Here is a 141,669-nt window from a genome sequence, read left to right as displayed (position 1 = left end):
CTTGACTCATGATTTTTTCGTTTCAATTAAGTAAAACATGCCATCTGATGTGGAATTCTGTCAAGCATCAATAATTATCTCTTGAATGTTTTCATCCATTGAGAGATAAGGTTGCAAGTGTTTTCTCTCACTGCATGAAGTGTCCCCTGAGACAATTAGGTATCTCTCTCAGACCAACTTGTGGTGCGTCAAAGCCACTAATTTAAAGGGGTGCCCCCCAAGTTGTCCATTCGTAGGGTTCACATTCGCACGTGGAATGCAGGTTTTGTAAGGTCGTTGTTGTTGAAGGCGAATGATCGTCCTTACTGTTCCTTAAAGTCCATACAAGTAGGGCTTCAACTTCTGCTTCAAGTCATTGAAGATTATCTTTTTGAATTCCTAAGGTTTACGAATCTTAACAAGCATATAGTACATGTATCTTGTGACAAAACTAGAATTTAAAAAAAAAACAAATACAACTATTGTTATCACACCGACAATCTTTTAAGATTTAAGGATCTTAATGTACGTATAATCATAATACATGAATTTTATGATAAACTTAAACTTTTATGAAAACTAAAAGCAATTATTACGATACTGATTATGCTTACTAATTTCTTGCACGGCCTGTTAACCTGACACGAAACGACACAGAAATAATAGGTTTCGGATGAACCCGTTAACTATTCGGATTATTATCAGGTCACCTATTCAGAATGCGTTAGCAAATCATATCGTTATCGGGTCACCCATTAAGAACATGTTAACGAATCGGATCGTTATCGGGTCACCCATTGAAATACCCTTTGAGCAACGGGTATAACACGTAAACGACACGAACATGACCTATTTGCAAGGTCTAGACATTATAAATGGCAATTTCTTTAACTAATTTACCTGACACAAAACTACATGACTCTAATGAGTCAGGTCATTATCCGGTCATCTATTAAGAACCTCTTAAGACAACAAATTTAGCATGACATAATCCGTTAAGATAACAAATATGACATGAAAATAACACAAACAAACACGATCTATTTGTCAAATCTAATACTAACGTGCATCCGTTATCATGTTAGCCTCTAAAAATAATATGTGAGAAACGATATTCGTAAAAAGTTAAAAACTTGTTTCACGAGATGAAGTCGAAGATAATGTTTACATGTGATTGTATTTGGTTTTTGCTGAAGATAAAGTGGATAGCATGTCGGTTTGACCAACATAATTTGGAGTCGAACATAGCACGACATGTTGCACGTGATTATTTAGCCGTGGGAGGGTGTGGCTGGCCCCATTGTACTAGTCCTTATCCGAGACGTGGAGTCTTGGTAGTGGTTACAAAATGTAGTTACTGGCCAGTCTGAACTTGAAGAATGTCATATGCTCTAGTACATGCAGATTCTTTAATCATATTCACAATGATCTAGAGCTGGTTTTGGGTTAGAGAGCTTAGTTAGGTGGGTTGGGTTGGCAACTTGGAAGTGTTGAAATAGAAGATATTTGAAGTTCGATTCTCACCCTCCATAATGTTAAGTACTTATTGTTCGACTGGAGTTTTGTTGGTAGGAGGATCGGTTATGAACTGTAAAGGTTAGGGGGCTGTTGATTTACTCGTTGTATTAATTCTGGAGTCAGTTTGTGTGATCGAGCTTGTCTTCTTTCTATTTTGGTGCACACAAGTGTTTGTTGAGAGTGTGAATCAAAATGAAAAAAAAAAAAGTAAAGTCTTGCCTAATTTGTTTAAGCGATTTTTGAGCATTTCAATCGTATTTCCAATTACTTTCATGTTCGAAGCTAACATTAGTTTGGAAGTGATTTAATAGCTGATAGCGCTTTTAGAGAGAACTTAGTTGTGTTCCAAAAGTATTATCAACAAAAGTGTTCTTAGTTTTGAAAGTACTTTAGTTATTTTGAAAACACCTTCAAATGAGCCTTAAGAGTTGGTCGAAAATGTGGAGTTATAGTGGGATTTATTGTCGTAAAAAGAAAGAAAGCATAACTAAGCAATTTGAATTCTTCGAACATACAAAAACTTCCTTAAACTTTATAATATGAACATACTTTTTTTATTCACTCCACATAATGTTGAATACACTTCATATTAAATTATATTAAATAACTTATATACTCTAATATGAAATGACAATTTCGATATCATAAGGTAAAAAAAAAAACAATAAAAAAATACACCCCCATCACTTTTAGTATGCATATCCCAATATTATTTATCTTCCTTAACTCTCAAAACCACTCTCATCCTCCATTGTAGAACAAAACCATAACCAATGAGATTACAAACACGTTGATTGAAAAAAATATTTTTGACGAATGGAACATGAAATTGACATTTCGAAAGCTTTACATGAGGTGAGACATCATGTTTTTCATTATTTTAATGATTTCAATGATGTTGGCATTCTTATAGTTGTGCTACGAATGATATCCCTTGTAAAAAGCATGGTTGATGATGAGTATCACACAGTTAATTAATAAGCCCTAGCCCATATCTGATCACAAAACTCCGGCTATTGTGTTGGTACTTCTAGTGCGGAGGAGTACTTAAAGAATAATTGGCATGCCTTTGAATCCAAACTTAGTTCGTTTGATGAAGATATTGATTACCATGAAAACTACATGGTTGAATGAGCTCAAAGAAAAATTTGTGGTTGCATAGATTGACACTTGTATGCATTTTGGTACAAAAACAAATTAATGGTTGAATTGTTTTATCTAAGACTGAAGAGTGGAGTGTATGCACAAAATGTGGGATGTATGTTGAAAGTGTAGAGTGTGAGCGTACTATGGGAAAATATGTGAGATGTATTAAGATAATTGAAAAAACATATATATGGTGTATTAAGTATGTGAAGTTTATTCATCAATACGTAAGCTATTAAGAAAACAAGCTTTTCACAATGATATTAAACATCTTACCTTGACAAAAAATAAAAAATAAAAAAATAAACAAAAAATAAACAAAACATCTTACCTTGACATTTAAATCTCTATATGAATAAAAATATTGTCGTTTCGACTAAAAAACTGAATTATTATTGTGATATGATCAAGTAATGATAACTAATATATAGATTAATTAATTCTTATGCCACTAACCAAGGTATAATACGTGTACAATCTTTTTTTATAATAAATGTCTATTTGCACTATTAATTCCTCACACCCTTTGCTTATTTTTCTTAAAGAAAACCATATAATATTAATTGTAAAAGAATTATAGTGCCCAGGTAATAAAATATGAGAACACATAAATAGATTAATTGTAAAAAATATCGATACGAAGAGCAAACATAACAAGGTTTTAAGCTTGATTGGACTTTAGAGGTTTATATCTAATTCTCTATTGGTTGACTTTTACACTATAAAACTATAGAAATCAATCTTTAGCCTTAACAATTGGAACCCTAATTTACAGTAAACCTCAATTACATAGCACATTAGCTTTTTCCATTTATTCGATCCATTAAGTTCTTCAATTTGTTTAAAGAAGAAACGAGAGACGAATAGAAGTTTAGGGTCGAATATCCCCCCTCGACTATTATTTAAGTGTATTATCTTCGGGTATAACAGACAATTAATAGTCTTAAAACAATATAATCCCAAATCAAATCTCTTTCTTTGTGTTTTCAATTTTGTATTAGTTTTCTCTAATATTTTAATTATCTTAATCACTCAGACAGAGACGGGGATGAGTCGGGGATGAGTCGGATGACCCCTCCAATGGAAGGAAGAGTCGATGACGACGATGAGAGGTCCCTTTTGAGGGTGTAAGCAACGAGCAGACAAGCTAATCGGAGGGCCCCACCCCTGTCTTATTGGCCCAACCAGGGGCCAACATTTGTCAACTACCACCACATATTTTTGTTCCCCTCTCTCATATCTTCTTCCTCCTCCTCCCTCCTCCTTCCTCCTCTCCATTTTCTCTATTTAAACCACTTTTGTCCCTAAAAACCACCATCAAGTTCAAACCCGCCACCACCACAAGTCTTCCAAACTTCTTCAAAGTCTCTTCCAATTTCAATCACTCCCACTCTCTCAGTCTCAACCGCTTTAAGAATTTAGTCGATAACTATCTAGTTTTCAGTTTCAAATATTCCTTGTTTTCTGCATGGACATGGAAGCCAAGGCGATTCCAACAAGGACGAGGAGTTCTAGTTCGAAGGTTCGGCCATGGGGACGGTGTTCGAAGCAGATACGAGAGCAGCGGGCGCGGCTTTACATCATATGGAGATGTAGTGTGATGCTCTTATGCTGGCATGAGTAATTAAGAGGTTAATTATAATCATAATTAGCACTGGTTGGCCAAGTTTGAGATTACTCAGTATTAGGGTGACTAATTAACCATAGGGGTATTGTGGTTTTCTCTGTATAATAATTAGGCAAAGGTGACCACTTTTTGGATAGATGGTAGGTTTAATTAGTATGTAGACAATTAAAGCTCCAAATGTCTTGATGAACAGAAATTTTTAGGATGCTCGGAATACAAGATGGTACACTATATGTTATTATATAAGTAGAGAAAAGTTTTATTTTTCAAGTGTCTTTCTACTTATATAATGACATGTGTTGTAACACTTCGTGTTCCGAACACACTGAAAAAATCTCTCATATTTGACATTGTAAATATATGATAGTTTAATGTACTCTTATTTTCTTAGTTTGTTGATAGTAATGATCATTCTATATATTTGTGTGAAAAATACTTGGCTCCTTACCTTTTTGATACAAAAATATATTTACACTATGAAGGTGAGAGAGCAAATTGGTTCCGATCTCATTATTCACAAGATTCAAATCTAAATTTTTTCATTTACAAGTACAAGTAAATATTACTAGACCACGTTATATGTGAGGATTGAGAGACAAACAAATGTTCTACTATAATTTCCACGACTAGCACAAATATTTGAGTCCAAATTCAAGAGTGTCACAAAAAGCATAAGTCATGGTGCCCGAAATTTTTTCCTTTGGAAAAAATATATTTGGTATCAAACTAACCATCTATCTGAGTTGAACCTCGGACTTTTCAAAGAATAAAACCGTTAGACCATTTATTATTTACGTGCCCAAATTGAAATGTTAAACCTTACTATCATTGACTGGAGTCAAAACCGACCAATCTGGCAATGTTTCTAATTGCTGAATGTGTAAGAAAATGATTTGCTTATCCCCAAAAGCCATTTGACTTCACTTTTTCTTAAGATTAACCGGATGTACATTCATTAACCATCTGGACATTTTAATTTATAGCTCTCATATTTTTGAACCACCAACAGTGTTCCAGAAATATATCTCTGTACATCACGTGTTATGAGATAAGTGAATGTGAGTTTTTTTATTCAAAGATCCCATACTTTTATCGCACATAATGTACTTGTTCATATCTCAAGTACACTTAAAAATTTCTCCACCAGCACACCATCATCATGCATTGTTTGGCTGAATTGAGTTCGCCAAAATCACATAATGACGAGATTAGTCAACGGAACTGGACAGATTTTTTCATGTCACTTTCGTGTGTCGCACTATAAGCTTCTTAAAATTCATACAAGCAATTTTGGATATGTACGCATCAACAATAGTACTCCATTCTAGTACAACTTCAAAATTGAGTTTTTATCATTAATAATCAAAATTTAGCCGTTAAATTTATAAATATAATTTTTTATAAATAATTTCAAATATATCCAAAATTCTACTTAAATATACCCATTTTCCCTCAAAATTAAAACCTAATTACAACTAAAAGCCAATTGTCTTTTAAATTGTATTCATCTTTGTTCATGAGGAAGGGAGTGGCAAATGGGGATATTGAAGGCCTTTTGGAACAAGACGAACACCATGAATGTATGTCGGCTGCACCATTGTGAAATCAAAACACATTATAAATATAAAAATTGAAGTAGAAATTGATATATTAGAATACATGGGGAGCAATCAAAACAACAATTAGATCGATAAAAAGTGTGTTCCTCAAATTAATATTATATATGCATAATACCATGGAACCGTATACTAGAGATTTCCATCCAAACGAAGACATGAAAAATTCTATTTTGAAAATATGCAGAAGTTCCGGGTCTATGAAATTTACAGAAAAAATATCAGATGATTATCATGCAAAAATATACAGTTTTAGGTGTTCGTCAATTAATATATGAAGGGTAAATTACCTAATATTCCCTCATGTTTGAGGTTTATTATAACCCCATATAATATCTTTAAAACATTTCACTTTCATAGCTCACGTATTATTTTATTTCAAAATAATACCTTCCTTAGATTTTACATTCATTGGTTTGTTAAATGCTGACGTGGCTGCCACATTTGTACTGGTATGGTTGCCATGTGGCAAAAATAATAATTTTTTATATATTTAAAATATTATAATATTAACCCTATTAAAAAATAAAAAACCAGAAAAACCCAAACCCATAAATCATTCCCCGCAACCCCACATCCCACCCCCACCCCCTTACCCATCTCTTCCTTCCCGTCCGTCCATCCCTTCCACCCCTCCATCGCCTCCACCTGAGCACCCTTCAGCGTAGGTCCCACCTCGACCTCTCTCTCTCTCTCTCCCTCCCTCTCTCTCTGAGAAATCCTTCCCCGCAACCCCACATCCCACCCCTACCCCTTACCCATCTTTTCCTTCCCGTTCGTCTATCTCCTCCACCCCTCCATCCCTTCCACCCGAGCACCCCTCAGCGTAGGTCCCACCTCGACCTCTCTCTCTCTCTCTCCCTCCCTCTCCCTCCTAGAAATCCTTCCCCGCAACCCTACATCCCACCCCCACCCCCTTACCCATCGCTTCCATCCCATCCATCCATCTCATCCACCCCTCCATCAATCCCTTCCACCCCTTCATCCCATCCACCCGAGCATCCCTCAGCGCGGGTCCCACCTTGACCTCTTTCTCCCATAAATCCTTCCCTGCAACCCCACATCCCACCCCCACCCTCTTACCTATCTCTTCCTTCCCGTCCATCCATCCTAACTTTGACGACCTCCTCTTCTTCGACCCTTCCAACCTCGACCTCTCCTGCCTCGCCTCCCCTAACCTCCTGCCATGTTTCTCGAGTCCGACCACTCCTCAGAGGGCCAACCACCTAACCCCTTCTCCTCGACCCCCAAGCCCACCGCTTCCTTCGGTTCCACCGCCACTGCTGCCCACCTTCAGAGCTTCTCCGTCAACTCTGACTTTTTCGACGGTTTGGGCAGGACTCTCTACGAGTTTGGGGGTTAGGTTATTAGGGTTTCGGAGTGGGGATTTTGTAAATGGGTTGGTTGGTGGGTAGAATTAGGTATGGAAGTGCTTCAATGGGGATGAACCGTGGGCTGAGTGGTGGATTTTGTGAATGGGAGTTACAGAAAGGTGAGGGGGAAGGAAGGGGATCTGGGTTCGGGTTTTTCTGTTTTTTTTTTTTTAATTTAAATAGGGTTAATATTATAATATTTTTAATGTATAAAAAATATATTTTTTGCCACGTGGCAGCCACGTTAGCATTTAACAGACTAATGGATGGAAAATCTAACGGAGGTATTATTTTGAAATAAAATAGTTCGTGAGGTATGAAAGTGAAATGTTTTAAAGATGTTGTATGAGGTTGTAATAGACCTCAAACCTTAGAGGTTATTATGTAATTTACCCATAAATGAATTTGACAAGTTGATTGCTCATTCTCTTTTGGTTCTTTCCACTTATTGGATTGGAATATATGGAAATAATCAAAACCCCTAAAAAAAATAAAAATAAATAAGAGTAGAAGGAAATCCCATCCGTATATGTGAATTGAACAATTACTAGGTATAGAGAGAAAAAATCCCAAGAGCTCAAATGCGATGAGGGTATTTTAGTCTTTTAAAGTTTATTTTTGGCTATATATGATATTTTTTTTTTAAAAACTGATATTTTTGAAATTAAAGGTCAAATTCTAGCTATATTTAATAAATACTCTTAAAAATTAACCAAAAAATACTTGTGTGACTCACCATTTCCACATGGGGCCTAGAATTCGGAGACGACATTTGGAGGCGACTAGGAGTCATTATTGGAGATGGCGCAGTCAAGAGGAAGCAAGGGAACGATCCTAGCAATCCCATGGTTCTTGAGGGGTCCGCTAAGACTGTTTAGTGAGCCCGTTAGTCTAGGCAAGTGAGACTTTATCCCATTAAAGTTAGTCCTAGTGAGAAACAAGCACTAGACTACCTTACCCTTTAATCTAGTCTAATCTAGTAAGAGCTAAAGTCAAACAAACACACCCTTAAGGATAAAATCATTCCAGTATTGGCCGTCAACAGGCCCAGGAACATTTCACTGTCAGGAATAAAATATGTGTACATATATAATATTCTAATAAACTCATCAAGTCCAAATTATGATTGTTTTGAGGACAAGGATTGTCTGCCCTCCACTTCCGATGCCTTCCTCGTGCCTTCCTGTTTGTATGGTCACGGTTAAGTCACGTCAACATTTTATATTATTTTTTTTATAGATATAATAAGACAAAAATAAATAGTAATATAAAATATTGACATGGCTTAATCGTGACCACACAAAATAGAAGGGCACGGGGAGGTCACCGGAAGTGAAGGGCAGACAATCCTTGTCCTTGTTTTAAATCTCCACTATACAAAATCATATAAATACTTGCAGGCTATAGCAAAATATATAAATCCTCCTTAATTTGAAACAAAAATTGCATCCGTCTTCGAAGTTGATCCTGTTCATATTCACGGCATATGATACGCAGTAGAAGGCTTAGACATCCAATTCTTCGTCGAAGACGACATCCCATCCACCGTCGATAAGTTCCTTTTGATCGGCCTTGGTTCTTTCCCGTTCGAGTATGCTTTTTGGTGATAGGCCGTCAACTGAAGGAGCGGGGCTTGCCTTCTCTGGCGACTTTGGTAACTCAAGTCGTTCTGGAACTAAATCGAATGCCACGCTTTTCATGGATGAGCCTGAAGAAGCTAGGATGCAGCTCGTCTGGCTCGAGGATACTGACTCGCTTAGCGGAACCCGCTCATCAAACTTCTCTTTCAGAAGCCTGACATCGTGACAAATAACAGAAATTTCTCCTCTGCACATGTATGGAAAGACTATTATCGTCTCCTCAAACGCATAAAAACGCATGCTGCAAATAAAAGCATTGAACAGAAACAAAATTCTCGAGGAATAAATAAATTGCAATAGAACAAAATATTACCAGATAGCGAATAATTTGAGGTATCGGATTAGATTGCGACATAACAGACAACTAGGAGATGAGATTATATTGATAATGCTTAAAAAGTAACCTAATTCATTTAGATGTGGATGATTTAAAATTGCTGGAGGAGACAAGATGAAATAAAAAGGGTAACTTTACTATATCTAAGGTTAACTGCAAAAACGATCTCAACGTAACTAAAGTTCCTCATACACATATATCAAGTCTAATATAAGGCAGGAGAGGATGCAAAATTGGTAATGGAGTTCTCCGAAATCAAGAGCAATACGTACTATACTTGCAAGTTGCTTGGCATCAGCCACTTTACATAGGTAATAGAGACCTCGATGGTCTAAACTGTAAACCAAACTTTAGAGCTTATAATATGAAAGCAATGGAGACAAAATCACTTACTGTAGCATATCAACAATGCGGCCACGATCCATCAGAAACTCCCGTAACTGCAAAAAGAAAAATTTGAGTAATTATATTATCGGTTATCTTAACTCCGCCTATGTCTTACATGGCCGGTCCCAAGCCCGGATAAAGGAGGAGGGGGAGGGCGTCAGGTAGTCGACAGCCGGCACTCCATGATCACGTCGAATCCTTATGAAAATGAATCCAGAACAAAATCGCGCTAAAGCTAGGGCGTCACCCGTAAGTGGCGCGCTGTGTGGCCTGAGCACAGTGATAAGTGAGCAAGGGTCGCTGTATCTCCATCGGCACCCGGATGCAGTGTTAAATGAGCAAGGGGGCCATAGAAACTTCTTTTCGAACGACTCCACTCAAAGTTGTTTGGGAGCATATGCTCCTATCAACTTTACCCGGGACACACAAAAGAAGTACTTTGATCCTATTAGACGGGGGAGGGTGAAAAAGCTAGGACAGAAGGGTAGAGTTCAAGAGAGCAAAATGCGTTTAGGAACATGGAATATAGGAACCTTAACGGGAAAATCTATGGAAGTAGTGGAAGTTATGGTGAGGAGAAGGATAAATATTATGTGCCTACAAGAAACTAAGTGGGTTGGTAGTAAGGCAAAGGATCTAGAAAACTCAGGGTTTAAACTTTGGTATTCGGGCACAAATAGAACGAGAAACGGTGTTGGCATCATCGTGGACAAGACCTTGGTACAAGATGTTGTAGATGTCAAGAGGGTAGGAGATAGAATCATGGCAATCAAGATTGTAATAGGACAAGAACTTATCAATGTGATTAGTGCGTACGCACCTCAAGTAGGGTTGGATACGAGTTCGAAGGAGAAATTTTGGGAAGATCTTGGAGACTTGGTGCAAGGAATTGCTCAGACGGAGAAGTTATTTATAGGAGGAGATTTAAATGGACACGTGGGCATGGAGACAGGCAACTATGGAGGTTTTCATGGTGGCCATGGTTTTGGGGAGAGAAACGAGGATGGGGAAGCTATCTTGGATTTTGCAATGGCATATGATCTCTTCTTAGCCAACACCTTCTTTAAGAAGAGAGAAGAACATGTGATCACCTACAAGAGTGGGTCGTCAAAAACACAAATAGATTTTCTTCTAATGAGGAAAGGGGATCGTATAACTTGTAAGGATTGCAAAGTTATACCAGGAGAGAGCGTGGCTAATCAACATCGCTTGTTGGTGATGGATGTACATATCAAAAGAGTAAGACAAAAGAACAAGACTTGGAAGTGCCCAAGGACTAGATGGTGGAATCTAAAAGAAGAAAAACAAGCCATTTTCAAAGAGAAGGTAATCACCAAATGTGTGTGGGATAGAGAGGGGGAAGCTAGCCAAATGTGGGATTCCATGGCTAGTTGTATCCGAAAAGTAGCAAAAGAGGTATTAGGAGAGTCCAAGGGCTTTGCCCCACACCAAAAGGAATCTTGGTGGTGGAATGAGGAGGTACAAACAAAGGTGAAGGCTAAGAAGGAATGTTTTAAAGCCTTATACAAGGAGAGGACTGATGAAAATGGTGAAAGGTATAGAAAAGCGAAGCAAGAGGCGAAGAAAGCTGTCAGAGAAGCTAAGTTAGCGGCTTACGACGATATGTATAAACGACTAGATACCAAAGAAGGAGAGTTGGATATCTATAAACTATCTAGAGCAAGGGAAAAGAAGACAAGGGACCTAAACCAAGTGAGGTGCATCAAGGATGAGGATGGAAAGGTTCTTGCTACAGAGAACGCGGTTAAAGACAGATGGAGAGGTTATTTTCATAATCTTTTCAATGAAGGACATGAAATGAGTGCTTCTTTAGGGGAGTTGAGTAACTCAGAAGAGTGTAGAAACTACTCTTTTTATCGTCGAATCCGGAAGGAAGAAGTGGTTGTAGCTTTGAAGAAGATGAAGCATAAAAAAGCAATAGGCCCAGACGATATACCAATCGAAGTGTGGAAACTTTTGGGAGAGACAGGTATAACATGGCTCACTGACCTTTTCAATAGGATTTTGAAAACGAAGAAGATGCCAAATGAGTGGCGAATGAGCACTTTGGTGCCTATCTACAAGAATAAGGGCGACGTACAAAATTGCATGAACTATAGGGGTATTAAGCTAATGAGTCATACAATGAAGCTCTGGGAGAGAGTCATTGAGCATAGATTGAGGCAAGAGACACGGGTTTCGGACAACCAATTCGGGTTCATGCCAGGGCGCTCAACCATGGAGGCAATCTATCTCTTACGAAGATTGATGGAAAGATATAGAGATGGGAAAAAGGATTTACACATGGTCTTTATAGATTTGGAAAAAGCGTATGATAGGGTCCCAAGAGACATTCTTTGGAGGATTTTAGAGAAGAAAGGAGTACGAGTAGCATATATCCAAGCTATAAAGGATATGTATGAAGGAGCAAAGACTGCCGTAAGAACTCATGAAGGACAAACCGAAAGCTTTCCCATAACTGTAGGATTACATCAAGGCTCATCCTTAAGTCCTTACCTTTTTGCGTTGGTAATGGATGAGTTAACACGACATATTCAAGATGATATTCCTTGGTGTATGCTTTTCGCAGACGATATAGTGTTGATAGATGAAACTCAGGAAGGGGTAAATGCAAAGCTTAACCTTTGGAGAGAAGTGTTGGAATCTAAAGGTCTTCGCCTAAGCCGATCAAAGACAGAATATATGGAGTGCAAGTTCAGTGCAAATGGAGGCCAAAACGAGTTAGGGGTGAGGATCGGAGATCAAGAAATACCAAAGAGCGACCGTTTTCGTTACCTAGGATCTATCTTGCAAAAGAACGGAGAATTAGATGGAGATCTCAACCATAGAATACAAGCTGGATGGATGAAGTGGAAGAGTGCATCCGGCGTGTTGTGTGACCGCCGTATGCCACTGAAGCTCAAGGGAAAATTTTATAGGACGGCAATAAGGCCGGCGATGCTGTATGGCACAGAATGTTGGGCGGTGAAACATCAACACGTACACAAAATGGGTGTAGCGGAGATGAGGATGCTTCGTTGGATGTGTGGGCACACGAGAAAGGATAAGATTAGGAATGAGGATATCCGGGGTAAAGTAGGAGTAGCCGAAATTGAAGGAAAGATGAGAGAAAATCGGTTACGGTGGTTTGGACATGTGCAAAGAAGGCCTACTGACGTTCCGATTAGAAGATGCGACTATGGGACAGAGGTTCAGGGCCGAAGGGGTAGAGGAAGACCTAGGAAAACTTTGGAAGAGACTCTAAGAAAAGACTTAGAGTACTTAGATCTAACGAAGGACATGACACAGGACCGAGCACAATGGCGTTCTAAGATTCATATAGCCGATCCCACTCAGTGACTTGGATTTTCCAAGTCTCCAACCGAGAAGTTTTCCTCACTCGGGAAATTAAGGGAACACTACCCCAACCTACACGCTCCACTCAGAAAGCTTCAACATACAAGCTTTAACAAAAGAAAATTCAAAGAACTTAGCGAAGAAGGCTTTGGTGTATTTAACACAATACGTTGAAATGAAGGAAAGCTTATTTATTGATATCCCCGATAAGCTACAAATATGTACATATACATGAGTCAAAATAAGCACACAAGAGGGAGCCTTCACAAAGGTTGCTTAGGAGAAGTCTCAGCAGTCGGTAGAGCCCCAGAAAGAGAAGGCACCGGAGGGGGATTATTTGGAGCCTCAGTACTGGACAGAACCCTAGAAGGAGGAGGCATCAGAGGTTGATCATTTGGAGCTTCATTACGCGGTACAGCCCCAGAAGACGAAGGCAATAAATGCCTTTGGAACAAACCCACAAATCTCTGATGATCAAGTAAAACCTGACCATCAGTTTCCTTCATCTGGTCAAGCTTCCTCTTCATGTTTGTAGCATAGTCATGTGCGAGCCGGTGCAACTGTTTATTCTCATGCTTGAGCCCTCTAATCTCCTGTTTGAGACTCATCACTTCAGCCGCCAATGATTCAACTTGGCGGGTTCGAGCAAATAGGCGTTGGGCCATATTAGACACAGAACCTGCACACTGAACACTGAGAGCCAGCGAATCCTTAACAGCTAACTCATCAGACCGTTTGGAAAGTAGTCTGTTATCTTTGGGAGTGAGAAGGTTCCTGGCCACCACCGCAGCGGTCATATCATTCTTCATCACGGAATCCCCAACGGTAAGAGGACCAGTAGGGGAGACGAAGGATGGGCGCCATATGTTGTCTGGAGAAGGCGGGGCTGCCTCTTCAACAAGGTTCAAGTCAAAACGACGGTCGGAGGGGCCAGACATTTTTAAAGGTGTTGAAGAGAGAAGAGGTCGGACAAATCAAGATCTTAGAAGTGCAAGAATGAAGCTTCTACTGGTGGAGATTCAAGTGTGCTTTGGAACTTAATGCCAGCCCCTATAAAAATCTGCACTCGACGAAGCTTCAGAAATCGAAGAGGCGCCTGCTCAGAAATCGAAGAGGCGTTTGCTTTCTCAAAAGCTGGGCTGCTTAGAGATCACGAGGGTTGATCTCAGAAATCGAAGAGGCGTTTGCTTTCTCAAAAGTTGGGCTGCTCAAAGACCACGAAGGCCGATCTCAAAAATCGAAGAGGCGCTCGCTTTCTCAAAAGCTGGGCTCCCCAGAGACCACGAGGGCCGATCTCAGAAATCGAAGAGGCACCTACTTTTCCAGCCTTTTCCAGCCTTGTCAGCACCTGTCACACGCACACTCAGTTTTGCGGAAATTATGGGCATTCTGTCAAAGACTTCTGGGGAAGTAGAAAACACATGAATCTTACTGTTCAATCACCCACTTCCCACACGCAACAATAGCTCATGGGTACCACAGATAACTTTGCCAAAGTTCTCTGCCAAAGTTGAGCACGTGAAGCTTGCAGCTCCCACTACATCGCTCTGACCAAGAAGGGTAAAAGAATAGCAAAGAAACAGCACTAACAAAGTTTAGACCCATAAATTTTGAAGGTCTAGCTACCATATTATTACCCACAAGGGTAAAGGAACAGTACCACTGCTGGATAATTGGAAAGTCCCTGTGTGTCAACCTCTGTGCTTCGTGGCAAGGTAGACTAGCAAACATGCCCAACCTTTACTCACATTCGAGAAAACACTCCCAATAAGATTGCTTGCTCCAAAATCGAAGAGGCACCGTCCTCCGAATCTCGAGAGCCAGACTCCCAACATGACTACTTTCTTAAAAATCGAAGAGAGGGTAAAGGAACAGTACCATTGCTGGATAATTGGAAAGTCCCTGTGTGTCAACCTCTGTGCTTCGTGGCAAGGTAGACTAGCAAACATGCCCAACCTTTACTCACATTCGAGAAAACACTCCCAACAAGATTGCTTGCTCCAAAATCGAAGAGGCACCGCCCTCCGAATCTCGAGAGCCAGACTCCCAACATGATTACTTTCTCAAAAATCGAAGAGACACTGCTCCCCGAATCTCGAGAGCCAGACCCCCAGCATGATTGCTTTCTCAAAAATCGATGAGGCATCGTTCTCCGAATCAATCGAAGAGGCGCTCGCTTTCTCAAAAGCTGGGCTGCTCAGAGACCACGAGGGCCGATCTCAGAAATCGAAGAGGCACCTACTTTTCTAGCCTTGTCAGCACCTGTCACACGCACACTCAGCTTTGCAGAAATTATGGGCATTCTGTCGAAGACTTCTGGTGAAGTAGAAAGCACATGAATCTTACTGTTCAATCACCCACTTCCCACACGCAACAATAGCTCATGGGTACCACAAATAACTTTGCCAAAGTTCTCTGCCAAAGTTGAGCACGTGAAGCTTGCAGCTCCCACTACATCGCTCTGACCAAGAAAGGTAAAAGAATAGTAAAGAAACAGCACTAACAAAAGTTTAGACACATAAATTTTGAAGGTCTAGCTACCATATTATTACCCACAACTGTAAAGGAACAGTACCACTGCTGGATAATTGGAAAGTCCCTGTGTGTCAACCTCTGTGCTTCGTGGCAAGGTAGACTAGCAAACATGCCCAACCTTTACTCACATTCGAGAAAACACTCCCAATAAGATTGCTTGCTCCAAAATCGAAGAGGCACCGTCCTCCGAATCTCGAGAGCCAGACTCCCAACATGACTACTTTCTCAAAATCGAAGAGAGGGTAAAGGAACAGTACCATTGCTGGATAATTGGAAAGTCCATATGTGTCAACCTTTGTGCTTCGTGGCAAGGTAGACTAGCAAACATGCCCAACCTTTACTCACATTCGAGACAACACTCCCAACAAGATTGCTTGCTCCAAAATCGAAGAGGCACCGCCCTCCGAATCTCGAGAGCCAGACTCCCAACATGATTACTTCCTCAAAAATCGAAGAGACACTGCTCTCCGAATCTCGAGAGTCATACCCCCAGCATGATTGCTTTCTCAAAAATCGAAGAGGCATCGTTCTCCGAATCTCGAGAGCCAGATACCACAGACCACTTTTTCAAAGTGCTCTGACAGAGTTAAAACATGTGAAACTGGCAGCTCCCACTACCATGCTATGACCAAGCAGGGTAAAGGAATAGCATTACTACTTGTTGTTAGGGAGACTCCTATATATGTCGACCTTCATCCGCAACGGACAGGCAGACCTGCAAAAATGCTCAACCCTTCATCATATCTGAGAGGGCACTCCCAACGAAGCCTTTCGAAATACTCAGCTTTCTTTCCCCCCGATAATACCTTTGCAAACAAGCTATACTAGAGCAAGAATATCTCATATCATCAGGGTTAAAAGCAAGAGTATCCCATATCATGCTTTTTCCCTGTCTTTTCTTTTGGCCTTGTTTTTACCTGCAAGACAAGGAGAAAGAGAGCAATCAGTCAGCACTTGGAATCAAGCTTCCAGCCAGGAACTGACTGCCTGGAACCCCTTACCTGATTACTTACCTGGCATTGCTCTCGAGTACTCATCTTCAACATCTTATGTTTCCAGGGAAGATTCCGCATCTGCTTGAGGAACAGATAGGGCAAGTGCGAAGGATACAAGGAAGCATGTGGAGACAAGCGTAACAGCACACGTGCCGATACATTCATTACTCTGTCAAAAGCAAAAGTATCCCATATCAGCAGGGTGGAACGTACTCTAGATTTGATGGACTTGTTTTGACCCTCAAATTCTTCAGTCGGCCTTATACTCTGGAGGAAACCAGAAAACCCTCCAGCTCAGTTCAAGAATAAGCCTGTGGAAAGTTACTTCTTCAAAAGCAAAAGTATCTCATATCATCTCTTCTCATTTTTCTTCTCTTTATCCTTCATGCTGCTGCAAGATGGGGAGAAGGTGAACAATCAGTCGGAGCTCTGATTGCTTACCTTGTCTGTCACCTCTTTCAGCAGACCCCCTAGCTCGGCGACTTGGGGGACTCCTACTACATGGTTTGTATCGCGCTTGACCAAGCCTGAAACTACAAGTAAGCTTCAAGTGAAATTGATACATTACCTTGTGCATCTCCACCAGTTAAAGATACCACCCCTGGATGGAGGAAGAGTACTTCTAGAGAAGATGCCACATCTACCTATGAGACAGATAAGGCAAGTCAAGACGACACCACACTCCGATACTTAGAAGTTTCGTGATTACGAGATCATTCTCCCACAATATTTCCTAATGTCATTTGTACTAAATCATTCACTTGTACTCACTAAATGAGAGCTTGAACCTATGTACTTGTGTAAACCCTTCACAATTAATGAGAACTCTTCTATTCCGTGGACGTAGCCAATCTGGGTGAACCACGTACATCTTGTGTTTGCTTTCCTATCTCTATCCATTTATATACTTATCCACACTAATGACCGGAGCAATCTAGCGAAGATCACAAAAAGCGATCGTTTTCGCTACCTAGGATCTATCTTGCAAGAGAACGGAGAATTAGATGGAGATCTCAACCATAGAATACGAGCTGGATGGAAAGAGTGCATCCGGCGTGTTGTGTGACCGTCGTAGGCCACTGAAGCTCAAGGGAAAATTTTATAGGACGGCAATAAGGCTAGCGATGTTGTATGGCACAGAATGTTGGGTGGTGAAGCATCAACACGTACACAAAATGGGTGTAGCGGAGATGAGGGTGCTTCGTGGGATGTGTGGGCACACGAGAAAGGATAAGATTGGGAATGAGGATATCCGAGGTAAAGTAGGAGTAGCCGAAATTGTAGGAAATATGAGAGAAAATCGGCTCCGGTGATTTTGAACATGTGCAAAGAAGACCGACTGACGCTCCGGTTCGAAGATGTGACTACGGGACAGAGGTTCAGGGCCGAAGGGGTAGAGGAAGACCTAGGACAACTTTGGAAGAGACTCTAAGAAAAGACTTAGAGTACTTGGATCTAACGGAGGACATGACACAAAACCGAGCGCAATGGCGTTCTAGGATTCATATAGCCGACCCCACTTAGTGGGAAAAGGCTTTGTTGTTGTTGTTGTTGTTGTATATTATCGGTTATCTTACTTTAATATGTCCATGGTCACTGGAAATAGTTGTTACCTTCGAATTTTCCTCCGCCTGTTGTTGCAATATTTTCGACTCCTGAACAACTTTCTCCATCTCCGCTTCTTGTTCAGCAAGAGCTTTCCGGGCACATTCTTCCTTTTCTAGCTTGTCCTGCTCGGCCAGTCTCCTTGCCTCCGCTGCCGCATCTAGCCGTTCCTCAAGGGTTCCACGCATCTGCAATGACAAAACAAATAATGAACTAAGAAAAAGGATTGTCTTTGTATCAACTGCCCCACATCATTCGAAGACAAATATAATTGTTGCAAGTAGTCACAAATAAGATTTTCCAATATCTTTACTCTGTGAATACTTAACATCTTTTGTGATGATATTGTTTGATAAATAAATATAACGAAACAGATCATACAATTGTTGTTTTTGAAGAATACAATATGAAAAAGACAGCATAAAAATGAGGCAATCTAAAGATCAATGGAGAAATTAGTGAAATAGAGCATGCACCAACAGTAATGCAGTGCAATAAGCAACTCAATGAAGTGGAGTCAACCTCATTAAGAATCGCAAGTGATTTATCTCTCTCATCTGATAAGTTGAGCAATCGAGACTGAAGCTCCCTCGCTTCAGTTGCTAAAATTGCTTTCTCCCCAAAGACTTCTCCAGCATGCTACACAGAAAGAATATAACCTCAGTTATAATGCACCCTTAATTAAAATTAGCAGAACTCAGAATCCATTAACTTCAAACTTTAATCACATTTCACAAAATACAACCATGTCATTTGCGTCTTTTGCATGTGCCAACATCTGTTTAAGCTCCTCCACCTTGACCATGATATCCAAACCTCCCCTAGAAGCTTCCTCTTGAACAATATCCACCGCTTTCTCCTGGACCTCCACTTCTCTCATCATGCTGATGACCGATTCCATGGCTGAAAACAGGGTTTTCTGCAACATTGTCAAACGATTAGGAACTCTATCATCAGGGAGGAGGGAAAAAATGGTGCCACCAAAAACTAACTCCATGACAATGGTGGGTCAGCAAAATAACACAAACAAAACATTAAGAATATGCTTTCAAATATCATAACAAGATTTATTATCCCAAGATAATACATATTATTGGTAAAAAAAAAAACGAACTGAAGCACATAAACCAAAAGTCCAAATCCATGAACACGTTATCATTGGATCCTAACCCGAAATCAGATGGTACTTGTATCACACAGAGGAATTAAAAGACGCTTAAAAAAACCCCAACGAAATACAGAACATCATCACATAGAAAAGATTAAGATTATATAACTATTCTGACCAAATAGGGCCAGGTTTATTTAGAGTCTGAGAGAATTGAACAAACCAACAGTTAAGTTTTAAATTTATAGCAAGAGAATCAACTTCTGAATTGCAACCCTAAATCTACCAAGTCATAAACCCATTAGTACCTTGTTATGTTTAGAATCTTCAATGATCTCTTCCAGAACATCAATATTGCATACGCTGTTTGTGGCGGTCTCCTCAATGTCATTATCAACCATTTCCCTTGGAGAACAGTCTTTCTCAGAAGTATGATCCAAAGGACCAGATGCCTGTAAGTTGTCATCAGCAAGAAGAGGGCCTGAACTAAACTCTGGACGAATGTCACACTGTGGAGCATTGGGTGCATGTTCTGGGAAAGAAGAATCAACTGCCAATGATTCTACTTCATCATCAGCAAGAAGAGGGCCTGAACTAAACTCTGGAGGAATGTCACACTGTGGAGCATTGGGTGCATGCTCTGGAGGAATGTCACACTGTGGAGCATTGGGTGCATGTTCTGGGAAAGAAGAATCAACTGCAAATGATTCTACTTCATCATCAGCAAGAAGAGGGCCTGAACTAAACTCTGGAGGAATGTCACACTGTGGAGCATTGGGTGCATGTTCTGGGAAAGAAGAATCAACCGCAAATGATTCTACTTTATCACGTGTTTCATGGAGAACCGATTCGTAATCACAATTCACAGGGAAATAAAAACTTTTCCACTTAGGAAGCACATCAACCAAGGTGCCATTTACTGCATCTTTTTCAGGCATTGAAAGACTCGTCATGCCAGATGCAGACTGCTGCTGCCCAACTTGGACATCAAAATTCATACCCTTTACATCAGAAATCACTGCTTCACTTCCAGTACTTGTATCCGCATCTGATTGAACAGGACCATTCTGCAATGAGTCCACTTGCTTCACCAGCGTGGGGTTGCCATGAGAGGAACCACTTGTGTGATCATCACCAGCTGCCGGTCCAGGTTCTGGAACCCCTGATTCCTTAATTACCTGCTGGTGCATCAATAGTTTACCCTTCTCCTTCTGTTGAGCTGCAAGTTCAGCATGCAACATACAAATAAAAACCTTAGACGAAATACCAATTTAAAAGAAAAAATGGAACACTTTTGTGTTGCAAGTAATTATCAATAATTATGGAATGACATGAAAGAGGAAAAAGAATGTGGCATCAATAACAGAACAAATCCAGGAACGAAAGAAGGTTCTCTTGAGAAGCTACAGAATACCTGCTTGTACCGGTGGAGTCCCAGAACTCTGAACCTGCACAGGACTGACAGCCAAAAACGATTGTGTAGCCAAGTTAGGGAACTCACTAAGAACATCGAGGACAGCTGCATCGGCATCAAAGGGATGTTCAATAGCAATAGCCCTCAGAATGCGAAAATCAACCTGAGCCGAATTAGAAGAAATAATATGGATGGTCAGTTAGAGTCAAAAGTAAACATTTTAACCAAATAGACAACCCAAGCATCCTAGAACATACAGAATCAATTAAGTTACAGCCTTTACCTTAACGAAAAATCAAAGAAATCCATTTTTTCACCTATAATCTTAGGCAACACAATTTATGTATATTCCATAAAATCAAACTCTCAAAATCATTAGAATCTGCTGGAACAATATAAACTTAACAAAGATACAAAGGCGAAAAAAATCAGAATAGGTGTTCCCCAAACCCCAATTATTCAGATTAAATTCCATGAAATCATTTTCCAAATTGTTAAGCTTAATACCATGCAAGTTTGACAAGATTTATACATACGAAAATTTATAAAGCCAAAATATTTAAATGGAAAACATAATTACACAACATAACAATTTATAATTCAATCCCGAAATATATTTCGAGGTAAAGAATCATACCTGTGGAAAAACTTCCTTTAAGCAGCCAAAAACCGCATTGAAACCCATCTCCAAGAGCTACGATTCTGCATATTTAAAACATAATACAAAATTACAAACAAAATTCATCCACTTGAGAGCCCCAAAGCTGCATTTATATTTATCTTATAAAAATTCTACACGAAAATTAGGTCAAGATCCAAGATTATTTTTTTTCTTCAATTTCGAAACCCAATAATCTTCCGGATTAAACTTAAAAAATAAGAATTTTCATCGAAAACTCAAGAGAAATTCAGAGCCAATGATACCAAATTAATCATAATGCAAAAAACACACATGCGATGAAATTAAAAATCACAATCGCTCCGTTTGGCTGCCGAGAAAATAAGAAAAACTAAAACTAAAACTAAAAACGAAAGATGATTTTTTTCTTCATACAATTCAGAACCTAGGATTAAAAAGATCGAAATTTGCGAAAATTGAACACTTTCTCGGCGTTTCTCGTCCTTTTCTCGGCAGCCAAACAGAAAAAATAAGAAGAGGAAGATGAAAAGACTGACCGTTTAGGCAGGGGAGAAGAGAAAGTTAGAGTGGGAAAGGTGGAAGGTGGAGGAGAAAAAGGTTTTGTGGTTTTTTGTTTGCGTTCGACTCTCGGGAATTAATAACTCGGTTTAGGCTGGGATGGGCCGGACTCGGCCGAGTTGACTTGACCCATGCAGCTAAGGAAACGGGTACACTCGTTAATTGAGCTAGTGTGCGAGGGTGATTTCGTCAATTTGAGATTTTTTTTTAAAGAAATCTAATGAAAAAGCTTGAAAATCTTGAGTTTTAACAATAAATACAAAATAAATGATAAAATGAATAGTATCATGATTGATTTTTTAATTTAAAATAAACAGTATCGAGAGTTTTATGTTAAAGTTCTCTTTTTTGTTTTTTTTTTTTTTTACAGTTGGGCCGCTATCGTAGACAGGGGTAATCTTGGTACACGAGTTTTTACTCCTCGTCATGGGCCCGGGAACGGTTAGCTGACGTGGAACTTGGGAAGTTTCCCACTGCTTTTCCAGTTTACTCGCCAACTTGTTTGGCAACCTGGGATCTGGCCCCCAATTGGTGAGAAATCAACGTCTGAAAATGGAGGGAGAGAAAGAGAGTTACGTACACAGTTCACTATCGCGGCGTCTTAAATTAATGATATGATGTTATGTGTATATATTTACGTAAATGTAACCGCATTATTAGTTTAGATGTCATGGTGGTAGTTTGGAGGTGTGGGTAAGTTTTGAAAAATGACAAAGACTTGGGTCGTATATCCTAACTAACCAACAAGATAATGCCACATCAGAACCGCTTATGAGATTTCGGGGACCCAGTGCGGAATTTATAAAATGGCTCATTTTTAAGATTGTTTTTATTTTAAAAAAGTAAGACAATATATTGGAACTAGAAAATAATAACTTAAATCAAAACAACCTTTAGGACTCATTAATTGTAAATTTACAAATGTCATTAGGTAAGTAAAAAGAGTTATAAATATAGCCTTCACTAAATAATAAAAAACATTTCAATCTTAAGCAACTAAATAAAGAAAAAAAAAAAGCTTCAAAAACTCTAACTTTAAAGTTTCACTTGAATATATAATATTATTATATAATAAAATTGAAATAAAAATCTTTTTTTTTTAAGGTGTTGTTATTGGCACTCATATTATCTCATTGTGCACTCCAAATTTGTATATTTAGAAAGAAAAAAATTTACACTTACAAAAAGTACACTATAAGATTTCAAAGTGCTAATAAAAGTATATTTTTAATATATAACATTATTACATATAAATATAAGATACCAAATTTTTTTGGGGGCCCCTCAAATTTAAGGACCCTCAACGCCGCCTCTGTGCCACATCATCAGTTACTTTCCACTTGGACTTCACCGACAAGCATATTGACACAATTTCAACGAACAGTATTTGAAGTGAACAATATCGATAATATGAACAATATGTCAAAAGTCGATGCGGTTACAAATGTTGAGCAGTCCTACACGCTATGTGGTCGTATGCCCCGACCTGAAAAAAATGTCAGCTGACATAACAATGCACACGCGCGTTGTATCCAAGTTCAACTCCCTTTTTGTAGTACATAATATCTTAATTTTTTTTCCCCTTCAATAAAATGCAAGAGCCTCCAAATAATCAAACGTAAAAGACAACTCTTGAGAGTTTGTGGGGAAAATGAACATAGAATATTTAGGGTTACGCTATCTACATGCTTATTTTTATCTCTCACACAGCCCTCTCAATTTCCGGCCGTCGTTATTCAATCTAAATCCTCATGATTTTTTGGAACCCAAATAGGTTTGATGTAGTAGTAGGACACATCTAGTTTTCTAGCCCTAGAAATGGACAGACTCCCAAAACTTGGACAGAAATTACATGCACGCACTATAATCTACAAACCCTAGCTTCTGGATAAAACTGTAATATCCGCACGCGGCTGATCGCAACTTCGTACCCAATTTTTCCAACCGGAAGTCCGGAGCTACTTTGAAGTCTGTCATCTCCTACTGCCTAGAAGAGGCTCTCGTGGAGACCCTGAAAACCTCGTCGAATGCCCATCATCTTCGGCAGACTTCCTTGGGGTTTGCCCGTGCTTGCTTAGAGCTCCCTGAAGGATAACAAGTATATAATTAGACAAAACAACTTCTATCTTCAGAACAGACATACAAATGACACACAGCTTGTTATTCAATCCAAAATATGCATTCGGGAAAGAAGCACAAAAGTTTGATATTTCAGCTGCTTTTGGCTACTGGGTATACAGTTACTCTACGATTTCCTTCTTATATCACTCAGCTGTATATAGTTACTATACTCTTCAAAACTTTTGTGTGAATTACTCCTTCCGAGTCACAAACATATTTTAAAGCATGAGGAATGCACATCAAGAGAACAAGGACTTTTGAGGATACTTTCAGATAAATTCTGTTGACCTGCAGCGAGATACAAGTTTGAAAATCACAGATTTGGTGAAAGCTTCGGTTACTGGAAAACTTGTGCTTTTTCAGATATATTGGTTTATGACTTCATGTTCAAATGACTTAGCAAAAGACTGACAAGTAAATGATGTTAACTTACTGCAAGCAACTTCCGAGTTGATGGAGCTCTTGCCATGGATGAAGCAGCTGCTGCAGCAGCCACACGTATCCTATACAAATCACACATTCCAATTTAATCAAGGAACTTGACCATGAGAGAGAGAGAGAGAGAGAGAGAGAGAGAGAGCGATAGAGAGTTTAGATCCCATCATACCTCCTATGTACATCGATATATACATCTGTCTCATCTACAATTTCCTCCTGCGTTGAAAAGGGGATCAGGACAATCGTCATAAAACAGTGGGCACATGAAAAGAAATAGAATGGGAATACTTGTAGCGGAACACATAATATCACACTGACTGAGCCACTGACAGATTAAATTAAGGTAGGAGATTGGATAGAAGCAGAGCATACTTGCAGCAGTTCTTCAAAAACATCCTCCAGGGTGATGATTCCTATGACCTCCCCGGCTTCAATGTCCTCTGATGAATTTGGAATTGTAGCATTTGGCTGAACGGTTGGGTTGTTTATCAGAGACCTTGGAGCTTTATCTATGTCAAGAGAAACACTCCCTGATTTTTCATCTTGCTTGGTTGGCAAGGAGGCAGCTAGTTGAGATTTTAACTTTGCCAGTTTATCCTCGAAATTCTCTATGTCAGGAATTGCCAGAAGGTTGCTCTTTCCTTTGCTCTTCACTACAGCTGCCAGGTGACTGCTTCCTTTTTGAAACTCATTAAGTATATCATACAGCGGCATATCTGCAGGAACCCTGGGATATCCATGCATATGTATTTAAAGTTTTCCCACATACAACAGACGTCGATATATGCATAAAAGATAATATGGAGAAAGAAAATGACAAACCTAGGCATTCTTCGAATTGAAATGGCACTGACTGGAATCTCTGCTTCTGCTCGTACAGTGAGAAGACTTTTCACCTAAGTCCATTACAGAATAAATAAATAAATAAGTCTAAAAATTACTTGCGAGTCCTACAATCAGCTGTGACATACCAATTCTATAATTAGCTGTTATCAATGGTAGGAATCAACAGGCAAAAGTTTTCACACTCACCAGAAGAAGGCCGATAATGTTTTTTGGATTTTCATAATAGACAGGGACTCGACTATGACCTCGTGCAAGAATTTTCCCAATTGCTTCCCTGCATTAGGAGACAGACATCAGTTTAAAAATGAATCTTTCCCTCTACAACAGAAAACACAAAGAAGACCAAGACCCATCTCTATTACCACCAGATGATCCCCACAATTCCTTCTCAATACCTAGTTTCTACTCTATTCAGCCCAAAATAGCAGAAATACAAGAAGAAGAAAAAAGTACAATCAAGAGATGTCACTGCAATTTCAATGTCACAAAAAAATGCACCAAATAAAGAATATAAAGAATATGTAGAAGAGTCCGAAGGCAAACACACCAGTCTAAGTTTGAATTAACATCCAAGGAAAATGTTGATTCAATAGGTGTCATAGCTTCCTCTGCGGTCTGGACAACAAAAGAAACTTTAGTATTATGAATCCTTTGCAGATTGGAGAAAATGCAACACGCAGACGTGGTTTTTGGTGTTATCTCAATACTTAAAAGGCATGCAGAAGCCTGAAAATTGTAACTAAAAATAAAACACCCAGGAAGCATCAAAATAGTTTGGGAACAAGTATCAGAAATACAGCAAGAAGATAAAAAATGCACATAGAAGGCAAGAAAATTGGTAAATAATAGAGAACTGAGGAACATGTACAGGAAATAACACTATAAAAGATTGGACATGCCTTATACAGTCAAATTATCTCCCCTCAAATTGCTCTGTAACGTCTCATAAATTTTCCAACAAATCAAAGCTTAAATAAATCTGAAGACATTGGGTACCTTTTCAGTTAAATCCAGGGCTCCGCTGATGATCGTTGTCTCATCATGCGTGAGTTCACCTCCCTTACCAGCCTAAAATGGATAGAAATAACAAGTCAAGAAAAACAGAAAACAATTTGAATCCGGAAAACTGTAACTGTTGTGGAACTTCAGCAGCTAGTAGCCAGGAACAAACTGTGGACAAATGCAAGCGATGTCATACACACTTACAACCTAAACAGCTTACCTCTTGGCCATGAATAGAGACGAGGGCCTTCAACTGAGCCCGCCTAAACAAATCATCACTATGTCCAAGTACCTTATCAAGAACCTGAAACAATGGGTCACACATAAAAGCTATAATATCAATATCCGAATCTGAAACATATTGAACTTCCGTCCATACTATGTTTTACTAAAACAGGAAACATACTTTGTGATCCAAATATGAAAATTATAACGAGTATGGTATTAAAACATCATTGCCTAATAAGAACTCTTCTCAGTGTTGATGTGATATCTTAACTGTGTCTCATAACCACAAAAAGCAATTTAATTAAGCAGATGACTATCAAAGTTAATAACTTGAAAACAAAATGAAATTCGATCCAGTACAAACTATAATTACATACCTTTGCAATTGGGTATGCAATCGGATAACAGATGACCATAAGAATGCGAACAAGCCAAATGAAATTGGCACCAACTGAAAGTCCATATTTTGAGCATATAGATTGTGGAATAACCTAGTCCAACATGAAAAGGCACAAGTCTGTCACACTCCCATATAACACTAAACACTCTATCCATCTGCAGTCCAATAATTAATAACAACCCGGAAAGGCCCGTACCTCTCCGAATAACAGAACAAAAGTTACAGACAGCACAACAGCAACAACTGGGTTAAAGATTTTATCAAGGTATAAAGGAAGCGCCTGCACAAGCAAAATTCAATTGCGGTTAAATTAGTGGGACTTAACCTACTAATCATACAAATCTCGAAATTTAAATTTATCTAACAGAAATCAATGTTTTATTTATTACACAAATCTCGAAATTTAAACTTACGGAAATCAATGTTTTATTTATTACACAAATCTCGAAATTTAAACTTAACAGAAATCAATGTTTTATCTATTACACAAATTTCGAAATTTAAACTTAACGGAAATCAATGTTTATCTATTACACAAATCTCAAAATTTAATCTTAACGGAAATCAATGTTCGTTGGTAAACCCAAAACGCATAAATTATCATTAAAGTAAACTATTAAAAGTACCTCCATGGCACAAGCATTGCAGAGAAGCAGAGTGACCAAAAGCTGGTGCTGCTTTTGCACAACGGGCAGTATCTTAGCTGCGTACAATGACGGATCAACATCAAACCACCAAAACTAATCACATAATTAAGCTTAATTAAGTATAATTAAACACCAATTCGTTAATCCAATCTAAATTTTCCAAAAAACCGACCGGCTTGCTTCTTCTCGGTGGAGCTACCGCTGCGCTGGAGGATTTCGAGGTCGACGAGGTTGAGCGACATCAATCCCAAGGTGAGGCCAGACATGATCCCGGCGAATAGGACGAGCAGGCACGAGACGCCGGCGTAGAGATACCACGACCCCGTCCCGAACGGGATGTCGTCCAACGTGGTCACCAGGTCCCTGGCGCCGTTCCACGACATCATTTTCGCCGTCGTATTCGGCGGCTAGATTAGGATGCTAGGGCGATCGGCGGAAGCGGCATCGGGAGGGAGTCAGAGAGTCCGAATCGAATCGGACTATCGGTCTTTGACTTGCTGCTACAAGCGCGACTGGTCCTCATAAAATAACGATATTATCCGATATTTTTATCGAAATTTTCGTATCGTTACACTATATTTTCGATATCATTAATATTTTAGATTGTGATAGGAATTTTATGCGATGCTAAGTTACTCATCTTATCATGCAATATATAAAGTGTAAAATATTATACTAATTCATTATATATAAATGATGATTGTGCGTTTAAACTTCTTTAATTAATTACTACATATTTTCTACATTCACAATATTTGACAGCTCGCTATATAATCAATTTAAATCAGTTAAATTAGTTAAATCCATCATACAATGCATTTCCTTCCAATTTTTTGTGATAAACTAATAGATAATTGACTAAATAAATATCCTGCAAAGTTTCAATAAAAATTTCTATATTTTTCTTACAATTTCCGTGATTTTTATTCAATTTTTATCGATATCGATAATATCCGATATTTTCATCAAAATTTTCATATTTTTGAACTAACGAAATTTTGGATATCATCGAAATTTTATAAGTAAGCACAGCGTGGCTCCTATTTATACCCCTGCTAAGTTTGCATTATTACATTTTTGACACGCGGACAAAAATGACCCGCACTCTTCTCTTTCCTTGTGATTTGTCCCCCTCTCTCTCTCACTGTGTCGAGTGACTGAGTCAGCTGGGTGTCCGATTGCAGCTATGCTTTCCAAAACGCGGTCAATCTCTTCCTATCTGCACACCCGCAAACCCACTCTCACACCCAGCACCCACCCAGCAACCCACCTCCAATCCCAATCAATCTCGAGCCTCAAAGTCGTATGGCGCAAGGACCAGAAGCTGGACCAGGCAATCGAAAACGACAAGCCCTACAAGCTCTGCGCCCGCGTCGTCAAGGAGGTCCACAACGAACCGGGTCGGGTCATCCCGCTCCGGTACCTCGAAAATCGGCGAGAGAGGCTGCGGCTCAACATCAAAGTCAAGACCTTTCTTAGGAGAAACCCAGGTTTGTTTGATGTTTACTATGATAGGATTAAACCCAAATCGGAACCGGTTCAGTTTCTTCGATTTAGCGATAGGTTAAGGATGTTTCTCGAGGAGGAGGAGAGGATTTTTAAGGAAAATGAGCCGTTGATTGTGTCTAAATTGTGTAAATTGCTGATGATGTGTAGGGATAGGGTTGTTAGTGTTGATAAATTGGTTCATGTGAAGAGGGAATTCGGGTTTCCGAACGATTTCTTGGTTAGCTTGGTGCCCAAGTATCCGCAGTATTTTCGGATACTTGGGTGCCCCGGAGAGGAGAATTGTTATCTGGAATTGGTTTCGTGGAACCCCGAGTTTGCGAAATCAGTGATTGAGAGGAGGGCAGAAGAGGAGTCGAATTTGACAGGGATTCGGGTTCGGCCTAATTTTAACTATAGGCTGCCATCAGGATTTTTCTTGAAGAAGGAAATGAGGGAGTGGGTTAGGGATTGGGTGGAAATGGATTACATTTCTCCGTATGAGGATGTATCGAAATTGGATCAAGCTTCGCAGGAAATGGAGAAGAGGACGGTTGGAGTTTTTCATGAGTTGTTGTCGTTGTCTTTATTTAAGAGGATTCCTGTGCCGATATTGGGGAAATTTAGTGACGAGTATAGATTTTCGAATGCATTCTCGAATGCCTTCACAAGGCACGCGGGGATATTCTATCTGTCGTTGAAGGGAGGGATTAAGACGGCGGTGCTGAGGGAAGCGTACAAGGATGATCAGTTGATTGACCGGGATCCATTGCTAGAGATAAAGGACAAGTTTGCAGAGCTATTGGAGGAGGGATGGAGGGGGAGACGAGAGCAGTTGCGGTTGCAAAGGGAAGAGGTTGAGAAGGACAAGGAGATGATGACAGGTAATGATTCTTAATCAATAACATGTATTGATGTTGAGCTGCAAATAGTGTTGAAAGTATCGGATGATCTTGGTTGTGTGGGATTATTGAATTTGTAATCCACCACATTCATCTCAAATTTTGTAGTGATTCTTGGTGTACCTGAATATCTTTAATGGAGGATGTAACTAGTTTTTTTGGTTCCATATTGTATTCGTGTTTCTTTTTATTGGACTTTACAACAATTCGTGAAATTGAAATTATATATGGAATCCTAAGACCATTGTGATGCTTGTTGGTGATTTGTGTAATTGATAAATTATAAAACGGTGATAGTTAACGGTGAAAATATTCATCTTTTTAGCATCCCCATTTTTTAAGTTTGCCTATGTCACTGTCACTATGACAATTTGTGATGCTTGCTCGTAAAGTGCATGATTGATATAACATAAAAACAATGGTGATAATTATGTGACCTTCATGGACAGTTGGACTCATGCTCAATGTGTTTCTCACATTCAGCTCCGTCCCAACACTTATCATATTCGCACTATGACACAATTTTAGCAAATAGTGATCTTATTATTGTGCAGTCAAAGTGCAACTATAGTATCGGTGTATTAATGCTGGTGATTGATTTCTTAGACAATGAACACATTCTGACAAGTAACTTTTAAAGGGAATATCCACTGAAAATGGTTATGATGAATTTGCTTCTGTTCAGAGCATTAGTTAGTTTATACCCCCTTTCAAATGAATGCTACTCCGTTTACCAATCGTAGTTGAATTGATGTACTTTTGAGCTTTCCTATGCTGCATTGCTTTTGGATGGCCTTCCGTAATGAACTGGAGGGTCGATTTGAGCTTTTAGCTGTAACCGTTTCATTTCTTTGAAATGATTCTGCAAACTGGGGGATGATGGCCTTGTATCGGATTCTTACATATTTCACAATCTCTATGTTGTGATCGAACAGCCTCTCCATAAATGGGGGTAAGGCTAGCCGACATTCACCTCTCCCAGACCCTGCGTTAAGCGGGAGCCTTGTGCACTGGGTACGACCTTTTTTTTATGTTGTGATCGAACAGGATGGTAGTGTTTATATTACTGATGTCTGCTAAATTTACAGGGCAATGACACGTCAGATTGTCTTGGCAGTGGTAGAAAGGTCGGAGCAATGACACGTCAGATTGAATTACAACGAAAAGATATATGTTTAACAATTTTCGAATAATGTAATTTCTGTTCTTGCAGTTTGGTAGGAGCAAGGTCGGTTGTGGAAACACCATTTGGGAGAGTTTGCACTTCACCTAACACAAACAGAGTCTTCACACCAAATGAATGGGAATCAGTAAACCATTCAGAACCTGAAGCTCATTCCCTTGGTAATCTCCATTACTTTTTTAATTAGTATAATTGTTATAATTATTACCCACAAAGAGAGCCTAACAACTAAGAAAACAAGAACCTTATGAAACCACAACAGTGTATAAATAGACGGATTAGCCGAAAACACCTAAAAACCATCCATATTTCTTCTCTTTCACATCACATGTGATAGCAGAAGAAGAAGATAGCTGAAATGGTCATGGAGAGAGTCAAGATTCTTACTTTAACCTTGTTTGCAGCTTCCCTACTCTACCTGCCGAAGATGGAGGCGCAGCCTCTATTCCCACCTGTCCGCCCTCTCTGTAGATCACAGTTTGCCCTTGCTAACTATGCTTGCTCGATACTCCCCTTTACTCCGATGCCCCTGCCAACACCCCCCTCTCCTCCTCCCCCTTCTCCTCCCAATGATGATGGACAGGAAGAGCAACATGGCCATGGACACGGACATGATCACGGGCATAGACATGTCCATCATAGGCACAGGCATCATGTGCATGATTCCATACCTGCAGAAGATAATTGTTGTAGGTGGTTAACCCAGCTGGATAATCAATGTGTGTGTGAGCTGCTGGCTCACCTGCCTAACTTCCTCGTTAGGCCTGCTCATGTGTACTCTGTGGTTATCGGAGAAACTTGCACCGTTACCTACACGTGCGGAACCCCGGTCAGGATAAAGATATGAAGAATAAAGCGTAATTACTTAACAGCGTACGAAAATTTTTATTTACACTCCTTGTTTATATTTGGTGTTACATGAGGTTGGGTGTTGTTTATTTAACTGCTCATTATGTTTTCATTCCAATTCATAAAACTTGCGATTGAATTAGACTTTACTAAAGTTGTATCACATTTGATGAATATATATTTTCCACTATTAAAACTCGACGGCCAATCCAAACCAATCCAATTATATGAAATGGATTGGATTGGTTTGGATTGAAAATCCACAATCCGATCTATCTTGGATCGGTCAGATGTGGATTGGCTAGATTTTTTGAACCGACGAGCACCCCTAATTGATTTAGTTTTCATGTCGGATGTGATGCAACAATTTTACCGTTGAGAATATGAATCTCACGTTGGAGAAGTAAAGCTTTACATTTAGATGCGGGTTGGCTACGTTTTTGTGAGCAGACGAGCACCCCTAGCTGTTTAACCACAACAAGTGACTGAGCGGAAAAGTGCGGACACGCTCCCTAAAGGAAAAAAACGGGAGGTATAGGATTTCAATGCATTGTAAGTTGTGAATCTACTTGATTGTGATCACGAGTAGAGTGCAATTTTCAACTAGTCTTCTTCAGGTCCTCTTCTTTTTTTATTTTTTTACTTTAAAAAAATAAAAATAAAAATAAACATCCGCTTTAGTTTTTGTACGGGAAGTGATGCAACGGTTTTCATGTTGTGAAATGAATCCCACATCAGAAAAGTAAAGCTTCTCACGTACAAGCTGATGCGATCTCGAGTCTTTTCATACTATCAAACAATTTTTCGTTTACTCTAATGACCTGATCTAATTAACATGATATTAGATCCACCTTATTCACCACACGTTTATACGTTGCATAAGATATGAATATGATTCTTTGTTACTTTATTTTTATTTTTGTTGCAAGAGAGATTCATTTATCTCAAGATAAAGTAACATGGTCATGAATCCAAGAGTTCTTAAATCAAACAAGAAATGAGGTATAAATTTTATTTTTATATTTTTAAAGGATCAATTAGTGGCAAAGCCACGTTAGTTGACCCTTGTGGAGGCCGGAAAAACTCACAGACACATTTCACCTTCTCATGAATACCATTGTGTGGTTCACCAGCGTTAGGAATCGAATCCAGAAACCAGCTATGCGAAATACAGGTTTAAAATTTACCCCAACCACTGGGATTCTCTTGTTCTGACGTATAAATTAGGGTTATCTTCTTGCTCATACAGTTGTAGAATCTAAGATAATATATGATGTATCTTAGGCTCTATGAATGAAAAGTTTCCAAGTGTCTGCAAATGCGACAAGAACAGAAAATGGAGATTGTATATATGCTGATAACACCCCCAATAATAAAATGTTCCAATCTAAAGGATGGTGACTTTTTTTTTAATTTTTAATTTGGCCGTAAAGTCTATCCCACTCCAACATTGCTATCATGGGAAGAGACTTTGAGGAGAATTTATTGATAAACAAGAAAAATCCAGTATGTCAGGGGAGACATAAGGCCAAACCCAGACCATTAAAGAATTCATAACAACAATTCAAAACCTCTTTCAGCAAAAGATACAACATGAATAACAGCTCGTAGTTCGGCATCCAAAGAAGATGCCAAGCCTATTGAACCCGCAAAACAACCAAGAGAATTACTCGTAAAATCCCGAAAGATACCACCAAATGCAGCCACACTAGGGGAACCTCTTGCAGCACCATCAGTATTCACTTTGATCCAAGACTGAGAAGGCGGGTGCCACAACACCTCAATAATTTTTGGAGCCTTAGCAAGACATCCACGAACACCAATAGAATGAAGAATGCAAATCTCTTCCACAGAATTCTTCATACAGCCGGAATTGAGAGAATCAATTTCAAGGAGTTGACATTTAATGGACCTTACAACATAATTAATGGAAACAACCTCCTCATGAAAATGAACAGCGTTGCGAGCATGCCAAATAGAATAAAAACCAACTCCAATCATACCCCACCAAAGCAGTTGCACTTGGGTACCAAAACCTTGTTGTAAAGGATAATGGAAAAACTAAAAATATCTTGAAATAAATATTGAACTCTGAATAATTCCAAAACAGTAGACCAAATTTTACGTGCAAAAGAGCACTCAAAGAAAATATGTGAAGCAGTCTCCCTACCTTCATAACAAAGAGAGCACATAGATGTTATAGCAAAGCCTCTTTGCTACAAGAGATCATCAGTTAACATCTTACCATGTAAATACTTCCACAATGTAACCAAATTACGAGGGCGAAAGCAAGATTGCCAAACCCATCGATCCCATTGAACCACTGGTTGTTTATTACGCTTAAAATCATAAGCCAAAGAGAAGGAAAGGTCACCATTTGAAGCAGACAACCAAACTATTTTGTCATCAATCCCATACTTTGAAGGAAGCCCAATAGAAGAAATATCATCCCAAATGGGCGCTAGCCATGAATGTAAAGTAGGTGGGGGAATCCACAACCATCCACAATAAAATCAGAAAAGGGCGTAAACCAGGCCAAATAAAGGAACTCTTGTATGTAGAACACGGTTGTCCAAGACAATTAAAAACCCGACCTTGAAAGAAACGTGAAGCCATAGATGAGGTAACCAAAATATCCCAAAACTTTTTCAACAAAAAGGCCTTATTTAAAGCTGAAAAATGACTTAGTTGAAGAGAGTTTATTCGAAATTTAACTTTATTTTCCAGAAAGAATAATTGACTATATATACAAACTGGTTGTACTGGTGGGTATCAATCAACTCGTTCTTGTTGAATATAAGTTCCACGTGGAAAACTGAGAAAATAAAATACAATATATATGTGTATAGTTTCACTCCGAATACACATAGATCTTTTATGATAAAACTCAACACCTAATAATAGGTGGTTAAATTTTGATATTATCGGTGTGATTAGGATATAAGAATATGAGCATGAGTATGAACCTGTAAACTTGGTTATAGGATTAGAGATTTAGTAGGAAGCCTTGTTGAGAATGGATTTGTGAATCCATATTATGCTGAAGTACTATTTAGAAGGAATTAGTTTTCTATAAGGATCTTAATAGGGAAATCCTTGTAGAATTTGGCTTGGATTATATAGTATATATATGGTGGCCTCTGCTCTCACAGTGTGTACTCAATTTAAGACTAAGACCTATTATTAGTTGAGAGTCTCGTTCACTGAAGAGAGGAGAAGGTGCGCCACGACTTTGCTGCAAAAATCAGATACGGCAACATCTTAGAGTTCTTTTGCAGGTATGTTTTCTCTCTGTGCATTGCTTTATGGTTTATGGTCATATGTTTTGACCACGGTAACTTGCTTTGCATGATCTTGGTGTTGTGTTTATGCTAACATGTGGTATCATAGCTTTAGGTTCATAAATTATAAGTTCTGTGATTAAAACCAGTAGGTTCCAAAAACATAAATAATGTTTGAGAAAAATATATTTTCATTGCCACTTTGGGGAATCGAACACAGGTTCTAGTATAAATGTTTTACGAATAAAGACAAAACATGATTAAAAAAATATAACCGTTGGGATTTAAAGGGATGTTACCCTTGGATTTTTTGCAAATCCATGGGAACGGGTTTTCTTTCCAATTGGGGCTTTTCGATTATGAACATCATTCAACAAAACATGCTTCTAGGTTATAATTTCATCAATATTGCAACTGATATGATCGATTTGAATGGTTATTCTGCTACACTGTTTCATAAAATTGGATATGTGTAAGGTATGTTTTTATTCTTGCCTGCTTAACAGTTCTTCTGCATATTGAGTCGAGGGTTTATGTTAGATCTTAAAGGATAAGACTTTGAAATAACAAAATCTATATGGATTCAATTTAATTGAAACTGTTCAGCAGAAATTTTAGACCTTGGGTGTTCGATCATGTATTATCTACAATTATTTTGAAATCTACAGAATTCTAATGCACCTTTATGTTTTCTGTTAAACCATGAATGATGGTTATCATGCATGAGACATCTCTTGACTGTCTGTTGTTGCATATCTTGTCATAAATTTGCTTAAGTTTTGATAAGTCAATTTTTCTATGTATGCTTATCAACTATATGTTGTTAAGTCTACATGTATGATTTATTTATGAGAGTTGTGATGTGCTAAACTGCAAAAGGAAATCAGGAACCTAACTGGTTCATGTTTGTGATTTCTTCTGCAGCATCCGCCATGTCTCTCGAGACTTTGAACTTAGCTAATATACCAATTCTCACTGGAGGGAGTAACTACAAAAAATGGAGGAGATAGATATGATTACTGTTGACAATCAATGAGTATGATATAGCCTTTGATACTCTAAGACCAGTGATCACAGAACAAAGCACTAGAGTAGAAAAGGGAGATTATGAGAAGTGGACAAGAGCAAACAAATTTGCACTTTCAATTCTTGAAAGTGGGATGACTGATACAGTTCGAGGAGGGATCAGAAAACATGAATTAGCTACAGAGTATTTAAAGGCAATCAAGAAAAAGTTCAAGGAGTCACAAAAAGCAAAGATCAGTCAATATATGTCACTTTTGACAACTTACAAGATTGACAACACTGGTTCAATTTGGGATCGTATTATGAAGATGACTGATGCTGCAGAAAAGTTAAACTCCATGGATGTCAACATTGGTGAGAAACAGCTAGTCTTCATGATCCTCCAAGCCCTGCCAAACAAGTTTTCTCAACTGAAGGTGTTCTATAACACACAAGTCAAGAGTTGGGATGTAGATGAGCTTATTGGACAGTGTGTTCAAGAAGAAACTCGACATAGACAAGAGAGGGGCAAAGACATCGAAACTGTGAACTTTGTGCAATGAGGGAAAGGAAGGAAGTTTAACAATGTTGGAAATAATCCAGGTAAGAACTTTAAATACCCTAAACCTCATGATAAGACTACTGTTTCTGCTAAGATATTTGAAACTTCTAAAGGATCTAACAATCTTAAACCAAAGGTTAAAAATGTTGCTAAACTTAAGTGTTTTTCTGCAAAACTCGAGGTCATTTAAGAAATCAATCTGAACTTTTTACGGATTATTTGAGAGCCAATGGAAAAGATATAGCTAATGTCTATGTAGAGTCAAACTTGTTTGAAGTTTCTACTTATTCATGGTGGTTTGACATTGGTTGCACAGTGCAGATAACCAATTCACTACATGGTTTTGAAAAACAAAAGGATTCCAGCTTTAACTGTTATAATGTTTTTGTGAGGGAAGGATCAAAAGTGGCAGTTAAGGCTGTTGGGACAGTCAAGTTAAAATTGTCTTCTGGTTTTGTTTTACAATTGCATGATGTCCTCTATGTGCCAAAGATGAGGATAAACCTAATTTCAGGCTCTAGATTTGTGAAACATGGGATTTCATTCCTAGGTGATAATGACTGTTTGAAAGTTTTTCAAAAGGGTTGTCTTGATTCGGTTTTAGGTACTGCTAATTTGGTTGACAGTCTATGTCAATTAGAATGTAGTGTGATTTTAAATGAGCATCATGCATTGCACACAGGCACTAAGAGAATGCTAGACACTGATAGTTCTTACATCCTTTGGCACAAGAGATTAGGCCACATCTCAAAAGAAAGAATTACTAAGTTATCAAAAGAAAAGTTGATTCCACCACTTGATTTATCAACTGAAATAGATTGTGTCAATTGTTTCAAAGGAAAACTCACTAATTTTTGAAACCTTGAAGCCAAAAGGAGTAAAAGTTATCTTCAGATAATTCATACAAATGTTTGTGATCCTTTTCCAACTAAAACAATTTGTGGAAATAGTTCTTTTGTTAACTTTATTGATGATTTTTCAAGATTTGCACCTTTCTCATAAATGAAAAGTTAGCAGTCCTCAAATATTTCAAAATCTTTAAGACTAAGGTATAAAAGTAACTAAACAAGACCATTAAAATTGTTAGATTAGATAGTGGTGGAGAGTATTTTGGCAGGTACACAGAGTCTGGCCAACAGAAGGGTCCATTTGCCCTATACCTTAAAGAACAAGGCATTGTGTCTCAGTATACAACACATGGCACATCATAACAAAATGGTGTGTCAGAACGAATGAATAGAATATTGATTGGCATGGTAAGAAGTATGATGTCAAGATCAAGATTACCTGGATTCCTTTGGGGTGAAGCTATCAAGACTGCAAATTACATACTTAACAAAGTCCCTAGCAAATCAGTTTCATCTACCCCATTTGAAATCTGGTATGGAATAATGCCAAGTTATAAGCATTTTCATGTTTAGGGGTGCAATGCAGAGGCTAGGTTCTATAATCCAAAAGAAAGAAAGTTGGACCCGAGGATAGAATCATGCTATTTCATTGGTTACTCTGAGAAATCAAAAGGCTTCAAGTTATAATGTGCACAAGCTCACACAAGAATTAAAGAAACTCATAATGCAAGGTTTTTTAAAAGATCAAGATGTCTCACACTTCACAATTGAAAATTTCATTTTTGAAGAAATTAAACAACATCAATCTGAAGAACCTTCAATTGAATATTGTCCAGTTTTGGTGTTGCCTCAGTCCAAGGATCAAGTCACAGATCTTGAGTTGCCTGATTAATTAGAAGAGCATCAAGAGACCACTAAAATGAAAGATATGGAAACTGAAACAAATCAACCTATACTAGATCATACTGAAACTGTGCAAGTTTAACCTGAGACAAGGAAGTCTATAAAGGCAAGAAAACCTCCAATTTCGAAGGATTTTCTTTGTTATCTTCAAGAAAGTGATTACAATATTGGAGACATTGATGATCCAATAACTTATTCACAAGCAATGAAGAGTTCATAGTTAGTTTGGTGGCTTAATGCAATGAATGAGGAGCTGGAATCAATGTACAAGAATTAAGTCTGGTTGTTAATGGAACCAAGGTTTGATATAAAGCCTATAGGGTGTAAATGGGCATATAAGATTAAGAGGGATGCACAATGACAAATTAAAAGGTATAAAGCTTGATCGGTTGCTAAAGGGTTCACTCAGAGAGAATGAATTGACTATAATGACACCTTCTCAACCGTATCCTCTAAAGATTCACTAAGACTCAATATGGCAATAACTGCACATTTTGATCTAGAATTACATCAAATGGATGTAAAAACAACTTTCCTCAATGGTGATCTTTACGAAGAGATTTACATGGTTCAACCCCTTGGATTTATTAAAATGAGGAAGGAGAATATGGTTTGTAAGTTGAAGAAGTCAATCTATGGTCTCAAGCAATCTTCCAAACAATGGTACTTAAAGTTTGATCAAGTGGTAACTTCTAATAGCTTTGTTGAGAACAAACTCGATGATTGCATCTATATCAAGTTCAAAATGGACAAAGTTTATAATTCTAGTCATGTATGTTGATGACATATTACTTGCTAGTTCTTGCATTCATGTGTTAAAAGAAACAAAGACATTACTTAGTGCAAATTTCGAAATGAAGGACTTTGGTGAAGTACATTTTATTATGGGAATTAAGATTGCTAGAGACAGAAACATGAAATTGTTAGGGCTCTCACAGAAAGGTTACATTGAAAGAATTTTGACCAGATTCAATATAGAAAGCTGCAATGGTTGCCATGTACCAGTGAACAAAAAAGATCGGTTGTCAAATGAACAATGTCCTAGAACTGATATTGAAGTAAAAAAGATGTCTAAAAAGCCATATGCATCACTTTTTGGAAGCTTGATGCATGCAAATATTTGTACAAGGCCTGACATTACATATATAGTAGGGATTTTGGGAAGATTTCAATCTAATCCAGGGGAAATACACTAAAGTGCTACCAAGAAAGTTCTAAGGTATCTACAACAAACCAAAGGCTATATGCTTGTGTATGGTAGAGAAGAAGAACTTGAATTAAAAAGGTACACCGATTCTGACTCGGTAGGTGATTTAGATGACAAAAAATCAACTGGTGCATATGTTTTTTTGTTTGGTGGAGGTGCAGTATCTTGGAAGAGTGCCAAACAAACTGTCATTGCAACTTCTATCATGGAGGTAGAATTCGTGGCATGTTTTGAAGGAATGAAGCAGGGAGTTTGGTTGAAGAATTTTGAGGAAGAATTGAGGATTGTGAGATCAATACAAAAACCTTTAAATATGTATCGTGACAATAATTCTGCAGTTTTCTTTGCAAAGAACAACAAAATGACTTTTGCTTTAAGGTTGATGGATGTTTAGTTTCTGAAAGTAAGGGAAAAAGTCAAGCAAGGAACCATTGATGTGCAGCATATCAGCACAAGTTTAATGGTTGCTGATACTTTGACCAAAGTCTTGCCTGTTGGTTTATTCAAGATACAAATCTCAAGAATGGGTGTGCTCGAGCTGGTATAGCAGTGATGTTCTTCTCTTGAGTTAAGTTTTCTGGTTTAGCTAGTTATTGACAGTTAGTATAATTATGAGCTAGTTTTAATTGTATTCAGAGATTCAATTTTTGTAATTGATTCATCTGATATATATATACATATGTGTGATTGAGTATTCAGTTAAATGCTTTGAGAATCTTTATGATTTGACTTAAGCAATTGTTTGAATTCATGTGAATCACAAGAAGACGGTTTTGATATCTATGATGAACTTGATTTAAGATATAGTAGGAGTGGATATTCAAGTCCACTAAAGTCAGTTTGATCATAATGTTATAAGTGCATATTGAACATAAGGAATCTGAAAGCATCAATTACATTTTGGTTGTGATTATAAGCTTTCAAATTTTATGTTTTGAAATGCACAGATAGATTGATTATGATGTAGCTCAATGGGGCTTAGTGATCACCATATTATAATCTTAATCGAACAAAGTTTCTTGGTTGATACTTGCTCAAGTGGGAGAATGTAAGAATATGAGCATGAGTATGAACCCGTAAACTTGGTTATAGGATTAAAGATTAAGTAGGAAGCCTTGTTGAGAATGGATTTGTGAATCCATATTATGTTGAACTACTATTTAGAAGGAATTCGTTTTCTATAAAGATTTTAATAGGGAAATCCTTGTAGAATTTGGCTTGAATTATATAGTAAATATATGGTGGCCTCTGCTCTCACAGTGTGTACTCAATTTAAGACTAAGACCTATTATTAGTTGAGAGTCTTGTTCGCTGAAGAGATGAGAAGGTGCGCCACGACTTTGCTGCAGAAATCAGATATAGCAACATCTTCGAGTTCTTCTGCAGGTATGTTTTCTTTATGTGCATTGCTTTATGGTTTATGGTTCTGTGTTTTGACCTCAGCAACTTTCTTTGCATGATCTTGGTGTTGTGTTTATGCTAAAATCAATGAGTCGTCTCTTTGAATATCTAACAGTTCTTCCTCCCTTTTCACCCAAAACTTTATTCTTTGCTTTTTTTTTTCTTTCTTCTATGAATTTTATGCAACAATATGCTCTGCATTTAAATATTGAAATCTACATTGACCATATACCACATTTACAAACTTAAAAACTTCCGTACAAGGAAGAACTTTATGAGCCAAAATGTGTATGTATATGTGATCTTATAAATAAAAAGTTGAAATTGTTATCAAAGTGTTGACCCTAAAAACTACCAAGCCTACGTGATGCCCAAACCGAATAACTAATTAGCTAATTACGTCCTTCGGTTATGTGCGGAATTATCAGGCCACAAATAATTTTGACTTTTCAATCAAAATAAAAGGGCTTTTTAGATAAAATGGTCCCTGAGATTTGCATAACTCCTCACTTTAGTCCTTGAGATTTCAAATCAATAGAAGTGGTCCCTGAGATTGTCCACCATCCATCATTTTGGTCATTCCATTAAAAACTCCGTTAAGTGTTTCAGAGCTCTCGCCCGGAAGTTTGGGCAATTTTTAAAGTTTCGTAACTCAATCATTTCTTAACCAAATTCGATCCATAATATATCAAAATGAAGATAGGAAAGTGTAGAATAATATTGTACCTATTATGATTCCAGAGATGGTTGGAAAATAGCCTCAAAGTTGACTGGTCCAAGAAAAAACTGGAAAACTCTCTGGAAACTAAGTAAACTTTAAACGTTCATAACTTCTTCAATACTCAACGAAATCAAGTGATTCAAAAACAAAAATCATTCTTCTCAATGAGATGAAGAGAATGGTACCTTTTTTAGCTGCTAACTAGGCTTGGTTTGGCCGGAAAACTGCTCAAAAGTGGTTGTCTTGGTCTTGAGTTTGCCAATTTCGAGCTATTTTCCAGTCAAATCATGGTGATTTAGTTGTCAAAAAGGTACCATTCTCTTCATCTCATTGAGAAGTATGATTTTTATTTTTGAATCACTTAATTTCGTTGAGTATTGAAGAAGTTATGAACGTTTAAATTTTACCCAGTGTCCAGCGAGTTTTCCAGTTTTCCTTCGGACCAGTCAACTTTGAGGCTATTTTCCAACCATCTCTGGCAACCATTGGGCTTCTATAATCTTATTTTACACTTTCCTATCTTCACTTTGATATATTACGGGTCGAATTTGGTTAAGAAACGATTGAGTTACGAAACTTTGAAAATTGCCCAAACTTTCGGCCAAGAGCTCAGGGACACTTAACGAAGTTTTTAACGAAATGACCAAAATGATGGATGGTGGATGTGGATGCAAATTTCTTCCTCCTCGATCTTGGACGATTTTGCACCTACAAAACAATTAACACCTTAGGTTAAGGCCAAGAGCCTCACGCACCCACGATGAATTGGGGGGGCTTTGGCCGAAGAACCTCCGATACCAAAGTTAGAATTTAGAGAGAAAGAGTGTTTAGAGAATTTTGGGATTTTTGCCAAAGTGTTGGAATTGATTTTTTGATGAGAATAGGTGTCTATTTATAGAGTTAGGAGGTGGCTAGGGTTTTTAGGTTTAATTTAGGTTTAATTAGCCAATTTATTTGGCTATTTAAACATAAAATGAATGTTTTGGTGGTTTTTGGAATTAATTGGCTAGTTAATTAGGGTAATTAAAAAGGGAAAATGGTGGAAAAGGTAGAGAATATGATAGGCTCTTTTTGGATGGGAATGGCCGGACCTTGGTGTGATTTTGGGGTGATTTGGTGATGTAAATAGCCTTTAATATATTGATTATATTAATTGGTTGAGGATGTTATGGAATGTTTGAAATAAATGGCTAATTGAATAAGGAAAAAATGAGGTAAAAACATATATGAAATAGGTTTTGAATTGTTACCCATTTTGGGTACTTCTGACTTGGTTGATGGATGATTCTCCACTGCTCGCGTGTAGGAGACCCGGTATGCCTCGAGGGTATTTTTGTCATTTTTGTCCAAAAAACCCACGTGTCGCCTTGTGAATATTTTTGGCTCCACAGTGGACAATCTCAGGGACCACTTCTATTGATTTGAAATCTCAGGGACCAAAGTGAGGAGTTATGCAAATCTCATAGACCATTTTGACTACAAAGCCAAATAAAAGCCCATCTGGGCTTATCCCATCATGACCAAAAGCCTAGCCTACCTAGGCTTCTTATCTCAGCATCATAATTTCATCAAATCACTTCACCATTTGAATCCATCATGCACATTTGCCCTGACGAAGACCATGTACATGCATGATGGTTCCTTTACCAAATTAAACTCTGAAAAGTAATTGTAATTGATGAAATATAATCACCATATCTCAAGATAAAGCCACATGCTACAACCCCATTCACTCCAGCACTTCCATGAATTCCAAGCCAATTTGAATTGTACCACCCACTTCAATATCAGAGATAGGATTTGAAGCGATAAGACTTGGTTTTGATAATACTTAGCCACGTAGGAGATTGCATGCACCTGGGGCTTTGATATGATGAGCCCATTCGAAATGTCTTTGTGCAATCATTTGAAGACGGATCAGATCACCTCTTTTCAAAACAACCAATTGGGTAGACCTAATATTAGGTTTAGATATCCTAATATATATTAAGAGATAATATCATAATTAAAATCATAATATTATTTCTCAATGATAATTGAAATTCATTTCAACTTCTTTGTTATTCAACGGTCTAAAATTCTGCTCATTCAACGACGTCGATTACTTGGATCGATGGTGTAATTTTGAGTCCAAACACAAAGATAACTTTTTGTATATGAAGGGACATAACCTTTTTTTTTTCCTTGTAAAAAGGCTAACAAGAATAGAATCTTACATATACATATGGGTATAAATTGACTTTGTTTGGACATATTATAGCTCAAATAGAAGAAATTTTTAGATGTCACCGATGAACATTCATGCGATAAGAGACATAATACATGATTGTATAAATCTAGTGAGAGAGCGTTTTGACTTTGTTGGAACCGAGCTAGTTATTTTGGTCAAAATTTGAGAGATAGTGGATGTCACGGATATATGAAATAGATAAATACATGATTGTATGTAGTTGCAATAAGGCATGTTTTCTCTTTAAGTACTGGTTTGGTACTGAGATACTTTTATAAAAGGTGGGTATAAAAAAAAACTGAGCTCAAAAAAATATTTGGTAAACACTTAAAAACAACTTATTTTCACAATTTTGGATAAAAAAAAAACTGAAAATATGAAGCAGCAAAATAAATTTATTCTCACAACACAGCAAAAACAGTTTTTTTTTTCAAAATACAGCAATATCAAACCAGCTCTAAGTAGAGCAGTGCATTTTGTCTTCTTGCTGTGTTGTGGGTATTTTCCTAAGTGGGTCCTGAGCATTTCATTTTCCAGTTGGGTGTGCTTGATGAATAAGAACCAGAATAATGCAGCATCATGCATCGTGCATGAAAATGACAACAGCTAGTGAGTGGTTTTCGAATAAATATAAATTTGTTTCCATTTTCGTCGTTATAGTATTTTCCCTTTTGGGTCAGAAATCCAAGAAATACAAACGACATGACAGGGCAGCAAGTTATCAGAATATTTAGTGCTAATAATACAACGATATGCAAAAGTTTCTCTTCATATGTAGTTGTACCATTGATATATAAAACATTACAATAATACACGTGTTATATTAATGAAGAAAGTTAAAATTTCACTACAAAATTCATTATAAATATGAACTATGTAAAATTTTATTCCATCATGACCAAAAGCCTAGCCTACCTAGGCTTCTTATCTCAGCATCATAATTCCATCAAATCACTTCACCAATTGAATCCATCGTGCACATTTCCCCCGACGAAGACCATGTACATGCATGATGGTTCCTTCATCAAATTAAACTCACTTCACCAATTGAATCCATCATGCACATTTCTCCTGACGAATGAGAAATTTTGAGTTGTGACGGAAACACGGATGGTACACCATATATTTTTATGTAAGTGGTGAACTTTTTTAATTTTTAAGTTATTAACCTTTTAACACACATAACCCACCATTTATATAGGGTCATATGATGTACCACCTCGTGTGACGATCACACTGAAAAATCTCTCCTGACGAAGACCATGCACATGCATGATGGTTCCTTCACCAAATTAAACTCTGAAAAGTAATTGTAATTGATGAAATATAATCACCATATCTCAAGATAAAGCCATGTGCTACAATCCCATTCACTCCAACACTTAGATGAATTCCAAGCCAATTTGAATTGTACCACCCACTTCAATTTCAGAGATAGGATTTGAAGGGATAGGACTTGATTTTGATAATAATTAGCCATGTAGGAGATTGCACGCACCTGGGGCTTTGATATGATGAGCCCATTCGAAATGTCTTCGTGCAATCCTTCGAAGACGGATCAGATCATCTCTTTTCAAAACAACCAACTACCTAATATTAGGTTTAGATATCCTAATATATATTAAGAGATAATATCATAATTAAAATCATAATATTATTTCTCAATAATAATTGAAAATCATTTCAACCTCTTTGTCATCCAACAGTTTAAAATTCTGCCCATTCAACGGCGTCGATTACTTAGATCGATGTTGTAATTTTGAGTCCAAACACAAAGATATAACTTTTTGTATATGAAAGGACATAACCATTTTTTTTTCCTTGTAAAAAGGCTAACAAGAATAGAATCTTACATATACATATAAGTATAAATTGACTTTGTTTGGACATATTATAGCTCAAATAGAAGAAATTTTTAGATGTCACCGATGAACATTCATGTGATAAGCATAATACATGATTGTATAAATCTGGTGAGAGAGCGTTTTGACTTTGTTGGAACCGAGCTAGTTATTTTGGACGAAATTTGAGAGACAGTGGATGTCACGGATATATGAAATAAATAAACATATGATTGTATACAGTTGCAATAAGGCATGTTTTCTCTTTAAGTACTGGTATGGTACTGAGGTGTTTTTATAAAAAGTGGGTATAAAAAAAACTGAGCTCAAAAAAGTATTTGGGAAAAACTTAAAAACAACTTATTTTCACATTTTTTTGGTGAAAAAAAAAAGCTGAAAATGTGAAGCAATAAAAATGAGCTTATTCTCACAGCACAGCAGAAGCAGTTTTTTTTTTTCAAAGCACAGCAATACCAAATCATCGATCAGCGCATTTTGTCTTCTTGTTGTGTTGTGGGTATTTTCCTAAGTGGGTCCTAAGCATTTCATTTTCCAGCTTGGTGTGCTTGATGAATAAGAACCAAAATAATGCAGCATCATGCATCGTACTTGAAAATGACAACAGCTAGTGAGTGGTTTCCGAATATCTATAATTTGTTTCCATTTTCGTGGTTTTAGTATTTTCCTTTTTGGGTCAAAAATCCAAGACATACAAATGACATGACAGGGCAACAAGTTATCGGAATGTTTCGTGCTAATAATACAACAACATGTAAAAGTTTCTCTTCATTTGTAATTGTATCATTGATATATAAAACATTACAATAATACACATGTTATATTAATAAAGAAAGTTAAGATTTCACAATAAAATTCATTACAAATATGAACCATGTAAAATTTTATACTCTCGACAATGTGAAATTCATACAGTCAACAATCCATTACTTTTGTATAATATCTATAGGCACACAAAAACAAAAGCTAAAAAACCCAAAGCCAATTGTGGGACTATGTTCTCATACTTCTTGTACCTCTACAACTACAATATAGAACACAAGAGGCCCGCCCATCTGGGCAAGTTTAATTAATGAGAACAAACTAGATTAGGGTTTTGAGTGTTGGACAAAAATGGTGAGCCTACCCAAAGTAATGCATTAGGGTTTTGAGTATTGGACAAAATGGACAGGTAACAAGATTGAGCTTTGAGTCATGTATATTATGCTCTATGTACGTACGAGCTTGAAATAAAGTATCCCTGAGCACCAAACATCGACCATGAATTTTGGCTAATTAAATTGGACTTGAACAACTAGTTTGCAGAACAAGGTTTTTATATATTTATTAGGGAATGCTAATGATCTTCGCAGTTTGAACTTTTTCATGTTATCTTCTCGATCTTGCAATTTCACTATATGATTCGAACTGTTTATTTCTAAATCAGTCTTTAAAGACAATCTTTACAAAATATTAACTAAATCTGAAATCTCTTGATCGAATAACGATTATTCAATTATTAATAAACAAACAATATTTTTCCCTAAAACAATGAATTTTGATGCAGCAGCATGACATAATTAATAGGAAATTAAATGAAATGCCTTAAGTTAGAATCCACTACACTACCAAATTGGAATTCATCATGAAGTGGGAAAAGCCTCATAGTTAACTTATGAATGATATGAAAGATTACAACCCTGCACCTTAGAGGTCGCTTATATAGTGCCTCTTAATCCTAGGTTATCTAGGAGTACAAATAAAAAACGAATTAAACAAATAACAAAATTCCTACATGTCCTAAAAACTCCCATTTTTGGCTAGTAATTAAACAAACGAACTTGGCAAAAAAATGGCCATGCGTCAGGACAAAGCGCTGAGTTTGATTCATCTTGTTGTTACGGCGAGTTGTGGGCTCAAATCGAACATCGGAGCACCAATTTTTAATGTTTGGGTCTTGCTGCCATTATGCATTCTCACATGTTCTTTGATCGTTTCAATCATTTGTTCTACATCAAATTTTGACAATGTTAATTGAACAGTAAAATAATTTCTAATTTTGATGATTTTTTTATAATTCATCTTAAAAAAATGACCTATATATTTTCGATCATGAAACAACATTTAAAATAAAAAAGGAAGAATATTTGGGTACTCAAAGATGAGTAGGAGCTCCTATATTGGGTACTCAAAGATGAGTAGGAGCTCCTACTCAAAACTCTTAATATTTTAATCATAGAGATTTGTGCATATAATTAGAAACGTTCTGAATCACACTGTAAAGATCATTTATGCAAAAAATAAATTAAAACAAATGTCGTTTAGTCAATTTATTTTAGCAAATACATGGATGGTTCGTAATGTTTTTACCAATACTGTTCATTTGTTTTCAAACAATTTGATGACCAAACAACCTTATTTTTAATTGATTTTTTGTAAAGACGATATTTAAAGGGCGATTTATAATTTGAATGATTCTGATTATAAACACGAAGTTCTATAAATTGATAATGAATAATTTTGAAAAGTTTTTAGTAAAATTTTCTACTCATCTTAGTTAATTATTGTTCAGAGTGTCAAAAATGGACAAGGATTGTCTGCCCTCCTTGTTCTCATGCCCTCTTGTTTGTGTGATCATGGTTAGGCCTCGTCAACATTTTATATTACTATTCATTTTTGTCTTATTATCTCTATAAAAAAACAATATAAAATGTTGACGTGGCTTAACCGTGACCACACAAAATAGGAGGGCATGGGAGGGCACGAGAACAAGGAGTAGGGGTGGGCACGGGCCGAGTCGGGCCCAAATTTGGAGGGACCAGACCGGACCCGCTTAAAAAGAAAACGGGCAGGTTATTGCAAATCTGATTACTGGAACCCGACCTAACCCGGCCCGTTTCAAACGGGCCGGGTCGGGACGGATCCACAGGTCCCTTTTTTTTCCGATTTTGATCGCCTTCCGGACTCGCCATCCTCCAGATCTTCGACTCGGTCTCTGACATCAAGACCCACATCCGCTTGCCGCGCCGTTTCCAAATCTGGCACAAAACCATAAACCCAATTGATTCACCATGAAAATTCTATTTTCTCAATAGCCAAACAGAAAACAAGAAGGGACGACCATCGATGGTGACCATTCGCGCTCCGAACTCGACATCGATGATAAAATCATGCACAGGCTGGAACCTCTTATCCGTGAATTGCAAGATCTTCCGACACCTACAAATCCAAACCAAAAACCCAAAACCAAAACCCAATTGTTTTAAAACCTCAAATCTCAAACCAAACAAAAATAAATAAATAAAAAATCAGAAGGCTGGGGGAGAGAGAGATCGAGAGGGAGGAGGTCGAGAATCGACAGATCCAAGGTGTGAGAAACCGAAGACAGAGGTGTTGGGAGAGAGAGAGAATGGGAGAGAGAGAGAAAGAGGGAGGGAGGAGACTGAGGAGAGGAGAGAGTCTTCGAGAAGGTGTGAGAAACTGTGGTGGAGGTCGCGGTGGGGTGTGTCTGCTCCAGGAAAGAGAGTTGCAGAGATAGGGAAAAAGAAACAAGGAGAGGAATGAGGGAGAAGGATCGAGAGATTGGGGTGTGTGTGTGTGTGTGTGTATGTGTGTGTGTTCTCCGAGAGGGAGAAAAAGCATCGAGATTGAGAATCCCTGGCTCTACCACACACAGTAGCCGGTAGGTGAACTTAAAGAGAAAGAGATCAATTTTTTATTTTTTTTTAATATGTTGATGCAATTATGAACTTGTAGGACTTTTGTAGTTGATAAGTACAAGCAAGTGCGAAAAGTGGGGGTGGGTGTCTGACAATGTTCTCAGTTCTCGAGAGTGAGAACTCACGGGAAGCCTCAGAGAGTGAGACAGTAATGTTTTTAAATTGGGATGTTACCCAAACGGATCCCCGGGTACCCTTTTTTTTATTCTTCTAAACCTGGCCCGCCCTTAAAATTCTAAAGCCCCGACCCGGCCTGGCTCGTTTCTCTTTTTAAAAATTAGGAACCGGCCTGTACCCGCCTCGAACCTTGATTACCCACCCCGACTTGCGGTTCCTGTACCCGTTTGCCCACCCCTAACAAGGAGGGCAGACAATCCTTGTCCCACATAGACCAAAAAAATCCAAACCTTTCTCATTTATTATTTGGGGGACAAGGATTGTCTGCCCTCCACTTTTGGTGCCCTCCCCGTGCCCTCCTGTTTGCGTGATCACGGTTAAGCCACGTCAACATTTTATATTACTATTCATTTTTGTTTTATTATATCTATTAAAAAAATAATATAAAATATTGACGTGACTTAACCGTGATCACATAAAACAGGAAGGCACGAAGAAGACACCAGAAGTGGAGGGCAGACAATCCTTGTCCTTATTTGGTAGTCTGGGACAAGTGTGGGGCGCTGCATTTGTCTTATCATTTGGACCTTGTATTTCATGCTCCACATTGCATACGTGCAAACTAATCGACAAAGGGTGTTGTGTGTGATGCGTGAAAAGAAAGCAAAGTCCATAGTGTTTCAACCATTTTCTGTATTTGCTTTTTATGAGAAGATGTATCGTCTATTCGCATCCAACTAGCCAAGCTTTTGATTTCTTATTAAGAAATCATATCCAAAAACCAATTATATTAATTTAATTATCTTGATTTGACCTAACAACTTTACTATCGTAAGCCATATTATTATCCTTCCTTATCATTTCAAGATTCTGATTCTATAAAGCAATGCATGACAAAAACTAAAAGTGATATGAGGGTATGACAAAAATGTACACTTAGGTTGTACCTGAAAAATCATCATAATTAACCCTACTTTTTCATGATCAAATACCTCTAAAAATCTAGTTAAAGACAAATTCCTCTTGCTCAAAAAGAACATTAATACTGTATACACATTCGAAAGGCTAGTTGAGAGATAGGAATAGCCAAAGTTCATTTCAAATATGCTCTCGACCTTTCTAGCACCTGAAGTAAACTAATCAATGAACCGCTAAACCTACTTTTTTTCTACTTAGTGTTCCGGTTACAAGGAGTTCTACATAAGAGCCAATTGGTATTAATCTTGAGGAAAAAGAGAGATTACTATAGACTTTGTTGATTTGCTACGTGATGATTTTGTTGAAATTAAAAGATCGAAGCTGTGGTATTTATTTCACTAAAGATTTAGAGTTTTGCTCATCCCTCACTTTAAGAATATCATTAAGAAAGCTAAAAAACTATAATCATATCATGCATGATATTGAATAGTTGATTATCAGAATGTGCAACAAACAAGACTACAAAATAATAAGAATATTATTAAACAAACTGAGAATGTCGAAATGGCTACAAAATCACAAGAGGTTACATCGTGACTAACATATTCAAGATTGATAACAAACATGCTATTTATAATAAACTAACCCTAACCCTAAAAGGTAAGAAATCGAAACCCTAATGTTAACGGGCTAAGCCCAAAAAACCAAGCATTCAACTAAACCTAAATACTCATGGCGGTATACGACATGAGTTTGCAAACAAACAGATGCGGACTGGCTCCATTAGGCGGACTGGCAGGCATACAAACTTGACTTAACTTGATTGGCAAACTTGACTTGATTGGTGAACTTGACTTGAATTGATTGGCGAACTTGCGAGCTCGACTTAAACTTGCAAAGTGATTCTGATTCTTACATGCTAATGTGAAAGTATGAAAATAAAGCACATGAGTGCTCCTTGTCACTAGAAGGATGAGATTTTCATATCTCAATTGTACCAACAAACGAACAAACACAAACACTAACACTTAGATAGTGACAACATGCCACATTGCCCATGTGGGCCTCTCAGAAACTCAAAAACTAACAATTTTTCTCCTTGCCCGTGGGGGCCTGTCTCACTTTTTCTCTGTTTTTTCTTTTCATTTTCTTTTCTCTATTCTTTTTCTCCCTTTTTTTTTCTTCAAACATCACCTCTTTTTTTCTTTTTCCTGAATCTTCTTCCTTCTCTTCTGTGCATATGCAAACTAGTGCAGCAATCATCAAACTGCATTGGAACTCCAGTGCAATCGTCGGACCAAAAAGAACAGCAAGAATTAGGTTTTCAAACTAGCAACGACAGGGTTGCATTGGTTGACAGTGTTAGACGAAGTCAACCTCAGTATAATTCCACCGTGCATTGAGGAGTCCAGCGTCCTTCCAGAAGTTTGTTTCTGTTTTGAACTCCTCACTGATTAGGTTTCCTTGTTTCTAGGATGTATATCTATAATCTTGTAATCCGTAGTTTTCTGTTATGGATTCCTTGACGTTTTGAAACTCCTTGTAAATAGGGTTTTCAAACCCTCAATTGTTATCTTATTGAGATTATAAATACAGGCAACCCATAGTTGAATGGGTATGCAAACAAAGTGAAATACCTACGATCTTAAGTTTTATATGGTCTCTAGAGCCTTTTTTGTGTAACGACAAAGATCCTAGTCCTGTCATATTTCCCAACACCGCTTCCATGGCTGAAAACAATGTTCCAGTTGTTCCTGTGGTCCATCCCAACCCCCAAACTCCTACCTTCCAGCCATTCTCCACTGTCGTCAATATCAAATTAGATAGGACCAACTACCCATTGTGGTTGGCATAAATTCTCCCTATTCTGAAAAGTAGGGATCTGATGGGCTACATTGACGACACGGTGCTATGTCCTGCAAAACATGTTGATGGTTCAGCTACTGTCAATCCTGCGTACACAACTTGGGTGTAGCATGATCAAATGATTCTTAGTTGGATTAATGGCTCTCTCACTGCTTCTGTCTTGTCTGTGGTGGCAAGCAAACGAACGGCTCGAGCTACCTGGGAAGCTCTTGAGCAAAGGTATGCATCCACGTCTTAAAATCGAATTTTGTTTCTGAGAAATGCGTTGTTGCAGACAAAAAAAGGTGATCTATCTGTGGCGGATTACCTGGATCGAATGAATGCACTAGCTGACAACTTGTGAGTGACGACGAACTGGTTCAGATTGTGTTGAATAATCTTGGGCCAGTGTTCGAGATGACTGTGAGTGCTGCACAAGCTCGTGACACTCCTATCACTTATCCAACTCTTGAATCCTTGCTGCTGACTACGGAGAGGAGACTGGCAGAACACACCGTTCATTCGGTTGAAGGCACTGTTGTCAATGCCTTTGTAACTTCACGTGGACGTGGTGGTGGACGTTCTCGTAGTGGAGGACGCGGCAACTCCTCCAACCGTGATGCAGCTCCGAGAGGGAATAACTCTCGCAACAATAATGCTCCGCAGAACAACCACGGTAATGGAGACAGGTTTGTTTCTTGTGGAGACAGAATCGTTTGTCAAATCTGTGGTAAACCAGGACATCCTGCTCTTGACTGTTACCACCACATGAACACTGCATTCGAATGCCACATACCAGCTGCACGTCTTTCAGCGATGACGTCCTCACCTATCACCCTGAACAAACAACAGAATGGCTCTTGGCTCCTTGACACCGGTGCCAATGCACACATCACTCCTGATCTTCAGAACTTGATCAATCCCAAAGAATACAATGGTAATGAAGGCGTGGGAGGTGTAGGTAATAATGCAGGTATCTCGATTGCACACTATGGTTCAAATACACTTGAAACTAATGCTTGCTCTTTTATTCTACGAGATGTCCTTCACTGTCCAAATGCATCCACTAATATACTCTCTGCCCATAGGTTTACCCTAGATAATGACTATTACCTAATCATTTTCCACATTTTTTCCTTGTCAAGAACCTAAAGACACGAAAGACGCTTTTCCGAGGGAGATGTGAGAATGGGTTGTACCCATTTTCAGATGGCAGTGGACATTTCAAGCATTCTGTATCTGCTTGTGTGGGAGTAAGGGTCTCAGCACAACAGTGGCATGCTCGTCTTGGTCACCCTGCCACACCAATAATTAAATTTTTAGTTTCAAATAAAATGGTACCTATTGATGGTGCCTGTGATGTAACCTTTTGTGAGTCATGCCCTCTAGGTAAAAGCACTAGGTTACCTTTCAATATTTCCGAGTCTATGTCTGAATTTCCTTTGCAACTTTTACATTCTGATGTGTGGTGTTCTCCAGTTATTTCTAATGAAGGTTTTCGTTATTATGTTTTGTTTGTTGATGATTTTTCGCGATATTCTTGGATTTTTCCCATGAAACAAAAATCTGAAGTGTTTGAAATTTTTGTCAAGTTTAAAGCCAAAGTTGAAAATATGTTTAACTGCAAAATAAAAACTCTTCAATGCAATGAAGGTGGTGAATACAAAAGTCATGTTTTCCAACAATTTCTTGATGTTCATGGTATTTCACAACGCTTTTCATGCCCTAAACATCCTGAACAAAATGGTTTAGCAGAACGCAAACATCGCCACATTGTTGAAACTGCCATTGTCATGCTTTCCAAATCTTCCATGTCCAATAAATTTTGGGTTGATGCTTGTTTAACTGCTACATACCTAATCAATCGCTTGCCAACGCGTGTGCTTTCAAACACTTCACCATTTGAGAAAAATTTTCAGAAGAAACCATCTTATGACATGTTGAAAGTTTTTGGGTGTCGTTGTTTCCCTTGGTTAACACCATACAATCAACATAAATTGCAACCAAAATCCAAACCATGTGTTTTTCTCGGGTACTCACTCAATCATCAAGGATACAAATGCTTGGATCTGTCCACGAGACGAGTTTATTTGTCTCGCCATGTCCTATTCGATGAGGACTTCTTCCCTTTTAAGGGACTCACATCTTCTTCTGAACGTGTTGATCCTCCAGGTAACCATTCTTTACCCCCGTTATTCTTTACTTTTCCCTTCTCTAGTAACCCTACGCTATCTGCTTTGCCTCCTTCTAGCCCCATTGTTTCTTGTTCTTTCCCACACGTCACGACCTCCACCCCATGTTTCGACTTCCCTAATACTACCATAAGTCCCGAGCATCCCACCACCGTGCCAAATACGACCTTGTCCACTGTTGCACCTAGTCGGCCTTTAGAACCATCTCTTCCATCCAATGAGCAAGTATTAGTGGATTCTCGACCTGTGCATTTTGATGAGCCTCGTGATACGGGTCATTCCATGACTACACGTTTCAAGTCAGGGGTTATCAAACCTAACACTAAGTATGCTATGCATGTTGCAGTTGATTATGTTTCTGTTGAACCTACTTGTTACAGTCAGGCAGTTAAGCATGAGGAATGGCGACATGCAATGGTCCAGGAGTTCAATGCTTTACAACGGTGTGGGACGTGGACTTTAGTTCCATATCATCATACCATGAATGTGCTTCCCAATAAGTGGGTGTTCAAGATTAAACGCAGAGCCGATGGTACTATAGAGCGTTACAAAGCTCGTTTAGTAGCCAACGGATTTCACCAGAAAGCTGGAGTGGATTATAATGAGACGTTCAGTCCAGTTGTTAAGCACACCATAATTCGGCTTGTGTTGAGTCTTGCCGTGTCCAAGCAATGGCATGTGAGCCAACTCGACGTGCAAAATGCGTTTTTGCATGGCCATTTAACTAAAGATGTGTTCATGCGCCAAGCATCGGGATTCATTGATCAACAGTTTCCAAACCATGTCTGTAAGTTGCAACGTTCACTTTATGGTTTAAAACAAGCGTCTCGGGCTTGGTTTCAACAGTTTTCGGACTTCTTACTTCAACTAGGTTTTGAAGAATCCACATGTGACTATAGTTTGTTTGTCTTCAATCAACGGGGTGTATATCTTATTCTGTTAGTCTATGTCGATGACATTTTAATTACAGGAAATAGTTCTACTCAAATGGCTCATTTGATCAAGAAACTTGGCAGTTTGTTTTCCATGAAGGACTTGGGGCCCTTGCATTATTTCCTGGGTATTGAGGTCCAATATAATGGTGATTCCATGCATCTCAGTCAGTCTAAGTATGCCTTAGACTTACTCACTCGCTCTAAATTCATTGACGCCAAACCTATTTCTACTCCGGTGGTGACTGGTCAGAAATTAAATGCCTATGTTGGTGATCCCCATGAGCATCCAGACATGTATCGTAGTGTCGTTGGTGCTTTACAGTATCTCACACTAACTCAGCCTGATCTGTCGTATGCTGTAAAACAGGTGTGCCAGTTCATGCACTCCCCAAAGAACACACATTGGGCAGTGGTTAAACGCATACTTCGTTCCTTAAAAGCCACGTTTAATCATGGCTTATTGTATCGACCTGGAGATGCCACGTTAACAGCTTACTCTGATGCAGACTATGCGGGTAACCCTGATACTCGTCATTCTACTGGAGGATTTTGTATCTATTTGGGTTCAAATCTTGTTTCCTGGAGCTCGAAGAAGCAGAATACTGTCTCAAGATCGAGTGCCGAGGCGGAGTACTGTCAATTGGCTTATACTGCTGCTGAGATATCGTGGTTCCGGTCGTTATACCGAGATCTCCATTTGCCTTTGGTTCGACCAGTTATATGGTGTGACAATGTCTCCTCGATTGCACTTGCTTCCAATCCTGTTTTTCATTCCAGAACCAAGCATTTGGAAGTTGATTTTCATTATGTTCGTGAGAAAGTTGTTCGTGGGCAGCTTTTGGTTCATTATGTTTGTTCTCAGAACCAACTGGCTGACATTTTCACTAAAGGGTTATCTTCGTCCAGGTTTAAATTTCTAGTTTCCAAGCTTCCGGTTGTTTCCCAACCAGTTAGCTTGCGGGGGGCTGTTAGACGAAGTCAACCTCAGGATAATTCCACCGTGCATTGTGGAGTCCAGCGTCCTTCCAGAAGTTTGTTTCTGTTTTGAACTCCTCACTGATTAGGTTTCCTTGTTTCTAGGATGTATATCTGTAATCTTGTAATCCGTAGTTTTCTGTTATGGATTCCTTGACGTTTTGAAACTCCTTGTAAATAGGGTTTTCAAACCCTCAGTTGTTATCTTGTTGAGATTATAAATACAGGCAACCCATAGTTGAATGGGTATGCAAACAAAGTGAAATACCTACGATCTTAAGTTTTATAAACAGATCCGACTCATGGGAGTCGACTGCGTGTACAAGTGCAGGCAGCAATGGAAATGAAGTGGGGAGTGATGGGTTGGGTTCGTCAGGCAAGTGGTTCCAGGCGGCAGCGAGATGGTGATGGCCTGGTACGATGACCAAGCGACGACGGGGCAGAAATCGAGTTACAGCGACAACAAATAGCAGCGCATGGCTCCGGTGTGGCGGCTCCGGCGGATTGGTGAAACAAAGGTTCATTTTCCTTTTTTATTCCTTTTTCCAAACTATAAAACCCTAATCCAGGGCACAACGACTGAACAAACCACAACGAACAAGAGAACGTGACTAGACAAACAAACTAGTTACCAAGAACAGATTCAACCCAAAAGATCAAACTCTGCTCTGATACCAAGTTGATTATCAAAGTGTGCAATAAATAAAACTACAAAATAATAAGAATATTATTAAACAAACTGGGAATGCCGAAACGGCTACAAAATCTCAAGATGCTACATCGTGACTAACATATTCAAGACTGATAACAAACAAATATTTATAATAAACTAACTCTAACTCTAAAAGGTAAGAAACCGAAACCCTAATACTAACGGGTTAAGCTCAAAAAACCAAGCATTTAAATAAACCTAAATATTAATATTTTCCAATGGAAATGATACGATACAATAAATTAATGCTTAAGAAATGTCCATGACACAGACAATATTATTTTCTTTATTTTACAATGATGAAATTAGATTAACCAAAAGTTATTGCATAAGAAAATTATAATGTCTAAGCCTCTAGTGAGTTGCAGCTGCAAGTGCTGCAGGAACCCTAAGACTTCCAATATGTGGAGGAACCTCAGCTGTCATATTGTAAAGAAACTGGCCAACGATCATAGCACCTGGCCCCGACACAAGCTTTTCCCAGGCCTCGTCAGCGTCCTTGCCGCGCTTTCGGAACACCTCGGTGGCATCCAACGGGTGCAGATTCCACCCTTTGTTATTTCTAAGTCCATGAATCTTCTCCAATTGTCGGCATGCCAATTTGCACGTATTGTCCTTAATTTTGTCCACTGCTTGTTGTAGTAACCTGGCACGAGTTTCTTCATCCAAAAGTGGCCCATACCTGAAGTACTTATCGAATTCAGGGACCCCAATTGCCCTTCGAATCCCTTTCATGTAATCTGCATTGGGATCAAAGAACTCTCTCGCCTCATCCACCATTCCATTTTGAACCATGTGGTCAACCCGTCCTGACACAAACGAGTGCATAACGGGTACAGAAACATCCACCCATAAAAAGCAACATTCGTACTTAGACCGAAATTTATAGTCATGGTCATCGACTAACGCCTCGATGTAGGAGTTGGAGCCTCCGACGATGATTGGAAGCCGATCACGGCCTAAAACAGATTCAATGGCAAGTGAGGTTAGGTCACAAAAATCCCTGGCTGTAAAATCTTCATTAGGATCTAGTATCCCTAGCAAATGGTGCGGTACACCACGTTGCTCTTCTTTGGTTATTTTGTTGGTGACTATATCAAGGCCTTCGTAGACTTGCATTTTGTCGGAGTTTATGATTTCTGCCGGGAAACAGGTGGCTAGGTCGATGGAGAGCCTTGATTTTCCGGTCCCCGTTGCCCCCATTACGATCACCACCTTCTCCTTCTGCCGGCGGGGATTGAACACATCCATTCTATGATTATGGCCACTAGAATGGAACATGTAATGTTTGTATTATTTTGCACGTTGGCATCATGTTGGTGATGATCAAATACTTTATCCGCGAAAAGTTAAGAAACATAAGCAAAACATAAAATTATGAAATCAAAACTTTAAAACAAATCAAATTTGTTCCAAATTTTGGATTTGGTTTTAATAATTACCTTTTAAATTGGTCTATGAGACGCAACGAACCAAAGAAGCTAGAGAGAGAAGTTGGCAGACGGCACGGCACACGCGTATTTGCCCTTTTGATATAACTAGCGAGATAGAGAGAGAATGGATGTCACTAGTAATCAAAGTTCTGAGCAAACAAAAAATTTCTCAAAAAGTTGAAGCAACTCCTTTACACCTCGTGTATGAAAGGGGAGGTTTTCATTGTTTATATACGGGGGAAATTGGCAATTTGGTCAATTGGCTATGTACTAGGAATTAGAAGTAGTCAACTATATATTTTTGGGGAAGAGAAAAAGGAAATTAAAAGAAGTGGTCTTGTAATATATTCCCTCCGCAAAAGTTTGATTATTTATTGATTTGATTTGATTACCACTTGATGCAGGGAAGACAAGCTAAAGGAGTCTAGAGGAGACGCTGGATGATAACCTGTGAATAGCTCAACCAGGAGGGATGAAATCACTCACGTCTTTACGTGGATAGAACCTGAAATCACTTGACCAAAATCAACGGTATCACTCATGTCGTTAATCATGGATTCACTCACACGACCAAGCCTCACACTTGATTTAAAAAAGGAGAAAACTCTCTTCTTAGATTACTTTTAATTTACTCAATTGGCTTCCTTTTGAGTACATAAGGATCCCTTTAAATAAGGATCCCTTTAAATAGGGAGATTACAAAGCATTGGTAGGGTAAATATTTAATAGTAGGATAGTTACTAGGCAACTCAATTAAAAGAGAAGGTGACAAAGATTTTGAGAGATGAGAAGTCACTACAACCTTAAATATATATGTTCCCCATGCACTGCATCACTAGCTCCATAAAGAATATGGCTTACAAAATTCATGAACAAAAACAATAAACAATAGCACGTTAAGAGTTGCAAAGACTAGTTAGACCAGTGAAACAGAGTAGTGTGAACACTCCAGTTATACCCGAGTTTGATGCTCTTATAGATTAGAATAGGTCGTGTCAAAACGAAAAACAAGACAAAACATGATCGGTGGTTTTATGCATGAGTAGTAGCAGTACTGTAAGGTAAGTACGTACCACTTCAGATTTCAACCTCAAGTTGAAAATGTTCTTGCATGACATTGCAGTTGCAGAAAGTTTATGGATTTGGATCCTCACCAGATCCCCTTCCTGGGGATGTTAGGGATCAACAAACACGGATTGTTGATAAAAAATCGTATTGTCATAATTTTTTCTGTTTTTATATTTTTCATGTAAAACGATGTTGTTTTACTTCTAAAAATATAGAAAGCATTTAATTAGGACCCTACAATTTTTTATCAACAGTTCATGTTCGTTGATCCTTAAGATTTCCAGAAAATGAATCCGGCGAGGATCCAAATCCAAAGATTATGATTCTTAAAACGACATGTACTGACTATTACTCTAATTGGACTCTTCTGTAAATGCTTACATTGTAGTAAGCAAGATCTCATTCCTCGCATACAAGTGGATTTGACAAAACCAATGTCTGGCCCTGAATCCGAAACCCTAATATGAATTTCGATGTGATTAATCCCAAGGGCTTAACTAACTAGGTTTATATGGCACCTAAAGTTAATTATATATATATATATTATATACAGAAATGGGAGAATTTTCATTAGACATAACAATTAAAAAAAGAGGATGAGTCTTGGCGCAACATAAATATTGTTTTTTTGTAATAAAAAAACCACGGGTTCAAGCCGTGGGAACAATTTTTTTGCAACATAAAAGTAAGATTACTTACAATAAACATTTTTTTCGATCCTCGTAAAGTGAGGAGCTTCATTGGTTTGAGGTCCTCCTTTATAAAATTAAAAACAAGCAAATTAGATTAAATAAAGTGTTCCAATATCGGGGTGTCGTTTTAGGGATGGTCAAATCAATGGTCACTTTTCTCATACGGGTTTAAAAGAATAGGAGGCAGATTCTCTACCGCCCCACATCCGGTGTCCTCCTATGCTTTCTTGTTTGTATGGTCACGCTTAAGATACGTCAACATTTTATATTACTATTTATTTTTGTCTTATTATCTTTATAAAAAATAATATAAAATGTTGACGTGGCTTAACCGTGACCACACAAAACAGAAGAGCACAGGAGGGCAGAAAATCTACCTCCAAAAGAATAACCCACTTTATTGTGTAAAAATTTAGGAAAACTAACGAAGTCTTTAAAAAATTTAGTTTTAATCAAAAAGATAAATTAAAGATGTAAGTAAATAATATTATGAGTGACTTTTTAGGCTAAAAATATCTTTAACGTTAAAAATGAACAGTACCATAAGTGTTTCTTTAAATCTCTCCAAAAAATTTATTGGGACTCCACTGAATCTACTTAGTTTGGTCCTATATATGATCACAAAGTAACTTGTAAAAGTTTAATATAATTGTTTCCAAAAAAAAAAAGTTTAATATAATTTATAACACGGGTAACTAATTCATCATTAGGTTCCATTAAATAATTTTGTCTAGGGTTTTTGATTCGTAGAACTTTCTAGTTATGATGTAACATATATATGTGTGTGTGTGTCTGTGTCTGTGTCTGTGTCTGTGTCTGTAAACAAACTGCAGGATAGTGAGGATAAGTATATCAGATTGGTGCTATGAACAGATCTTTGGCACGCATTTGAAATGATTTGTCTAATCATACAATATATATGATCAGTATATAGGATAGGGTTTGCTAGCTTGGTTTCCACTAAGAGAAACTGAAAACGATTTATGTCATGCTTGATTAGTACATGCTAATAACAGTTTAAATCACTAGAGATCGACTAATAGTCTAATATACAGAAATATTCTCACGGTTCAAGATTTAAGGTTTATGACAACCAATCATGTATGTTACACATGCATTAACAACTAGAAGTCCACTTGCGCATGCGCATGGATTCTCAACTCATTATTATATAAGATAAATAGGTCAATTATATGCACTAAATAAATTATAAGAAATATTGTCAATAGTAATCATTCAAATGCATATGATATGAACTCAATTTGGAGCTTAATGTAGAGGTCGACTCTCAACCATGTGAGTTACACATGCATTAGTGGTTAAAAGTCATTTACTCTCACCTAGACTCTCCCACTCATTATTATGAAATATATATGGTCAATCACATACGAACACTGATAAATATATAGGGTTGTAAACATCTTACATGTCTTGTACTCATTTCACATCGATCGAGACCACCTGGTTTAAATCAGATCACACGCCCGGCCGGGACTTGAGGGATGATGGGATGAAGTTGAAAACAAAAAAAAGCAAAGCTTTTTAATCATCATGGATGAGAAACCTTTCTATATATACTGTATTAGTTCCATTCCAGACAGATATAGTTGCATCGACCATTAATTCATTGACACCCCATCGATCGACCAGTTAGATATAGTTGCATCGACCATTAGTTCATTGACACCCCATCGATCGACCATTAATTCATTGACACCCCATCGATCGATTAGTTTATTAGTGGCCAGATATCGAGTTGAAAATTGTTCAGAGTTGTTTCACATTTGTAAGGAACAAGATTTGTTATGTGTTTATATAATTTTGGATTACTCCTTATATTACCAATTAGTTTTATGGTGAAATCTCAATTTTATCATGGTATCAGAGCAGATTGTCCTTCGTGTGAAAGCCCAAGAGCCACACGTGCTTATGAGTCACCCACTTGTTGTAGCCCAAAGGCCACAAGTGCTCACGTATCACCTACTTGTTGTTCACGTGTAGGCTTGAAAATCAACCATACATGCGGGGTCGTGTTGAGAGTTGTCCCACATCGATGAGGAACAATATTTGCTATGTGTTTATATGGTCTTGGGCTACTCTCATATTACCAATTGATTTTATAGTGGAACCTCAGTTTCATCAAACAATATCGGTATTGTTGGAGTAGGCCCTTAGCCCGTCGACCTAAAAATTCTACATGGTATCAGAGCTAGGGGAAGGGCTCGTACTGCCACGTGATTGGGTGGGTCTTGTTGTCCATGTGTAGGCTTGAAAATCTGTCACATGTGCGGGGGCGTATCTTGTCCCACGTTGATGAGGGACAAGATTTGCTATGTACTTATATGGTCTTGGGCTACTCTCATATTGTCGATTGGTTTTATGATGGAACCTCAATTTCATCAGACAGTATCGGTGTTGTTGGAGTGAGCCCTCGATTCGTCGACATGAAAAATTTACATGGTATCAGAGTTAGAGGAAGGGCTTGTACTGCCACATGATTGGATGGGTCTCCTTTGGCCCTATGCTATGGGTGAGTCTCGACATGGATTCATGTAGGCCAAAGTTGCCACGTGATTGAGTGAGTCTCAGTTTGACCCCGCATGTTGGGTGAGCCCCAACTTGGCTCTACGTGATTGCCGATGCGGATCTTCACGTGTGACCCACAAAGTGGATCTCATGTGCAAGGACGTGTTGGAATCTCATTTATCCCACATCGGTCAAAGGGAAGGAGAAAAAGCAATTTATATAGAATTACTCTACTTTAATTAAAACCGAGACATTTTGTGATAAAATATCACACATGACGAATTGAGCAAGTAATAAAGTAAATATAAAATCAGTGTTGTTAAAGTGAACTATCGGCCAGTCGACCTAAATATCTACAAAAATGGCCTACGTAACTGCAAATTATTTGCTGCGGGTGGTGGCTGGCTCCTACCAACGTCACAGCTAGCATGCTAGCTCGGTCAAATACCAATAAAAAGGACTGCAATGATACTGTTGAAGCAGTGTGTAGGTAAAGGCGCCATTATTGGAGTATGACTAGCTAGCTCGACGTGCTCAAACGTCAAATAAAGCTTCATTTTGTACCCTTTGCAGAGATATATGTAGCCCTAGCTGACACGTTTCACGAAGATATTTTAAGTCAATCACGCTATAAGTTTTAGGATTTAGCTAGCTGGGTGAGGTTGAAGATTGTACTTGAGAATTGAGAGTACTTCAAGTCAGTAACGCAAATAGGGTTTTTGGGGAGATGCTGCTAAATGCATGGCTCGCGTGACGAGTGAACAGCTTGAAAAGAAACTTCAGTAGGCTACCCTGTAGACATATCGGATGGGATGAACTTGTCATCTAGTGAGACCAACATTGAGGGAGGTTCTCATATTTTTATGAGAAATGACTTATGACTAAGGTAATCGGAGTGTTCCTACCTACGTAGAGTTTTTCTCATATAATTAAGATATTGCCACAATGAAAACCCATTTCGGCATAGTTCTTTCTTGCAGGGAGATGAACTTATTATAGTCAATTGAAAATACCTTAGTTCTGTGCAAATGGGCTTAATTGTTGCAGAGGACCACATGATCCTACACCTGTAAATTAAAATTCAAAGGGGGGCATCAAGAAGTGCTTGGTATTTTGTCGTATGAACCTTTTATTTGGAGGACCACATTTTGCTGGCCAACTATCTGTTGTGGAATTTTTCAGGTCGACGGGCCGAGAGCTTACTCCAACAACACCGATACTATCCCCACTTAATCATCTGCACAATCCTTAAGTGTGGGGTTTTATCACAAAAGGTCTTAGTATTAGTTAGAGTGAGGTAATTCTATTTAAATTGCTTTGCTTTCCTTCCCCTAGCCGGTGTGGGACAAACAGGGGGCTCCAACATTTGTCACGCCTAGGGATGGGCAACGGTTATGGCGGGCGGGTAACCGTAGTTATTTACCCATAACCGTTTAAGCTTTTACCCGTATAACTGTTTACCCGTTGGGTATTTACATAAATGAGTATACCCATACTCATAACTGTTTATAAACGGTTAACCATATTCATAACCGCATACCCATTTACCTATAACTGCATACCCATTTAATCAACCCATTTACCCATTTACCCATTTTTAACCCCGTTTACTCTTTTTTTTTTCACCCGTCTACCTTTTTTTTAACAATTTGAAAATTAAAAAGAAATTTGTCATAATTTTTTTTAACAATTAAATACCGTTATAAATATATTTAACATGAATTTTTGTATTAACAACAATATTATTTATGAATATATGCGATGCCTCTCAATTATTTGATGGTCAATTTATTACAAGAATCATGCATGGTTGTAGGTTAATTAATATTTTTGTATACATACATACATACATACATACATACATATATATATGTATGTATGTAAGTACGTATCAGTCTGCTAATAAGCTAATTTGATAAATATTTGGATTTTCATTTAGAAACATATGTTCATCGATCCAAGCCATTTAATTGATTTCTAATTTTTGGGTCAAATATTTATTGAAAACTCAAGGCCAATTAAATATATATACGCATCAGTCGACAATAACATGTTTTTAAAAGATCAAGGTAATCATTATCTTGAATTGACCAAAGCTTCAAAAGACCCTAAAACAAAACTATCCAACACTCTAATACTTTAGCACATTCAATCACATATATTAAACATTGGCCCATTCTATCAATTATATTTTTCTCTTAAGTGAGGCATGTGTGTGTGTATATATATATTATATGGCCTTTTATAACCAAATATGTCTCGGGATACTAAACTTAGCTAGAACTAATTTTTTTTTTGTTTTACATATATTAAAATAAATGGTTAAATGGGTACCCGTTTATAACCACGGGTAATACTCATAACCGTCCATTTAAATTTCATAAATAAACGGTTATACCCATAACCGGTTATTTATCTAAACGGTTACCCATAACCGTAACCGTCAAAACTAAACGGACGGATAATCATGGTTACCTATAACCAATGGATATTTGTCTATCCCTAGTCACGCCCTTGACCATGCCTTTTACCACTCCTCCTGCAATTTAGTACCAGATACCCTTTATGCTTGAAAACTGAAAAATTGTTCTCAAGGTCCAGCATTGCTTTACTAGTTATTTGATCAATTTAAAATAAATTTAAAAAAAAAAATGTAAGCCAGGCTCAATGATGAGGATTGTTTTCGAGCGGAGGTGATGAAGAAGCTAGCCCTTATTGACAGAGTATGTTGAGCCATGAATCAGATTTTCCAAAGTGCATTGGGAGTTGGGAGGGTCTTCGCTTGTGTGCCAGACCGCGCCTGCGAAAACCCTCTCAATGCACCAGCTTTCTTTTCAGTTTGTTTTAGGTCCAGTAGGTTAAGATTAGGGCTGTGGATTGATGGAAGTGCCCAAAACTTTGTTTAGCGACGGTACTTGGGTAGAATTTTCAACCCAGACTAAAGAAAATGGCCAAAAGGTACAGCCCACTCTTGCCACCAGGTTGGGTATGGATACAGCATAAGGGATCTGATCTACATAAAACCGGTTTGGCAATTGGAACCCTTTTTTATTTGAACAAACGATATTTAGGTTGGATATTTATACAATGTATTCGGAGCTATGAGCATACAGTTGAACGTTTTTAATCACTTGAGTTAAAAACTCTTTGTGACCATTTATCTCATTAGTTTCGAGCTTTTAGTCTCAATGGGACTCGAATGATAAAGAACTTGAGGGCTTATAAGTTTGTCTCATCTTCTTGATGTGTGATTTTCTTTTTCATCTAATTTTTTTAGATTTTTCTTTTCGTTTGTAATTTGTCTTGCTGGATCTTACCTTATAAGTTTTATAGAGGAGTTTAGTCTTATGTGCAAACAATCTTTTTCTTGTATTTTCTTTTTCAAGAGAGGTACGGTCTATGTCCTCCCTCTCTTTCTTGTATGGAAAATACTAGGAAAACTAAATTTCTAAATCAAATGATGTGGATGCTAATAATTAGATTATTACTTAAGTGTTGATTAATGTGCTTATTTTTTATTGGTGACATATCATTTGGTTTGCAAATTTGGTTTAAAATTTTGAAATCTCTAGCATTATCCTGTAGTATTTTCTTTTACAAGATGCATAGGTGTATGTCCTCTCTCTTTTCTTGTATTTTATTTTTCTTATAGAAGGTTTTATATCCCGTATAATGCCAACAATGTGTTTTACTGGACCCTTTCGTACGTCTTGTCGCATGCAGCTCTTACCTGACAAATGTGGCACTCGAGCATGACCGTCTAGTATATAGTGTACGTGTAGTCGCACAATCACATGGAATAACGAATGAACTTTAGAATTTGTTATCTTATAGGAGCGAAATTCAATAGAGCTAACTTGAACTCAATTCCAATCTTGTTTAATCTTAATCACTAAACAATCCCTAAGATAACAATAATTAATTACATAATCCTAATTGGTAATTAGTACAATGTATGTGAAATCTGGACCGTTTTGTGTGTGTGTATATATATATATGTATATGTATATGTGTATATGTATGTGTATATGTATATGTGTATGATATTCAAATAGTACATTCCTCAAACATTTGTCTAATTATCTATTTCATATTTTGGTTTGGGAAATTGCAGGGCTGTTGCATACATTCCTCTCATAGATTCAGAGTCCTATCAGTTCCAGCTTCTGTTCTTACAGTAAGCCACAATTTCTAATTTCCTGTTGCCACACATCTAAAATTTTGTTATAAAGCTAACAAATCAAACATGGGTATGAATGTTATGTAGTCTGTAGCACGTCCAAATTCGACATTTAGTGCATTATGTAGTGTCCGCTTTTCGTTATGTTTAGGACTTATCTTAGTTTTGACATTTTTCGTGCTAACCCCTGTTGTTGAAAGATGAGGTGATCCTGTTTTGTGATTGACTTGTTTTTCGTTTCCAGCTTGGTGGAGCTTATCTTTATGGCTTGCCTGTTTGATTCGTTGCTGATTCTGTAGGTGCAACATTAGGTGCCACAGCTTCATTTTTCCTAGGAAGAACAGTGAGTCTCTTAGGCCATTAATTTTATCAGTTCTTCTGTATGTGTGCTTGGATGCGTACGCGTTTGTCATTTTTCCTTGGATTTGATAGCATATTGTCATTAACAGCTTTGTACGCTTACGCTTATCTTACCTTTTTATTTTGTGCAGATTGGAAGATCTTATGTCACTTCCAAACTCAAGAATTATCCAAAGTTTCAAGCTGTTGCTATTGCATTTCACAGATCTGGTTTCAAGGCATGAGTTCTGAACTTTTTTGGACATAGTATGCTGGGATGTGATATAATGTGTGGTTGGAAGAAAGGAAATTCTTGCAGTCATAGAGACCAATACCAATACCATTGACATATTATTTATTCAAAAGCGTGAGATGGGTAAATGTCATAGATGATTAATTGATTTCTAAGTAAAATTATATTTTAGAATTTGACAGAGCCGTATCCGTAGCACATAATAGTTAACTGAGGGTGATAAAACTGTACACATATGACCATGTGAGAGTTCTTATCTCATGTGAACTTAGAAACCCCTGCGTATATAGAGTAGTTTATCAAGGGAAAATTCCCCCCTTGCAATCTTGAGACCTTCTAAATAGTGTTAACTTCCTGTAGGACGAAGTTAAAGTGATGTGAGCCAATGTGGTGTAAGCGGGTTTTGCCCCCGCTTGCATTTGATTGCAGTATTAGTAAGTTTAAAATTATGTTAGTCGATGTATCTGTTACCTTTACCTTATATATAAACATTTTATCAAAAACTGATCTGAGCTAATATTTTTGCTTCTATGGTTTTCATTCTTCTTTTGGTGTTTGTCTAACAGACAGTTCTACTACTTCGGCTTGCTCCTTTGCTTCCATTTAACATGATGAACTACCTCATCTCGATGACTTCTGTTAATGTAGGGGACTATGTGCTGGCATCTTGGTTGGGGATGATGGTGTTCACTCACTTTATTTAAATACTGATTTAGCCTTGAAGATCATTTTTTTTTTTATCAGAGCTCATAATTTACTCATCTATCCAAATTTTAAATCCAAAAAGTTCAGCGCCTAGAGCAAATTGGTTTTAGAAACACAATTCTATTAGAGTACTTACAAAGTTTGCACTGGTCGCTTTTATATATTAGCCCATCATGTTTGCACTGGTGTATGTTAGTACAACACTTGAGAGCAAGTCGAGCGGGGGCTCGAGCCCGATGAACCAGTGTCATTTCTTACCCAATAGCCCCAACTCCTTGCTGCAGCCCATGCAAACAATTGGGTTGAAGGGGGTTCGAGTGAGAGGCTTGGCTTGAATCTGTGGCCCGAGAGTCTGAGATCAAATGATGCATGGTTGATGTCAGGATGACGTCAGCCACATTATAAAATTAATAAAAAATGTAAAAAAGCAATAATATTTTTTCTCAAATAGTATAACGAGACCGATTAAAAATCACATCCGAAATTTAAAATAAAATAATTTTTTTTTATTTTATAAAATAAAAAATATTAATATTTTATTGCATATTACTTCATTAAAGACAGTTACTATTCACTGGAGACTATTCAATAGGAAGTTGCCCTAGGGAGCCTTGATACGTTGGAGTTGCTCTGAGGACGTTTTAGACAATACAGACGGTTGGAATGAGGTTTCAACCACTCATTGGGTAAGTGCTACATGACCGTTAGAGCTCGAAAATTTTGTCAGGAGTGCAACACACTCAAAGTTCCTGATCTGCATGGAACTGCGTGACTACTGCATCCTTTCCGCTTCTTCAATTGATATCAGTATCCGCTCGTGGTTGCAGGTGTTTATCTCGAATTGTGAATTACATAATTTTCTTGCGGTTAACATGATATCTCATTCTTCGAACAGTATATTTTGTTTGAGAATGAGATCATTTCTTTTCCATTCGAGTATTCATTGCGAAATTTCGAGTTCCTTGGTGTTACTTGCACGGTGATTCTAAGGGTTTGCATTCCTAAAGTTGCAAAGGCTTCATATATTGGACAAAGCAGTGGCTGAACATGCTGACACATAGAAGGCATCTTGTCCCCTTCAACGCTACCCATCGTAGCAGATTCATCCTTGGATCTTCAGAAGCGTCTCATAGTCCGGATAGACTCAGAGCCCGTAAGATAGTATCATGAAAAGAAGCTGCAAATTCGATGTAAAATTTTCATCTCGTTTACGTATAGATGTGATAGTTTTGTTTAGGAATGAAGTGTAATTGTGCATAAGAGAAGAAGGTTTTCTTCTCTAGCATTCATGTACATTGTACAGCACCCGAAATGATTTGTTTTCAAATTTACACAGCAATAACAAGGTTCTCGAAGCTCACCAAACTCGTTGCAGTTTGCAAGTATTCACATCGATATATAAGTTGAACGGTCTTTTTTCTGCATCGACCAATTTGCTTTGATCCCATAAGCTTGGATCGAACGTTCGACGTGGTGCCCTGCAGCTTCCTTTTCCAGTTGAGTAGAGTATCTCTTAAATGTCTCTAGAGTAACAAGAGTCATGGTGATGCTCGCCACCCAAGCCCAACCCCGCCAAGCCGCCAGCCATCTCGCCGCAGGCAAACTCTCCTTCTCTCCGTCTCTCTGCCTTTGAGATAGATGCTACCTTGTCAATTATTTTCTATCCAAACTTTCACCAACGGGTCAGTATTAATGTGTTCATATTATGTGGTTGGACATGCCAAAGTGACGGTAGTTTGATGTCAAAATTTTCGTGAACTAGAACAGATCAAGTGTACCATGAGAAGCCACTTTAACAGCTTCAACCAATTAACAACGCAAAATAATTTTATTTTTTTACGTGACATCGCATGATTAGTTTAAAACGCGCTACTTTGGCGACCCAGCACACCCCTTGAGGTGCCACGTGCCCAGCAACAATTTAACAAGAGTTCCGAGTAAAATTGGATGGAAAGAGATTCTCTTCGGATCCCTTCCACCTAATCTACCAAATTTAGGGATTCAGACCATTAAAATTTGATCTAACGGCTAAAGTTATTATAACTTTTAAAGTGAGCCCCTCTTTGTAGCCGTTGGATCAAATTTTAATAATTCAGATCCTCGAATTTAACGGAATAGGAAGAAGAGTTCCGGCGAGGATCCTTTCCAAATTGGATTACCATGTGCCGTGTGGCATCTCCACAAAGTACAAGTATATTCTGGTGTGGGTTCTCTCCTTCCCACTCTTCCGTATTTGTTGCGTCCCTCTTATTTCTCAGCGCCTTTGAAAGGAACGTTTCGTCGCCCTTTATCTCTCTCATCTCTTTTCTCAAAATCTATCGCCGCAGAAAAAACCCAGAAGCCCAGAAGAAGAAGAAGAAGAATCAAAGCCGCAAGCTTTCAGATCAGATTTGCATCCAATCAATCATGGCGACTCCCGGCGTTCTCAACAGAGAAGACGGCTTTTTCCTCAACTCTCCAATCCTCGAACCTCTAAATGGTACCCCTCTGTCTCTCTCTCCTATTTTATGGAAACGATTTCTAGCTCGTAGTCTGTAAAGTTTCAGACTTTGGCCGTTTTGGTGATTTGGGTGGAGTGAAATACCGTTTGGGGATTTGATGGGATTTGATTAAATTTCTAGGTTTTTGTGTAAGTTTGATTACCCAGATAGTGGAATGATAGTATCCTTCAAGATTACTGTTTAGTCTTTGATTAGTTTTGTAAATTGATTGTTAATGTTGGAATGCTGGATTTTAAGTGGTGTTTTTGGACAGGAGAGAGTGTCAAATCCCGTGGAATGTCGATTGAGAAGAAGATTGAGCAGCTTGAGAGCATGGCTGGAACGGTACTATTGTTATTTGTTTTTATTGAGCATTGATTTAAATTGAATTGCGATTGTTATTGTGTGATAAAAATTGGTTGGATACAGAGTTAAACAATATTATCTACCCTTAGGGGAGGGGGGTGGGCTTGGCCTCACAATGGGCTAGGAATAATGTGGTTCAAATTTGCCTTTGGCGATAATCGAACCAAAGACCTCTCACTTACAAGTGAAAGCAATACCACTAGACGGTAGTACTAAGTGACAACTGATTACATTTAATTACATAAGGACTTAATACTGTTTTGTGAAGCTAGACGAATGTAGTGTGTATTGGTTAGCCAACAAATCTTATTTTGCTTTAATACTTTGTAAAAAAGTACGAGCTTGAAGAGCGATTAATTTTCTGCAAGCATGATAAATGATTCTTTGAATTCAATTCGTGTTATGACAATTCTTTTCTTCTGGCAGGTTAGCAACCGACGGTCTCGAAGATGGGTAAATGATCGGATTTTGTTGGAACTTGTTCCTCGTCTAAATGCAGAAGAAATCAGAGGCTTGTTTGCTCCACCACCTTGGGGTACTCATAGAATCTTCTCTTAATATAGCTGTTTGATGCGTAGTAAATTCTATTCTATATGCATTGCTTATCCACAAGTACAAATGTATTTATCATATGAAGAAACTGTTGGAAGTTCTGTGATTATTTGCACTCACCTACATTTACTCTACCTTGATATTTATGGTTACTGGCTTACTGCTTTTTGAAAGGATAGTGCTATTCACACACCCATTTTCACCTCCCAGACACCCTTGTTAATTTTTGGCCATTGATTTTCTTCAATTCATTCGATCTGACAGCCAAAAATTGAGAGGTGTGTATGGATAGCACTACCCTTTTGAAAAATCTCATATCAAAATTGGCTTTGGTTTGAATTACAGGTGATGATGTACCGCTGTCAGCATTTTGCATGACTAATGTGCGAGAGTGGGATACATTTAGGAATATAGACATGGATAAGCAGGTCCTTCATCCACTCTCTTCATCAAAAGCATGTTTCAATCTTTAATTTCCTGCAATCCAATGATTTCAGATGCCATTAAGTGTTGGTAGAATTTGAATTAAGAAAATTATCCTAGCAGTTATATGAATGCACAACTTTATTCAGATTAGCGTTTTAAATTGTGTCATACCATTTACGTAGCAAATAATGTGCCTCTATTTATTTATAACCAGTATGTATATCTGCATATGTCGTTATAGGATCATTTTAGAGGTTTCGGTGTTGCACGCCTTGACTCTAGCCTTCATTTCATTTTGACAGGCTAATGTGATTGATTCCATGAAGGGCCCAAGTGCAAAGAAGAAGAGTCCTGTTGATGCTGATAAAACGGCCGTCTTGAATGCATGGCGTAGGGTTGATTGTCGAACAAGAGAGGCACTTCGCCGTGGCGTCTTTGCAGAACTTGTTGAGTTCTATGAGGTAATTGTAATTCCTTATGTTGATCTCATATGGGTTCCTTTATTTGTCTAGACACTTTTTGTCATCACGCTTTTCTCTTCAGCATCTTTGGCATTCCGTTTTCCATATTCATCTTTCTCTAAATCAAATTGTAACCTGACAAAATCTTTTATTGTCATTGAGTATAAATTCCCTTCTCTTTTCAGGAGCGTGTACGGGCTTTTGTTACGGAGACTGAAGATGGAGATGGAGATGTTCTCATCCTGCAGGTCCAAGATCCTCTCCGTCGATTGTTGCTCCATGGTGTTTGTGAGGTACATTTTCTCATTTATCTTTTCGTATGTATTTTCAACCATTAATTCATGCCGGATCATGGAGCTGTGCATTGAGACATCCACTAAAAGTATTGCACGACGAGATTACCCATTCTGCACGTCATCAAAATCACTGTTGGAAGTAATCTAATATGCATAAACGGATGTTTGAAACAGTTCTACAACTTGGTCTCGGTGACGGTTGCTGAATCGGAGAATGGGGAGTCAACTAAGATGACCAAGATAACGAAGAAAAAAGGGCGTCCGATCGAACTTCCAAAGATCACTCTGTCCCATTTCTTGAAGATGAACAAACAAGGAATGTGGTGATCCCATCTCCATCTGGTTAATGTGTTAATAAAGTTGGGCATCATGTGTTGTATGTAACCTTGTGAATTACACCATGTAAATTACTCACTCACATTGCCCTGATCGTCTCCTACAACTAGTTCATTGATCTCTCTAGGGTTTGTACTCTGTAAAGATTATGTCAGAATGTACTATTTCCGTCGCTCAACGAATGAAGTTGATTACAAGAACTCGATTTTTCGCTTTGCGTGTCGTATTTTCAACAGCAAAACTGATTGGCGAAAGTAAAAGTGTTCATACAGTTTGAAACAATCATAAAAGGAATTAACGTGGCTTCTCGATGGATGATGATGATTTCCTCCTCAAAGTAATTTGTGATTGAATCACGGAATTTCATACTTACGGTTGGAACTGTTCTTATTATAAATAACTCTGTAATATAAAAAATCAATAAAAGATGAGATCGGCCACCTTGTCTCTTGCATCTTAGGTTTTAATCTTCATCTCGTGTTGGACTGTGATTTGTCAGCAAGGAAAGAAAGGTTCTTACACGTTATGTGCCTACTATTTTCCACATAAAAAACAAATCTTAGGATATGATATGAAGGAAGAAAAATGCCATACGTCTTGAGATGCCAACTGTTTTCCACATGGAATTCATTGTATCTGTTGGGCTACGGTTTGAAAATGCTTTAGCATTTCTACTTAAACGTGCTTTGTGATTTGCTTTTACCAAAAGCGCTTTTGTATTGAAACTCTTTACCCACCCGCGAAGAGTAATATATATATATATATATATATATATATATATATATATATAGAGAGAGAGAGAGAGAGAGAGAGAGAGAGAGAGAGAGAGAGAGCTACTTTCCAGGTCTTTGCTCCACAATCATTTCGATTTTCCATTCCAATTCCATGGCGAAGAAAGCTGTGAAATACTCTGTGGTACTCTCTCTCTCTCTCCCCCTCTCTCTCTCTCTCTTCTGTGTGTATGAATTGAATGTTTGAATTTGCTGGTTGCAGGTGGACGCGTTCACAGACTCGGCTTTCAAAGGGAACCCAGCAGCGGTTTGCTTGCTGGAGGAAGAAAGAGACGACCAGTGGTTACAAGCCGTGGCCGCCGAGTTCAACCTCTCCGAGACATGTTACTTGACTCGGCTCACTGAGTCTGACTCAACCCCTCGGTTCGGTGTCAGATGGTTCACTCCTTCCAATGAGGTATGAGCTCACCTCCCTTCAATTCAACGCTTTCCATTCATATCATATCTGTTCGTCTGGAGGAATATCCAGTGGGGACGTTTTCTGCCTAATGAGCACACAGCTTCGTGAGGTTGGCGCAGGTTGATATTGTTTGTCGGGCTTTTACTTATTGGCGGGTGGGCTGTAAGAGAAGGACATAATTAATTCTGAAAGGTGCCTTTGTAGGGCCTTAGGTGTAGCCCTTGAGGCTCGTAATCAAAATTAACTTTAAGTGTTCAGGTGTGCCACTGCCATCTTTAGCATAACAGATGTAAAACAGATGTTCAGTTGTTTGATTATATATGCCCGAAAGACCAAGTTAATTCTGATAGGTGCTTTTGTGGGACCTTAGGTGTAGGCCTTAAGGCTTCTAACTAGAACTAACCAAGTACTCGAACATATATTGGTTGTTTCATTGTTGCGGAAGTATCACAACCGTTATAATTTAATCGCTCGAGCCTGCAGAGCAGAATGAACTCAGATAGGTGCCTTTGTCAGGCCTTAGGTATAGGCCTTGGGGTTTCCCATCAGAATTAATTCTATTCTCAAGCGTTCTGTGGTAATCATGATATAACAGAAGTAAAACTAAGAAAATAGGCTAATTACTTGCGCCCTAAGTAACTTCGGACTTCTTGTTATCAAGGACTGTCGTGGATGGGTTAAGTCCACATAAAGTTTTTTTTATGCCTTGAGACCAAGGACTTTTAATTGATCAATCTTGTCTGCCCGAATGGTTAGAACTTAGAAGTCTTTTAATCATAAACTGGCTAGAAATAACTTGGATGCAGATGGAAATATACATTATATTACTAGATTTATGAATGAAAAGACTAAAACAAAGGAGTTCGGGCAAGGCTGATCATTTTGCAACTTCCTCTCTTTGTGATTTACAAAGGGTTTGAGGCCTAGAAGGGGAGATTGGGAGATGAGTTTATAAGAGAGAATCGATATTACAACAAGATTTAAATAAGGTAGCAGAGCTTTTACAAAGGCTTTTCTGGTGAAGGTTGATCCCGAAAAGGATGAAGGTTTGGTGCTGACTACAGCTTCGTATGTAAATCTGGCTTGAGCAGAGTTTGTGTATTTGTTTGTTTGATTGAGTGTCCTTATCTTTGATTTTTCTTTCTCCTTTTATAGACGATTTGGCTTGGCTGCCTGCAGTATTAATCTTGCCTGAATGCCTCTGAAGGGTAGTGACTCATCAACTTTTTACTTGTCCTGCCATTGTAAAGTACTTTTGGGCTGAGTAGCTGGCTAGTCTACACCACTTGACCTTTAGGTAGGTGAGCAGGTGACTTGAGTGATCTGCACTTAGTCGGGAAAAAGGCCTTTTCCGTCTTATGGGCTTTGGCTGAGCCTCGGGCTTCCTTTCTTCTAGACCTCCTTTTGGGCTAACTCCCTTTTAAGCCCAAAGTTCAAGTTTTAACCCAAACAATATCTTTACACGTTCCTTGGTTTCCAAGTGTTCAACTTTTATCTGGGTCGATATGGAATCCACCAAAAGATTTGAGTGTATCGAAAACAGCCAGGAACTTTAAATTTGTTCTCTTTAGGCTTTTAGCATACGAGTTTATTTGAAAGTGTAACTGGGTAGTTAAAGCAGTTGGAAAAGTGCTTTTGGGTTGTAAAAGCACTTGGATTTTATTAAAATTTGGACGTGCTTCTACTAATTGCGCTTTGAGCAAAAAGGTTTATGAGTGGAAGTGTTTTCTAGATAAGCATTTCAAACGGGCTTTTAACTCAATTTTCTTTAAATTAGATATTTAGAAATTCTTAAATCTTAATCTTAACCAATGTATGAAGCAGAAAGTTCAAAATTGTTGATCTTTAGAGTTTCCTTGGTTTCAAGTGTTTAACTTTTAAATGCACACGCTAACAAGGTTGAAATTTTAAATTTACCCCAAAGTTTGATTTATTAGAAAGTAAAAATAGAAAACTTCATTTTAATCCCTAAATAAGATTGCTTTTTCAATAATACCGTATGTAAGATTAAAAACTAAAAATAGTCCTTCATGTCAGATTATAGTGTTCCATGTCACATTTAATCATTTTTTAATAAATTTATTGCATTTTTAGTTTCCCTATTTACCCTTATTACTCTCTTAAAACCAATTAAAGAAACAATTATATAATTAATTTTTCAAGAATGCTTAATTAACTAGATCCATAATTAACATGTTTGTTATAACATAAATCTCCATGTGTTATTCCTATCAAAGAACCCAGAAAACTTAGAAACCATGATCAAACAAAAAAAGCCATAAAACTTACAGACCAAAAATCTCGTTGTATTCGGAAGAAAGAAGAAAAAAGGGGCTTTTAGATGCCAAATTGACAGTGAATCCAGAGATAAATGAAAAAAAAAAAATACAAATTGAGAAAATAGAATGTGAAATCACAACTTAATTGACCGTACCAAATTAATCGGACATACACTATATAGTACCTAACCGACTATACTGAATGGATAAGACCTAATTGATAGTACCTAAATGATTAAGGTGCATTCATATAGGTACTATGATTTAGGTGCATTCATATAGGTACCATGATTTAGGTGCATTCATATAGGTACCATGGTTTAGGTGCATTCATATAAGTACCATGGTTTATGTGCATTTGACTTGGTACTATGATTTATGTGCATTCGACTAGGTTATATGATTTAAGTACATTAGGACATGGTTTAAGTGCATTCGATTATGTAAAATATATGATTTGGCTATTTATATTTCCTCTATGCTTTGAATGGTGATAATGAATAATTTGAATTAGGTATTTGTTAATTCTTGTAACGTATCACTAATATTTTTTGAATTATGTTTATCATTTTAGAAAGTCAGACAATAATCAATGCCAAAAAATATAGAGCAAATTAAAATCAAATATTTAATAGGAGCATTATAGGAACCAAAAAAATGCATTAAATATTTAAAAACAAGAAAATATAAATTTTAATATTTATGCTGACATGAAAATTTAGTCAAAGGACTATAATGAATATATAATCTAACATAAGGTTTTAATTGAATTTCAATCTTTATCAAGGATTAAAATGGAGAAACCCCAAGTAAAAATGGTTCCTTTTTGGCATATGGATTTATTTAAAACTGGTTCCTAAAGACGCTTTCTAACAACGTTTGATGGAAAAAGTTGAAATTGCCTATGGGTTGAACAAAAAACACTTGGAAGAGGTTTTATTTAAAAAAAAAAGTTGGACGTGCTTCTAATAATAATGCTTATGAGCATAAGTACTTTCTAGAAAAGCATCTCCAAACGAGCCCTCACTCAGGTTTCTCTAAATTTTGATGTGATTATGTGGCACTCGACTGAATTGGTATTGCCAACGTCTTGATTTTGTCACCAGTGTATGAAGTAGCATATGCTTTCTCAATTGATCTTGAAAATTTGATTGCCTTTTGTGGAGGTTGAGCTTTGTGGTCATGCAACATTAGCAGCTGCATACACTCTCTTTAACTCTGGTTTGGTAAAGTCCGACATTGTTGAGTTTGCCACATTATCGGGAATCCTAAAAGCTAAAAAGGTTCCAGATGCTAAGACAGCCAACGGTTTGAATACTCACAATGGGGAAGCACAAGAGTCCTATTTTGTTGAACTGAATTTTCCTGCCGACCCGTCTAATGAATTCAACTCTGGTGATGTTTCGGTAATCTCTAAGGCCTTAGATGGTGCTTCTATGGTTGAAATAAGGAGGACAACTGTCACAGATGATTTACTTGTAAGTTCTACAATCCTTCCAGAAACCTACCTTTTCAATTCCCTATTATGCTTTTGATTGATAGAAACATAAAAAACAGCGGAAAAACTTTTTATTTTATTGGATTGCCTGTGCAGTCTAGCATGCACTCTAAAGTGATACTGGTTTCATTTTTCAAGGTTGTGCTTCCATCAGCAAAAGCTGTCACAGATTTACAGCCGCAGTTTGATGCAATTCGACAATGTCCAGGGTCTAGCGGAGTGATCATTACGGGGATTGCTCCTCCGGAATCAGGATATGATTTTTACAGTAGATACTTTTGTCCCAAACATGGGATTGATGAGGTAAGCAGCTTGCATTGTTCTCTCAGCAAGTTTCTCTCAAGTGCCTGATACCTGGTGCCAACTGTGTTGCTATGTTAGATGAGGAGATTATGTATCTGCATCAATAAGCCTTTCCCTTTTTCTATTTTTTTTTTCTTCTGCTAAAGTGGATTTAAAACATTTGGATAACCTGATTGGCCTTTTCCTGTGTCTTTCTTTTCCACACGATCTTTGTCAGTTTCATTATTCTAAGCTAAAGTATTGGAATATATCTGACATAACCTGCTAACATGGATTTAAACCATTTGTTACATAAGTCTGAATACTGCTAACTGTTGTGTCAGGATCCCGTTACTGGGAGCGCACATTGTGCCCTTGCATCATACTGGTGCAAAAAACTTGGAAAGTCTGATGTTTTTGCTTATCAGGCACTCTCTCTCTCTCTCTCTCGCTCTCTCTCTCTGTGGTATTATAAATCTCAATCCCCTCATACGTTGATGTTTACTTTCAGGCATCACCTCGAGGGGGAGCAATAAACGTTCATCTAGATGAGCAAAATCAAAGGGCACTGCTGCGAGGAAAAGCTGTTATGGTGATGGAAGGAACTGTTTTAGCTTGAAGTTGGAGTTATTTTTACCTTGAAGTATAAACATTTGAAATAAATGACTCAATTTTATGGGGAAAGAACCATTATATTTGAATTAAATAAATTTGAGCAAATTAGTTAGGTGTGCCTTTATTTTTCATTTCAAAATTTGTATCCCGAGTTCTTCATCTTGGCATCTTGAAAGGTGCTACTGCTGCTCAACTTTCTTCTCAGCTGAGCTGCTGAACTCTCTCTCTCTCTCTCTCTCTCTCTCACATATTCTTCCTGTGTGTATATGATGCGTGCAAGTAGTGTTTGAATTTATTGCTGAAATGGATGAGTGCCGGTGGATGCTTTCACCGACTGACTTAGCTGTCAAGGGGAACCCAGCAGCAGTTTGCTTGCTGGAGGAAGACAGAGACGACCGGTAGTTGCAGGCAGCGGCCTCTTCTCCGAGACATGTTACTTGACTCAGCTCATTGACTCGGACACAGCTCCTAGGTTCGGTGTTTCCTTCCAATTTCCACACCTTCCAATTTCCACTCATAAAACATCGTTATAGTTTCTCTGGTTTTAAGTTTTAAACTCATATCACAGTTTATAATAACAAGGTTGAAATATAAAATCCACGCAATAATTCGAGTGTCTAAGATCCAAATCTTAGGCAGCCACTAATTCAGTAAAATTGGTCCTTTTACTCTTGCGGTGTATAGATTTACTTGAAAAGCAAACTTTTCAAGTAACTCAGGTTTCTCCAAGTTTGATATCAAGCTATCTAGTCTGAAAACTTGATTCCTTTTTGCAGGTTGAGCTTTGTGGCCATGCAACATTAGCTGCTTCATACACTCTCTTTAAGTCTGGTTTGATATTTTCCGACATTATCGCGTTTTCAACTTTGTCTGGAATCCTAACAGCTAAAAAGGTTCTAGATGTTAAGACAGCCAATGATGAAGCACAAGAATCCTCCTATTTCATTGAACTGCACTTTCCTGCTGCCCCGTCTAATGAATTCAACTCTGATGAGGTTTCGGTTTATCTCCACGCCTTGAATGGCGCTTTTCTATTAATGAAAGGAGGGCAACTATCACAGGTTTATCTCCACGCCTTGAATGGCGCTTTTCTATTAATGAAAGAAGGAGGGCAACTGTCACAGGATGATCTACTTGTAGGTCATGCAATCCTTCTAGGAACCTGCATTTTCGGTTCCATATTATCAGTTCAATCAATATAAGCTTATAACTTTTCCTTTCTGATGGTTCTGTTTCCTTCTTGTTTCATTTTCCGCAAGGCTGTGCTTCCATCATCAAAAGCGGTTGCAGATTTACAGCCCAGGGCGGAGCCACCAAGGGACTAGGGTAGTCCCTGGCCCATCCTAACTTCATCTGAAGTGTGAACCTCATGGAAGAAGATGAAGCAAATGACGTCATTAAACTGTTTTGATTTTAAATCGTTTCGGCTGTCTAATGAAACGACAAGTTTGGCAAGAGAGTTTTAAAAGAGATGTGCAATTTTAAATGGAAAAAGCAACCCCACTTCTAGTTCGATCTTCTCACCTAACAGTAATATACATCCTATAATTTTCTTAAGCAACCCACCTTCTTTATTTGCGACCTCTCCCCCTTTTCCTTCTTTTTCTACTTCTTTGTATTTTCTTTAGTCTTCCACAACCTACCTCTTACTTGGTTGTCTTGGTTTTTACATTTTTTTCTTCTTAGTATTGAATTTAAGAGAATTTTTTCAGTTTTGTGAGGATTACACAAATTGCATATGTCAACATGTTATGAATTAAACTTTTTACACACACTCGTATATATATATATATATATATATATATATATATATATATATATATACACATATTTGTGAAAAGCCCCTTCTCATTCAGAATTCTGGCTCCGCCACTGCAGCCACAGCCTGATGGAATAAAGTCCGGGGTGTAGGGGAGTCCTTGCAACAGCGATTGCTCCCCCAGAGTCCGGGTATGATTTTACAGTAAATTCTTTGCCCCTAAACACGGTGTGAATGAGGTATGCTGCTTGCTCACTTATCATTTTCCGGTGTTGTGACAAAATTACAACTGATAAAAATCTGGATGCTGCTTCTTTGTTTATGTCAGGATCCTGTTTGTGGGAGCGCACATTGTGTCGTAGCATCATACTGGTGCAAAAAACTTGGAAAATCTGATGTTGTTGGATACGTGGTACTCTCTCTCGCACTCTATAGCTCTCTTTCTCGCTCTTCATTCTTATCATAAACTTACAACCCCGTATATTGATACATTATCGCGTATGTTTAGGCATCACATGGAGGAGGAAGAGTACGCATTCATCTAGACGAGCAGAATCAAAGGGTGCTGCGTCGAGGGAAAGCGGTTACTGTGTGATGGAAAGAACTGTTTTAGTTTCAAATTCAATCTATTGTGTTTGGTTATCCTGCAGTTTTCTTCAAAAAAATCTGTATTCTGATTTGTTAGTTCTCCATTTGGCATGAAATGGTGCAACTTTGGACTTGTTTCCAAAATGAACATAATCAAGCAAGCTGTATGTGAAACTTGCTAGTTCAAGGTGTAGTTTTCGTTCAATTATTTAGTGTGCATGAAACACGGTCACATAATGTTATTATTCCACTCAAATTATAACACGTGAATTTGTTTATTTATTTATTAAGACATATCGATCATTTCGTGCACCTGATTATAAAACATTGAATGGCACACCATGTAGCATGTGCAACAGCATATCAACCGTGTCGCATCATACTGAAATGTATAGTCTGGTTGAAATAAACTCAGATTATTGTATTTCAGAGCAAATAATCTTCGCACATGAGCCGTTGATCTATTTGTAATAAGCTTGGTACACAATTGTGACTGAGTTAACCGCCATTTATAAATTTGTAAATATTGTGAAAATAATTTAACGGGTACGTAGCCATTTACTTGGATTTTTAAGTTACCAATTTGGAAATCATTTTGGTTCAATTCGGGGGATTCAAATCCCTCACTCTTCATGCAGATATCTTATGCACATGAATTCTTGATATTTCTCTTTTAATCTGCACTTTCACAAAATATTTTCTGCATATAAAAAATCATTAATACACTAAATCAAGACATAATTACATCCAATTTAAGATAAAGGATACTATATATATATGTCTGCAATTATAAATACCCTTCTCATATTCCTCATAAACTGCAAGAAACCTCCACCATCTGAGCAGAAATCTCACTCTTGATTTCAGGGCTATATTCGAAAGCCACCATCAATGGGCCACAATCACATTCCTCAGGTACTTTCCCATTCCCACCATTCCAAATGAACTTATTTGTATATATATATACACATAAACATACACACAGACACACACACACACACACATATATATATGTTGTTGCATGCTGTATAGAACTTTGTGTACATAAGTACCCTTTGAACTATATCATTGCAGACAGAGATTACAAAAATTAACATAGAATGTCGCAAATTATCCTAGCAGTCATATGATTGCAGACTTTATTCAGATTAGCGTTTTAAATTGTGTCATAGCAATTACGTAGCAAATAATGTGCCTCTATTTATTTATAACCAGTATGTATATCTGCATATGTCGTTATAGGATCATTTTAGAGGTTTCGGTGTTGCACGCCCTGACTCTAGCCTTCATTTCATTTTGACAGGCTAATGTGATTGATTCCATGAAGGGCCCAAGTGCAAAGAAGAAGAGTCCTGTTGATGCTGATAAAGCGGCCGTCTTGAATGCATGGCGTAGGGTTGATTGTCGAACAAGAAAGGCACTTCGCCGTGGCGTTTTTGCAGAACTTGTTGAGTTCTATGAGGTAATTGTAATTCCTTATGTTGATCTCATATTGGTTCCGTTATTTGTCTGGACACTTTTTGTCATCACACTTTTCTGTTCAGCATCTTTGGCATTCCGTTTTCCATATTCATCTTTCTCTAAATCAAATTGTAACCTTGAAAGTCCTAGGATGAGTACTAATTTAACCTATAAATAAATTTCAACTTAAAACTGATCCAAATTATGGTTTTAACTAATCAATTATGCAAACTAAATCCTACACGAATATTCAGAATAAATATAAAGAGTACGCACATGATGTAGAATTTAACGAGGCAAAACCCATCAAATACAATCAGATAAATCCCACCAAATACAATCAGATTATCTTGAAAGCGTGTTTTAATAATTAATATAGAAAGGATAAGTCATTTTAAAGAGATAAAGCACACAATAGATAAGAGACCTATCCCAAATACAAAAACATGAGATATCAGATAAATGTAGTTAGATGCATGCGTACCATGCTTCTTGATTCTTTTAACGAACAAGGTTTTGTCAACAGCTCCTCGAGTATATCCTTTCCTTAACAAATGAGTTGAGAGTTTTTCATACCATGCTCTAGAAGGCCTGATATCTCTTATAGTGTCGGTGCTTGTGCCAGATATCAAGCTGATCCAAAAGAATCGCATCTGGAAGCTGTCAAAAGAATCATCAGATATGTGAGCGGCACGGTTGATTTTGGATTACATTATTCCTTGGAAACCAATTCTGAAATTGCTGGATTTTCAAATCCCAATTGGGCAGGAAATGCTGATGATCGAAAAAGTACTTCAGGAGGACGTTTCTATGTTGGAAATAATCTTGTTGCTTGGCATAGTAAGAAACAAAACTGTGTTTCTTTATCCACTGCCGAAGCTGAATACATCGCTGCTGGTGGCTGTTGTACACAATTGCTTTGGATGAAGCAAATGATTAGTGATTATGGCATTAATCAAGGCACTTTTTCTGTTTTTTGTGATAACACTAGTGCTATAAACATTTCCCATAATCCTGTTCAACATTCTCGTACCAAACATATTGACATTCGTCACCACTTTATTCGTGTCTTGGTTGAAGAGAAGGTTTTAATGTTGGAGTTAATTGCCACTGAACATCAACTTGCAGACTTGTTTACTAAGCCTTTAGACACTCATCGTTTCGAAACTCTTCGAAAGGCATTAGGAATCTGTCGTGTCCTCTAAATTTTTTTTTTTATTTTTCATTTTTTTTACTTAGTTGTTTCTTCCTCAAAATATTGAAAACGAAGTCCATTATTATTTTTTAGTCTGCAAAACTTTTGCCACTACATTATTTGCTTCGTGCTAAACATAATATGTTTTGCTTTGGGGGTTGATACTATATGTATGTTTTCTAATTAAACATGTCTACTTGCCTGAAACTCCGCCCCCTGTGAATTTTTGAGCCTCCAGTTAATGTATACATTTTTCATACACTTTTAAATCGTTTTTGTGTGCTCTATCTTATGTGATTTTTAACTCTCTAGAACTTGCTTTGAGATCTCTCGAGGCTTTGTATTGCTCCTTACTCTCTTTTTGAGATGAAAATAGGAATTACGTGGTTCCATCATTATCATATACGCTAGTGTCTTATTTTTTTCCCTTGTCCACAGTATTGCGCCTCTCCTTCAGTATATACTATCTTCCTCACCTTTTATACTCTGGTTCTCACCTCCGTTGCCCAATCCATATTTATTTACGGAGAGAGTCCACGATTAGTTCACCATTGAAGAATTAATATCGTGATGATAGTAACTTCCCAAGTCAAGAAACGATACTTTTCAAGAAAAAAAAAAAAACAAGATTCGTGTGTATAACACACATGGTGGTTGTTTATCTCTGAAGAAAATCAAAGGTACAGTTGTACATGAAGACCACAATATATCAAATGTGCAAAGCACATCTTTATTGCTCCAGTGGTTCTCTCTGTCTCAACCTCTCTCTAGTTTTATTTCTAAAGGACTCTATAGCTTCTCGGACTTCTGTCCTCCTTATTCTCCTTTATCTTAATCCAGTGCCTACGTCCTGTTATACCTACTCGTACGAACCTATTTCATCTCTTGAGGGTAAATTGTTGATGTGTGGAGATGAGATTGATCTGCAAGCCTATGGTAGAGTATTCACATAATGATCTTTTTGAGTGTAAACACTTCACCCCAAACACTTTGAGTGACATTTGAGAATATTCCTTGTGAGTTTAGGGGTTGCTGTTGAGTTGGCTTGTTTAATCATATTGCATTTCTATAGTCTCGATTATTTTGGCTTTCTCTAGTTCGTATTATGTTTTTGTGGACATTACATAAAAATAAAATAAAATAAAATTGTCATTATCCTTATCTTTGCTATGTCCTTTCAAATTTTAGATAATGTTGATTGTTTTATTTTTTTTTTTTATCTTTTTGGTCTTTTAGTTGTTTTGCATTTGGACTCAACTTTTGTTCTTCTCTTATTTATTGTCGTGCTTTCAATTGCTGTCCATAACATCTTTTTCATCATGGTTTCCTCACTCAAGTCTGCACGTTCCCATGCTCTGAAAGGCAAGACTCCTATTATCACTCCTTCATTCTCTTATCCATGTACCCGTTCTGTGAATCGTAAATTGTTTTCTTCCTCATCTGCTCCTTCAACTTTTCCTGCTATTGATTTTTCCAACGAGATCTTCAAACATATTCTTGATCTGTGCCAACAATTCTCTCTGTTGGAGCATTTCATTAAGATTTCTACCAATGATCTCAGACATCGAATTTCTCAATTGGAGCACTGTCTCCAACGCATCCCAAACCATATGCTTGTGCCTCTTTTCCATCTTTCATCCTCTGATGACGATTCTGGATTCAGTCTCGATTGTGTTACACCGCCTTCCCGTATTCCTTGTTCACCTGTTCTGGAACATACACCGCTGCTAACTCCTACTCCAAAGGATGATCTTGAGGAGGATCCCGAAGAGGATCCAGAGGAAGATCTCTACTGGGTTACCTATGAAGACTCGCTGCCCAAGCATGATTGATTCTATGACTTCTTTGGCTTTTCCTACGACAAAAAGGGGGAGAGACTTTAGCTAGGGGAGAGAGATTTTAGCTAGGAGAGTATTTTAGTTTAGTGAGAGTTTTAGCTAGGAGAGTATCTTAGTGAGAGTTTCTTTTAGTTTCTTATATTTGGAGAATAAACGATGTTTGAATGATTATCTTTATTTCTTAATAAAGTCTATTTTTATTGCAACATCTATCGTTTGTATGTCAAGGGTATTTTGTTTAATGTGTGCAGATTACAGCCTTCAGTGCATGAGTTTTAATATTTTTTTTTCTTTTCTAAATTGTTGCGAGTGAGGGTTTTGGCTAGGAAATGCCAAAGGGGGAGATTACAGCCTCAGGTATTTTGCTAGGAATTGCCAATTTTACACTAACAATCTCTCCCTTTGGCATTTCCTAGACAAAACCCTTACTCACAACAATTTATAAAAGAAAAAAAATATTAAAACTTATGCACTGAAGGCTGTAATCTGCACACATTAAACAAAATACCCGTGACATACAAACGATACATGTTGCAATAAAAATAGACTTTATTAAGAAATAAAGATAATCATTCAAACATCGTTTATTCTCCAAATATAAGAAACTAAAAGAAACTCTCACTAAGATACTCTCCTAGCTAAAACTCTCACTAAACTAAAATACTCTCCTAGCTAAAATCTCTCTCCCCTAGCTAAAGTCTTTCCCCCCTTTTGTCATAGGAAAAGCCAAAGAAGTCATAGAATCAATCATTCTTGGGCAGTGAGTCTTCATAGGTAACCCAGTAAAGATCTTCCTCTGGATCCTCTTCGGGATCCTCCTCAGGATCATCCTCTGGAGTAGGAGTTGGCAGCGGTGTATGTTCCAGAACAGGTGAACAAGGAATACGGGAAGTCAGTGTAATACAATCGGGACTGAATCCAGAATCGTCATCAGAGGATGAAAGATGGATAAGAGGCACAAGCATGTGGTTTGGGATACGTTGGAGACAGTGCTCCAATTGAGAAATTCGATGGCTGAGATCATTGGTAGAAATCTTAATGAAATGCTCCAACAGAGAGAATTGTTGGCGCAGATCAAGAATATGTTTGAAGATCTCGTTGGAAAAATCAACAGCAGGAAAAGTTGAAGGAGCAGATAAGGAAGAAAACAATTTATGAGTCACAGAACGGGTACAGGGATAAGAGAATGAAGGAGTGATAATAGGAGTTTTGCCTTTCAGAGCATGGGGACGTGCAGACTTGCATGAGGAAACCATGATGAAAAAGATGTTATGGACAACAATTGAAAACACGACAATAAATAAGAGAAGAACAAAAGTTGAGTCCAAATTATGGTTTAAACTAATCAGTTATGCAAACTAAATCCTACACGAATATTCAGAATAAATATAAAGAGTACGCACATGATGTAGGATTTAACGAGGCAAAACCCACCAAATGCAATCAGATAAGTTCCACCAAATACAATCAGATTATCTTGAAAGCGTGTTTTAATAATTAATATAGAAAGGATAAGTCATTTTAAAGAGATAAATAGGTAAGAGACCTATCCCAAATACAAAAGGGAAATTTTATTTGAATCCATATAACTTATCTCTACACCCAGCTTACTCTTTTCACCCATATTATTTTTTATCAAACTATTATTCTCTCTTTATACCCAATTTACTACCAATACTACCCTCACATACTCAATTCAATATGCAAATTTATACACCCATGTTTTCACATTAGAAGCTACCCGGATCAATCTCATGAAGATCCATGCTAATTAAATCCATTAATCTAATTAAACACAGTTGCCATGTGACTATGAGAGTCAAACCAAATTAATCAAACCCTAGTTAGTTTAACAAATGCATGCATATATTGCAATCTGACTTGCAGTACTGGGAATAATAGCTAGCAAGCATGCACGGAAGTTAGAAACTGAGAAACTATATCAGAATATATAAAATAAAATAATAATAAGATCACATGACTAATTATAAACACTGAACAGTGCACAAACAAAATGAAATGAAGTGCAATGATTATCATGTTCTCACATGTTTGCAATGCATCTACATAGCAAGACTAATAATTAAATATGAGTAACATCTGAACGTGTTAATTAAAGAATTAAAAGAATTTTAATTACTTAATTAAACGGGATAGTTAAAATTGAAGAAAAACACTTGATTTAAAACTAGGTGTTGATCTTGATCAGCTGCTGCTTGTTGTTTTAGTAGTAGCATAAGTAAAAGCAGGTTTATGCAGGTGATGAGTAGTGTTGGAGATGGTGATGGTGATGGTGGTGGTGGTAGTGATGATGACGATGATAAAGGTCTATGAGAGCGTCTTAGGATTTTTGCCAGGAAAGAACGTAAGACAAAGATTACGTGATGGTTAGGGTTTGATTACTGGGTGGGTTTATTGATACATTTTACTTTTATTGTTAATTTCATCTTGTATTTAATGGTAATAGTTAGATGCATGCGTGCAAACGTACCTAAATAAGTATCGGTAAGTATCTTATTTACGTAACATCTTTGCATCGAAAGTGTGAGAGACATCCTTAGACTTAAACAATTACAATGGAAAATATGTAACAAATCTAAGCTATTATTACAGACTCAGGCATTTTGCTAGGAATTACCAATTTTACACTTAACAAACCTGACAAAATCTTTTATTGTCATTGAGTATAAATTCCCTTCTCTTTTCAGGAGCGCGTACGGGCTTTTGTTACGGAGACTGAAGAGGAAGATGGAGATGTTCTCATCCTGTAGGTCCAAGATCCTCTCCGTCGATTGTTGCTCCATGGTGTTTGTGAGGTACATTTTCTCATTTATCTTTTCATATGTATTTTCAATCATTAATTCATGCCGGATCTTGGAGCTGTGCATTGAGACATCCACTAAAAGTATTGCACAATGAGATTACTCATTCTGCACGTCATCAAAATCACTTTTGGAAGTAATCTAATATGCATAAACGGATGTTTGAAACAGTTCTACAACTTGGTCTTGGTGACGGTTGCTGAATCGGAGAATGGGGAGTCAACTAAGATGACCAAGATAACGAAGAAAAAAGGGCGTTGTTTGGGATAAAACTTGAACTTTGGGTTAAAAAGGGATTAGCCCAAAAGAAGGTCCAAAATGAGGAAAAGTCCAAGGCCCAGCTGAAGCCCAGAAGAAAGAATGAGCATTTTTCCCGACCAAATGCAGATCATTCAAACCACCTGCTCACCTACCTAGAGGTCAAGTGGTGTAGACCAGCCAGCTAATCAGCCCAAAAGTACTTTACAATGGCAGTACAAGTAAAAAGTTGATGAGTCACTGCCCTTCAGATACATTCAGGCAAAATCAATATTGCAAGTAGCCAAGCCAAATCATCTATAAAAGGAGGAAGAAAAATCAGAGACAAGGACACTCAATCAAACAAACAAATACACAAACTCTGCTCAAGCCAGATTTGCATACAAAGTTGTAGTCAGCACCAAGCCTTCATCCCTTTCGGGATCAACCTTCACCAGAAAGCTTTTGTAAAAGTTGTGCTACCCTGTCTAAATCTTGTTGTAGTATCGATTCCCTCATGTAAACTCATCTTCCAATCTCCCCTTCTAGCACTCAAACCCTTTGTAAATCACAAAGAGAGGAAGTTGCAAGATGATCAGCCTTGCCCGACAAGGTGAAACCTTGCCTAACCTCCTTTGTTTTTGTCTTTCATTCATAAATCTAGTAATATGATGTATATTTCCATCTGCATCCAAGTTATTTCTAGCCAGTTTATGATTAAAAGACTTCTAAGTTCTAACCATTCAGGCAGACAAGATTGATCAATTAAAAGTCTTTGGTCTCAAGGCATAAAAAAGAACCTATGTGGACTTAACCCATCCACGACAGTCCTTGATAACAAGATGTCCGAAGTTACTTGGGGCGTAAGTAATTGGCCTATTTTCTAGTTTTACTTCTGTTATATCATGATTGCTACATAACGCTTGAGTATAAAATTAATTCTGATAGGAAGCCTCAAGGCCTATATCCAAGGCCCGACAAAGGCACCTATCTGAGTTCGTTCTGCTCTGCAGGCTCGGGCGATTAAAGTATAACGGTTGTAATACTTCTGCAACAATGAAACAACCAATATATGTTCAAGTATTTGGTTAGTTTTGACGAGAAGCCTCAAGGCTTACACCTAAGGCCCCACAAAGACACCTTTCATAACTAACTTGGTCTCTCGGACATATATATATAATAAAACTTAACATCTGTTTTATATCTATCATGCTAAAGATGACAGTGGCATGCCTGGGTACTTAAAGTTGATTTTGACTGCGAGCCTCAAGGTCTACACCTAAGGCCATACAAAGGCACATTTCAGAATTAACTCTGTCATTCTCTTACAGCCCGCCAATAAGCAGAAGCCCGACAGACGATATCAACCGGCGCCAACCTCTTGGGGAGCTGTGTGCTCGTTGGCCAAGAAATGTCCTCATTGGATATTCCTCAAGACGAACATAGTTTTGGCATGCCCGGTGGGATTCACTTTTTCAATCTCGCATGTTAAAGAAGAAAAGCCATAAACCTTGCAAAAAGAGTACAAAGTACGAATCATCTCAACCTTTGCTACAAATGACAGAACAATCAGGAAATTCTTCTTCTCCATCAGGACAGGTGGTCTTGGAAAGCCCAACTTCATCTGGAAGGTCTGAAGGAAAAGGAACTAATGAAGAATTGCAGGCTACTATGATACAAGTGTTGAAGAGCATGGAAAGAATCTCTTTGGAAACTAAGGGAGAAGTAAGTAGACTTTGTACCTTAACAGGAAATCTACAGAGGAGACTAGATCTGGAGTTCTCTACTTCAAAAGGTGTTCAAGGAAGTATGATGAGCTAGGCTACCGCCAAAAGTGAACCAGTTATTCCCCTATTTCTGTTATTGGAAGAAAAAAAGGATAAGGGAAAGGAAAATGAAGTTCTTGAAGGAAGTCAGTCCATAATTGAACCGGTTCTAGAAAAAGAATTCCCTAGCTTCCTATTATTATCATTTAATAATAGGAAGCAGAGCGAACAAGAAATGACGAGGTATGAGATGCCCATAATAACCGGAGAACCCAGCGAAAAAGAAGGCTTTATCACCTCAGATAAGTCTCCTCCTTATAGGCCACCTCCGTTGGCTAATAATGGGAGGATGAGCCAACTGGAGAAAGCCCGAGTAAAAAAAGGAAGCAGGTACGGTCAATGACCGAAGCCCAAAGAATGAAGCTGCTCTTATCTTCCATAATAATAATACAGCTACTCAACAACTGAGGGAAGAGCTAGCTGAATTAAGAAAGACGGTGGCCCATAATGCTCAACCACAAGCTCGTCCAGTATTCAGGGTTACCTATCAAAAACCTTATCCTGAATATATTGATGAGTAGAACCCATTTCCTATCAACTTTAAAATGCCTGCATTCCCAACATTCACGGGAGAAGATGGAAGTGTGTCCTCTAGAGATCATATTTTCAAATTCTCCAATCATTGTGTGGCATATAAAGACAACCCGAACTACAAGTTGAGGTTGTTTCGAAATTCATTGGCAGGGCTAACATCTCAGTAGTACTCTCTATTGCCCCGTAACTCTATTGCCAACTGAGGGCAGATGGAGATGGCCTTCTATGAATAGTTTTACAGAATAGAACCAGAAATGACTATCAATGACCTGGTTGAAGTCAAACAATACGACCATGAGATCGCAGAAGATTTCATGATGAGGTTCAGAAAGATAAGAATGAGATGCCAATTCCCTGTTAACTAAGCTCAGCTTATATCAATTGCTCAGAGGGCTTTAAGATTACCTCTGAGGAAAAGGTTCTATGATACACAATTCAATGAGTTACAGGAGTTGGTAATCGCCGCCACAAAGTATGAAAGATTGCTGCTAGAAGAACAACAAGTGAAGCATACTTCCAAGACTCTTCCCTTTTACAAAAACAAAGCTGCAATTCATCGTGTGGAGGTGGAAAAAGCAAGGCCAGAGCATGAAGATGGTCATGATAGAGAGGAAATTGATGTTTGTGTTGCTGAGATGACCACGCCTTTCAAACTATTAATGGTGAAAGGGTTGGTTCAACCCATCAAAGACCAGAAAATCGTAATGAATGATGGAGGGTTCGTCCCTATGAAACCTCCCAAGTACTAGAGTTATTCATTTGACTTGGCCAAAGCTCCCGAGATCTATGAAGAACTGGTGCGGGCAAGAATAATTTTACCCGACAATACTAAGAAGATGCCTAAGCCAGAAAAACTAAGGGGGAAGAAGTATTGCAAGTTGCACTATACCTTCAACCATTCTATAACCAATTATGTCCAGTTCATAGATTGGATACAAGATCTTATAGTGAAGGGCAAACTGTTGCTTGACAAGCCCTAAACCAGTATGATGGTTGATACAAACCCGTTCCTGGAGGCCCCTATCAATACGATCAACCTGGTTTGGGTAGAAAAGTTGGGGTCATCATTTGTTATGAAAGAAGAGGGAAATAGATCCCATGTTGCCCCAACACCTCCACGTCAATAATAGTATCAGAAGGAGGACCAATTGATCATGATTAGGTCCTGAAATTGGTATTGGTAAGGGAAGCAAAAAAGAAAATAAAAAGGGGGGCAGGGAGTTGCCCGAAGATATAACATAGGATTTACAATGCAAATGGGGCCATGAGCGAGACAAGCAAAGGCAAAACACATGTTCATTTTGATAAAAGAAGGGTTACAAGTGATTCTAGTCTAACAAATTTACATCTTCACTCAAAGTAATTATTCGGGAATGATAAGTCTACATGATTGTAAAAATTCTACCAAGTTCGGCTAGAACAATGTTGCTATTAGCAAGTTGAGATCTAGCGTGTTCTAGCTCTAAGTTTGACTTCTTCACTTCTTCAATTTGATGTTTAAGGGTACTAAGAAGGGTTTTTTGCTCAGCCTTAAGAACAATAAGTTGTTCTTCCAACTTCTGGATTTCAAAAGTTACCACTCCAATCCTTTCTTTTGTCAGCAAGCCCTCATCCATTAACTGTTCGACCTGAGCAGAAATACTCAATTCTTTCTCCCTGAAGCATTTTACACGATTGACTTGTCTTTCAGCTCTCTGATGTTGATCCCTGAGAGCCCTCAAGTTCTCAAAGAAAGAGAAAAATGAATCATGTTGGGTTTTGGATAACTGGCCGGCCTTGAAGAGCTCTATCGTAACCTTCTCTATGTCATGAAGAGCCTTAAGGCTGAATGAAGCTGAGAAGTCTTTTTTCACCCAATTTTGGAAACCTCGACGTTTCTCTTGAAAGCCAGAAGGTTCAGAAGAACGCTTTGAAGATTTCAGCCTTGTTTCAAGTTGCCCGAATTCTTCAAAAAGTTCGGGCAAATCAGCAGTTGTTGAAAATGAAAAAGAAGGGAGAGGGGTTCGTACTCCAGTTTCTTCTGATGGAGTAGTAACTGCTGATAAGGTGACTTCAGTCCTGATCATCTCAATTCTAGGGAAGGAAATCCCTGTATCTCCAGAAGTTGAAGAAGGCCGGGGGAACTCCGTTTTATACACCACACGTGGGGGAGACTTGCCCGAAGCCTCTCTTATGGCCTGCTGCGAGAACCAAAGAAGACTAGATTAAAAGAACTAAAGAAGACTAGATTAAGGCAAGAAAACAGTTAAATAGTTTAAAGTAGAAACAAACTTTGGGAAGAAGAAATATGCCTGAATGGGCCCTAGGGTTTTAAAAGAAAGAGTATCAGCTCCTGTTTGAGGAGGAGAATCACTACCACCAACAGGGGAAGAAAAAGTTGTGCCCGAACCTTCACCAATGCCCTAAGAGCATCCAGGTATTATAGCAATTGTTAGTAAACAAGTATGAGAAGAGAACATAAAGAAAAATATATCTATACCTGAGTGAGGGGAGAAGAAGGGGGTTCATCGGTAGTAGCTATTGGGCAAGGAAACACTTGCAAAATAGCTACCCTTGGAGTCATAGGAATTTCAGGGGCTACGGGTTCTTTAAGTGTTACCACTGATGGTCGTCGTGATTCATGTATTGGATATGGCTAGAGGAAATGTAAATGGAAAGTTAGTACGGGCACAGTGTATAGAAGTTCAATATCAAAACAACTGCTCACCAAACTGCTGTCTTCATTTACAAAATGCAACATAACTTCTGTTGTTAGATTAAATTGAGAAGATGGAGTTACATCCAGAGCAGAAGGAGAAATATAAGACTTTGGATGGGAACCTTGGCTAGGCAAGGGGGCAGATACCCCAACCTGGATAAAAAGAAATGAAGAAAAAAGTTCGGTCATTTATTCCAGAAACCTCGGGCAGAAGAATCTTTTCTTCACTTACAGCCTAATCAGGCAATCATGTTCAAAGTTTAAAGAAAAGTAAGGGAGATCATGCAGATGAAAATACAAGTAAATACCTCACGCTCCCTGAGGATGGCCTTCTGCAGATCTTCAGCTCTTTGATGCATTTCAGTTCCTAGTGGACCCTTCCTGGGTGCGATAGTTGGTTTCTTAGAAGTATGAGGCCCTGATTTAGAAGAAAGCAGGGACAATCAGATAATGAAGAAGGGTGGAAGTCTGATTAAAGGAAAGCAAAAAAACTTACTTGAAGACTTTTGCTTCATTATGCATGCCTTAGAAACTGGAGCTGAGTAGGTTGAAGATTTGGAAGCTTGGAAGAAGTGTGAGAGTTGGCCGTTTAGGTTTGGGTGGTGATGCAAGTTCAGATTCTGAGGTCTCGACCACAACTACTTTTCTCCGCTTAGACGCCTTGATGTTTACTTCGGGTACTTTTTCAGCATCTGAATCTCTAAAAGATTTTGAAACATCTCCGCCTACTCCAGCTTTTCGCCTTTGAGCTTCTACTGTGGCTCCATGAAGAACTGCTGCATCAGCTGAATCATCCTCTGATTCAATGGATGCTGTTTTGACATCTACTTGAGCTGCAAGATCAAGGAAAATAAGACTAAATAACTTTAACTTCAAAGGAAGGCAGAGTCGAGGTGGGGAGAGAAATACTTATCAAAAGTAACCAGTTCTTTTGCTGAATCATTTCCTTCCAGTTTCCAAGTTCGCCTGAACTTGGGTATGACTTGAGGGAAAGTTGACAAAAGAGACGGTCGTAAGTTTCTCGCAAATCTTCTCCATATTTCTTGGTCCATTTGGCTTCCCACTAGGTGGAGAAAAGTGAAGTACATTCGAAGTTCAGAATTATAGACTTTCGGGCAACCTGATTCATAACTTCAAGACTTTGTCGGGCAACCCGAAAGGTCACCTCTGAAGGGGATGATAACCGGAAGGAAGTGCCACAATGGACAGAGTAAAAAAAGGGGATAGGAATGGCTTGCCTAAAGCCTAATTGCCTGCTACAAAAATTAGGGTGATACACTTCTAATCGCGATCATAACGGTTGCCACGAACTTCCCAGGCTATGTTTCTTTGTTGAATACAACTGATGAATTTCTCCTTGCAAAATGAGATGGCATCTTCTCCGAGAGTGTCTTGGAATGCTTGATTAGAGAACCAAGGATATCTCCTTAAAACTGAAGCACCCCACTCCAGGTATGATCGGGTTCTACAAACCTTGAAGAAATAAAAACAGGCAAAAGTAGAGTGATCTATGGGAGTAGCTTCAGCTAGGATTCGAGCAGGGGTTACACCTTATGGGAATTCTAAGTTACTGGCCCGAAATTTTGGGAAATACCATTAGAGCCATATTTGGATCATCCATATGGGTCCGTTCAGATTGGTTTCAAATGGCTCACCTTGAGTCATTTCAAAGAGGAGATGATAAAGATGAGAAAGAAGGAATGGACCTGTGGCTACATCATCAAAGTTATGAAGGGCTTCCACTAAGAGGATCCATTCAACCTTCACCCCTTTAGATTTATTTGGGAAGACATGCTTGTTGAGCCAGTATAACAGGAAATACATATGTTCTTGATCTTTGTTAGCACGAGAGGAATCTGCACCAAAATTCTCCTTGACAAAGGGGATGAATCCCTTGAAAGAAGTCTCGTAACTCTTAAAGGTTGCAGAGTTGTATTCTAATTAAAGAAAAGAGGCGGAGGAACCGGAGCTTTTAGCGATTGAAGAGGAAGAGGGAACCCAGTCTTGGGTAACATCTACAATCCTGCCCGATGGTCTTAGCCCGAAGACTTGGGCCATATCTAGAACAGTCGGAGACATGGGACCCATGCGAAAATCAAAAGTATTCATGCCTGAATTCTAGAAAAGAAGAGAAGTAGCAAGCAGTTCGAGCTTGGGAACAATGGTAGTTTTTGAAAGCATTATTAGTTCGTAAATACCATTGTTCATCCACTTCTTCTTGAAGATTGGCTCTAGTTCATCAATCCACTGAGTCCAAGCTGGGTCGTTCATTAGGGGAAAGCCACGATGGTATGATGACCATTTAGCTGAAGAGATGCCCGACTTGGCCAAAAAAGGATTAGGGGCAAACCAGTTACCCCTGGGCATATTATTTTCTATCACAGCAGGGACGCGAGAAATCCATGCAGGACCCAACGATTGTACCACATGGGCTTCAAAGAAAAGTTCAGAGCACAAACATGCCCGAGGGCGATGCAATCCGTTAAGTAAACGGCGTAAGGTAGCGATGCCTTCACCAGATTCGTATGATAGCTGGACTTGGCTGAATCTTGAAGCCATTTGATAAGTTTGGAAAAGGCGTGATAAGAATGTGACAAGGGCAGAAGATATGGAACAAAGAGCAAATGGGAGTCTGAAATTTGGAAGAAATAGAGTATCTGGGAAGGTAGGAAATTCTGAAAAGGGGGATTTCATATTAGGGATAACTGATGATTTATGGGTTAGTGAAAAGATTACAGGTAAGTGACAGTTGTTTTTTGAGAAGGGTGCAAGTCTCAGTAAAGACGTGGGTATGAAGGGCAGCTATTCAATCAATATTGGTGCCTGGAATTCCAGCTTGAATATTAATTGAAAAGGGGCACTGTTTGGGATAAAACTTGAACTTTAGGTTAAAAATGGGTTAGCCCAAAAGAAGGTCCAGAATGAGGAAAAGTCCAAGGCCCAGTTGAAGCCCAGAAGAAAGAATGAGCCTTTTTCCCGACCAAATGCAGATCATTCAAACCACCTGCTCACCTACCTAGAGGTCAGGTGGTGTAGACCAACCAGTTAATCAGCCCAAAAGTACTTTACAATGACAGTACAAGTAAAAGTTGATGAGTCACTGCCCTTCAGATGCATTCGGGCAAAATCAATACTGCAGGCAGCCAAGCCAAATTGTCTATAAAAGGAGGAAGAAAAATCAGAGATAAGGACACTCAATCAAACAAACAAATACACAAACTCTACTCAAGCCAGATTTGCATACGAAGTTGTAGTCAGCACCAAGCCTTCATCCCTTTCGGGATCAACCTTCACCAGAAAGCCTTTGTAAAAGCTGTGCTACCCTGTCTAAATCTTGCTGTAGTATTGATTCCCTCATGTAAACTCATCTTCTAATCTCCCCTTCTAGCACTCAAACCCTTTGTAAATCACAAAGAGAGGAAGTTGCAAGATGATCAGCCTTGCCCGACAAAGTGAAACCTTGCCCGACCTCCTTTGTTTTTGTCTTTCATTCATAAATCCAGTAATATGATGTATATTTCCATCTGCATCCAAGTTATTTCTAGCCAGTTTATGATTAAAAGACTTCTAAGTTCTAACCATTCGAGCGGACAAGATTGATCAATTAACAGTCCTTGGTCTCAAGGCATAAAAAAGAACCCTATGTGGACTTAACCCATCCACGACAGTCCTTGATAACAAGAAGTCCGAAGTTACTTGGGGCGCAAGTAATTGGCCTATTTTCTAGTTTTACTTCTGTTATATCATGATTGCTACATAACGCTTGAGTATAGAATTAATTCTGATAGGAAGCCTCAATGCCTATATCTAAGGCCCGACAAAGGCACCTATCTGAGTTCGTTCTGCTCTGCGGGCTCGGATGATTAAAGTATAACGGTTGTAATACTTCTACAACAATGAAACAACCAATATATGTTCAAGTATTTGGTTAGTTTTGACGGGAAGCCTCAAGGCCTACACCTAAGGCCCCACAAAGGCACCTTTCATAACTAACTTGGTCTCTCGGACATATATATATATAATAAAACTTAACATCTGTTTTACATCTGTCATGCTAAAGATGACAGTGGCATGCCTGGGTACTTAAAGTTGATTTTGATTGCGAGCCTCAATGCCTACACCTAAGGCCCTATAAAGGCACCTTTCAGAATTAACTGTCATTCTCTTACAACCCGCCAATAAGCAGAAGCCCGATATACGATATCAACCGGCGCCAACCTCTTAGGGAGCTGTGTGCTCGTTGGCCAGGAAACGTCCTCACTAGATATTCCTCAAGATGAACAGGCGTCCGATCGAACTTCCAAAGATCACTCTGTCCCATTTCTCGAAGATGAACAAACAAGGAATGTGGTGATTCCATTTCCATCTGGTTAATGTGTTAATAAAGTTAGGCATCATGTGTTGTATGTAACCTTGTGAATTACACCATGTAAATTACTCACTCACATTGCCCTGATCGTCTCCTACAACTAGTTCATTGATCTCTCAAGGGTTTGTACTTTGTAAAGATTATGTCAGAATGTACTATTTCCGTCGCTCAACGAATGAAGTTGATTGCAAGAACTCGATTTTTCGCTTTGAGTGTCGTATTTTCAACAGCAAAACTGATTGGCGAAAGCTAAAGTGTTCATATAGTTTGAAACGACCCATGAACCAAAACAATCATAAAAGGAATTAACTTGGCTCCTCAATGGACGATGATGAGTTCCTCCTCAAAGTAATTTGTGATTAAATCATGGAATTTCATACTTACGGGCGTAACTGTTCTTATTATAAATAACTCTGAAATATAAAAAATCAATAAAAGATGAGATCGGCCACCTTGTCTCTTGTCTCTTGCATCTCAGGTTTTAATCTTCATCTCGTGTTGGACTGTGATTTGTCAGTACGGAAAGAAAGGTTCTCACACGCAATGTGCTTGCTATTTTCTGTTGGAACTTGTGAGGGACTCCCAATCCCACATCGCCCAAACCTTTTTCAAAACATCTCTTTATAATTGAGTTCACTCACTTATGATTTGAAAAGAATTGGGCCAAGGCCATGGGATCTTGGCCTCTAGACTTGGAGGGTTTGGGTGCATATATTAAATGTCAAAGATGGGCATTGGGGCTCTTGGGCTCGGATGGATGAAAAACACAAGTATCATTTTTATGTTTTTGATTTTTGCATTCAGTTTTTTTCTAAAAGGATAAAACTAATTACGTGAACAGTTACAATTTGGGTTGGGCACGGGCCGGGCCGGGCCCAAATTCTGAGGAACCGGACCTACCCGTTTTAAAATGTAACGGGCCGGGCCGAGTTGGGTAGAGAGATTTTAAGTTTGAGAACCGGACCTAACCTGGCCCGTTTGAAACGGGCCGGTTCGGGACGGGTCCACGGGTCCAATTACTTTTTTTTTTTTTGGGTCTGACATTGGGCTCCTTTTTTTATTACCAACAACTCACATATTTACATTTACAAGAGAGGCCCATACAAACACAACAACAAAAGTATGGACCTGATAACAAAACCAAGCCCAACAGAAAAAACCCTAACAGCTTGCATCCTCCGCCGCTGCATCCTCCGCCCTTGCTGCATACGAAAGAGTAGCGTTTTTCCAATCGGCACTCCACCTTGTAAGACTGAGTCTTGTTCTACAATCGAAAACTAAATTCAGAAGACAAAGCTTGAGCAATCAAATTTACAATACAAACAAAAAATGACAAAGCTTGAACAAATAAACAAATCTCAACCAAAATCAAATTGTCAATCATATAAATTTCAGAAGTTATATACAACTCTAAATTACTGAAAGATTAGCAGATTACTGAAAGCTCAAGCTTGCCAACTTCATCTTCATATGCAGCTTACTGAAAGATTCAAAATTTATGCAACTTCATCCAATTTCCCCACCAACCCAGAAAATAAAAATTCCGAATACTCCCCATAACCTAGAAATTTCAAAAATCCTAATTCAAAAGTCCTAAATCCCTGAACTAAAAAACCCAGATAATTCAAAAACCCTAATCTAGAAATTACCTTAATTTGAGAGAAGATGACATGATATTTCGAATCGCAGGATGATGGTGCTGTTTTCGACGGCGGTGATGGGTGGTCACATTTGGGAGAAGTGTCAGGAGACGATGGCGATGGTGGTGTTCACAAGAGGACTCGACTCGAGTGGGAGATGGGACTGAGAATCGAGAGGGAGGATTCTGGGAAAGAGAGATCAAGAGGGAAGGACGAATGAGAGGGGACTGAGAATCGAGAGGGAGGATTCTGGGAGAGAGAGATCAAGAGGGACGAATCTGGGGGAGAGAGATCGAGATGGAGGACTCGGGGAGGGCTCGGGAGTCTTCGAGAAAGATGTGATGTGTGCGAGATTTGAGTGTGTGTGTGTGATACGGTTCGGGCTGGGGGCCCGTCACTTTGGAAAATTGGAACCGGCCCGCCCCTTTGTTTACTTGGACCCGCCTCGCCCCGCCTTGTTTTGTACATAAAATATTATGGACCCGCCCCGAACCGCCAATACCCGCCCCTACCCGCGGGCCCAGGGCCCGTTTGCCCAGCCCTAGTTACAATCGTTCTTAAAGATAAACATGAACGACTTTAACTGCTCCATTACGCCATTATAAATATGGCCGTCAGATCAGAAACCAAAACAACAAGTCCATCTCTTCCTTTTTCCATATATTCACAGATAAACACCACAATCAATTCGCCAAGAATCCAAGTTCGAGTGCAAAAACTTGGATTAGATAGTTGTATCATGCAAGATAGGCATCCATTGAACTACTGCACTAGTGTATGGCAAATTTATGTCTTAGGAAATTGCTTTTGCAAACCTCTATCTTCAAATAACAAGTCAGTGATTTGTGATTGTATATGCAATTTCATTAAGTGTTTATATTTCGATATATTGTATTTGTTGTTCAAGTTGTCATTCAAAAATAAACCATGCAAATTATTTTATATTGTATAAGTGACATTTGATTGGTTCTAACATTTTCCACATAAAAAATCATAGGATATGATATGAAGGAAGAAAGATCCCATACGTCTTGAGATGCCAACTATTTTCCACATGGAATTCATTGTATATGTTGGGTTGCGGTTTGAAACTGCTTTAGCATTTCTACTTAAAAGTGCTTTTTGATTTGCTTTTACCAAAAGCGCTTTTGTTTTGAAACTCTTTACCCACCCGCGAAGAGTAATATATATATATATATATACATATATATATATATATATAGAGAGAGAGAGAGAGAGAGAGAGAGCTACTTTCCAGGTCTTTGCTCCACAATCATTTCGATTTTCCATTCCAATTCCATGGCGAAGAAAGCTGTGAAATACTCTGTGGTACTCTCTCTCTCTCTCTCTCTCTCTTCTGTGTGTATGAATTGAGTGTTTGAACTTGCTTGTTGCAGGTGGACGCGTTCACAGACTCCGCTTTCAAAGGGAACCCAGCAGCGGTTTGCTTGCTGGAGGAAGAAAGAGACGACCAGTGGTTACAAGCCGTGGCCTCCGAGTTCAACCTCTCCGAGACATGTTACTTGACTCGGCTCACTGAGTCTGACTCAACTCCTCGGTTCGGTCTCAGATGGTTCACTCCTTCCAATGAGGTATGAGCTCACCTCCCTTCAATTCAACGCTTTCCATTCATATCATATCTACGATGCATGGATACGGACACGGATACGAGGATACGACACGATACGACACGGGACACGTCAAATTTCTAAAAACGAAGACACGATACGTTTGGGATACGGCAATTAAAAATATATATAAATATATCTAAAATACTTTAAAATAAGCATTCAAATTTATTACTCAAATTTAAATTTATTTCAATAAACTCCAAATAGTTAGAAAGATAGTCCATCCAACAAGCAATTAGTCTTCAAACTTGAAAAATTAAAATGAACATCCAAACTAAAATTAAAAAAACAAAGTCTCATTCAACTTCCACGTTCATGATGTCTCCTCTAGTAACTAAAGTAGTATCCAATGACGGTTCATCCAGTAACTAAAGTAGTCTCCACATTCATGAAAGCATATCCATAAATATTATAATCTAAATATCATGAAAGTACAATATTATATTATTTATAATACACAAAATACAAAATAATATTATATACAAAAAGCAATCAGATTGAACAGGTTTTCAAATCAATCAGATTGAACAGAGGCTTTCTTTTAGCTTCGAATAAAAACAGAAACAGAGGTTGGGGCTTTTAGGTTCGAAAAAAAACAGAAAAGGGTTCTGTACAGATTGAGTTTCAAAATTAACAAAGTGAAAACGAAGTCGAAGGCTCTCACCAGCAGTTGCAGACGGAGACGATGGAGACGACGAATTAGTTGCAGACGGAAACGATAGAGACGACAGACGGACGGAGCAATTGCAGACAACAAGTCTGATTTCTGAGGTTCGAAATCGTTTTGGTTTTTAGTTAAACAATCGTTTCAGTTATCTAATTCGAATCAATCACGATTCTGTGCGGAATCCGTATCCTCTGATTTGGATTTTTTTTCCTGATTATCCTCAGATTTTGTTTGAAACGTATCCGAAAATTATGATACGCGTATCTCGACAGTATGATACGCGTATCTCATCAATAAATAACGTATCCCTTCATTCTGATACGTATCGGGAGCGTATCCGTACGTATTCTGTACGTATCCGTATCCCTGCGTGTCAGATACGGGATACGTTGAGTTTTCCCCGTGTCCATGCATCGTAGTATCATATCAATCTTTACACGTTCCTTGGTTTCCAATTGTTCAACTTTTATCTGGGTCGATATGGAATCCACCAAAAGATTTGAGTGTATCGAAAACAGCCAGGAATTCTTTAAATTTGTTCCTTTTAGGCTTTTAGCATAACGGTTTATTTGAAAGTGTAACTGGGTAGTTAAAGCAGTTGGAAAAGTGCTTCTGGCTTGTAAAAGCACTTGGACTTTATTAAAATTTGGACGTGCTTCTACTAATTGCGCTTCGAGCAAAAAGGTTTATGAGTGGAAGTGTTTTCTAGATAAGCATTTCAAACGGGCCTTTAACTCAATTTTTTTTTTAAAATTAGATATTTAGAAATTCTTAAATCTTAATCTTAACCAATGTATGAAGTAGAAAGTTCAAAATTGTTGATCTCTAGAGTTTCCTTAGTTTCAAGTGTTTAACTTTTAAATGCACACGCTAACAAGGTTGAAATTTTAAATTTACCCCATGATTTATTAGAAAGTAAAAATGGTTCCTTTTTGGCATATGGATTTATTTAACACTGGTTCCTAAAGACGCTTTCTAACAGAAAAAGTTGAAATTGCCTATGGGTTGAACAAAAAATAGAAAGCCTTATACAAGGAGAGGACCGATGAAAATGGTGAAAGGTATAGAAAAGCGAAGCAAGAGGCGAAGAAAGCTGTTAGAGAAGCTAAGTTAGCGGCTTACGACGATATGTATAAACGACTAGATACCAAAGAAGGAGAGTTGGATATCTATAAACTATCTAGAGCAAGGGAAAAGAAGACAAGAGACCTAAACCAAGTGAGGTGCATCAAGGATGAGGATGGAAAGGTTCTTGCTACAGAGAACGCGGTTAAAGACAGATGGAGAGGTTATTTTCATAATCTTTTCAATGAAGGACATGAAATGAGTGCTTCTTTAGGGGAGTTGAGTAACTCAGAAGAGTGTAGAAACTACTCTTTTTATCGTCGAATCCGGAAGGAAGAAGTGGTTGTAGCTTTGAAGAAGATGAAGCATAAAAAAGCAATAGGCCCAGACGATATACCAATCGAAGTGTGGAAACTTTTGGGAGAGACAGGTATAACATGGCTCACTGACCTTTTCAATAGGATTTTGAAAACGAAGAAGATGCCAAATGAGTGGCGAACGAGCACTTTGGTGCCTATCTACAAGAATAAGGGCGACGTACAAAATTGCATGAACTATAGGGGTATTAAGCTAATGAGTCATACAATGAAGCTCTGGGAGAGAGTCATTGAGCATAGATTGAGGCAAGAGACACGGGTTTCGGACAACCAATTCGGGTTCATGCCAGGGCGCTCAACCATGGAGGCAATCTATCTCTTACGAAGATTGATGGAAAGATATAGAGATGGGAAAAAGGATTTACACATGGTCTTTATAGATTTGGAAAAAGCGTATGATAGGGTCCCAAGAGACATTCTTTGGAGGATTTTAGAGAAGAAAGGAGTACGAGTAGCATATATCCAAGCTATAAAGGATATGTATGAAGGAGCAAAGACTGCCGTAAGAACTCATGAAGGACAAACCGAAAGCTTTCCCATAACTGTAGGATTACATCAAGGCTCATCCTTAAGTCCTTACCTTTTTGCGTTGGTAATGGATGAGTTAACAGGACATATTCAAGATGATATTCCTTGGTGTATGCTTTTCGCAGACGATATAGTGTTGATAGATGAAACTCAGGAAGGGGTAAATGCAAAGCTTAACCTTTGGAGAGAAGTGTTGGAATCTAAAGGTCTTCGCCTAAGCCGATCAAAGACAGAATATATGGAGTGCAAGTTCAGTGCAAATGGAGGCCAAAACGAGTTAGGGGTGAGGATCGGAGATCAAGAAATACCAAAGAGCGACCGTTTTCGTTACCTAGGATCTATCTTGCAAAAGAACGGAGAATTAGATGGAGATCTCAACCATAGAATACAAGCTGGATGGATGAAGTGGAAGAGTGCATCCGGTGTGTTATGTGACCGCCGTATGCCACTGAAGCTTAAGGGAAAATTTTATAGGACGGCAATAAGGCCGGCGATGCTGTATGGCACAGAATGTTGGGCGGTGAAACATCAGCACGTACACAAAATGGGTGTAGCGGAGATGAGGATGCTTCGTTGGATGTGTGGGCACACGAGAAAGGATAAGATTAGGAATGAGGATATCCGGGGTAAAGTAGGAGTAGCCGAAATTGAAGGAAAGATGAGAGAAAATCGGTTACGGTGGTTTGGACATGTGCAAAGAAGGCCTACTGACGCTCCGATTAGAAGATGCGACTATGGGACAGAGGTTCAGGGCCGAAGGGGTAGAGGAAGACCTAGGAAAACTTTGGAAGAGACTCTAAGAAAAGACTTAGAGTACTTGGATCTAACGAAGGACATGACACATGATCGAGCACAATGGCGTTCTAAGATTCATATAGCCGATCCCACCCAGTGACTTGGATTTTCCAAGTCTCCAACCGAGAAGTTTTCCTCACTCGGAAAATTAAGGGAACACTACCCCAACCTACATGCTCCACTCAGAAAGCTTCAACATACAAGCTTCAACAAAAGAAAATTCAAAGAACTTAGCGAATAAGGCTTTGGTGTATTTAACACAATACGTTGAAATGAAGGAAAGCTTATTTATTGATATCCCCGATAAGCTACAAATATGTACATATACATGAGTCAAAATAAACACACAAGAGGGAGCCTTCACAAAGGTTGCTTAGGAGAAGTCTCAGCAGTCGGTAGAGCCTCAGAAAGAGAAGGCACCGGAGGGGGATCATTTGGAGCCTCAGTACTGGACAGAACCCTAGAAGGAGGAGGCATCAGAGGTTGATCATTTGGAGCTTCATTACGCGGTACAGCCCCAGAAGACGAAGGCAATAAATGCCTTTGGAACAAACCCACAAATCTCTGATGATCAAGTAAAACCTGACCATCAGTTTCCTTCATCTGGTCAAGCTTCCTCTTCATGTTTGTAGCATAGTCATGTGCGAGCCGGTGCAACTGTTTATTCTCATGCTTGAGCCCTCTAATCTCCTGTTTGAGACTCATCACTTCAGCCGCCAATGATTCAACTTGGCGGGTTCGAGCAAATAGGCGTTGGGCCATATTAGACACAGAACCTGCACACTGAACACTGAGAGCCAGCGAATCCTTAACAGCTAACTCATCAGACCGTTTGGAAAGTAGTCTGTTATCTTTGGGAGTGAGAAGGTTCCTGGCCACCACCGCAGCGGTCATATCATTCTTCATCACGGAATCCCCAACGGTAAGAGGACCAGTGGGGGAGACGAAGGATGGACGCCATATGTTGTCTGGAGAAGGCGGGGCTGCCTCTTCAACAAGGTTCAAGTCAAAACGACGGTCGGAGGGGCCAGACATTTTCAAAGGTGTTGAAGAGAGAAGAGGTCGGACAAATCAAGATCTTAGAAGTGCAAGAATGAAGCTTCTACTGGTGGAGATTCAAGTGTGCTTTGGAACTTAATGCCAGCCCCTATAAAAATCTGCACTCGACGGAGCTTCAGAAATCGAAGAGGCGCCTGCTCAGAAATCGAAGAGGCGTTTGCTTTCTCAAAAGCTGGGCTGCTTAGAGATCACGAGGGTTGATCTCAGAAATCGAAGAGGCGTTTGCTTTCTCAAAAGTTGGGCTGCTCAAAGACCACAAAGGCCGATCTCAGAAATCGAAGAGGCGCTCACTTTCTCAAAAGCTGGGCTCCCCAGAGACCACGAGGGCCGATCTCAGAAATCGAAGAGGCACCTACTTTTCCAGCCTTGTCAGCACCTGTCACACGCACACTCAGCTTTGCGGAAATTATGGGCATTCTATCGAAGACTTCTGGGGAAGTAGAAAACACATGAATCTTACTGTTCAATCACCCACTTGCCACACGCAACAATAGCTCATGGGTACCACAGAAAACTTTGCCAAAGTTCTCTGCCAAAGTTGAGCACGTGAAGCTTGCAGCTCCCACTACATCACTCTGACCAAGAAGGGTAAAAGAATAGCAAATAAACAGCACTAACAAAGTTTAAACCCATAAATTTTGAAGGTCTAGCTACCATATTATTACCCACAAGGGTAAAGGAACAGTACCACTGCTGGATAATTGGAAAGTCCCTGTGTGTCAACCTCTGTGCTTCGTGGCAAGGTAGACTAGCAAACATGCCCAACCTTTACTCACATTCGAGAAAACACTCCCAATAAGATTGCTTGCTCCAAAATCGAAGAGGCACCGTCCTCCGAATCTCGAGAGCCAGACTCCCAACATGACTACTTTCTTAAAAATCGAAGAGAAGCTTCGTGGCAAGGTAGACTAGCAAACATGCCCAACCTTTACTCACATTCGAGAAAACACTCCCAACAAGATTGCTTGCTCCAAAATCGAAGAGGCACCGCCCTCCGAATCTCGAGAGCCAGACTCCCAACATGATTACTTTCTCAAAAATCGAAGAGACGCTGCTCCCCGAATCTTCGAGAGCCAGACCCCCAGCATGATTGCTTTCTCAAAAATCGATGAGGCATCGTTCTCCGAATCAATCGAAGAGGCGCTCGCTTTCTCAAAAGCTGGGCTGCTCAGAGACCACGAGGGCCAATCTCAGAAATCGAAGAGGCACCTACTTTTCTAGCCTTGTCAGCACCTGTCACACGCACACTCAGCTTTGCAGAAATTATGGGCATTCTGTCGAAGACTTCTGGTGAAGTAGAAAGCACATGAATCTTACTGTTCAATCACCCACTTCCCACACGCAACAATAGCTCATGGGTACCACATATAACTTTGCCAAAGTTGAGCACGTGAAGCTTGCAGCTCCCACTACATCGCTCTGACCAAGAAAGGTAAAAGAATAGCAAAGAAACAGCACTAACAAAGTTTAGACACATAAATTTTGAAGGTCTAGCTACCATATTATTACCCACAAGGGTAAAGGAACAGTACCACTGCTGGATAATTGGAAAGTCCCTGTGTGTCAACCTCTGTGCTTCGTGGCAAGGTAGACTAGCAAACATGCCCAACCTTTACTCACATTCGAGAAAACACTCCCAACAAGATTGCTTGCTCCAAAATCGAAGAGGCACCGTCCTCCGAATCTCGAGAGCCAGACTCCCAACATGACTACTTTCTCAAAATTGAAGAGAGGGTAAAGGAACAGTACCATTGCTGGATAATTGGAAAGTCCCTGTGTGTCAACCTTTGTGCTTCGTGGCAAGGTAGACTAGCAAACATGCCCAACCTTTACTCACATTCGAGACAACACTCCCAACAAGATTGCTTGCTCCAAAATCGAAGAGGCACCGCCCTTCGAATCTCGAGAGCCAGACTCCTAACATGATTACTTCCTCAAAAATCGAAGAGACACTGCTCTCCGAATCTCGAGAGTCAGACCCCCAACATGATTGCTTTCTCAAAAATCGAAGAGGCATCGTTTTCCGAATCTCGAGAGCCAGATACCACAGACCACTTTTTCAAAGTGCTCTGACAGAGTTAAAACATGTGAAACTGGCAGCTCCCACTACCGTGCTATGACCAAGCAGGGTAAAGGAATAGCATTACTACTTGTTGTTAGGGAGACTCCTATATATGTCGACCTCCATCCCCAACGGACAGGCAGACCTGCAAAAATGCTCAACCCTTCATCATATCTGAGAGGGCACTCCCAACGAAGCCTTTCGAAATATTCAGCTTTCTTTCCCCCCGATAATACCTCTGCAAACAAGCTATACTAGAGCAAGAATATCTCATATCATCAGGGTTAAAAGCAAGAGTATCCCATATCATGCTTTTTCCCTGTCTTTTCCTTTGGCCTTGTTTTTACCTGCAAGACAAGGAGAAAGAGAGCAATCAGTCAGCAGTTGGAATCAAGCTTCCAGCCAGGAACTGACTGCCTGGAACCCCTTACCTGATTACTTACCTGGCATTGCTCTCGAGTACTCATCTTCAACATCTTATGTTTCCAGGGAAGATTCCGCATCTGCTTGAGGAACAGATAGGGCAAGTGCGAAGGATACAAGGAAGCATGTGGAGACAAACGTAACAGCACACGTGCCGATACATCCATTACTCTGTCAAAAGCAAAAGTATCCCATATCAGCAGGGTGGAACGTACTCTAGATTTGATGGACTTGTTTTGACCCTCAAATTCTTCAGTCGGCCTTATACTCTGGAGGAAACCAGAAAACCCTCCAGCTCAGTTCAAGAATAAGCCTGTGGAAAGTTACTTCTTCAAAAGCAAAAGTATCTCATATCATCTCTTCTCATTTTTCTTCTCTTTATCCTTCATGCTGCTGCAAGATGGGGAGAAGGTGAACAATCAGTCGGAGCTCTGATTGCTTACCTTGTCTGTCACCTCTTTCAGCAGACCCCCTAGCTCGGCGACTTGGGGTACTCCTACTACATGGTTTGTATCGCGCTTGACCAAGCCTGAAACTACAAGTAAGCTTCAAGTGAAATTGATACATTACCTTGTGCATCTCCACCAGTTAAAGATACCACCCCTGGATGGAGGAAGAGTACTTCCAGAGAAGATGCCACATCTACCTATGAGACAGATAAGGCAAGTCAAGACGACACCACACTCCGATACTTAGAAGTTTCGTGATTACGAGATCATTCTCCCACAATATTTCCTAATGTCATTTGTACTAAATCATTCACTTGTACTCACTAAAGGAGAGCTTGAACCTATGTACTTGTGTAAACCCTTCACAATTAATGAGAACTCTTCTATTCCGTGGACGTAGCCAATCTGGGTGAACCACGTACATCTTGTGTTTGCTTTCCTATCTCTATCCATTTATATACTTATCCACACTAATGACCGGAGCAATCTAGCGAAGATCACAAAAAGCGACCGTTTTCGCTACCTAGGATCTATCTTGCAAGAGAACGGAGAATTAGATGGAGATCTCAACCATAGAATACGAGCTGGATGGATGAAGTGTAAGAATGCATCCGGCGTGTTGTGTGACCGTCGTAGGCCACTGAAGCTCAAGGGAAAATTTTATAGGACGGCAATAAGGCCAGCGATGTTGTATGGCACAGAATGTTGGGCGGTGAAGCATCAACACGTACACAAAATGGGTGTAGCGGAGATGAGGATGCTTCGTGGGATGTGTGGGCACACGAGAAAGGATAAGATTGGGAATGAGGATATCCGAGGTAAAGTAGGAGTAGCCGAAATTGTAGGAAAGATGAGAGAAAATCGGCTCCGGTGATTTGGACATGTGCAAAGAAGGCCGACTGACGCTCCGGTTCGAAGATGTGACTACGGGACAGAGGTTCAGGGCCGAAGGGGTAGAGGAAGACCTAGGAAAACTTTGGAAGAGACTCTAAGAAAAGACTTAGAGTACTTGGATCTAACGGAGGACATGACACAAAACCGAGCGCAATGGCGTTCTAGGATTCATATAGCCGACCCCACTTAGTGGGAAAAGGCTTTGTTGTTGTTGTTGTTGTTTGGACGTGCTTCTAACAATAATGCTTATGGGCATAAGTACTTTCTAGAAAAGAATCTCCAAACGAGCCCTCACTCAGGTTTCCCTAAATTTTGATGTGATTATGTGGCACTCTACTGAAGTGGTATTGCTAATGTCTTGATTTTGTCACCAGTGTATGAAGTAGCTATGCTTCCTTCATTGATCTTGAAAATTTGATTGCCTTTTGTGCAGGTTGAGCTTTGTGGTCATGCAACATTAGCAGCTGCATACACTCTCTTTAACTCTGGTTTGGTAAAGTCCGACATTGTTGAGTTTGCCACATTATCGGGAATCCTAAAAGCTAAAAAGGTTCCAGATGTTAAGACAGCCAACGGTTTGAATACTCACAATGGGGAAGCACAAGAGTCCTATTTTGTTGAACTGAATTTTCCTGCCGACCCGTCTAATGAATTCAACTCTGGTGATGTTTCGGTAATCTCTAAGGCCTTAGATGGTGCTTCTATGGTTGAAATAAGGAGGACAACTGTCACAGATGATTTACTTGTAAGTCCTACAATCCTTCTAGAAACCTACATTTTCAATTCCCTATTATGCTTTCGATTGATAGAAGCGTATAAAACAACGGACAAATTTTTATTTTACTGGATTGCCTGTGCAGTCTAGCATGCACTCTTAAGTGATACTGGTTTCATTTTTCAAGGTTGTGCTTCCATCAGCAAAAGCTGTCACAGATTTACAGCCGCAGATTGATGCAATTCGACAGTGTCCAGGGTCTAGGGGAGTGATTGTTACGGGGATTGCTCCTCCGGAATCTGGATATGATTTTTACAGTAGATTCTTCTGTCCCAAACATGGAATTGATGAGGTAAGCAGCTTGCATTGTTCTCTCAGCAAGTTTCTCTCAAGTGCCTGATACCTGGTGCCAAATGCTGTTGCTATGTATCTGCATCAATAAGCCTTTCCTTTTTTATATTTTCTTTTGTTTTTTCTTTCTGCTAAAGTGGATTTAAAACATTTGAATAACCTGATTGGCCTTTTCCTGTGTCTTTCTTTTTCCGCACGATCTTTGTTAGTTTCATTATCCCAAGCTAAAGTATTGGAATATATCCGACTTAACCTGCTAACATGGATTTAAACCATTTGGTACATAAATCTGAATACTGCTAAATTTTTATGTCAGGATCCTGTTTGTGGGAGCGCACATTGTGCTCTTGCATCATACTGGTGCAAAAAACTTGGAAAGTCTGATGTTTTTGCTTATCAGGCACACTCTCACTCTCTCTCTCTCTCTCTCTCTCTCTGTGGTATTATAAAAATCTCAATCCCCTCATACGTTGATGTTTACTTTCAGGCATCACCTCGAGGGGGAGCAATAAACATTCATCTAGATGAGCAAAATCAAAGGGTACTGCTGCGAGGAAAAGCTGTTATGGTGATGGAAGGAACTGTTTTAGCTTGAAGTTGGAGTTAATTTTACTTTGAAGTATAAACATTTGAAATAAATGACTCAATTCGATGGGGAAAGAACCATTAATTTGAGCAAATTAGTTAGGTGTGCCTTTATTTTTCATTTTGAAATGTGTATCCCGAATTCTTCATCTTGGCATCTTGAAAGGTGCTACTGCTGCTCAACTTTCTTCTCAGCTGAGCTGCTGAAGTCTCTCTCTCTCTCTCTCTCTCTCTCTCTCTCTCTCTCTCTCTCTCTCTCTCTCTCTCTCTCTCTCTCTCTCTCTCTCTCTCACACACACACACACATATTCTTCCTGTGTGTATCTGATGCGTGCAAGTAGTTTTTGAATTTATTGCTGAAATGGATGAGTGCGGGTGGATGCTTTCACTGGCTGACTTAGCTGTCAAGGGGAACCCAGCAGCAGTTTGCTTGCTGGAGGAAGAGAGAGACGACCGGTGGTTGCAGGCAGCGACCTCAGAGTTCAATCTCTACGAGACATGTTACTTGACTCAGCTCATTGACTCGGACACAGCTCCAAGGTTCGGTGTTTCCTTCCAATTTCCGCTCATAAAACATCATTATAGTTTCTGGTTTTAAGTTTTAAACTCATATCACAGTTTATAATAACAAGGTTGAAATATAAAATCCACGCAACAATTCGAGTGTCTAAGATCCAAATCTTCGGCAGCCACGAATTCAGTAAAATTGGTCCTTTTACTCTTGCAGTGTATAGATTTACTTGAAAAGCAAACTTTTCATGTAACTCAGGTTTCTCTAAGTTTGATATCGAGCTATCTAGTTTGAAAGCTTGATTCCTTTTTGCAGGTTGAGCTTTGTGGCCATGCAACATTAGCTGCTTCATACACTCTCTTTAAGTCTGGTTTGATATTTTCCGACATTATCGAGTTTTCAACTTTGTCTGGAATCCTAACAGCTAAAAAGGTTCTAGATGTTAAGACAGCCAATGATGAAGCACAAGAATCCTCCTATTTCATTGAACTGCACTTTCCTGCTGCCCCGTCTAATGAATTCAACTCTGATGAGGTTTCGGTTTATCTCCACGCCTTGAATGGCGCTTTTCTATTAATGAAAGGAGGGCAACTATCACAGGTTTATCTCCACGCCTTGAATGGCGCTTTTCTATTAATGAAAGAAGGAGGGCAACTGTCACAGGATGATCTACTTGTAGGTCATGCAATCCTTCTAGGAACCTGCATTTTCGGTTCCATATTATCAGTTCAATCAATATAAGCTTATAACTTTTCCTTTCTGATGGTTCTGGTTCCTTCTTGTTTCATTTTCCGCAAGGCTGTGCTGCCATCAGCAAATGCGGTTGCAGATTTACAGCCATAGCCTGATGCAATCAAAAAATGTCCGGGGTCTAGGGGAGTCCTTGCAACAGCAATTGCTCCCCCAGAGTCCGGGTATGATTTTACAGTAAATTCTTTGCCCCTAAACACACTGTGAATGAGGTATGCTGTTTGCTCACTTATCATTTTCCGGTATTGTGACAAAACTACAATTGATAAAAATCTGAAAGCTGCTTCTTTGTTTATGTCAGGATCCTTTTTGCGGGAGCGCACATTGTGTCTTAGCATCATACTGGTGCAAAAAACTTGGAAAATCTGATGTTGTTGGATACCTGGTACTCTCTCTCGCACTCTATAGCTCTCTTTCTCGCTCTTCATTCTTATCATAAACTTACAACCCCGTATATTGATACATTATCGCGTATGTTTAGGCATCACATGGAGGAGGAAGAGTACGCATTCATCTAGACGAGCAGAATCAAAGGGTGCTGCGTCGAGGGAAAGCGGTTACTGTGTGATGGAAAGAACTGTTTTAGTTTCAAATTCAATCTATTGTGTTTGGTTATCCTGCAGTTTTCTTCAAAAAAATCTGTATTCTGATTTGTTAGTTCTCCATTTGGCATGAAATGGTGCAACTTTGGGCTTGTTTCCAAAATGAACATATTCAAAGAAGCTGTATGTGAAACTTGCTAGTTCAAGGTTTAGTTTTCGTTCAATTATTTAGTGCATGGGTGGTTCGGTATGAGATCCCATACCGAAACCCTTGTCCCGATTCCCAAACCAAATTTTTCGAGAATCCCAATTTGAATACCGATCCCAAACCAAATTTTCGGGAATCCCAATTTTCGGAAATCCCAAAATAGTTTCGGGATTTGGGACAAATCGGGAATCCCAAAATGGTTTTGGGCTTTTGGACTAAAATTTGATATATTATGCTTATGTAACTCATTGAATGAAATGTTAGATTGTGCAAATATATCAAGTCTCATTCACATTCTTGGAAGTGATAGATTGTGCAGGCTGGTTAGTCTGTGACTGAGAATCTATTGCATCTCTTGCTAGTTTAAATGCAAATAAATGCAAATATAATCTCATATCGGGGCACAAGCAATGGATTGCAAACTGTAAACTTTACTTGAAAGCTCTTAACCTGACTGACAAGCATTGCTACCTTGCGTTGCTTTGCTGTCCATTTACGAGTAATCTACATATGTAAAATACATATTTACAATGCCAACAATCTCCATTTATTGGTGTAAACAGTAAAGAGACTCAAGCATAGTAACTAGCTGATTCAACATTCTTGGTTTCGACATAAATAAAACAACATTGCTTACGTCATATCATAATTCATAACATATTCCATTCTCTGTAATAAGTTCAAACCATAAAGTCCATAATCAATTATAAAAGAATAATATATATGTATAAATATATATATATAATAATTAATAATATATATTTTCGGTTCAGTATGGGATTCCTGAAATATCGAGAAGCAAATCCCGAATCCCGTACCAAAATTTCGGGATCAGTTCGGGATAGCATCCCAAAAATTTCGGGAATTTCGGTTTGGGAAATTTTTGGTTTGGGATCGGGATTTTTTCGGTTCGGTTCAGGATTTTTGGGAATTTTTTCCACCCCTAATTTAGTATGCATGAAATACGGTCACATAGTGTTATTATTTCACTCAAATTATAACATGTGAATTTGTTTTTCTATTTATTAAGACATCGATCATTTCGTCCACCTGATTATAAAACATTGAATGGCACACCATGTAGCATGTGCAACAACATATCAACCGTGTCGCATCCTACTGAAATGTATAGTCTGGGTGAAATAAACTCTGATTATTGTATTTCTGAGCAAATAATCTTTGCACATGAGCCGTTGATCTATTTGTAATAAGCTCGGTATAAAATTGTGATTGAGTTAACCGCCATTTATAAATTTGTATATATTGTGAAAATAATTTAACGGGTACGTAGCCATTTACTTGGATTTTTAAGTTACCAATTTGGAAATCATTTTGGTTCAATTCGGGGGATTCAAATCCCTCACTCTTCATGCAGATATCTTATGCACATGAATTCTTGATATTTCTCTTTTAATCTGCACTTTCACAAAATATTTTCTGCATATAAAAAATCATTAATACACTAAATCAAGACATAATTACATCCAATTTAAGACAAAGGATACTATATATACATATATATATATATATATGTCTGCAATTATAAATACCCTTCTCATATTCCTCATAAACCGCAAGAAACCTCCACCATCTGAGCAGAAATCTCACTCTTGATTCCAGGGCTATATTCCAAAGCCACCATCAATGGTCCACAATCACATTCCTCAGGTACTTTCCCATTCCCACCATTCCAAATGAACTTTTTGTGTATGTATACACATAAACATACATACATACATACATACATACACACACACACACACACATATATGTTGTTGCATGCTGTATAGACTTGTACTTTGTATACATAAGTACCCTTTGGATTATATCGTTGCAGACAGAGATTACAAAAATTAACATAGAATGTCGCAAATGTCAAGAGAAGCTCAAGAGATTCCTCTCAAAATTTCAGGGTAACTTTTTATTATAATTTTGTATTTTTGATGAACTGATTCTGGGAACATATACGAATTTCGTATTTTATTTATCTTTTTTATATCATATTTTTCCCTAGGAACCTATTCTGTTAAGTTCGACCCGGAATCCGGAAGATTAACAGTTGAATCCACGGTAGACAAGAACACGATCAATGAGGCCGTAGAGCATGCTAGGTTTTCTGCGGGGCTCATGTGTGAGGATAATACTCTGCCGCCCTCCCACAACAGTTTCTTGCAACCCAAGGCAACCGCCAGCCACGAGTTGAACGGAGCACAAGATCAAGGGCTTGAGGTAATAAGATGGGCTCAAATGGGAGAGCTCCAAAAACTTCCCAACATCCACAGGCTGAAGAAGTTGGAGCTGACTCAATCTGGAAGCAATCGAAGAATCAAACTCACATTTTTCGACAAGAAACCTCAGCCTCAGCCACAACCTCAGCCCCATGCTAGGGTTAATGTCATTGATGTTAAGGATGATGAGCAAAATGTGCCCCATGGCGAAGGAAGCGGTGGCAATAGCTGGCCGGCGGACAAAGTTTGTGGAGATCATGAAGGTGGCGAAGGAAGCAGCACCACAAGTTGTGATGGTGGTAGCCACCACAACTTTGAGTTTCAATACGTTCATACTCCTGAGGCAGCAGGCAATAATAATAATCATCATGTGCCACATGATACTTATTTGCCTCCGACGTACCGTGACCGTGTGACCAGTGGCGGATCCAGGATTTTAAACTCGGGGGGTCCCAATAATAAATTTCAAAAAAATTATAGACAAAAATAACATTAAAAAGTTAAATATAATACATTTCATTCAAAATCATACGCAAAACAACATTACAAGCTATAAAATCACAAAACAACAAATCGTCGTTTTTTCTTTGCATGCAAAGTGTATGGGAACTCATGCTTTGTAGGCCTACAAGGTCCCATTTGCAAATATGTTCTTTGAACCTCATCTTGAATATTAGAAGAATAGTCCTTCATTCGAATTCTTTTTCTTGGGTCTCTCTCAAGATTATTAAAATCAACGTCACACTCATTTTGTCTTGAGCTCGAACTACCAGAACAAATAAATGGTGCTATTGGCTTTGGAAGGAAAAATCTTTCCATATTTCTTATTTGTAAACTACATATTTAAGCAAAAACACAAAACATATACCGATTAACCAATAAACAAAAATTCCATCTAAATTCCAATGATAAAATGAGTATACAAACATAAAACATATCAACAATCATATCAATAATAGACTAAAAATCTCCATCAATATCTAATATAATTTAATTGAGATTAGATTAGAATTCTAAAAAACTTAATTGAATTTTGAACCAAATAGTGATGGAGTGGAGAATTAAAACAAGTGGATATATGATATTGGACTTACGTAATTATAATATGGGATTGGGTCATGGGTGAGATTAGAAATTTAGGGTTTTGAAATGGGGGGAAAGAGGGAACCAAATAATAGGGAATTGGGGGAAAAGCAGCAGGGAAAGAGAGAACTTTGGGGAAGGGCTCAGGGGGGCTGGGCTTTAAAATTAAAGCAATATTGAGTCATCATGCAGGGCAAACGACAACGTTTGTCTACCTTTTTGTTTTTTTATACTTAAAACCAGTGGCGGATCCAGGATTTTAAACTCGGGGGGTCCCAATAATAAATTTCAAAAAAATTATAGACAAAAATAACATTAAAAAGTTAAATATAATACATTTCATTCAAAATCATACGCAAAACAACATTACAAGCTATAAAATCACAAAACAACAAATCGTCGTTTTTTCTTTGCATGCAAAGTGTATGGGAACTCATGCTTTGTAGGCCTACAAGGTCCCATTTGCAAATATGTTCTTTGAACCTCATCTTGAATATTAGAAGAATAGTCCTTCATTCGAATTCTTTTTCTTGGGTCTCTCTCAAGATTATTAAAATCAACGTCACACTCATTTTGTCTTGAGCTCGAACTACCAGAACAAATAAATGGTGCTATTGGCTTTGGAAGGAAAAATCTTTCCATATTTCTTATTTGTAAACTACATATTTAAGCAAAAACACAAAACATATACCGATTAACCAATAAACAAAAATTCCATCTAAATTCCAATGATAAAATGAGTATACAAACATAAAACATATCAACAATCATATCAATAATAGACTAAAAATCTCCATCAATATCTAATATAATTTAATTGAGATTAGATTAGAATTCTAAAAAACTTAATTGAATTTTGAACCAAATAGTGATGGAGTGGAGAATTAAAACAAGTGGATATATGATATTGGACTTACGTAATTATAATATGGGATTGGGTCATGGGTGAGATTAGAAATTTAGGGTTTTGAAATGGGGGGAAAGAGGGAACCAAATAATAGGGAATTGGGGGAAAAGCAGCAGGGAAAGAGAGAACTTTGGGGAAGGGCTCAGGGGGGCTGGGCTTTAAAATTAAAGCAATATTGAGTCATCATGCAGGGCAAACGACAACGTTTGTCTACCTTTTTGTTTTTTTATACTTAAAACAATGGGCCAAAACACAGCCGTTTTGGACCAATTGGTAAAAAGCCCTATTTTCTTTCTTCTTCCCGCAGCGTCTTCTTCTTCACTGCTACCTGCAACTGCAACCTGCAACCTGCACAGCAGCTCAAACCTTGTGTTCGAGGGGTCCCCCGGAAATTTTCTAACAGGGATTTAGGGTCGCCGAAGGGTCCTAGGACCTCCCAGGTCCCTCTGTAGATCCGCCACTGCGTGTGACGGTGGAACACACTGCGGTCCGGTGCGAGGAGGCCATTGCAAACAGATGCACCATCTTGTGATGGATACCGACCGTCCAGCATCTCCATTGCCAAATGCCATGACTGATCATTGACTTGTTTCTATGCTTGTCTTCTGATTTTACAGCTTTGAGAAATAAACACTAGCTAGCTAGGTAGCTAAAGGTGTACTTTTTGTGATTTTTTGTCTCATTTATTTTTGTTTAATAAGTTATCGTCAGTGATCTCAAATAATGTGATAATATTTTTTTGCGGAAGTAGGATTCTCTCTCATTTCCTCTTCTCCTCTCTCAATTTTTTTTTTCTTTCTCTCTATGTAAACAAGTCAGCAGACAATGTTGATATTGCTTAATCGTGACCGTTCAAATAGAAGGGGAGTGGAGGGGAGGAAAATTTGAAAAAGTGATAATCCTACTCCTAATTTTTTTGCATTCCTAAGTAATGTGGTTTTGTCAACCATTTTCAGAAACTTGGAATGATGAGCCACAAATTTACAACAAACCAAACAGTAGATAAGACCTTCTTTTTCAACTCACTATCTCTCAAGTTTAAATCTTTTGCCTCTTTTTAGCGTAACTTAAGAGTCGTACCATCATTTGTTATCAACAAAATTTACAAACAAAAACAAAATAAAAAACCTCACCATGGTTTTCTCATCTATCACTTTTATTTTCGTGCAGTAAATGTCTTGTCATACCACAACAAAAATGAGCTTTGGGTACAAAGCAAAGGGCATAATTGAGAATTTTGTGTCACCTTGCCCACCAAAAAGCTTAAACAGTTCTCATTCCATAGAGGGCACCATCTATTGTGCCCAATGTTAAAAAAAGCAGACACAAAACAGTAATGGGCACGGAAATCATGCAGAGTGGGGTTAGATGACAACTTTTTGACTGAAGATGGGCACAAAAAACATTTTGTGTCTATAAAAATTGTTTGTCAGCAACACTTTATGTGTTTTTCGTTTGTCTTTACCTCTACCACACCAAAAAAGTAAATTTATAAAATTGTGTTAAATAATGGTATGAAGCTGTTTATTATTGTGCAATGTTTTAGCTTCAAAATAAGTTAACAATAATGTTGTTCAAATTCGGTTTTGACGAGAACCGAACCTCATATCTCTCACTTACACATAGGGATGAGGATATGGTTCAAACAAGGCCAAATGTTGCATAAATTGTTATTGCGGAACGATTATCATACTTGTAATAATCAGGAACTTATATCTACTATGTAGCTTGGTCATGTATTTTGTTATTTAAGCTATTACATTAAGACCAACTCCAATAGTAGGCTAAAAGCCAAATTACCTCCCAAAATTCCCCCCCAAACCCACTCCAACCCAAGGGAAAAATTTGGACTAAATGCTAAATGCTAAACTAAGGCCAGATTCCTCCCGAAATTTAGCCCATAAATCGAAATTTAAAATTTTCAATATTTATCGGAATTTAAATTTTTTTAGATTAAAATATTCATAAAATTAATTTACGATAGTCTACATATATATTTTTTTAATTTAATTTAACAAAAAAATAGCCTAAGTTCATTCTTTAATAATCTCAGGCTAAAATTTTATGCTAGAACAGTTGGAGTAGAAAAGCTGTTTCTGGGCTAAAAGCTAAATTTTCTGGGCTAAAATATTGGGTTTTTAGCTCAACCATTGGAGATGGTCTAAGGAAAAATGGGTTTAAACGTTTTTTTTTATTTATTTATTTTTTCTCCTTGGACTTAGTCAATTTAAGGGTAAATTTGGCAAGAGAATACAAATAAGCTTATGTGGATAATGAATCACTGGACCCCACCCAAAAATTAAAATAAAATTGGACTATAACTAATAATGACTTATAAAATTGGACTCCTCCAAATTGGACTTCTCCCTCCCTCTATTTTATGGTACGTGTTTGGGTTTCCCACCACCAAATTCAGAAACTTGGGTTTCCCACCATCTATTTTTTATTTTAAACTCACAACATTACAAAATTGTGCCCACTAACTGTTATAAAAAATATTTAAAAAAAGGTTTTGTGCCCACGAACTATTATAATAATAATTTTAAAAAAGGTGTTATAATAAAGGGTGAGAAGCTGGGAAGCTTCTATTCTAACTTTTCTCCCACTTTCATCAAACAAAGGCAATCCCTAATTCTATCTCTCAGTCTGTCTCACCCTCAGTCTCCAAAAAATCAAATGATGCCCCTCCCCGCTCCTCCATCCAGTTCGAGCCCACTATTCCGTCGAGTACGTTCACTTCAATGCCGCTCCTCTGTCCAGTTCAAAAGCACTCATTCGGCGACACACATAGAGACACAAGAGGCCCAAAATACAGGTAAGGTTTCTGAATCTCAAATTTTCAATGGGTGTTTGTTCTTTAGGGTTTAGGGTCAAATTGGATGTTTATTTTGTCGAATATGGTTTATGGTTTGAGGACAGTGGGTTTAGGATTAAGAATCTAGGATGGGTGCAGGCCTTTGGGATTGGAAGGGTTTCAAGTTTGGTGTGCTCCGGTTTAGGGTGATTGTAGGACCTGCAGGTCATTGGGAAGGTGGGTGGTTAACGGTTCATAGGTTTAGGTTGGATAAATCAAGTCTTGCATAGACTTGATTAAATAGGTTTCATATAAATTGTAGTTAATAGTTAGATTGGATAAAACAAACCAAAACAACATATATTATTAAATAGGTTTCGTATAAGTTTGCTCGAGATCGAGCAGTGGTCCAAAGAAACTTAAGTTATGGTATAGAGCCTAGGACAAGATTAGGTAGATTAGCTGGCCTGGAACTGTAAACGACCAGTTTAGGACCCTTGTGTCACATCTTGAAACTATCCAGACCAAGAATGAAATGAGAGGATCAAATGTATGTACATGATAACTAGTTTATCCACGGAACTAATTCAAGTGGAAGTAATAATTCAATACTTTATGCCAATTTCTTGACAAAAGAAAAAGGGAGAGAAATTATGTGAATTTCAAATTGATGCGAATCAGTTTGACGGACAATCCAATTGGAAATTAGGTAGTTATTCTTCTGTTTATCCAAAATCCCTTTGTGAAACCATATGGCACAATGCTTGAGGATGTGTCCCGTGTGGTGTATTATCAACCAAAGAGAAAATGGCACTTCTCTTATTGTAAACCTAAATTTAATTAAAATTCAATTAGTTTGGATGCGATAAAATGCCTTGATAGCTATCATAATTCACTAAGTGCCTTGCTGAAGTATACGTAAGTCTTGCTTGCATTTTGCAAGTCTCTTATACTTTTTCTTTTAATGCTTATGATACTCGATGCTCATTAGCGAGAATAAAAGCCACATATTGTCACCAACGTTTCATCATTGTTTCTTATCTACCTCCGGCTGGTACTCCTCTTTATAATTCAGTTGAAATTCAAGCTTTGATGTGGTACGAAATTAAATCATGTGAAGAAATTAACTACAATGGCATCAAGAATTCACTATTCTGTGTGTTAAGAGTTTTCTGTCCATAGCATTCCATTTTCTTGTAATCATTTCCATATAGTTCCCTTCCCTTTCCTATGACTGCAGTTTTAACCGTGTAGCATAGAATTCATTGGTCATACTAAAGCTGATGGTGCAGAACAATCTCATAAACCTGTAAGTGTTGGCTTAACAGAAGCAGGGGAATTGGAGAAGTATATCACCATTAGAGAAGAGGTGTATAAGAAGCTAAAGAGTTCGGTTCTAAAATCATTAGTTTTGAAACAGCTATTAGGAGGCCTTACTTTCACGTGCGGCCTTTCAATTCTGTAGAGCTTGAAAATTGGACCAGCTACCTAGACTTTATAGAAAGGGAAGGCGACTTGAGCAAGGTATTTTCAGTGAATTTGATTTTATTTTTTGATTTATGGCTTGAAGTTTTTAGTTGCCCTGCTTGTTATGCATTAACTCGCAATCGAGTAATATTTGTTGCACTATGCTTTATTGGCTAAATTGTTGGATGAAGCAACTTTTATAACAGGAATTTGAATTGAGACTAAAGCATGGGCCTTCGATTTGGTTTCTTTGAGGCTAAGTATTTCAAACTCTCATTTGTCAGTGCACGTTCTAAGTTCATGACATGTTAATAAATTTTATTGTTTTTAAAGTTCCAATGTTATGCATGCAGGTATCTTCTTATCTTCCTAACCATTTGTCTGTCAGGCAAGGATGGTCCCTCCTTTCCTAATTGAGGGGCCTTTCTGTTCTACTAATGGAGTATTTCTTGGGCATATATCCTTTGTGTTTTGTTTAACCATTCGTTCTTTTATGGTTAATGAATGCGCCTTTTTTATTTTATTTTTTTTTGAAGGTTGTCAAGCTATATGAAAGGTTCCTAATTGCTTGTGCTAATTATCCTGAATATTGGATTCGATATGTTCTATGCATGGAGGCCAGTGGAAGTATGGATATTGCCAATAATACTCTTGCACGTGCAACCCAGGTTCTTGTGAAGGTATTTCCTTGTAATTTATTTACTTGCATGCTATCAACTTAGACATGATTTTGTGGTGAATGAACTTCAATGATTCTTTATTTTGGAAGAGATAATGATGATAAAAACCATGTCTTCCTTTTTTCTAACTAATCTCGTATCCTCGTAAATTGTAGTTTGTGGACTGAAAATGAATCAGTTAATGAGTTAGTTTGTGTGGACTGGAGTCCAATGTTGTGCATGCGTTTATCAAGATTGGTCTAGAAAGCTGTATATATTACATGTCACAGCACAACAGTCACAAACATGATTATGAACTTAGATTTTAAAGTATTGAAACTATTGTAGATTATTGACCATTGAACCCTTAAAGTGAGTTGGGCAGATACAGAATATGATCAAACAATCATCCATGGCATTTTCTTCTCTCTATCTTTCCCCTGTGTTATGTTTGTAAACCTTGCCTCTTCCAGTTGAAGAATAGGAAATTTCTATTTCTTTTTTTACCCTACGCTAGATACAGAATTACAGATACATAGCTTTAAGCGACATTACTACCAGCCTTTCATACGAGATGCACTCGTGTTCCTTATATTGAAGTTAGTGGTATATTATCATATGCTGATTTAGTTTAATTATGTGTTGAACTGGAGATATTGCTTATAACTGAACAAAATTTTGGGAACATGCCTTCTTTATGTTATCATTATGTTGAGTAAAGTTTTTTTTTTATTTTTTTTTATTTTATTTTATGGTAACGTTGCATGTTTGACCTGTTTGTCTTGAAATTACAGAGAGCCGAAGATTCACCTTTTTGCTGCTTGAGCAGAGTGGGGATATACCTGGTAGGGGTGGGTTCGGTTTAATTCGGTTCGGTTTTTTGCCAAAACCGAAACCAAACCGAAATTTCGGTTCGGTTCATTTTTTTTCGGTTTTTTTCGGTTCGGTTTTTTTTCGGTTCGGTTTTTTTCGGTTCGGTTTCGGTTTTTTGTTTTTTTTTTCTTTCAAAAAATGAAAAACATTGAAATTTTAAATTTTAACGTATCCAACACAATCATAACACAAGCATTCTAACTATAATCAAAGACAATGAAATAAACATTTAAAGTTGAACTAAAATCATCAATCAAGTCTTCCAAAGTCCAAACTAACAACATCACAACACAAAAATCGTACAAATGACTTAGAAAAGTTAAATTGTATGATGTTGTTCAAAGATCAGGGTTGTTTGCTTGTAACTGCATGTTGACAACTTGATTAGTAAAAGAAATGCGTGGGTGGATTTATTTAGTGTGTGTTGGATTCTTTTCCATCACAAATTCCCTAAGTAATCTACCCGAAATAAATGTTTATAGATTCTGTTACATGTTATATGAGAGTAGATTTGGAAAAGAAAGCTGAGACAAAAGTAGACAGTGCTATGGAGATGGATGTAGGTACTTCAGGATGAGGTTTGGCTCCGGAACCTTATATGGGGGATAAATAATAGGTTAGGGTTTAAAGTTTTTATAGGACTTTTTTTTAATATTTTGAGCTTAAAGTTTGGCAACACATTGGGTTTAGCATATTTTAACTTACAAATTGGGTTTAGAAAATAATATCCAAAACAAATAATTAAATAAAAAAATTAATTTAATTAATTCGGTTCGGTTCGGTTTGGTTCGGTTTCTAGATCACTAAAACCGAACCGAACCAAAAGAATTCGGTTCGGTTCGGTTTTTTCAATTCGGTTCGGTTTTTTTGTTCGATTCGGTTTTTTCGGTTTCGGTTCGGTTTGGTTTTCGGTTTTTTTCGGTTTTCGGTTTTTTGAACCCACCCCTAATACCTAGTGCTCAAGCTGCCTATCAACTTGCACATTCTGAACTCCCACCGGAGGTTCACCGTTTGTTTTTGGTGTTTCCTTTTATATGTATGTGTATGTGTTTTTCCTCTGAATTATCACTTACATTTTTTTTCTCAATAATCAGAATATGAAAAAATAATTTTTTGTTTAGCCTAAAGATTTGTAGGTGGTTTCGGTTTTTAATTTTTTTTTTTTAAATAGTTTACATATTGGGCACAATAACAATAAATGTGCTAACATGGGTGGCAACAACATCTGACAACTTTGTCAGAACTGGGCACAAAAAGACCTTTATTTGTGCTTACACTTTTCAGCACAACATACCTTATTATGCTCTTTGATCAAAGGTGACGCCCATAGAGGGCACATATAAAAACTTAGTTGCTGCACTTTTGCTATTGGTCTATGGGCACATATGTTGGTGCTTTTTGGTCTCAATGGGCACATATTATTTATTGTGTGTAGTGGCCATTTTTGTTGTAGTGTCACATGCGTAGCAACTTGACTTCCTAATAAGTTTAAGAAAATCGTCATAGTTAAGCACACAATTAGGGAAGGTTATGCATTGACACTAAAAAAATAAAAAATTGGCCTTTGGGTACAAAATTAAAGACACAAAGTATAATTCATGAAGAGAATACAACAATTATCTTTTTACACCCAACATCAAAAGTCGCTAAATTGTTCCTCCAAAACAAGTACTGCATTTGAAGAAAAAATTTGAATCTCATAGTCACACTACTGCACACAAAAATTAGTTGATATGTGATGTACACATAACATAATTTTAATAAATAAATCTACTTAAAACTCTATTTTAGTAATTGAACTTGAGATCTTTCTTCAATAGTAACATGAATATGTTATATAATATATTATTATTTTTATCCAAAGAAATAAGGCATCCGAAAAAACCGATTGAGATCCTCTTCGAATCTCACACTTCAAAGCTTACAAGTTGAAAATTTCAAATTGAGCGGTCCGGATTTTTCAATTAGTGTAAGGTAGGCCAAAGAAATAAGCTAATGAAAATTGTAAAATTTAGATTCAACAGTCGAAATTTCTTGGTTCTTAGACTCCGGAGCATGAGATCCGATGAGGATCAATCCCAAAAAAAACATGAATTTTTCCATTTTGGCTGATGGAAAGCATCAGCCATCTGTGGTAAACTGACAACTCACAGTACATCCAGAAGCTTACATCTTTTGACTTTCACTTTCAGCCGACCATGGATCATCCATCGTTTAATTATTCAGCGGTCAACACAAAGATGCACTTTGACTTTGCTATCATGCTTCTATTATCTATTTGCAAACATAACATATAACAGTCATAATAATCTTTTAGTAATATGTATTACTGTTAAGAAGGTTAGTTTAATCGAAGAATATGAAGGGTAAACGTACGAGATTGTCTAATTAATTAGACAGTCAATTAATTCAACTTGATTATCTTTTCAATGTCATGCTAGCTACAACCATATTATTCCTCAATAATTAAAAACTAATTTGAATTTGGAAGACCCGTACTTTGGCAATGCCAGCAATATCCAGATCACTTTGAAGATGAATGTAGTAAAAGCTAAAGTTCGAAGACAATATTAACGTTGATTTTTATTCAAATATCGAACAAGCTTTCGAGAAGCAGAAAAGCTGAACTCGTTTGAAATTGTTTTCAAAATAACTGAAAGTGTTTTATGTGAAAATATTTTTAGGATCAATCTTTAGTAAAAATGCAATTAAATCTTGAAAAGACACTTGAAGTGATTCCTACAAGAAGCACATAATTGATTGTTCTTTCAAAGCACTTTAGTGCTTTTAGTAACTCAAAAATATTTTCTCTAAAAATGCTTTCATTCATTTAAAAGTATTACGGTCAAATAATATTCATCTTCACTTGTAAGTAAGAGGTCTTAGTTTGATTCTCGCTAAATGCGAATTTGAACCACATTATTGCTAGCCCATTGTGACACTAAGCTAACCCTCCTCTCCTTAATGTAGATAATATCGATTGTTCAAAAAAAAAAAAAAAATTCAAACAAGCCCATAACTAGACCATTGGCATCAAGCAAAAATCAATTTCAGATCAAATCCAAAACACTATATATATAATTTAAGTGGATGAGCATTGTTACGAGTTTATACGGAAACATGAGAACGACAACTATGCCTATATAGACAGAGAAGTCCTCAACAATCAACCTCCAAAGTCAATGATGTTACAAGCTCCCTTTGCCACCTTGATCGAGCTTACCAGATCTATGCATAAAACCAGCATCATCCTTTGACATCAACCTTTTCGGTCCCTTATCCTCTTACGTATACATATATATCCAAAGAGATTTTTGATGATGGCTAGTCTTAATTTAAGGCATAAAAAACTTTTAGTCATATAAATTGTTTTTTTTTTTCATTGGATGTTAGCAACATTCTTGTTCATACTTTTTTTTTATGATCGAAACTATCTAATTTCTATGTCACTTTTAAAAATTAACTTTGCACAAACTTAATTATTAAATTAGAAATTGTTTGACTGTTCGATTAACGTTGTCAAATTTCAGTGTGTAAACAAGAAATACATAGTTCATCTATTTATTGAAGCAATTAGATGACTAATGATTTTAATTTTAATCAATTTTTTTTTGTAAAATTGATCTTTATATAACGATTTGAAAAATAGACGATTCATCGTGCAACTTTACAAATTGAAAAGCATAGCCGAGAAGGTAGAACGAGAAGTTCAAATGGCATATTCCCCTTTTTTGTCTGTTAATAATTAAACACCATGACATAAGCACACATGCTACCATACCCACAGCAACAACTATAAATACACCTTGTGTTTCTCATACAATCCTTCAACTCAGCCATGGCTTCCTATATCGTCTTTTCCACGCTTCTCCTCTTCTTCTTCAACCCCTCTTCCACCTTCGCCCAACAATCTTTCCGGCCAAAAGCCCTCGTCGTCCCAGTATCAAAAGACGCTTCTACCCTCCAATACACCACCCGCATTTCCCAAAGAACCCCTCTCGTCCCCATAAACCTAGTCCTCGACCTAGGCGGCCAGTACCTGTGGGTCGACTGCGAACAAAACTACGTGTCCTCCACGTACCGCCCCGCGCGTTGCCACTCAGCCCAGTGCTCGCTCGCCAAAGCCACCGGCTGCGGCGATTGCTTCTCCTCCCCGAAACCCGGATGCAACAACAACACCTGCGGCCTCACCCCCGGCAACACCGTCACGCACACAGCGACAGGCGGTGAGCTCGCATCCGATGTTGTTTCAGTCCAGTCAACAACCGGTTCCAACCCGGGACCCAACGTCACCGTTTCGCAGTTCCTTTTCGCTTGCGCGCCGACTTTCTTATTACAAGGCCTTGCTGCGGGGGTATCGGGGATGGCTGGACTCGGCCGCACCAGAATATCTCTACCTTCGCAATTCGCATCCGCGTTCAGCTTCGACAGGACGTTCGCCATCTGTCTGTCGTCCTCCACGCGTACTGACATAAACGGCGTTGTCTTTTTCGGGGACGGTCCCTACGTGTTCCTCCCGAGAAACGTCGACGTTTCGCAGTCCCTGATCTACACCCGGCTGTACATTAATCCAGTCAGCACGGCGTCGGCTTTCTCCCAAGGCGATCCCTCGTCCGAATACTTCATCCAAGTCAACGCCATTAACGTCAACGAGAAGCCCGTCGCCATCAACACGACGCTTCTGTCGATCGACGGTGAGGGCGTCGGTGGGACCAAGATCAGCACCGTCAATCCCTACACGGTCCTCGAGGCCTCCATATTCAAGGCTGTGACCGAGATGTTCATCAGCGAAGCTAAAGCCAGGAACATCACTCAAACAGGCGCTACTGGCCCGTTTGAGGTGTGCTTCAGCACAGAAAATGTGTTGAGCACGCGCGTGGGGCCGTCCGTGCCCAGCATTGACTTTGTGTTCCAGAACAACAGCACGTTCTGGAGGGTGTTCGGGGCGAACTCGATGGTGCAGGTGAACGACAACGTTTTGTGCCTTGGGATTGTGAACGGCGGCGAGAATCCGAGAACTTCGATCGTGATCGGAGGGCTCCAGCTGGAGGATAATCTGCTGCAGTTCGATTTGGCCAAGTCGAGGCTAGGGTTCAGCTCATCGCTTCTGTTTACGCAAACTACGTGTGCCAACTTCAACTTCACGTCCATTAATTAATCAGTTGATTAATTAATGTTTAGCTACTTAATTTTATGTTGAAATTTGAATAATGTATCACACTTTTTATTATTATTAAGTGGCCAGATATGGTTGCACCAATATTATTGGCCTCAAATAGTTTTTGTTTGTTTGATAAAATAATGTTTGTTGGAATATACCCATCAAAATATTAGACGATATAAAAATTCACCCCTTGTTTGAGCGGGACTTTCTTTTTAAAAATAGAATATTGTATTAAATATGAATCGAAGTGCTTACACATTTGGCCAATACATTAAACAACATTCATCAACAAACAATTACAAGGGGTGTCAATTGTGTACATTGCTTCAGTTACGAATAAATTGATCTGGTGATCAATAAATTTTTGTGGAGTGAAAATGTGCACATACACACAAATTGAGTAAAACTTCTATATGATAACTATACAGGCACAACCGTCCAATCGGCACCATTACAGATTTCGTTACAAATGATAGATGCAAGATACGTATATAAGTGCACACATTGGTCACCATTGAATAGTGAGACCACATAAAATCATCATAAAAGAGTGAGACCACATAACTCATTGCTCACAAGCAAAGACCGCATACAACCGCCGCAAAAGTACAACCACAACACTCGCTATTACAGGTGATCAGTTCCACATACAATGGTAAAAGGTCACGTCTATATTAGAGAATGTATCAGCAAGCGTGTCAGTTTTGTATGTTCAAAGTTAAATTATTGTTAGATATAAGTAAATGCTAAAGAGACACCCTAGGCCTGATGAAACAAAAAGAGTAATGCTATAGTTATATATATGCTTGTACGTACCAATTATATATGTATCTAAAAAATATTGGACATAGCATACTGCAAGGACTCTGGCCAGACTGAAAACGCCAATGCCTCCGGACGTTTGGATACCTTTGGTTGATGAACGTGAGTTAAATCCCTACCCCATGAGCTAATTAGGGTTTGTGGTGAATTAATAACACTGCCAACATTGACATTATTATTCTCAGCACAGCTTTCAAATCCCATCAAATTAGCAGCAAGGTTGTCCGCTGCCTCAAAATCTGATTGATTCTCACTGTAAATATTGGAGCTTTGAGCAAAAGAGCCCAACAATGGAGGATTATTGTTGTTAATCTTCTCCCCCATCTCACCAAAATCCCCATTAAAATCATCCCCTAAATCAAAATAATTCCCCCATGAATTATAACCACAAGCATTATCGAGATCGCCGCAACCATCACTCCCAACTTCAGAAGAAAATCCGACATCATCAACACTAACAATACGATTCTCGTCGTGATAATTATATCCGGAAATTGGCAGCTTTGGACCGGCTGGTCCAGAATCTACTGAGAAATTTTGAGTGGTGGCCATAACATTGTTGAAATTATAAGGCTGAATAGCTTTGTCCCCAAGTAATGATTGAACCATCTCATCCGCAGTTTGTATACGGCTCTTCATAAACCTAGTTATACACCACCACGAATCCCTATGCAACTCACCCAGCTGCCCTAAATCCTCATCATCCCACATTGCAAAACCCTTCTCGCCACGGTCTTCAAAACCCTCAAAACCCTTCTCGCCGCGATCATCAAAACCTTCGAAATCCTTCTTTTTTCCTTCCATCTCACCCTTCTTTTTTCCCTTCATCTTATTTATCTTGCCTCCCAACATATCCGAAATCCTGACCTCCGATCCACGCATTCGTGATAACTTTGCTCTCTTATCAGCTTCATTGAACTGCATCATGATGGCTCGAGCCTCGCGCTCGTCTTCCGGCCAGAGCCCCAAATTACCATCGATATCATAAGAAACAATGCAAACCTTCACATCGATCTCCTCGAGCTCCTCAGCTTTCTTATGCAGCGTCTGGTGCCTTTTGTGGCACAGCGAACTGATTTCGCAGGGTTGTTTGCGCTTCCGGTTCTCCTTCTGTCCCGCCATTGACTTCGCCGGCAATGGAACGAAGAGAAAGTGATCGAAAACCGAGGAAAACAGAGAACAGAGAGATTTAAATTTGAGGAGCTGAATAGTTGAAGAGCTTGTTGAAAAAAACAAGGAAGGTTATGGTAAATATATAGATTGATAGGGTTCCTAGTGAACTTTTGAAAATCTCTCTAGATCTTCCTAATGCGAAAAGTGAAAAAAAAAAAAGATTTTTCTCCTAATCTCCCCTCGTTTGGCAGCTCGGACTGTACTGACTATTTCAATCGGATAGGATAAATAGTCATCGGATAGTACTGACTAAATTAGTCGGACGTTTGGTGTAATATCGGATTATAACCGTATTATTTATACTGTGTTTGGTACTACACCGGATTAAAAAAAATAACAAAAATTTGACAGGAAGCAAATCATATCTTCATGATAGGAAGCAAATCATATCTTCACGATAGGAAGCAAATAAAAAAACCCCCAAATTAGAGCAAAACCTAATTTGAAAAAAAAGGTAAATTAAGGATTTTTCTTTGGCAGCCTTCGTCCCCAATGGTCTACAGTGGTTCAAGGCAATAGGGTCTGGTACGATGCGGGGGCAAGGCTATGGATTTGGTGCTTTCTGGGTTTGGGTTCGTGCAGTGGTTCAAGGCGGCAATAGTTTGCAACCACAGGACCTTGTTTCAATATACAACAGCAGTGGCTATGTCAGGCAGACGGTGCAGAACATATTCGCGTGCAAGACGATGGTACAAGCAGTCATAGAGAAGCAGTGGATCATGGGCAGTGACGATGAGGCTTCTGAGAACGAGTTGATTATACAGTGATGACGGCTCTGGAGTAGCGCAGCTCTCCGATTCTAGTTCAACCCACCACCATGGATGTCTGAATAGGGACGCCATGGCATGGGTTTAATTTGCCACCTATGATTTTCTGTTTGTATATGCTTGATGTTGATCGGAGGTGGGGAAGGAGAAAGAGAGAAGGAATATTTGGATGAAGATTTCGCAATGCGCAGGAGAGCGGAGAGGTTGGAGAAGGCGAGCTTGATTTGGGACCCGACTAAATTATACGGAGGTTTTGGAGGGTATAAATTAGCGGGTGTGAGGGGTATTAAAATTGTGGGACCGGTTTAATTTATTCGGTGCTTAATTAGTATAGATAAGCACCAAACAACTGCTGCCGTATTATTAATACTATCCGATCCTTAATACGACGTGCCAAACGAAGCCCGGTGTCATTTCACTGACTAAAGCAAATTAATTAAGCTTGTTCTTATGGTTCCGATGTTAATTTGTTATAAGAAAATAAGGGAATAAAATATTAATTTTTGAACTCCATCGCAGGAAAAATATTTCTGTGCACCCGAAACATAACTAGGTACATCAATTGTTATAATATAAGTGCTTAGAATTTTTTTTCAAGTATCTAACCATTTGTATTATGACACTATATTTACCGAACCGTGTTTCTGACAAACTAAAAAAATCTCTCCCATTGCAGCAGGAGAAGAGTAGTTAATTTAACCAATCGGATTCGTAGAACCCAAACCCAAACCATCAACACTTGCCCTTTATATTTTGTCTCATTCGTTTCTCTTATTAATTGAGCGCGCTGGTTCTAATTTATTCCCCCTTTTTATCTGTTTTCTTTTACTTGAAATTTTTCTTTTATTGCTCTATTGAAAAAAAAAATTATGATCATTTTGGTTCCTATATCTAGTTAATTCATTTGTTAGAATGAAATCATGTTTGTTTAAATATTTTGGTTGAAATCCTTAGAATCATTGTAACTCCTGTATTTATGGATTCAGTATCTATCAAATTATGACATTTAAAAAAAATTCAAATAAAAGTAAATAATATTTTGAAAATATAATAATTAATTAGTTAATATTTTCTTCACATAGTTCTTGCAAAAAATTAATGTACCCATGCAATTATTAATATTTTTTTTTTAGAAAACTGTTGATATATTTTAGAACCTCAAACAAATACATGTAATTAGTATGAGTATATTCAGCACAAAAATAAATTTCGGCACAAATTAAATTAATACATATTAAAAATTAAAATTATGGAGAACAAATAAAAAAATTAAATAAATATGGGCACAAAAAATTGAAATGGGTACTAATTAAAACTAAAATGAATATTGGTACAAATTAAAAAAAAAAGCTACAAACTAAAAATAGAAATATATGGAAAATACTAAAGAATATATTTAGAAGAGTGATTAAATAAGTTTTTTTATTTTAAAATTGAAATAGGTTGACATATAAATTATTTAATATTCAAATAATGATGTAAAAAAAAGTCGAATGACCTTAATAAAAAATGAAAAAAAAATTCAATTAATGAGAAAGTAAAATGAGGGATGATAACCTAATTTGGATTCTTTTTTTTTTTAAAAAAATATATATTTTGATGTTATCATCTACACTAACGGTTGAGAGTGGGCTAAACCTTACAATGTGCTAACAATGTTAATTTGGTTTGAATTCGCCTTTAACGAGAATCAAATCACTAGACTGTAGTACTAAGTGGCAATTGGTACATACATTAACAAATTAATGAAAACTTTACCAAGATTTTGAACCCCAATTACACTATCTATCAAACGCTTTTATTTTTGGTACAACGATATATTTTATACTATGGAGAGGGGGGCGTTCGGCTAAGCCACACAATAGGCAACCTAATTTGGTATCGAATTAACCATCCACGAGATTTAAACTTAAAACATCTCACTTACAAGTGAAAACGGATACCACCAAATCGTAGTACTGAATGACCTTTTTTTTTTAAAAGTACTATAGTCATCAACATAGCAAATACAACTAGAATATGGTGCATTTATGTAGGTCTAGATAAAACTTTTTCCAAGATTTCAACCCGAAGAAAAGAAAAAAGAATTTCATGCACCAAACTACAGATTATGACTCGTTTGTCCAATAAAAAACTACAGATTATGACTATCCTCTAATAACAAATCACTAATAAAATCGGATGGGTCCTCAAATCCACCGTCAATCCATGCCGGGCGAGTCTATGAGTAACCCCATTAATTAGCCTCGCGTTTAGCTTACATGTTGGAGCTTCACCGGAGAAACTGAATTGAGAATGAACTGGTATCATTTGAGAATTGGAGGACCAAACCAATCTGAGGAAAGTCCTCTCCCTCCTGAGCCTTTGGCCCAAAAAGCCACCATGTCTAGCTAGCTTCCAAACCTTCAATCTTTGAAGCACAAGCCCCCCAAGAAATTCCCCCTTCCATCTCGAAACAACTCATGCATAAGGAAAAAAAGGGATTAAGGAAAAACAACATATTTTTCCAACAATTCACCAACATCTTCGCGGTTTTCAACTCCATCGGGACTCTCGTTGCTGTTGGAATTATCAAACAATTCCGTCAAGTAATCGGCAATAACGTTGTCCATCAATGCCTCAAAGCTTGGCGACGATGAGTCCGCAGTAGCAGCATCAACCCCGTCAAAACTAACGTTGCTAAAGATGTCGTCCGCCATGAAATCGATGTTGTCGGACAGAACCTTATCAATACCGTCATCTGCAGCGGCTTCAACGATTCGATCCATCACTTTAGGAGCAGGTTGTTCTTCTTCCAAACCCTCACGCAACTCCGGCAGAAACTCCTCAAGATTAAACATTATTTCAAAACCCACACTGTCGTTCTCAAAACCCTCAAAACCCTTGCTGGATTCCCTCGTCTTCTTGAACGATTTTCTTTGATACGGCTTCAAAGAAGTTTCGGGTCGACTGTTTTTCTGCTCCTCGTTCTCCCTGCTTGGAACTGACTTCACCATTGTCGTCGAATACTTCTTCTTCGGAACGCGCTCAACAAAAAACACACAAAGACGTGAGTCTCAAGTAACAGAAAGACTTGCCAAGTTTTGCCAAAAGCACAAAACAGGTAGCTCGTTTAGGAATATATATATAGGGATCGGTTCCTAGTGCTTATAGGATGTGGTTTTAGGGAAGGAAAAGGGATTCTAATTTACGGACGGTCGTTTTACTGAAAGTTAAACAATAAAAAAAATAATAATTAAGTGGCCGAATTCCATTTTTTCAATTAATATATTGGGTTTTATTTGTAATTTCATTTCTATGGTTTTCCTAGGTGATGACACAATATACTAAAGATTCAACATTGCCATTACATTTTCAATTTATAGGTAAATATTTTTCACCCAATTTTTACCTGAAACTGATTTTCCTTATTTTTCTCCCTCTACACAGTTTAGTTATTTTTTTCAAATTTAATAAATCAAAGATTGATGTTCGAAAATCACTCTCTTTTTCTTTCCTACTCATGTGACATCCTAATATTATTGGAATAAGTCAATATTTAGAAGAAAATGAATGTAAATATCTTGTAATTATTAGTCATGTTTTAGGAAGGATATTGTGTCATTTACTTTGTTTCGTTTTGTAACAAGGATTGTATGTACTATTTATTCAGAATATGCAATACATGAAAATTAAGCCGTAAATTTCAATTTGGCAGCAGAGCCAAGCTGTCGTAACCCTAGAAACTGTAAAACTTTTTCCGTCCGCTGCTGTGTCGGTCGAATTGGTTCCTGCGCAGTTGTTGCAAAAATCAATTTAGGCCGTGTATTCTTGTATTGCAGGCTGTGATCCTGCTACTACTTCAAAGTACAAACTGTGTCGTGCTTCCGTGCTGCTGGTGTTGTGAGGAACGAAGGAGAACAACTGCTGTGCACTGCAGTTTTTGTTTCTTTTTTTTTTTCCGCTGCATACCTGTAGGAAGAGACAACTGTTGTGCCGTGTGTCGTGCACAATTGCAAGTGTGCTTTTCTTGTTGCTTTCTAAGTTGCTGCGTTAAAAAAAAAAAGAAAAAGGAATTGTCTTTTTTGTTTATGACGTGTGTTGTTGGTCATAACGAAGGGAAAATAAGGGATTGAAAGTGTAATTTGGTTTTCAAGTGCTGCTCTCTGTGTCTCTTGCAACTTGTGGTTCCGTAATTTGTTTGGTACTATAATTACTGTGTATCGGTGTCTCGTGAGTTATTACAATGGTGAATATAGGTTGGATTTTGGATTCCGGTGCAATCGATCATATGACTTTTGATAACAATTTATTTACTAGTATGACAACCAGTTCACGGAAGTGTATTGCAACTGCTAATGGAACAACATCACCAGTTTTGGGGGCCGGCACTGTGAACCTCACGCCAGCCCTTCCCCTTCATCACTGCCTACTTGTTCCCTCGTTGTCTCATAATTTTTTATCTATTCCTCAAGTTACTGAGCAATTAGATTGTGTTGTACTTATGTATCCAATGTTTTGTTTGCTTCAGGATATTCAGACCAAGGACATAATTGGGCGTGGCACTAAGAGAGAGGGGTTATATTATGTGGATGATGTCGTTCCTGGCAGAGCTAATGCAGTTCGAGCATCCCATACCAATAATTTACAAGAAGTTTGGTTATTGCATTGTCAGTTAGGACATGCTTCGTTTGGTTATTTGAGGCGTATGTTGCCTAATTTATTTCATGAAATAAAAGTATCAGACTTACATTGTGAGGTATGTATTCTCGCGGAGAGTCATCGCGCTTCGTTTCCTCCTAGTATGAATAAAAGATTATTTCCTTTTGAACTTGTGCACTCTGATGTTTGGGGTCCCTCTCCTATTAGTAGTTTGTCTGGAATTAAATGGTTTGTTACCTTCGTTGATGATTGCACTCGTATGACTTGGATTTATGTGATGAAGAATAAAAGTGATGTGGGTATGGTGTTTCGATCATTCTCTCAAATGGTTGCAACACAATATTCCTTTGTTATTAAGGTTTTCCGCTCTGATAATGAAGGTGAGTATATTGGTTCCGAGTTGTCCGGCTTTCTTCGGGATCAAGGAATTCTACATGAGACTACTTGTCCTAATACCCCCACAACAAAATAGGGTTGCTGAAAGAAAGAACCGTCATATCTTGGAAACTGCCCGTGCCTTGCTCATTGGTGCATCTGTACCTAAACGGTTCTGGCCTGAAGCTGTCACCTATGTCGTGTATGTGATTAACCGTATGCCATCCCGGGTTGTGGATTTTCGTACACCTCTCCAAGTATTGAAAGAGTTTGTTCCAGTAGTGTCAACTAATACTCTTTCTCCTCGTGTATTTGGGTGTGTAGCCTATGTTCACATTCACAAGATTCATCATAGTAAGCTCGATCCATGTGCTCACCGGTGTGTTTTTCTAGGATTTGCTCCTCATCAGAAATGGTATAAGTGCTACCACCCTGAAACTCGTCATATGTATGTAACTATAGATGTTACCTTTTTCTGAATCCGAGTTCTTTTATGCTTCGACTCCATCAGCTTCCGATCACCCGGGGGAGAATCTGAGTGGTGATCTTGGGTGGTTGGAAATATGTAGCTCATGGGGAGTATTTATTGACAAAATAAGCTGTGAAAGTTCTCGGCAAGACACTGCCGAGAATGGAGATAGTGAATCTCCGCAAGACACTGCCGAGAATGGAGACAGTGAATCTCGGCAAGACACTGCCGAGAATGTGAGTATCATTCAACCAAGTAGCACTGCACCATTTTAGTCTTCTCGGCAATGTGCTGCCGAGTGTGATGCAAAGTGTCAGCAGGGAGTTATCGAACTAGTTTCACCGCTCAGCAACCATTAGATACCGAACCTGCAACTCCCTCTCTCTCAAGCTTAATAGTTCCACCCAATATGTCTTCTCTGAATATTCCTGAGGTAAGTACTACTGATGCTCATGTAACTAATCCAGATAATGTTATGAGTACATATAAGTTGCTGCCAAGGCAAAATCGTGGTGTTCCTCCTGACAGGTTTTCTCCTGAAGGAAAAGTGAAGTATCCAATAGCTAATTATGTGTCATGCCCAAACCTTGCACCAGAACGTTAAGCCTGGGTAAACAATGTGGAAGCAATCCAAGCACTAACTCGAGTTGATGAGGCCTTGAGGGATCCTAAATGGGCTGCTGCGACGGATGAGGAAATGATGGCACTACATAAGAATAATACATGGGAGGTAATTGAGCTACCTAAAGGGAAGAAACCAGTTGGGTGTAGATGGGTCTTACGATCAAATACAAGGCAGACGAATCGGTAGACAGGTATAAAGCAAGGTTAGTAGCAAAAGGCTATACTCAAACTTATGGTGTTGATTATTAGGAAACTTTTTCTCCAGTAGCGAAGATAAATACAGTACGAGTTTTGATTTCTTTAACTGCAAACTTGAATTGGCCACTAAAACAGTTTGAAGTGAAAAATGCTTTTCTTCATGGGCACTTGGAAAAAGAGGTATTTATGGATTTTCCTCCTGGGTACAATGCTGGAGGGAAAATCGGAGTATGTAGGTTGCAAAAGTCACTCTACGGACTTAAGCAATCGTCTCGTGCGTGGTTTGGTAGATTAACCCAAGTTATGAGGCGGATTGGGTATTATCATAGTCACTCAGATCATACATTATTTGTGAAACGGGAAAGTGGTAAAGTGACAGCCTTAATTATTTATGTGGATGACATGATAATAACAGGTGATGATTCAGAAGATATGATGAAGCTAGAACAAAACCTTGTTGCCGAGTTCGAGATGAAGAATTTAGGAGATTTGAAATATTTTCTTGGCGTAGAAATTGCTCAGTCGTCTAAAGGTATTTTCTTGTCTCAACGTAAATATGTTCTGAATTTATTAAAGGAAACAGGAATGCTGGGATGTAAGCCTGTGGACACTTCTATAGTAGAGAAACATTATTTGGGGATTTATCCAGATCAGGAACCGGTTGACAGAGGTAGATATCAAAGACTAGTAGGGAGGCTGATTTATATTTCTCACACTCGTCTAGATATTTCCTATGCTGTAAGTGTGGTTAGTCAGTTTATGCAGTCACCAAGTGTGGATCATATGGCGGCAGTAATGAGAATCTTGGCATATTTAAAGTCTGCCCCTGGTAAAGGAATTTTGTATGAATGTCATGGACATATGAGGTTTGAGGGATTTACTGATGCTAATTGGGCAAGTGATGTGACTGGTAGACGGTCTACATCTGGGTATTTTACTTTTGTTGGAGGTAATTTGGTTACATGGCAAAGCAAGAAGCAGAATGTGGTATCACAGTCTTCTACCGAAGCCGAGTATAGGGGTATGGCACATGGTGTGTGTGAGATTCTTTGGCTACGAAAGTTACTTTGGAGTCTTGGTTTTAAGCAGGAGGCAATGAAGTTGTATTGTGATAATAAGTTTGCCAGGGAAATAGCCGAGAATTCAGTACAGCATGACAGGACTAAGCATGTTGAGGTTGATAGACATTTTATCAAAGAAAAACTGGAGAAAAAGAGTATGTCAATACCGTTTGTGAATTCAAAAGAACAACTTGCAGATATCCTTACCCATGCCGTGTGTAGTAGAAGATTTGGTAATTCACTTGTCAAGTTGGGCATGAGTAATATCTATGCTCCAACTTGAGGGGGAGTATTGGAATAAGTCAATATTTAGAAGAAAAGGAATGTAAATATTTTGTAATTATTAGAGTCATGTTTTAGGAAGGATATTGTGTCCTTTACTTTGTTTGCTTTTGTAACAAAGATTGTATGTACTATTTATTCAGAATATGCAATACATGAAAATTAAGCTGTAAATTTCAATTAATATGTCGTTTGTTGATACATTGACAATGTCAAATAATAGCACTCCTATTGTAATAACGAGACCAAAACTCTTAATTGCTCACCTTAAGTGAAGAGGGTTTAGGAAAACGACGCAATTGGAGGCCACTACAACGCTAGAATTTGGTTTTGAATTAGTCGACTAGCTAGATTTGGGTGCCCCAAGGCTCACCCGCGATCGGAGTTGAAAGAATGGGGAGTTGTGGTGACGCTGGTTCCACTGCAAGAGAGATATCAAGAAGGAAGGTTTGTGTTCGTGGCGGGAATTCCCGCGGGGGATGCTTCCTGTCCGACGATCAGACAGCTCCCCGAGAGGTCGGCGCCGGTTGATGCTTTCTGTCGGGCTCCTGCTTTACTGGCGGGCTTGTCGGGCAAGTCTGAAAGAGAAGGACAGAGTTAACTTTGAAAGGTGCCTTTGTGAGGCCTTAGGTGTATGCCTTGAGGCTTCACAATCAAGATTAACCTTTAAGTGCTCAGGTGTGCCACTGCCATCTTCAGCATGGCAGATGTAGAACGGATGTTTGAGTTTAATTATATATTCAAGAGACTACGTTTAGTTATTGACAGGTGCCTTTGTGGGGCCTTAGGTGTAGGCCTTGAGGCTTCCCATAAATAACTAACCAAGTACTCGAACACATAAAGTTCCTTTTCTTGGTTATATGGGTCTTATAACCATCATACTTCTTATTACCAGCGTACACAGAGCAGAATGAATCCAAATGGGTGCCTTTGTGGGGCCTTGAATAGGCCTTGAGGCTTCCCATCAGAATCCCTTCTATACTCAATGTTCTTGTTCGAGAAACAGGATGAATCCAAATAGGTGCCTTTGTGGGGCCTTAGGTGTAGGCCTTGAGGCTTCCCATCAGAATTCATCCCGTCCCTGAACGTTATATGGTAATCATAATATAACAGCAATAAAACTAAGTGACAGGTCGATTACTTGCGCCCCAAGTAACTTCGGACTTCTTGTTATCAAAGCTTGTAGCGAATGGGTTAAGTCCACATCAGGTTCTTTTTTATGCCTTGAGGCCAAGGACTTTTAGGGTGATCAAATCTGTTTGTACCATACTTGACCAATCCCGAAACTACCGAGCACCGGCCAACGCTATACTGTCAAGGACCCAGAAGAGTTCCCCTCCGACCGGGAGGCCAATCACTACTCGACACGTGTCAAGATTAGAAGCCAATCAGAGCGCAGCACGTGTCGACATCAAGAACCAATCACAACATGACACATGTCAATGTGACAAAGCTACAAGTTTTTCTATAAATAGGGGTCATTCCCCCACAATATTGCCTAATGCCATTTGTGTTAAATCATTCACAAGAACTCACTAAATTGAGAGCTTGATCCTTTGTACTTGTGTAAGCCCTTCACTACTAATAAGAACTCCTCTACTCCGTGGACGTAGCCAATCTGGGTGAACCACGTACATCCTGTGTTTGCTTCTCTGTCTCTATTCATTTACGTACTTATCCTCACTAGTGACCGAAGCAACCAAGCGAAGGTCACAAAACCTGACACTTTCTGTTGTACCAAAGTCTTCGCTGATTTTGTGCATCAACATTTGGCGCCGTCTGTGGGAAGCGACACTTATTCCTACTCTCTTCAGCTGTGTCAAGCTGGTTTCTATCATTCGTACACTTTCTTTTGATCAGGCATCCCTCTCCAACATGGGAAGCGAAGGAAGCCACAACACACAGAATGACACCCCCCTTGCACATAGTGCGAAACAACGAAAGAAGGAAGGAAAACGAGTTCTTCTTCAAGCTAAAGTCGATGAGTTGGAAGCTCAGAACAACAAGATAGCAATGAGGAATGAGGTCCTCCAGGAGCAATATGAGAAGCTCTTCGAGACACTCCATGAAGCTAGGCAAGCTCAGACACGCGAGCTTGTTGCCCCCGTGGAAGTCAACCATCAATTGGGTGCCCTCCAACATGGAGGGTCACATGCATTCGACATAGATATCCCTGATAG

The 141,669-nt window shown here is 38.4% G+C and overlaps 14 protein-coding genes across 20 annotated transcripts; 9 read left to right on the top strand and 5 right to left on the bottom strand.

Annotated features, from left to right (window-relative positions):
* The first annotated feature begins 3,895 nt into the window (after nucleotides 1–3,895).
* On the top strand, nucleotides 3,896–4,703 carry LOC108174586 (small polypeptide DEVIL 14). The gene has a single exon (XM_017335721.3). The coding sequence runs from the start codon at nucleotides 4,112–4,114 to the stop codon at nucleotides 4,265–4,267; it is 156 nt and encodes a 51-aa protein (XP_017191210.1). The 5' UTR covers nucleotides 3,896–4,111; the 3' UTR covers nucleotides 4,268–4,703.
* Nucleotides 4,704–8,267: 3,564 nt separating this feature from the next.
* On the bottom strand, nucleotides 8,268–21,952 carry LOC103449032 (uncharacterized). 3 transcript variants are annotated; one of them, XM_008388300.4, is made up of 9 exons: nucleotides 21,814–21,945; nucleotides 21,275–21,339; nucleotides 20,638–20,800; nucleotides 19,532–20,442; nucleotides 18,861–19,034; nucleotides 18,638–18,754; nucleotides 18,124–18,303; nucleotides 9,630–9,676; nucleotides 8,268–9,086 (listed from the first exon to the last, which is right to left on the bottom strand). In XM_008388300.4, exons 2-9 carry the CDS (start codon nucleotides 21,320–21,322, stop codon nucleotides 8,765–8,767), a joined length of 1,962 nt encoding a protein of 653 aa, XP_008386522.1. In that variant the 5' UTR covers nucleotides 21,323–21,339; nucleotides 21,814–21,945; the 3' UTR covers nucleotides 8,268–8,764. The 3 variants fall into 3 exon arrangements, with proteins under 3 accessions (XP_008386522.1, XP_070664412.1, XP_028945029.1); XM_070808311.1 differs by lacking the exon at nucleotides 21,814–21,945 and adding an exon at nucleotides 21,692–21,809; XM_029089196.2 differs by lacking the exon at nucleotides 8,268–9,086 and having other exon boundaries at nucleotides 9,630–9,721; nucleotides 18,088–18,303; nucleotides 21,814–21,952.
* LOC139189384 (uncharacterized) lies at nucleotides 13,244–16,791 on the bottom strand. The gene is made up of 2 exons (XM_070808316.1): nucleotides 16,529–16,791; nucleotides 13,244–16,432 (listed from the first exon to the last, which is right to left on the bottom strand). Exon 2 carries the CDS (start codon nucleotides 13,916–13,918, stop codon nucleotides 13,244–13,246), a length of 675 nt encoding a protein of 224 aa, XP_070664417.1. The 5' UTR covers nucleotides 13,919–16,432; nucleotides 16,529–16,791.
* Nucleotides 21,953–23,444: 1,492 nt separating the features above from the next.
* On the bottom strand, nucleotides 23,445–28,099 carry LOC103449031 (DUF21 domain-containing protein At4g14240). Its single transcript, XM_008388299.4, has 13 exons — nucleotides 27,690–28,099; nucleotides 27,497–27,573; nucleotides 27,067–27,150; nucleotides 26,848–26,961; nucleotides 26,463–26,546; nucleotides 26,237–26,308; nucleotides 25,788–25,855; nucleotides 25,427–25,514; nucleotides 25,217–25,290; nucleotides 24,767–25,121; nucleotides 24,564–24,610; nucleotides 24,390–24,459; nucleotides 23,445–23,919 (listed from the first exon to the last, which is right to left on the bottom strand). Exons 1-13 carry the CDS (start codon nucleotides 27,901–27,903, stop codon nucleotides 23,809–23,811), a joined length of 1,458 nt encoding a protein of 485 aa, XP_008386521.1. The 5' UTR covers nucleotides 27,904–28,099; the 3' UTR covers nucleotides 23,445–23,808.
* Nucleotides 28,100–28,591: 492 nt separating this feature from the next.
* On the top strand, nucleotides 28,592–32,132 carry LOC103449030 (protein WHAT'S THIS FACTOR 1 homolog, chloroplastic-like). Of its 2 annotated transcripts, XM_070808210.1 has the most exons (4): nucleotides 28,592–29,886; nucleotides 30,993–31,031; nucleotides 31,118–31,248; nucleotides 31,492–32,132. In XM_070808210.1, exons 1-2 carry the CDS (start codon nucleotides 28,704–28,706, stop codon nucleotides 30,998–31,000), a joined length of 1,191 nt encoding a protein of 396 aa, XP_070664311.1. In that variant the 5' UTR covers nucleotides 28,592–28,703; the 3' UTR covers nucleotides 31,001–31,031; nucleotides 31,118–31,248; nucleotides 31,492–32,132. The 2 variants fall into 2 exon arrangements, with proteins under 2 accessions (XP_070664311.1, XP_070664312.1); XM_070808211.1 differs by lacking the exon at nucleotides 30,993–31,031 and having other exon boundaries at nucleotides 28,638–29,886.
* A 4,245-nt stretch (nucleotides 32,133–36,377) lies between these two features.
* LOC139189564 (uncharacterized) lies at nucleotides 36,378–36,785 on the top strand. The gene has a single exon (XM_070808543.1). The coding sequence runs from the start codon at nucleotides 36,378–36,380 to the stop codon at nucleotides 36,783–36,785; it is 408 nt and encodes a 135-aa protein (XP_070664644.1).
* A 20,747-nt stretch (nucleotides 36,786–57,532) lies between these two features.
* Nucleotides 57,533–59,367, bottom strand: LOC103449027 (adenylate isopentenyltransferase 3, chloroplastic-like). Of its 3 annotated transcripts, none has more exons than XM_017335363.3 (2): nucleotides 58,788–59,367; nucleotides 57,533–58,612 (listed from the first exon to the last, which is right to left on the bottom strand). In XM_017335363.3, the coding sequence occupies exon 2, from the start codon at nucleotides 58,594–58,596 to the stop codon at nucleotides 57,700–57,702; it is 897 nt and encodes a 298-aa protein (XP_017190852.1). In that variant the 5' UTR covers nucleotides 58,597–58,612; nucleotides 58,788–59,367; the 3' UTR covers nucleotides 57,533–57,699. The 3 variants fall into 3 exon arrangements, with proteins under 3 accessions (XP_017190852.1, XP_017190851.1, NP_001288042.1); XM_017335362.3 differs by having other exon boundaries at nucleotides 57,533–58,678; nucleotides 58,788–59,345; NM_001301113.1 differs by lacking the exon at nucleotides 58,788–59,367 and having other exon boundaries at nucleotides 57,700–58,660.
* A 6,432-nt stretch (nucleotides 59,368–65,799) lies between these two features.
* Nucleotides 65,800–70,179, top strand: LOC103449058 (uncharacterized). Its single transcript, XM_008388332.2, is given in 9 exon segments — nucleotides 65,800–65,901; nucleotides 67,179–67,241; nucleotides 67,489–67,587; nucleotides 67,736–67,822; nucleotides 68,403–68,519; nucleotides 68,709–68,760; nucleotides 69,187–69,231; nucleotides 69,495–69,694; nucleotides 70,069–70,179. Coding segments are annotated over 9 exon segments (876 nt in total).
* Nucleotides 70,180–70,566: 387 nt separating this feature from the next.
* LOC103449026 (uncharacterized) lies at nucleotides 70,567–73,658 on the top strand. The gene is made up of 7 exons (XM_070807403.1): nucleotides 70,567–71,020; nucleotides 71,296–71,366; nucleotides 71,814–71,922; nucleotides 72,285–72,367; nucleotides 72,668–72,826; nucleotides 73,012–73,119; nucleotides 73,297–73,658. The coding sequence occupies exons 1-7, from the start codon at nucleotides 70,702–70,704 to the stop codon at nucleotides 73,447–73,449; spliced, it is 1,002 nt and encodes a 333-aa protein (XP_070663504.1). The 5' UTR covers nucleotides 70,567–70,701; the 3' UTR covers nucleotides 73,450–73,658.
* Nucleotides 73,659–74,177: 519 nt separating this feature from the next.
* LOC139189127 (uncharacterized) lies at nucleotides 74,178–79,431 on the top strand. 2 transcript variants are annotated; one of them, XM_070807401.1, is made up of 6 exons: nucleotides 74,178–74,373; nucleotides 74,452–74,646; nucleotides 78,095–78,406; nucleotides 78,565–78,729; nucleotides 79,053–79,136; nucleotides 79,220–79,431. In XM_070807401.1, the coding sequence occupies exons 1-6, from the start codon at nucleotides 74,344–74,346 to the stop codon at nucleotides 79,325–79,327; spliced, it is 894 nt and encodes a 297-aa protein (XP_070663502.1). In that variant the 5' UTR covers nucleotides 74,178–74,343; the 3' UTR covers nucleotides 79,328–79,431. The 2 variants fall into 2 exon arrangements, with proteins under 2 accessions (XP_070663502.1, XP_070663503.1); XM_070807402.1 differs by lacking the exon at nucleotides 79,053–79,136 and having other exon boundaries at nucleotides 74,192–74,373.
* On the top strand, nucleotides 74,464–113,906 carry LOC103449022 (uncharacterized). Its single transcript, XM_029089189.2, has 11 exons — nucleotides 74,464–74,483; nucleotides 101,534–101,619; nucleotides 101,688–101,882; nucleotides 110,674–110,985; nucleotides 111,143–111,307; nucleotides 111,623–111,706; nucleotides 111,794–112,431; nucleotides 112,718–113,077; nucleotides 113,201–113,364; nucleotides 113,454–113,537; nucleotides 113,634–113,906. The coding sequence occupies exons 2-7, from the start codon at nucleotides 101,590–101,592 to the stop codon at nucleotides 111,899–111,901; spliced, it is 894 nt and encodes a 297-aa protein (XP_028945022.1). The 5' UTR covers nucleotides 74,464–74,483; nucleotides 101,534–101,589; the 3' UTR covers nucleotides 111,902–112,431; nucleotides 112,718–113,077; nucleotides 113,201–113,364; nucleotides 113,454–113,537; nucleotides 113,634–113,906.
* On the top strand, nucleotides 112,253–113,143 carry LOC103408101 (uncharacterized). Its single transcript, XM_070808542.1, has 2 exons — nucleotides 112,253–112,438; nucleotides 112,718–113,143. The coding sequence occupies exons 1-2, from the start codon at nucleotides 112,253–112,255 to the stop codon at nucleotides 113,141–113,143; spliced, it is 612 nt and encodes a 203-aa protein (XP_070664643.1).
* Nucleotides 113,907–127,731: 13,825 nt separating the features above from the next.
* On the top strand, nucleotides 127,732–129,275 carry LOC103419230 (probable aspartic proteinase GIP2). Its single transcript, XM_008357346.4, has one exon. The coding sequence runs from the start codon at nucleotides 127,752–127,754 to the stop codon at nucleotides 129,069–129,071; it is 1,320 nt and encodes a 439-aa protein (XP_008355568.1). The 5' UTR covers nucleotides 127,732–127,751; the 3' UTR covers nucleotides 129,072–129,275.
* A 633-nt stretch (nucleotides 129,276–129,908) lies between these two features.
* Nucleotides 129,909–131,021, bottom strand: LOC139189563 (uncharacterized). Its single transcript, XM_070808541.1, has one exon. The coding sequence runs from the start codon at nucleotides 131,019–131,021 to the stop codon at nucleotides 129,909–129,911; it is 1,113 nt and encodes a 370-aa protein (XP_070664642.1).
* Nucleotides 131,022–141,669: the final 10,648 nt, after the last annotated feature.

The sequence above is a fragment of the Malus domestica genome, chromosome 11 (genome assembly GCF_042453785.1).
Source record: "Malus domestica chromosome 11, GDT2T_hap1".
NCBI classification, from domain to species: domain Eukaryota; kingdom Viridiplantae; phylum Streptophyta; class Magnoliopsida; order Rosales; family Rosaceae; genus Malus; species Malus domestica.
This window is presented reverse-complemented; position numbering and strand designations above follow the sequence as displayed.

Bases quoted from the DNA above. Each gene is read 5' to 3' on its own strand.
- LOC108174586 (XM_017335721.3), top strand. From the start codon at position 4,112: ATGGACATGGAAGCCAAGGCGATTCCAACAAGGACGAGGAGTTCTAGT.
- LOC139189384 (XM_070808316.1), bottom strand. From the start codon at position 13,918: ATGTCTGGCCCCTCCGACCGTCGTTTTGACTTGAACCTTGTTGAAGAG.
- LOC103449032 (XM_008388300.4), bottom strand. From the start codon at position 21,322: ATGGGTTTCAATGCGGTTTTTGGCTGCTTAAAGGAAGTTTTTCCACAG. The intron at 18,755-18,860 runs GTTGTATTTTGT...CTTTCTGTGTAG, and splicing joins CAAAAGACGCAAATGACATG to CATGCTGGAGAAGTCTTTGG. The intron at 9,677-18,123 runs GTAACAACTATT...TTCTTTTTGCAG, and splicing joins AGGCGGAGGAAAATTCGAAG to TTACGGGAGTTTCTGATGGA.
- LOC103449031 (XM_008388299.4), bottom strand. From the start codon at position 27,903: ATGATGTCGTGGAACGGCGCCAGGGACCTGGTGACCACGTTGGACGAC. The intron at 25,856-26,236 runs GTACCCAATGTC...TTTGTTGTCCAG, and splicing joins CCCTGGATTTAACTGAAAAG to ACCGCAGAGGAAGCTATGAC. The intron at 24,460-24,563 runs GTATGATGGGAT...TGATTTGTATAG, and splicing joins TATATCGATGTACATAGGAG to GATACGTGTGGCTGCTGCAG.
- LOC103449030 (XM_070808210.1), top strand. From the start codon at position 28,704: ATGCTTTCCAAAACGCGGTCAATCTCTTCCTATCTGCACACCCGCAAA.
- LOC139189564 (XM_070808543.1), top strand. From the start codon at position 36,378: ATGACTGATACAGTTCGAGGAGGGATCAGAAAACATGAATTAGCTACA.
- LOC103449027 (XM_017335362.3), bottom strand. From the start codon at position 58,626: ATGTTCCATTCTAGTGGCCATAATCATAGAATGGATGTGTTCAATCCC.
- LOC103449026 (XM_070807403.1), top strand. From the start codon at position 70,702: ATGTGCCGTGTGGCATCTCCACAAAGTACAAGTATATTCTGGTGTGGG. The intron at 71,923-72,284 runs GTACTCATAGAA...TTTGAATTACAG, and splicing joins GTTTGCTCCACCACCTTGGG to GTGATGATGTACCGCTGTCA. The intron at 73,120-73,296 runs GTACATTTTCTC...TGTTTGAAACAG, and splicing joins TGCTCCATGGTGTTTGTGAG to TTCTACAACTTGGTCTCGGT.
- LOC139189127 (XM_070807401.1), top strand. From the start codon at position 74,344: ATGGCGAAGAAAGCTGTGAAATACTCTGTG. The intron at 78,407-78,564 runs GTAAGTTCTACA...TCATTTTTCAAG, and splicing joins CTGTCACAGATGATTTACTT to GTTGTGCTTCCATCAGCAAA. The intron at 79,137-79,219 runs GCACTCTCTCTC...GTTTACTTTCAG, and splicing joins CTGATGTTTTTGCTTATCAG to GCATCACCTCGAGGGGGAGC.
- LOC103449022 (XM_029089189.2), top strand. From the start codon at position 101,590: ATGGCGAAGAAAGCTGTGAAATACTCTGTG. The intron at 101,883-110,673 runs GTATGAGCTCAC...CCTTTTGTGCAG, and splicing joins GGTTCACTCCTTCCAATGAG to GTTGAGCTTTGTGGTCATGC. The intron at 111,308-111,622 runs GTAAGCAGCTTG...TTTTTATGTCAG, and splicing joins CCAAACATGGAATTGATGAG to GATCCTGTTTGTGGGAGCGC.
- LOC103408101 (XM_070808542.1), top strand. From the start codon at position 112,253: ATGGATGAGTGCGGGTGGATGCTTTCACTGGCTGACTTAGCTGTCAAG. The intron at 112,439-112,717 runs GTTTCCTTCCAA...TCCTTTTTGCAG, and splicing joins ACACAGCTCCAAGGTTCGGT to GTTGAGCTTTGTGGCCATGC.
- LOC103419230 (XM_008357346.4), top strand. From the start codon at position 127,752: ATGGCTTCCTATATCGTCTTTTCCACGCTTCTCCTCTTCTTCTTCAAC.
- LOC139189563 (XM_070808541.1), bottom strand. From the start codon at position 131,021: ATGGCGGGACAGAAGGAGAACCGGAAGCGCAAACAACCCTGCGAAATC.